The 140796-nt window shown below is 31.9% G+C and overlaps 14 protein-coding genes, 1 non-coding gene and 1 pseudogene across 21 annotated transcripts; 8 read left to right on the top strand and 8 right to left on the bottom strand.

Moving 5' to 3' along the window:
* Positions 1-29291: 29291 nt before the first annotated feature.
* Positions 29292-30377, top strand: LOC107904657 (uncharacterized). Its single transcript, XM_016831104.2, has one exon. The coding sequence runs from the start codon at positions 29512-29514 to the stop codon at positions 30199-30201; it is 690 nt and encodes a 229-aa protein (XP_016686593.1). The 5' UTR covers positions 29292-29511; the 3' UTR covers positions 30202-30377.
* Positions 30378-37956: 7579 nt separating this feature from the next.
* LOC107902537 (serine/threonine-protein phosphatase 2A 65 kDa regulatory subunit A beta isoform) lies at positions 37957-44438 on the top strand. Its single transcript, XM_041105382.1, has 13 exons — positions 37957-38183; positions 38539-38953; positions 39402-39648; positions 40236-40348; positions 41002-41081; positions 41380-41521; positions 41646-41726; positions 41878-41982; positions 42454-42636; positions 42973-43065; positions 43194-43333; positions 43425-43491; positions 44126-44438. The coding sequence occupies exons 2-13, from the start codon at positions 38561-38563 to the stop codon at positions 44240-44242; spliced, it is 1761 nt and encodes a 586-aa protein (XP_040961316.1). The 5' UTR covers positions 37957-38183; positions 38539-38560; the 3' UTR covers positions 44243-44438.
* Positions 44439-45068: 630 nt separating this feature from the next.
* LOC107904656 (aspartyl protease APCB1) lies at positions 45069-50341 on the bottom strand. Of its 2 annotated transcripts, none has more exons than XM_016831102.2 (9): positions 49423-50341; positions 48264-48381; positions 47756-47985; positions 47422-47661; positions 46864-47017; positions 46682-46767; positions 46053-46167; positions 45710-45782; positions 45069-45380 (listed from the first exon to the last, which is right to left on the bottom strand). In XM_016831102.2, exons 1-9 carry the CDS (start codon positions 50016-50018, stop codon positions 45262-45264), a joined length of 1731 nt encoding a protein of 576 aa, XP_016686591.1. In that variant the 5' UTR covers positions 50019-50341; the 3' UTR covers positions 45069-45261. The 2 variants fall into 2 exon arrangements, with proteins under 2 accessions (XP_016686591.1, XP_040961317.1); XM_041105383.1 differs by having other exon boundaries at positions 45710-45797; positions 49423-50253.
* Positions 50342-51571: 1230 nt separating this feature from the next.
* LOC107904655 (DExH-box ATP-dependent RNA helicase DExH3) lies at positions 51572-60672 on the bottom strand. Of its 2 annotated transcripts, XM_041105384.1 has the most exons (19): positions 60153-60672; positions 59654-59808; positions 59464-59551; positions 58978-59220; positions 58503-58598; positions 57795-57983; positions 57524-57683; positions 57312-57442; positions 56469-56642; positions 56068-56340; positions 55690-55884; positions 54886-55089; positions 54735-54804; positions 54486-54634; positions 53679-53987; positions 53345-53404; positions 53030-53182; positions 52795-52905; positions 51572-52590 (listed from the first exon to the last, which is right to left on the bottom strand). In XM_041105384.1, the coding sequence occupies exons 1-19, from the start codon at positions 60153-60155 to the stop codon at positions 52123-52125; spliced, it is 3231 nt and encodes a 1076-aa protein (XP_040961318.1). In that variant the 5' UTR covers positions 60156-60672; the 3' UTR covers positions 51572-52122. The 2 variants fall into 2 exon arrangements, with proteins under 2 accessions (XP_040961318.1, XP_016686590.2); XM_016831101.2 differs by lacking the exons at positions 59464-59551; positions 59654-59808; positions 60153-60672 and having other exon boundaries at positions 58982-59114.
* A 3242-nt stretch (positions 60673-63914) lies between these two features.
* Positions 63915-65849, top strand: LOC107904652 (T-complex protein 1 subunit delta). Its single transcript, XM_016831098.2, is given in 3 exon segments — positions 63915-64819; positions 64822-64989; positions 64992-65849. Coding segments are annotated over 3 exon segments (1596 nt in total). The 5' UTR covers positions 63915-64107; the 3' UTR covers positions 65708-65849.
* Positions 65850-67025: 1176 nt separating this feature from the next.
* LOC107904653 (uncharacterized) lies at positions 67026-68145 on the bottom strand. Its single transcript, XM_016831099.2, has 3 exons — positions 67866-68145; positions 67630-67750; positions 67026-67438 (listed from the first exon to the last, which is right to left on the bottom strand). Exons 1-3 carry the CDS (start codon positions 68049-68051, stop codon positions 67278-67280), a joined length of 468 nt encoding a protein of 155 aa, XP_016686588.1. The 5' UTR covers positions 68052-68145; the 3' UTR covers positions 67026-67277.
* Positions 68146-69162: 1017 nt separating this feature from the next.
* On the bottom strand, positions 69163-74248 carry LOC107904651 (probable protein phosphatase 2C 8). 2 transcript variants are annotated; one of them, XM_016831096.2, is made up of 10 exons: positions 73864-74248; positions 73610-73718; positions 72803-72839; positions 72636-72680; positions 71889-71941; positions 71121-71264; positions 70612-70695; positions 70018-70107; positions 69860-69907; positions 69163-69462 (listed from the first exon to the last, which is right to left on the bottom strand). In XM_016831096.2, exons 1-10 carry the CDS (start codon positions 74127-74129, stop codon positions 69352-69354), a joined length of 987 nt encoding a protein of 328 aa, XP_016686585.1. In that variant the 5' UTR covers positions 74130-74248; the 3' UTR covers positions 69163-69351. The 2 variants fall into 2 exon arrangements, with proteins under 2 accessions (XP_016686585.1, XP_016686586.1); XM_016831097.2 differs by having other exon boundaries at positions 69322-69462; positions 71092-71264.
* Positions 74249-77655: 3407 nt separating this feature from the next.
* LOC107903076 (lipid phosphate phosphatase 2) lies at positions 77656-81816 on the bottom strand. Its single transcript, XM_016829132.2, has 7 exons — positions 81570-81816; positions 81240-81463; positions 80645-80732; positions 80355-80558; positions 80072-80260; positions 79890-79949; positions 77656-78190 (listed from the first exon to the last, which is right to left on the bottom strand). The coding sequence occupies exons 2-7, from the start codon at positions 81453-81455 to the stop codon at positions 78069-78071; spliced, it is 879 nt and encodes a 292-aa protein (XP_016684621.1). The 5' UTR covers positions 81456-81463; positions 81570-81816; the 3' UTR covers positions 77656-78068.
* Positions 81817-82487: 671 nt separating this feature from the next.
* LOC107904650 (protein PLANT CADMIUM RESISTANCE 6) lies at positions 82488-85027 on the bottom strand. Its single transcript, XM_016831095.2, has 4 exons — positions 84252-85027; positions 84017-84088; positions 83154-83366; positions 82488-83049 (listed from the first exon to the last, which is right to left on the bottom strand). Exons 1-4 carry the CDS (start codon positions 84910-84912, stop codon positions 82970-82972), a joined length of 1026 nt encoding a protein of 341 aa, XP_016686584.2. The 5' UTR covers positions 84913-85027; the 3' UTR covers positions 82488-82969.
* A 2354-nt stretch (positions 85028-87381) lies between these two features.
* TRNAD-GUC (transfer RNA aspartic acid (anticodon GUC)) lies at positions 87382-87453 on the bottom strand. Its single transcript has one exon. It is a non-coding gene; the product is annotated as a tRNA-Asp (tRNA).
* Positions 87454-88151: 698 nt separating this feature from the next.
* LOC107904649 (carbon catabolite repressor protein 4 homolog 3) lies at positions 88152-93818 on the top strand. 2 transcript variants are annotated; one of them, XM_016831092.2, is made up of 13 exons: positions 88152-88511; positions 88589-88752; positions 88830-88895; positions 88997-89049; positions 89136-89217; positions 89706-89792; positions 90100-90192; positions 90289-90321; positions 90449-90561; positions 92065-92176; positions 92297-92382; positions 92462-92546; positions 93428-93818. In XM_016831092.2, the coding sequence occupies exons 1-13, from the start codon at positions 88232-88234 to the stop codon at positions 93530-93532; spliced, it is 1359 nt and encodes a 452-aa protein (XP_016686581.2). In that variant the 5' UTR covers positions 88152-88231; the 3' UTR covers positions 93533-93818. The 2 variants fall into 2 exon arrangements, with proteins under 2 accessions (XP_016686581.2, XP_016686582.2); XM_016831093.2 differs by having other exon boundaries at positions 88160-88511; positions 92297-92324.
* A 1659-nt stretch (positions 93819-95477) lies between these two features.
* LOC107904648 (uncharacterized) lies at positions 95478-101848 on the top strand (annotated as a pseudogene).
* Positions 101849-104465: 2617 nt separating this feature from the next.
* LOC107904647 (gastric triacylglycerol lipase) lies at positions 104466-110580 on the top strand. Of its 2 annotated transcripts, XM_016831089.2 has the most exons (10): positions 104466-104558; positions 104665-104795; positions 105842-106015; positions 106971-107376; positions 107490-107773; positions 107875-107943; positions 108025-108081; positions 108976-109028; positions 109115-109190; positions 109384-110580. In XM_016831089.2, exons 2-10 carry the CDS (start codon positions 104755-104757, stop codon positions 110330-110332), a joined length of 2109 nt encoding a protein of 702 aa, XP_016686578.2. In that variant the 5' UTR covers positions 104466-104558; positions 104665-104754; the 3' UTR covers positions 110333-110580. The 2 variants fall into 2 exon arrangements, with proteins under 2 accessions (XP_016686578.2, XP_016686579.2); XM_016831090.2 differs by lacking the exons at positions 104466-104558; positions 104665-104795 and adding an exon at positions 104946-105575.
* A 2230-nt stretch (positions 110581-112810) lies between these two features.
* LOC107903075 (uncharacterized) lies at positions 112811-113497 on the top strand. Its single transcript, XM_016829131.2, has one exon. The coding sequence runs from the start codon at positions 113226-113228 to the stop codon at positions 113358-113360; it is 135 nt and encodes a 44-aa protein (XP_016684620.1). The 5' UTR covers positions 112811-113225; the 3' UTR covers positions 113361-113497.
* Positions 113498-115799: 2302 nt separating this feature from the next.
* Positions 115800-120972, bottom strand: LOC107904645 (protein DENND6A). Of its 2 annotated transcripts, none has more exons than XM_016831087.2 (4): positions 120570-120972; positions 118595-120351; positions 118261-118453; positions 115800-116274 (listed from the first exon to the last, which is right to left on the bottom strand). In XM_016831087.2, the coding sequence occupies exons 2-4, from the start codon at positions 120205-120207 to the stop codon at positions 116047-116049; spliced, it is 2034 nt and encodes a 677-aa protein (XP_016686576.2). In that variant the 5' UTR covers positions 120208-120351; positions 120570-120972; the 3' UTR covers positions 115800-116046. The 2 variants fall into 2 exon arrangements, with proteins under 2 accessions (XP_016686576.2, XP_016686577.2); XM_016831088.2 differs by having other exon boundaries at positions 118595-120376; positions 120570-120969.
* A 13555-nt stretch (positions 120973-134527) lies between these two features.
* Positions 134528-135863, top strand: LOC107903074 (transcription factor CYCLOIDEA). The gene is made up of 2 exons (XM_016829130.2): positions 134528-135530; positions 135616-135863. Exons 1-2 carry the CDS (start codon positions 134577-134579, stop codon positions 135637-135639), a joined length of 978 nt encoding a protein of 325 aa, XP_016684619.2. The 5' UTR covers positions 134528-134576; the 3' UTR covers positions 135640-135863.
* The last annotated feature ends 4933 nt before the right edge of the window (positions 135864-140796 follow it).

The following is a 140796-nucleotide window of genomic DNA, read 5'->3' on the forward strand; positions in this document are numbered from 1 at the left end:
TCAAATGGTTTAGTGTTCATTTTGTATCTTTTACATTTGAGTGACCTAAACATAAATTTGCTAATCCTTAAGTGACCTTAAGTGTAGTTTATCCAAATACTTATCATAATAAAATAAATTATATTTTTAATATGATATTTCTTTATACCTCCTGTTAAGATTATTACGTTGTACGAAATAAAAGTAATGATAAAAGAATAAAAATAAAAATCTCATTAATTACAAAGAAAATATTGAAAATATACTAAAAATTAATTCTTTATCGAACTAATCTAATTTTCATTCAATCATTTATTGATTCAACAAGTTTTTCACAATTCAAAGTTTATCAAATTTTGACACCCACTAAACCGAATTCATCACTAATTTTTTATTCAACTCGGGTTTCTTTAAAAGGAAAATTATTCATTGCTGTTGACAAAGAAAACCACATTAGGGGAATATTCTCAATCTTTCATGTTAATCCTGTTGCCATTTGTTTTCAGTGAGGGTTTCTTTTTTATTTAATACATTATGGGCGGCGGATAAACGTACACATTCCTAGTTAATTATGTACTGTTTCTTGTATTTAATTTTTTTAAGTTTTTTCTAATAAGGTGTAATAGCATGATTAACTGTCGACATATACACGACGTCAAAGGAGCAAGGAAATAATATATAAAAGTAGCACCTATTCAACCTACACCCGAATTATCTTAAAACTCTCAATTTAACCATTAATTCAATTTAAATTTTTCTTTAAAAAATTAGAATTTTATTTATTTATTATAAATTATAAAATTATTGAAAGATGTAAAATTAATGATTTTATAAATTTATTTTTATTACCACTAAAATAATTTAACATGAATGAGCTTATCAATATAATTATTAAATAATTACCTTAACATATTAAATAATCATTTTGCGTCATTATACTTCGACAATGAAGTGCTTTGAAAGCTTCGGTTGCGTTGCGTTACCGTAATTTCCAGGTTATATATATGCTTTGACAATGCCCTGCGAAAACCCCACCCTTCAACTTCCCTCTCAAATCTCTAAACAATCATTTAATTAAATCCTTATAAAAGCAATAATAACAAATACCTCATTATGACACAAATATATTTCTTTAATTATATTTTTTTGAGTTTATTGAGTTTTAGTTCAATTGGTATTAGTATTGTTGTCAGTACAAGAGGAAATAGGTTCGCGTGCCTTGAAGCACATTATCCTCCTATCTAAACATTAAGGAGGGGTTATAGGTAATTCTAGATATTGTCTTAAAAAGAGCCATATATAATAAGATTATTGTTTAGAAAAATATTTTTCATATCTGAAAAATCCCATAATAATCTAATTCATTGATTAGATCATAATCTATTTTTTTCCGTATATAAAATTATATATTTTTAGTGTATCAAATAGGTTTAAATATATATTGGGTCCTTTAACTTGACACTTTTTCTCAATTTGATATTTAAAAAAAAAATTCTTTTTCAAATTATTACTTAAATTTTTATTCTACCAACTCTTCTAATACCATTGTTTTATGACATCATTAAGCTTGGACATGTAACACATTCGTTTCAGTAAAAAGCCGAAGGCAGTAGGGTTAGCAAAGGTATTGGTCTAACAGCCCATTAACAATTACGTCACCCAAGCCCCAAATTGATCAGCCCAAAACTAAATTCATATTTTACTTGGTCCAACAGCCCATTAACAATTACGCACGAAACCTTTTCTAAGGGTAAACTACTTTATTAGTCACTAAATTATGAGAGAATTTTTGTTTTAGTCACTTAACTAAAATAAGTTATAATTTTGTCATTGAACTATTCAAAAGCTAAGTGACCGAATTGAAAATTTTTTAATTAAGTGGCCAAGATGAAAACTTACCCATAATTTAATGACTAAATGTACAATTTACCTTTTTCTTTATAGAAAGTTTATCTCTCAATTTCTAATTTAGTAATCATATAGATGTTACATGTCAAACATAGTGACATTTTAAATCTATGTTGGTTTCTTTATTTCTTTTAATTACATCAATAGATATTATTAAAATTAATTATTGTAAACATTAAATTTAAAACATGTTATTAATTCAAATTAATTTATTACGTGACGTAATTTACACGTGTAAAACTCAAATCAAGATATTTAAGATCTCAACACTCGAACATTTTCATTTCAATTAAAATTTTATTGACATGTGTATCACGGTAAGTGTTTTATTACTGAAATTGGAATACAAGCACAGTTGAAACTTGAAACTATGTGGTTGGGATGAGCCATCCACCACCCCGACCTCAATTTCTTTGATTCAACTCAACGTAATCTCCATCTTTTTAGTTTCCATGTAGTAATCTCAATTTTCTTCTTCAACAATTTATTCATAAAACTTTGAACCAACCACCATTGACAGCACTTTGCTGTTTTTAAGGTTTTTTAAATTGTAAAATTTTGAATTCCTTTTTCCAAGGTTTATTTATTTTTAATTACTTGGAATATGTCTCTAATAAAATAAATTATTCTTTGACATGCTTAAAGCATTAAAGTTGAAGATTCTTTAGAATTTAGTTTAATGGATTTGGAAATTGGAAATTTGTGTGTTTTTTTAAAGGTATAACTTTAATATTTGACAAGTAGGTTGTTAGTTGCAATAGAATTTTTTTTTTTCCTTTTGTGATTCTTTTTATGAAGTGGACATTTGATGATAGAATATAATGTTGGTTTTATCTGTGATAGTGATCAATCTTGCTTGGAACTTGATTAATATCAATTTAGTGATTAATATGTACTATACGTAGGGTATTTGGATGATAGCGGTGGTCGTATATCATTTAAGTTTTTATATATTCCTTTAAAAATGAAAAAGAAAATCTATAATTAATGTTTTCCTAAAAAAGTGAATGTTGAAACATTAAGTTGAACCCAACAATCGTCTGAATTTTCCTAAATTCTGAAGAATTGAATTAAATAAAAATTTTCGTTGAAATTAATTTCGGGCTTATAAAAGCAAAAAATGAAATCAAAACAATGTTATAGAGTATCCAAAATCCAAGAAAAACAAGGATCTTTCAAGCTTCGTGGTTTGAGTTATTCTATCATGCTCGGAATATTCTCCAAGCAAATGTGCAACATTTTGTCTTCCATGTTTTATGTTTCACAAGAAAACTTTTCATTTCGCATCAAATATATTTACTTAGATGAATTTCAGAACTACAAAAAAATATTTATTATGGTAAAAGTCGTGTATTTTTCAGCACATATTAGAAAAGATTACACTTCTCCTCATCGAAATGCAAAAAAGAATATTGGCGAATCACATTAATCAATCTTCAAATGTTAACAAAATTTGAACACTTTTCCTCTCAACAAGCTTAGATAACAATGTTCGATTAAAAGAGAATGATGGGTTTTTAAATGTGATGATGAAAGTAGAACATCGCAAACATTGGGAAATTTTATTCGGATGCTTAATTTGATATATTCTTATAGCGATAAGACAATAATCATTCAAAAACTGCTATGAACTCCTTATTCAAAATACAAAAAAGGAAATTTTGCAAATATTTCAACTAAAGTAAAAATTGTTATTTTCTTGAAGAAACTCAAGATCAATCTAAAATGGAGCAAATGTAGTCTAAAAGTGCGAGATTTATCTTCTTCTGTACTACAATACAATCATTTTCAGCAGCGAGCGCTATTAAAAATAATATTCTCTCTGATTGTTTGTTATATATATAATTGCTAAAACATTTTATACAAATTCACTTATAGATGACTTTCATGACATGAAAGAATGACTTCTATTTTTTATATTTAAAAATATTATTTTAGCAGTGAATGTTAATGTTTTATCATAATTTCTCTAAATATATCATATAGTTTCATATACGAATAATGTAAATATATTTACATTTTTATTTTATTCACAAACTCATATCTATATACTCGTATTCGAATACATGTAAGCGATATTATCAATAAGAAAGTGGAGCTTAATTAATAAGCAAGTAGCTTTTAGAAAAAATAAAAGAGCATAAAGAAGAAATGTTAATTAAGCTTTGTGATAAAAGCATATTATTAGCAACTACAAGTATGCAAAAGAAAGTAGGATTAGCATCTTGAAGTGGGTTTCAACATATTGGCAAACAAGAAAGAAGATAATAGTTTGTATTTATTACCTTTTTATACTTGATTCTTAAATCTTACTAGTGGGCTGCGCAAATCTTCCTCCATTATTGTTTCATTTCAACACATTCTCTTTCTTTTTCCTTTTTCGGTCTCCATTATTGTTTTGTATTCAACTGTCAGAGGGTTAGAGATGAATTATAAATTATTCGAAAATTAAAATATAATATTTATATATAAAAAAATTAAAATTAAGGGATTAAGTAATAAATTTACCATTTTAGGGGTTAAAGTCATTATGTACCTTATTTGCTTTTGTCATTGAATAGTTACATTAAATTCCGACTAAGTTTACAGTTGAATCAAGTCACTCTTAAACAAAAAATAAAAATGTTCAACATTATTCTCTCCATCCACGAGACTTGAACTAAAAAACCTTATTCAATAAGTATCGAACTTACCATTCAACCCAATAAATTTTTGTACTTTTATTAAGCCTCTAATCGAGTTGGCGTTATGAGTTAGCTACACGCCAACTCACTTGAGAAATACTAAAATACCCTTTTACATAAAAAAAGGTGTACTGAGTGTGCTTTTATCTTTTTACATTTTTATATAAAATCAATAAAAACTCAAGTGTAGTACAATTTGAACTCGTGATACAAAAAAATTTAAATATTTAATTTTATCATTTCAACCAAAATTTTAATTATTTTAATTATTTTTTAAAAAAATATATTCAATACATAATTATGTTATTCACCTATACATGGAGACCAAGTACAACTCGGCTCCCAAAATTTTTAAAAATTTAATTAATCCTCAATTTTTAAAAAAAATTCATTATGCCTTTTATTTTAATTATTCACTTTCAATTTTTTTTTAGGAATTCTCATTATTCTAACCATCTTTTAATATTTTTATTAGATCGTTAATTTTTTAAATAAATCATTAAACTCTTTAAAAATTTTAGTTAATGTGGTATAATAAGAAAGCATTTAAACACCTTTTGCATTCTCTAGGTTTGCTAACCACACATTTCAATAAACAAACAATAAATAAAAGGTAAAAAAAATGAACTAATAATAATGGTATATTTTTGTGTTGTTAAAATAAAAAAGCATTATTACTGTTTTTATATAAAATTTGACATATTAAAAATTAGTATCGTATTTAATATTATGGAGCTAAAAAAAAAGAAAGATAAATGCATAAGTAGGTAACATTTGAGGTGAGTATTATAGGCCAAATGTCAAATCAATTTGATGGCAATGTTTTTGTTTTGTGAATTATGTGGGGACTGCATCAACTGTTTAAATAATGTTGTCAACAGTGTCAGAGAAGAAAAAAGCAAAACAGTCTATAATTGTTTGTGGGGTCTTTTCTCTTTGAGTCTACTCATTCAATTTTACCTAAATATAATAATTGAAAATAAAAAGGGAAAGTCTTCAATACAACTGTTCATGCCCCGACAGCTGGTTTGGATCGGGTTGGGTTTAATTTTTTTCTTTTTCGAGTCAGTCTGATTTGACATGATTTATTATTTAAAGTAATTTTATTTTAATATTTATATATTTTATAATTAGATGAAATAAAAATTCTTTTTTTACTTTGACCCGTGTGAACATCTTTAATTTGAGATAATTTGTAATCAATGAGGCTTGAGGCTTTAGATATTTTAAGTATTTATGTTTAAGTCGCATTATGTACAATTATCTTGCATTGGTCTCCAGTTTCACTATGTGCAATTATTGGTTATATTTCAAGTTTTGGTCTACTTACGTTTTGTATTGATTTGATTTTACTTTATAGCTATTCATATATATATATTTATACTCATAAACTCTTAAAAAGAAATATAGGGAACAGTGAAACTTCATAGAGTCTTTCTGTCCAAGTGTGGGTATTTCGTATATTTATATGTCTATTTCATCGAGCCTCTCTTCGAGGTAATGCCCAAATCGTTATGCCTTTTGTTCGAGTCATAATTATATTTATTATTTTTTAGATGTAAAGGTTTTTTTAATTAATTTTCAAATTGATGTCTAGATAATTTGTGACACCAACTTAATCAAATAGTTAAATATAATATAAATAATTAATTGTAGAAATCTTAATTCAAATTTAAATATTAGCACCAACATGTATATTATCAAAATTTTGTACCCTTAATCTATGTAATGAGATCTTTTCAACTCACTCATTAGAATATTTTATTCGAAATAGGGAGGTAGAATTAATATCTAAGATGACATGACACTTTTCATGCCAACACTACTAAAACCTTATAATCAAAACAAAATTATGTCATTGCATTATTTTTCTTTATTCTAATAGTATGATCCATACTCTACCTCATTACCCATTAGGATGGCATTAAAAAAATTCCTTTAAAAGCACCTCAATAATGCAACTTTGATCTCATTCCGATTAAGTAAATAAATAAAACAAACAAAGAATAAAGCATATATATTTAAAGTTAAGTATTTTGTATTTTTGGGTGGAGATAAAAAGGTCAATTTATAAATTTAGGCCCCAAAACATATATATTTTCTTTTTGAATGAAAATTTATTAAAAATTCAAAAAAAAAATCAAAAGAGTGTAAAGAAAATGAAATTCCTTATAAGCCCTTTGAATTAGTTTGTATTAGAAGTGTTCATCAGTCGTATGATTTATTTTAGGTATACATTTTTCATTTTGAGGTAGGTATTTTTTATTTAAAAATAAAAAATATATTTATATTTATATTTATACGTTTTTTATAATTAGGATTAAATAAATTTTATTAATTTTTAAATTAAAAAAAAGTCTATTGTCAAGCTTGGACGTGCTAAGTTTAAGCTCGAGTTTATATTTTTTTTATTTTTTGAAATTGTGTGTGGATTCAATCCATAAACATCTTTAGTTCACACATATATGTATATGACATCCTTGGATAGTGATAACCAAAGATTAACCGAACATTACATGTTATGATATTAATATTAGTATTCATTTGAATACAACTAAATAGATTGTATTCAAACAAGTCCTTATTATTTAATATGCACTGCTTGATTAAGAATTTATTTGAATACAAGTTAATGATTAAAGATTTATTGGAATATAAATTAAAGTTTAGAGGCTTATTTGGCTGTAATAAAAAAAAAGTATAGGGAATTATCCAAAGATAGTCATAGAGTTCAAGGACCCAGTTAGTGTTTTAGCCATTTTTTATGTTGCAAATGCAATTACAAATCCAAGTATAAATAGTACATATCCCAATATTGTCACCACAATTAACCATTAAAAAGCATGATCAGACGAATAATTAGAATCTATTTGAATTTAAATCAAAATAAATATGGATAAGACGTACACATAAAGATAAATTCTCCAAATGAAAAAAATTTCAATTTAATAATCTTAAAATAAAGAAACTATAAGTCAATATATAATAAAATTATATTTTACCCCTAAAAATGAAAAGAATATATGTTTAATTATTTAAAAATAATGAAATAATAAATTAATAAACGATAAACTTATATTTTGATATCTTAAAATTTTATAATTAAATTTCACATCCCCCACTAAAAAATTCTAGATTTGTGCCTGCATACATGTGATAGTGGGAGTTAAACCAATATATATTGATTGAGAACGCCAGGGGCGGAGCTTCCCCCACCCCACCCCCTAAAAAAAGAAAAATGGCTTATCTAGTCAATTTAATTTCTAAAAAATCACAAGTTAGTATAATGGTAAAATAATATTTTTAGCTCTAATTTTTATTCATTTTTACCTCTTAAATCAATTTTCTAGTTTCGTCCTTGATAAACACGTACATGATTTACGAAATGTGAGACTTAAACTTAAAACCCCAAATTCTTAAACCTCAAATTTGCCATTAAACCGACACCATATTAAAATGGTCTTTGTGTGTGAAGTGAACTTGAAATTATTCTTACCTACAACTTGGTTATTTGAATCATAGAAGAAATCCCATTCTTTATTAAAGTTATATCAAGTTTTCATCCTCGGAATTTTCTTTATCACTTTAGAGACGCCAAGTATTTTGGTAAGAAATATATGCTTTTGGATAGCTTATTTCATTTAAAAGCAAAAGGCTTATTTTGAAATTCTGAATTGTAAAATGGATGTGGTGAATATCTTGATTTTGAGATTTTCAAAGTATTTCCCAAAATTTTATCCTTCATTTTCTTTTGTTTCAGTTTTACTTTATTTATAGTTTTTAGTTTTAAAAGTTAAACGGTAACCTTTTACTTTTCTTTAAAAAATTTATTTTAAATTATATCATATTATATTTGATATGTTATCTAACAATTAAATTAACTGCTTTAATAATAGAATTAATTAATATAACATCAATAATTTAAAGATGCAATTAATCAATTATGGTCGTAATTTGAATAAATTGATCTTTATTGTTTTTATTATTAAAAAATGAATGATCTATAGAACTAATTTTATCACGTGCTATTTTAATGGATATAACATGGTAAGTTTCGTTAAAATTAGAAGTATGTTTGGTCCTCAACTTTGAAATAAATCCTAAGATAGTATATAAAATAAAATAAATCGTTTATTACTTTGTGAATGAAAATAAAAGAAAACTGTGAAAAAAAATAGACATTAATTATAAAATTTATGATTGAAATATCTATGTAATTTGAAAACCCAAAATAATTCTCAATTCGATATACGCGGAAATGGAAAAACTTTAAAAATAAAATCAATTAGGTGGGATAGGCAATTAGGCAAAAGCAACTTTAAAAGTAACAACAAAAGTGTGGGAAATCTTCTTTTTACAAACTTCACAATTTAAATAACACCTAAAAGTGTACATGAGTTATTTTAAAAAGATATATACGACACTAATTTTTTTAAGTAAAATTAGAAGTTGTCACATTTTATTATTTGAGCGAAAATAATTAAAATGTTTAAAATATAAAATAAAAATTATTAGAGGTATGAGAAAGTGGAAATAAAAAATGAGAAGTGAAAATGACCAAAAAAAAGTTACCTAATTGGATGAAATGAATCTGTGATTGTTAGGAAAATAATTATACCTATAATATAAAATGTAATTATATAATTTTAAATTCTAAAAAATAAGTTATAAAAAAAAGTGACAATATTATTTGAGATTTTTTTTCTAGATAGATATTGAAACGTAAAATTAAATCATTGTTTCTAATATATTATTCTAAGCGGTATTCGACAATACTATTATTAATAAAAATTAGAATAAATAAAATCCTATTTATTATTTTATAATTTTGAATTCTTTGAATTATTCTTTCTCCAACATTAAATATATACTCGTAGTGATTATCAGTTAATTATTAGTCAAATATAAATAATTTATAATAAATAACACATAATTATATGTCCAAATAAATGTCTTAAATTTAAATTACTATTAATATGGTATAAAAATAATATTTTATAATTACTATATAACCATTTATAATTACTTGCATAATTGTCTCAATTTTCATACAAATTTTTTTTAAATTATAATTTAAAATAGTTTTTAAATAAAGTAGTGTCTAACTAACTCATGAGATGATATAAATATATTTTATTAAAATAATATTGTTTGTACTTTTGTTTATTTTCAATTAGATACAACATAAAATATAGTAATAGAAAAGTCTAGACGCACCAAGGAATCCTCAAAGACCTGAAAAAAAAATGCAAACAACGTTTGACATATTTAATTAATAAATATTAATTGGATTGCTGTCATAGTATTTGATAAGATTTTAAGAAATTAAATCATTTGTGCTATATTTTTATTATGTGATTTGATCCCATTCTATCTTATTTAATATTGGTTCATTGACAAAATTAAGACCCTATTTTTTTAAAAATTCCAACATTAATTTAATTTAAATCACTTTCATATTTATTTCCCATCAATTATAGCATTGTGGAAAAAGAGCTTTATTGACAATGTTGGCTTCCATGATGGCTTTTGAGAAATTAAAGAAAAAAAACACACACGCACACACACACATAGCTTTAAAATAAAATAAATATTAAATATGGGTAATTAGTTGAAATATACTATTTTTGACCGAAATTTTGATTTACTTTTAACTATTAGAGTTAACAAATGGTTGGTTTTTTTAAATTAAAATTATCGGATTTTTTTATCACTTATAAAAAAATTAAAATCTTTTGTGCAATAAAAATAAAAGCAATTTTATTTTCTTTTTTATTGTTTCTGTTTTACTCTTCTTTAATTTCTTTGTAAAGGAAAATGTCAAAGGAATTCATGATGCTGCCTTTGAATTAAATAGATGTATTTAAACTTTTGAAATTGTGACTTAATTGGATGATATTTGTCAACCAGATTTGATCAATTAGGCTTTTTGGAGGAGTTATTTGCTTCTTTTTTTAATAAAGAAAATGCATAAAAAGTGAAATTTCTTTATTAATCACTAATTTTAAAATAGATGGAAACAAAAATTCTTATATTTTTATTTATAATTAATAAGACTTCTATATAATTTTGTATTGTATATTTTTTGAAGAAAATATTCTAAATTTAAGCTATAGTTAGAGATAAGTTTGGTTCAGTCTTTCTCTTTTTTTTTAAGAGTGTGTTATAATTCGATTAAATTTAATTCTCGATTTTTTATGAAAAATAATCAATTTAATTCAAATATTTATATTTTAAATTCATGTCCATAACTAATTAAACACCTTAATTCGAATCGATTTTTAATTTCTCAAATTTATACTTATACCAACATAAATCCCTATGCCCTTCTATTTCCAGGAAAGCAACTACATCACTCTCTCTTTATTTTGACTAACAAAAAATAGCAATTTATAAATAAAATTCTATATGTATTTAGACTCTTAATAGGTATAAAATTATGGGAAAAAAAATCTCATACACAATTTGTGGAATATTTTAAACTTTACAAACGAGTTAAGGGCATAACGTGTTTGTAATCCACATTTTTAATTATGTTTGTGAAAATAATTTGTCAAAAATTATTATATTAATGAGTAATTACTCAGTATGCTAGGAATAGAAAGTTTTTAATCTAGGGTTAAAATTCAGTTTCATGGTTTATTTATTTATTTTTAATTTTTTAAATACGACTTAATAATACATGGCAACATTTTAATCTCACTGGTGAGATTAAAATTGCTACTGTTAGTGTACAAAATAATTATATTATATTATTAATATTATAAATATTTTATGACTACTTTAAAATATTTCATCAAATCGAGCTAAGTGCCTTAAACTATTTTTTTAATATATGGAAAATTCCAACTCACACTTGTAATTCCCCCCAAAATACGATATTATTATATCGATTAAGTTAATAGTCGGTAAACAACTTGAATCTCAAAATCAAGACAGTAACGTCGAATAAGACATTAAAACTGTTTTTAATGTTAGATATTAATTAAGTTTTTTTTCCCTTTAAAAATTAAATCTTAACCCATTTTATAAGGCAATATCATGGTTAGGTTTAAATAATTAAACCTTACTAGGGTAAACTTTTGAACAAAGCTTTGCTTTTTCAAAGATGTGGATACGATTAAACCTAATAATTCTCAAATAAATTCTAAGACTTGTTCAAAAAAACATCTACGACTAACATTTAATCTTTATATTTTTATGAATATTTATCAAGTTCCCTAAACTTTATTTAGTATATTTCGATCACTTAACTTTTAAAACTTACATAATAATCAGTAATGTTATTAAATTATTACATTTTTTGTCATTCAACTATTAACTTCCGTTAAAAAAGTAACGTTGTACATCAATTCAAAGGATTAATAGCTAACTTGACCCTAAACTATAGTTAAAAAATTATTTTGATATTTTTAAATTTTTATTAACAATAATTGTAAAATCATATAAAAAATCAATTCTGTCAAGGAAAAGCCAAGGACTTTGCACCTAATTTTTTTCACATCCAATGTCATAAAAAATCTCATTCTTTGAACTTTTATAAAAAAAATATTAAATACCCATTCACATTGATCCTACTCGTTTCTTTTTCATTTGCTTTGTTGTTTCACACTCTCTTCATTTTCATCTTCTTCTTTTTTCTCTTTATTCATGCAATTCGGCATCGGTTTCACTCTTCCTAGATCATTAAAAATAATATATATGCTTTTATTTATAGCTAAATGTAAAATATTGACTTGAAATTTGAGAGAATAAAAAGAACACTTTGTATTATAAATTTAAAAAAGTCCAAAATTCCAAAACTGAAACTTACAAATGAACCTAGACATTATAATAAAACATTTTGCTCTTCTCTCTTGCTTTCTTATTTTTTTCTCTCTCACTTTTTTCATAATTATCAAGAAAATCTCGTAGATAGGTCGTTCTTGATAAAACCTTTTACATTTCTCAAGAATGAAAGTAGTGTTGCAAGCCTGGATTTTGTTTATTGAATACTCGAGCAGCAATAATCAGTCTAATAGTGGAATCTGAATATTGCATTGAGATGTATTTTGGTAGGGCTTTGAGAAAAAAAAACAATTTATTTTTTCATAGCAATTCATGAGATTGAAGGTGTTCATCAATGGTGGAAAACAAATAGGATTTAGTTTATTTTATATAATAAAAAATTGCAAGAAATGTCGGAGATTAAAAAAAAAAGCAAGAAATGTTAGTTTAATTTTTTTTTAGTTTTAGTTTAAAGAATTTTTTTAGATTTATACATTTTTTATATATTTTTATATTTGTATATATTTTTAAAAATTTGTGATTTTAATTAATTTTATAGATTTTTAAATAATTTTTAGTTTAAGATTTTTAAAATTTTTAAAATTATTGTTAAGAAAATTTAAAATATCAAAATGATGTTTTAACTATAGCTCAAGGACCAAATTAGCTATTAGTCATTTAAATTAATGTGCAACGTTACTTTTTTTATATAAGTTTATAATCGAGTGACAAAAATGTAACAATTTGATAACATTAGTGACCATTACGTAACTTTTAAAAGTTGAATGGTTAAAATGTAATTTAAAATAAAATTTAGGGGCAGTTAGTATAGTTTACCCATATATAAACTAACATTTATTTGGTATAGTTTACATGTATTTATAAAAAAAATGGACTTTGTATTAATAATATAATAAATCTATGTTATAATTTCACTGAGTCAAATAAAATCAACTAACTACATCAACTGGTAATTAAAAGAAATAAAAAAGAATCTATTTTATTGATAAATCAATAAATTATATTATAAGGATATTGTTATTTTTAAATTTTTTTTTAAAAACTTCCCTCTAGAAATTACCTTTATTGAAACGCGCAATTGTCATATATTTTAATTAAAAATAAGAATTTAACATTTTATTGACTTTTTTATAACTTTTTTTTATTTAGAAATTAAACCATAACCCTTGGTATAAGGCAACCTTATAGAGTGGTTTGGTTTGAATATTTAAACGACTATTAGATATGACTTTTGGACCGAAAACTTGCCTTTAAAAGTAAAAACACAAAAACCTTAGTAAATTAAAGTGTTCAAATTTTTTTTTTCTTTTTTCCTTCTCTTTTATTGGAGTGGGTGGAGAAATTACTTTGTACGATGACGGAGACAAAGGTTGGTCCACTCCTATTATCTTTTACAAAAACCGATTATTCTTATCATTCATCATTTTTAAAATTACGGATGAATTTTAATATGTATATTAATTTAATATATATTTTTTATTTAGTATAATTAATTTTGATCTATTTATATATATTTAAATAAATATATTAAATTATTTATATATTAAATAGATGCAATTATTTGTGTATGCATTATGTAAAGTAAAAATGATGTTATATTGATAATCGAGGTAGTGATTTATAAAATTTCATATACAAATTTATATAAAATCAAAATTTATGTATAATAATGAAAAATAGATCGAAGTTTATTTGTAAGAGATTTATTTTTTATAATTATTGTGGGTTAGCATTTTATACACTAATAATCTATTTTTTTATTCCACAAGCAGTTTTAAAAGATTATCATGTACCTTTTTTTAAAATATTTTACTATATTCTTATAGGATAAACACTAGCCGTGCTTCAACTATCGTCATTATCTTGTTAATTATAAAACTAAAATAGATTTACACAAATTTTTTTAAAAATTTTATATAATTAATATTTTAAATGTTAATCTATTGATCTAATTATAGTTGCCATGTATATAAATGCGAACAAAGAAAAAGTATGGTAGTGGAAATATTAAAATGATAATAGAAAAAAAATAAAAATATAAAATTACGAGAATGATGATGATGAGTTGAAAATGAGATGCCTTGAAAGTGAAGCAAAATCACAAGAAATGTGTGATTATAAAAATACATACGAAGTTGTGGGAAAGTCCTAGTGATAGCTTTTTAAAACTTATCTCCACCTAGCCACCCACGAGGTTTCCATTTTTTTATAGAATTATTTTTTTGACACGCGATAACTTGAATACAATACGAATTTTTTTTTAAATGTTATATTAAAAGTTAATACAATATAAATATGTTAAATTTATTATTATTTTTAAGTCTTTTATTAAATAGATGTTACTTTCAATAGGTAACCATTTTAGTAATAAATTTATCAAAAATTTCTCACTTTAATAATTAATAGATATTATTATGGAGGTTATTATCTTTTTTATATAAAATTTTTAAAAATATTTATCTAAAGTTTGAATCTAAAACATCTATTATTATATTTAAATATTTTAGTGCCATCTTCAACTAAATCAATGAATTTTACGAAAGCTCTTTATTTTTAATAAGTAATTAAAATTATTTGAGGATAATTTTGATTAATTTTTTAAATTTTATCAAAAAAAATTAAATTTATTACACATTTTTTACATGCGATAAAATCTAATATTATATAGGGAAAATTATGAGATATGAAAAAAATTTAATAAATATATGAAAAATGAAATTTCTTTTTTAAGGAAAAAAAAGGAAGAGGTGGGGCGTACACTCAATAGAAAAGATGTTCCCAATTCCCGTAGAGTGGTCCAATTAAGCAAAGCTCGTGAACAAGAAATTTGTACCCTCTCCTTTTATTTTAATTTTAACTAGTTTATGGCTATGTGAAAGTTTTATTGAATAGGGTTAAATCAAATCAACTAATTTATTTTTTTAATCAAAACGATTAGATATTTGAGATGGAAAATTTTATTTGAGTGGGGAATGACTTTTTTATTATAAATTAAATAATTTTTGTAAAAGTTTTCATTCTAAAATTTTATATAATAAATGTTACAATAATTGATATAATAATTAAATATAATTTTAGTTGAAATAATATTTATTGTTAAAAAAGAAGTTTTTGATAACTATACGATTAATAGATGATATTATTTTAGTCAAAATCTTAAATATAATATAAGATTTATGTGAAACCTTTTTTAAATAAAAAATAAGATTATAATATTCAATAGTCTACAAGAATTAATTTATTGAATTTAAAATAATTTTTAAATTAAATTTAAGCATGACAAAACATCCTAAAAAAAATCACAAATAACATGGGGCTTAATATCTAGGGTAAATTACAAAGTCGCTAAATTATTACTAAGTTTATGTATTGATCACTCAACTTCATAAGGTTACAGAATGGTTACTGAACTATTTAAAAGTTTTTATTTAAGTTATTGGATTATTAAAATTACTACAGTGCGGCCTTTTTAGTTCGTACCGCCTTTACCAATAGAAAGCTCTCCTTTTCCTTTTTTCTACAGTTCAATCTTTTTTCACACAACAACTTTGAACGTCACAAATATACGAATTAAAATTCAAATAATATTATTCTCCAATCTTCAACAATAATTGAGAGATCAACTTGGATCTAAAATATGTCATTCCACTCATCAATGAGCACTGATCCACCATATGAGTCGTCGCTTGGAGCTCACTAGCTAAACTTTAGAAAAAAACTAACAATCCAGTCGTTTAAATGAAAATTTTCAAATAGTTCAATGACTATTTGTAATTTTTGAAGCTGAATAATTAAAACGTAAACTTACTAAAAATTTAATAACATTAGATATAATTCACCTTAATATTTAATATAAAACCCCTTTGGATCAAAATGTAAACACATACAATTTCAAAGTGCACTATTTTTTTAGATAAATCGCAATTGCATTGCATAAAGAGTGTGAAATTGTATTTACAATAAAAGCAATCAAAAAGTAATGAAAGTAAGATCGACCGGTAGTCCACCATATGCTGGTTGATGGGAACTACCACTTGAAACTTCTTAAAATAGTTTCCTAACAACCGTTCTTTCCATTCTCATAACCGAGATTCTAAAAGTGAGTTTGGATGAGCGGTGCGTTTACCTATGCTTAGTGTAAAAACAGCAATGGCGGTGAGATTAGATACTGTAGCGACACTGTAGCGTGAGACAAAAGGTAAACTAAACTAAACGCACCGCAACACATCCAATCGCCTATACAAACTCACCCTAAGGCTACAACGTGAACCATTTGTCATGGCACCTAACATGTCGATGGTTCTTTATGCAGTTGTTTGCCTTCTCGAATTTCATTGAAATATGGTATCACCGTTAGCCACACACTTTTTTTTCCATATTGTTTTTATTTTATTGTCGTGCTAAAATCATTTGGACAAGTTCTTTCGATAATAGTTTCGAGCATATCTAGCTCTATTTGTACAGTTACAAGAAAACTAAATAAAAATTTACCACAATTTTAAAAAAAATGTCCAAGTAAAGATTTATTACTTACTCGTTTTAAAACTCAAATCCGGATGAATTTTGTGGGTGAATAATCATTGGCTATCAAATCATACACGAGAATTCTTCCAGCATTTATCTTAAAGAGTGATGAGCAAGAATTTTGGTCACCGGCCCTTCAAAATATTATGTTCCCCTTCAGTCCCAAAATTATAATTATCCCAAGGTTAACCGATGGGGTGTAGGCAAGAACCTTTGCCCTAACATAAAATGAAGAATTTGTATTTTCACTCTCCAAAACATTAAAATTAAATTTAAGTTTAAAAAATGAATATTTTAATTTCTCTGTAAAACTATAATTTTATCCTGAATACTAATATAAAATTTCCATGTAGTTATCCATATCTTTCAGCCATAAAAAAATTCACTAAATTATTAGTTAATTTATGATTTTAGTTATCCATATCCTTTTAAGTTAGATTAGAGAACTCTAAGAATGATTCGAAAATCTGTATAGTTGATTAATGCCTTTTGACAAGTAATATAACATATTTTAAATCCAAGTTGATCTGACGGTTAATGTGAGAGATGGAAAAAGAAAATCATTTTATAAAAATAAAATTGAACTATAAAAATAAAGAGTAATAAGAGTTTTCGATTAGAGCAAGTGACTTAAATGATACCTTTCAAATAATTTAGTAACTATTTTATAATTTTTTAAGATTAAATAATTAAAATGTAACTTTATTAATAATTTAATAATATAGAGTATAATTTACCTTTTTTAAATATGTCAAAATTAAAATTTGGTCCATCAATTATGTCAATTCTAATAACAAATTTTTAAATTATATTTTATATATTAAAACAGAAAAAGCAAAATTCGAAATGAAAAAAAAAGGGCATTCTAGTCAGCAAACACCCAAAAAAATGAAAAAATGAAAAAGTCGAAAAGAGAAAAGTAGGTGTAGTATAGTAATTTTAGACTGTCGTACAAGGATGTTTATGTAAATCTAGAACTTGGAAAAAAAAATATCTAAAGTAGTTATTGATAATCTCACCTGCCCTATCGTGAAACCCACGACACCAGAAATAGCGGGCATGACGTGACTGACAAATTTTTATTTTCAATTTTTCTAACTGACGACAATGATAAAGACATCATCTGTAGCATGTGATCTCATCTGCTTTGCTCCCTATTCCACGTGTCAAAATTTTAACGGACTTTGTAATTTCGTAGTACGACAAAACTCGTTATTACCGGAAGAGCCGGTTCCCTGGAAACATGGGCGGTGTATTTACACGCAAGGAACGGTCGGTAATTATCACGGTTTCGTGTGCGACTATTATTATGGTCACAAAAACACGCGGCGCGGTGCATAAAACATGAGCGTCGGCGGTAAGTTTGGCTCGGCTCGGGAAAAGGTTCTGGAGCTAGGCACGCGGCCAGACAGATCGAGAGAGTACAAAATTTTGTTTTTGGTGAAGTTTTTTTATTGATAAATATTAAATTTATCCAACCACTTTAATTCAATATATAAATCTTGATTTAATGTAACTATACATATAAATTTTAAACTCCAGTTCATGTATCTATATAAAATTTTAATTTTAAATTGATGGTACATATTTTCAAAAATATATATTTAATTTTATATTAAATTAATATAATTATTTGTGTATATAATATATCAAAATATAATGGTGCTGATTTAATAATGATGTTAGTAATTTATGAAAATTATATCAAATTAAAATTTTATGTATAAAATTATACAATATCAAAATTCATATATAACGTACATTGAATGGAAGTTTATATATAATTTTGATATTTACTCTCAATTTTATTTTTTTCAATTAAATATTAGTATCATTTTATTATAAGATCTTATTCTAGTGAACACTTGTGAGATCTTTTTTAAATCAACAGCTTTGGTTAAAAGATAAAAGTAAGGAAACTGTAGCGGTTTGATCAATCTATGTAAAAAACTCAAAATTTGTGTTCGTATCCTATAACTTGTTAAATCAATTATTAAGTATGTGTTTTTCTCTAAAAATCAATTTCACTTATTTTTTAATATGAAAATCGATTGAATTAATTAAAAAATAAACTCATATTTCTCAATACAAATTCTAGTAGCATAATCAAAGACAAAGGGTGGGTTTGGATGGACAATTGGGTGCGGTGCGGTGCGTTTAGTTTATTTTTTGTCTCATACTACAGTATCGCTACAGTATCTAATCTCATCGCCACTACTATTTTTACACTAACTATAGATAAATGTAACGCCTATTCAAACTCACCCGAATTGATATCTTTTTTCTTCCTTCCTATTTCAACTATCAATTTAAAAGAATCCTACAAAAATCCGACTGTAATGATATCTTCAAATAGATATTATCCTAAATATCTACAAAAAAAAATTCTTTTTTATTTTTATTTATTTTTTGCACGTACTTTGATGCATATGAATGTTGAATTTTGTATGATATTTAGATTATCGAATCATTTCAAGTTCAGAGAATAAATAAAGAGAGAGAATTTCAATTGACGATTTAACATTAGATCTCGACTGTAATGAGTACTAAATTTGGTTTTAAATATATAAATAGAGAAATAATTATTTGATGCACAAATTGTGAATTTTTTTATAATAAAATATGATAAATAAAATTTAAAAAATTATATCTATGTGAACTCGAACCAAGGTGACAGGTTTAATATTTAAAAACATTTGAAAAAGAATTTTTTTTATGGAGTTGAAATGATAGTCAATTTATTTAAAATTTAAATGTCTTATTTTCAACATTTCCAGCTTTACTAAGGATTTTTAATGAAAACATGTTTTTTCTCTTGTTTTTCAGTTTTTACATATTTTCATTTTTATTTACGGCAAATCATATTTAAAATTTTCAATTAAATTTTTTTTATCATTTTCAAAGAAAATAAAAATGAATTATTAAACTAAGCAGAGCCTAAATATTTTGATTTGGAGGAAAATTAGGCTTTAGTTTGATTTCTCAAAATATTTTTTATTTTCATTTTTCATTTTTATTTTTAGAAAACATTTTCATATTTTATAAATTGAAAAACGTATTTAATAAATATAAATAAAAATTGGTTTTTAATAATGGCCACATGAAAAATATGTTTGGTGACTATTTTTTATAATAAAAATACAAGGAATAATTTTTTTATATTTATACTGAATTCGAATTAAGATACAATATTTAATATTTAAAATTTATATTTTTGTGTTTATATGAGTTTGAACCCGGGCTAATTCATTTAAAGTTAAAATGTCTTGTTTTAATCATTTTCACTGTTTACAAAGCATTTTTTTGAATAATTTCATTTTAAATTTTAATCATATATGCTCCTTTTGACAGAATGTGCTACAGTACACTCGAACTCACATTCTCCTACACTGACAACAATGTTAATGTCAAGCGAGTTGAGTTTTTTTTTTCACATATTTTTATTTCTATTCTCCAAATATAATTTCTAAATAACTTAATACAAAATTTGGTACCTAAGTTTGACATTTTTTTTTCTAATGCACCACTTGTGTGTTTTTTTTTGTCTAATATAGTATTTATATTTGATAAAAGTTATACGTTTTGATACTTGAAAGTAACACTGTTATTTTTTAGTGTTTAATTTGGATTTTAAAGTTAATTTGATGAAAAATCATAACTAACTAATAATATCACCAGTTAAATTTCATCAATTTAACCTTAAAACTCGGATTAGATCACATCTATCAAACTGTATTTGCCAAATTAAACAGATTCATAGTTAATAGTAAATTCATTTTATTAAAAAATCATGAAAAACTCAAACCTAATAATATTGGTTATTAACTTTCATTAAATCAATTAGGGGAGAGCAAAACTCGATTCGACTAAAAAAATCGAAAAAAAATTTAAATTTTGAGTTAAACGAATCGAGTTATTCGAGTGAACTCGATTTTTTTTGAATTTCTAATTCGAATAGAGTTTATTTTTTGAATTCGAATAAATAGAATGTCAAACTATAATATTTTATATTTTTACCACAAACAATTTTACTTTCCTTTCAATACTTTTACTCCCCTCGCATTCCACCCCCATCTAACTCAAATCCATCCCCCCCTCAAATTTTTACTTTTCACCATTTACCTTCAAATAAAGATCATCCAAGAAATCTTTAAACCTAAATAGTAATAATTTTATTTATATATATTATTTATATTATTAAATTAAATTAAATATCACATTTTGTACTATTTATACTATTGAATTGTTTAATCATATTAAATATTTATAAATTCATGTTAAAATTAAATTATTGATGATGGCATAAAATATTTGTGTTAAAATTTTATGTTGGTATCAATTTCACATTTTATCTTTAAGATAACTTTTATTTAAAAATAACATTTTTTATATTTAATATATTTTTAATTTCAAAATACATAGTGACAAAAATCAGAAAATAATTGAAGCAACTAAGCAAGCGAAGAAGCTAACCCGTATATAAAAGATTAATAAATAAATTATGAGTAGATGAAAGTTAATAACAAATTTGATTACGGTGCGAAAATTTGATTATTGTGGGTGACAGTCGTTACAATGACCCAAAATCATTTTTTAATTTAACTCGAATAAATATATTCGATTTGATTCAAGTTTCATTTCACTCAACTCGATTCGAGAAAATTTTAAATCGAGTTAGGATGATAAAGTATGATTCGTCAACTCGATTAACTCAAAGTTTTTTTCATTTGATTCGATCGAATTCTCACCCCTAAAATCAACCCTAAAAACCCTAATTAAATACTAAAAAGTTAGCATCGGTACCTTTGAGTACTAAAATATATAACTTTTGTCAAATATAAGTATCAAACTAGACGAAAAAACAACAACACACGTATCGTAGTAAAAAAATATGTGTCAAACTCATATACCAAGCAATATATAAAGCATTTTTAAAATTTTCAATCAAACATGTTTTCTACAATATGTTTCATTTTATAAGAAATGAAAACGAAAATCATAAAATTTTCAGTAATTCGCCTAAGATTTTAATCCTTAATTAAATTGCAACATTTATTTAACTAATTTTTAATAAATAAAAAGCTAATTAAGTTTTTTTTCTTAAAAAATTATTCATCCGTTTTAAATATTATTATTTTTAAAACATAAATTTTATGTATGCAAAATAGTTTTACTCTTTCTTTCTCTAAGTGGTTTACTTCTTATTTTTTGTTTATCCATAATATAGAATGATAAAATTGTCTGCTTTTTTTCTCTCCTATCAAACCATTTCTTTCTTTATTATTCTCGTTTACTACACATATATTCTCTTTTCAGTTTGCATATCTATTTTATGGGTATCTTTGTTGTTTTTACAAATAATTTTTTTGAAAAGTGAGTAGGTCTTAATCAACTTCTTAATCTCTTTCTATTTTGAGAGTGTTTTAAAATAATAAATGATTTCATGTGTTGATTTGGATCTGTGCTGTCTTAAGTTTTATATGTTTTTTTTTTGTTTGTTTTTTCATTGTTTAATAAGTCTTCAATTTTAAAACTTTTTATCTGTTCTTATAACATGTATTTTTAGTGTTGCTTATGCATGTAATAGTAGCTTTACAAGTGAGATTTTAGGGATGATTTTGTTGTCGTCCTCTCTAGTTTGATAAACGCTCGATTCTGTTGTCGATTTTTGCTCGTCGCTTTGGACCATTCAGGTTTAATTTATTTATCGTATTAAGTGTTTGTAATCACTCCAGATATGTCTTGCTTGAGTTGTGACAAAGACAATTGTCAACGTGTTATAATATTCTATTGATGTTGAGGTTAAAGCATTTGTTATGTTTATAGAGCTTGTCCTTCAACATCTACGACGAATGCTTGTAATTTTTATCTCTGAATTATATGGTTCCATTAATTGAATGAATTAATGAATTTATCTTTGAAATATATGCATTTATTTTTATTTAAAAATTTATAATATTAATTAAATTATAAATTTAATTCTTCAATTTTGTCTAAGCTCGCCCTTAATTCCACCGTAGCATTACGATTACAGTACTGGTGAAGCGATCTTTCTAGTTCAGCTATCCGGACCTTCAACTCCGTCTTATCGTCTTGGCAAACTAGTAGACTCTTTCCCAATGCGACTTCTCGAGCCCGAGTATCCTGAAATTTCTTTTCCCATTGATTAGCTTTCGTCTTTTCCTCCTGAATTTCTTGTCGCCATTGTTCTGGCGTTTTACCCAAGCCAGCAGCTCTTACCGACCTACGCAACTTCTTGTAATCTGTCTTCAGGCTGTCCAAATCTTCTTCTGCTTTGTTCTTTCCTTTTCTCAATTTGTTGGCCTCTAATCTTTGAATGTCCACATCCAGTCCTAACTGCATTTTTTCTTCCTCTAGTTGTTCTATCTTCTTCCCCAATTCTAAACTTCTTTTTTCGAATTCTTGTTTGATGATTTCTATCTCAGAAGGCAAAACTTGTAAGTGTTCCTCTAAAGATCGAGCAGTTTCTGAATTTGACGCCGGGATGTTGTCGTTGATCCTTTGATCACGCCACTGACCATACTCGGGGTAATTGTCGGACCCACGGCTAAGATCTTCATTCGACGAGTCTGGTTCCAGGCACTAGATATTTCTCGAACCTTCTTCTTGTAATTGTCCTCCCTATAGGAAAAATCACTATAAGCCAACCCCTGCGTTGCTGGTATGAATTGTCGTGATCTATACTGTCTTGATACGAGTAGAGGAGCATATCCGATAGCTCCCCATATCCCGAGCAGCGGAACCCAGTCAAAATCTCCACATCGGTACAATATCTCATCAGGAATTAACCAAGGAGCCCTCCATTCAATATCTTCATCCTGGAGATTCTGGAGTATCTCTATCCATTTTTCTTCTGAAATATCATCCCGTCTTGGCGTGGCCACCAATTCTCCTTGAGGGGAGTAGCTATCAGAGAATACCCGATAAGAGACCTTTTCGACCTTCCAGAAGTGGCTATGGAACCATGCCAATAAGAGCTGCGCGCATCCAATAAACCTTCCCTCCCCTGCTTTTCGACACGCATTCAGGGATCTAAAAGTTTCAGCGAGTATTGCCGGAACCGGTGTCACCCCTTTACTATGCCGATCAAACAAATCAGATACAGCCTCGTCTATGTGTCCTAAAGCTTTGGGGAAAACCACTAGTCCATAGATACCTAAAACGAAAACATCGACCCTTTTCTTTAAGTCAGGATGTACAAGCACCAAATCTCGCAAACTTTTCCAAGGAACACATTTACTGTCGCCTTTCTGTTGGATCCGGGCAGCGACCCACTGCTCGCTCATCCCAGTGATGTTCATTAATTTCTTTAACAACGGAGGGACACAAGCAACTCTGGAATAAGCCTTGTCGACTTGAATCTTTGGGCACCGAAGCAAGGTCGTATACTCCTCCACAGTAGGCGTCAAATCTACCTTCCCAAAAGTGAAACAACTGTAGGCAGGATTCCAAAACTGAGCAAGGGCTCGGAATAAATACTTGTCCATTTTGACACTAAGCAGATAAGGTAGGTCACCGTAGTTACAATAGAACAGCTGCTTGGCCTCGACATCCCATTGATCCCAGACTTCTTTCATTTCTCGAAGGTCATTCTGGATTACACTGATACGGGTAAAATCCCACAATTCTGACACGTACCCTTCGGTAAGACTATCGCCTTTCTCCCGTTGTGTCGTTTCAGCCCATATTCGCACAGCCGCATTATCCTCTACTTTATCAACAAACTCCTTTTCCATGATAAGCTTTCTACCAAGAAACTGAACGTAAATCGACACCTCTTTTAGAATGAAGATGCCATGCAATCACAAACAAAGTAAATTAGCATTAAACACAGAATAATATTTAAAATAAGCGACAAATAAATACAACATTCATTTGGGTAAGCACTAAAATTTGGAGTAGCTCTACCTAGGTCGGTTCCTAAGGTTCACTACATGTGGTATGGCTCTAGAGATAAGGTACCTGAACCAGCAGATTCCTCGATCTTTACCCATTATAGGCTCATACAGACCGAGTTCGGTTCAGGGGAATACATTTCCCTATGGCCATGCGGAGATGAAAATCTCACGAAGACATAGGTACGGATGTATCCCGAAAGCGATTCACTATCCCATGCGGAGGTGAAAACCTCACGAAGGCGTAGTTTCTCACTCCCACTTAAAAGGGTGTGACCAACGGTCATGCAATGCAATGTGCAGAAAGATACAAAAACTTAAACTAACACAGCAATTATAAAACCACAACGATGAAAATTGTAATAAAAGCAATGAAATGCGATGAAAGGATCGTATATTTAAACCAAGTTTTTGATTTTCGACAAAAAGACAAAAATAATCGACTCGTGGCTCGACTCACTTATGGTCCCCAGCGGAGTCGCCAAGCTGTTAGCGCCATTTTTTGGATGAAAACGGGGTCGACTTGGGTTTTGGAAAATGAAAACAAAAATGGGAGTCGCCACCAATCTTTTTTTTATGAGGTGTGATTGGATTACCTCAAAAAATGGTTGTTTTTAATAAACGGTTTGATTTTATTAAAACAACGGTTTTGGTCCACGAAATTTAGAAAACGGGTTCGGGAGTCGGTTACGCACGAGGAAGGATTAGCACCCTCGATACGCCCACAATTGATACCTAGTTGATTACTTAATGTCTTAATGTCGAAAATTGAGAATTTAAAAGAATTTTAAAAATACGATCCTTGTATTAAAATGTTGAAAATTTTGGGAAAAGAGGGGCACGTTCCACGTTAATCGAGAAAGAAAGCATCATATCCAGTAAGTTAGGACACAATGTCTCGAATTCCCGATATGCGAATGAATGTCAAAATTTACTTATTTAAAAGATGTTTAATTATCTTGGATTAAAAAAGGGATCACGACCAGTAAATTAGGACACGATCCCTTTTTTTTAATCTCAATATCGTTTAAAACTTGAGTTTAAAAAAACGTGTAATGAAGTTAAAAAAAATATTCAATTGTTTAAATCAAATGAAGAAATCGCAACCCAATACGTTAGGGCACAATTTATCAAAATATTAAACATTGAATATTACATTTATTTCGAAAAAATTCTCGTTTCGAGAAAACAACGTGTCACATCCAATGCGTTAGGACACAACGTATTGAATTCTTGATACGAGAATACATGCTGAAAATTTTATTTTTTTAAAAGATATTTAATTATCTCGAGTTTAGAAAAGGTATCATGCCCAGTAAGTTAGGACATGATCTTTTCTTAATTCCTGAGATTATTTAAAAAACTTGAGTTTAAAAAGATTCGTGTATTTAGATTTATTATGAAAATCGAAACCTAGTAAGTTAGGGTACGATCTCTTGAATCTAAACACGAAATGCTACTTATTTAAAACAAATTTTGTTATATTGAGTAAAATGAAACACGGCGTTGTGATAAAAGAAATGCAAAAACGGATGACATTATTAATGTACATAGCAAACCTAATGAATACGGTGGTGTGAAGATAATGCGAGCAACAGTAACTATAATAAGATAAAATAAAATAAAATAAAAAAGACAAACCCATAATATACAAAACAAATAGATAAACAAATAATATTAAAACATTCTAAAAGAACAATAATAATAATAAAACGTAAATAAATAAATGAATTAAGAAAAAGAATAAAATTATAAAAATGAGGAGAAAAAGAAAAAAAAAGATATATATATGTAAGCATGTATGTACATATTAAATATAAAAAACGTGTACATATATATATTATGAAAATGTATATATATATATATAGATATATAAATAAAGCTAAAATAATATATTACTAATTAATGTATTAGTATAATAGTAATAAATAAAAAGAAAATAAAACTAATAATAATTAATAATAGTAATAATAATAATAACCATAATAATAATAAGCTAATAATAAAATATAATAATATAATAATGAGCAAATAAACATAAAAAGAAAATATAAGTATGACAATAAATAGATTAATTAATGATAACAAAATAAACACAAATGGACTAATCAGGGATAAAAATAGAAGTTAGAGGCTGAAACTGAAATAAAATAACTACGGGGGGGACCGATTTGGAAATGTACGAAAGGGTGAAGGGCCGAATAAGAAAATATTCCAATTATTGGGACACGTGTCCCTTCATAGGACCCGGGACTAAATCAAAAACATTAAAATAATTTGGGCGAAATTTACAAAATATAAAAAGTGCCAATAGGACAGGATTGAAACACCCCAAAATTGCGGAAGGACCAAATGGGAAAATAACCCAATTATCAAAACACGCGGATCCTCTCTAAGCGGGTCGGATCGATCCGGGTCTGGTCCGTGCCAAAACGGCGCCGTTTCAACCTTTTATAAAAATCAAAATTTTTTTACAAAAAAATCATTTTCTTTCTTCCCTAAAAAAAACTAAAAATTTCTCTCTGAAATCTCTCTCCCTCTTTCTTCTCCGGTCAGTAGCCCGGCCGAGAGCCACCGTGTCGATCACCGGTTGCCGGCGCCGGCACCGCCGTGCACGGCGGCGGGGAGACCAAAAGTCTCCCCCTTTTTTCTTCGACGCAACCCTCTGATTCCGAGCACTCCAACGACGACGAAAAAATGGTAAAAACTTCCCTTTTTTATTCTTTTATTTTGAATATAAATAATAAAATAGCAAGAAAAAGAACAAAAAGAAAAAAAAGAAGGCCACCCACCTTAAGACACAATTTCGGTTCTTTTATTTCTCAAAATGTTGTTTTTCTTTTGCTTTTGATTCACTAGTGTCCCCTCTACAATGGTTTGCAATCGGTTTCTTTATACCGAAACAAAAAGAATGAAAAATCCCCCATACAAACTGATCTCCTTTAGGCTTTATAGCCGATTACAATATTAAGAAAATGTGGCTACTGTTGCTTGCTGCCTTGCTCTGCTCTGTTCTTTTTCTTTTGATTGCAGGTGCCAGAGGAGTTGGTGGTGGCGTGTGGGCAATGGCAGAAAGCAGGTGAACGGCGGAGCAGGTGAGGAGGCCAGGGGCAAGGACGTGCGGCGCTAGGCTAGGGTTAGGGGGATTAGGTTTCCTTTTTTTTTGGATTTGGGCTCCGAATTTGGGCCTCGGGTTTGGTGTTTGGGCTCTGTTAATTGGGCTGTACAATAACGATTATAAAAAGTTGTCAACAATAAAAACGAACAGTGGTTAAAGCCTTTATTGACATTTTAATGACTAGGGTTGGAACCCTACCGATGTAAACTTATTTTGTAAAAAAGAAAAAAAGAAAAAAATCAATTACAAAGAGTTTAAAAATTGTGAGTAATTTAAAAAATATTTTTGTACTAAATTTATTTTTATGTAATATTTGGTTTTTTTATACAATAAAATATCAAACTATCACACACACCATTTAAGCCGCATTATAGGCACAATTTGCAAATCGATTTATTTTTTGCGTACAATATTAAAACTTTTTGATACGATAGAATTTTAAACACACCCATTTAAATTACCCGACATGCATAACCTGTGGATCGATCCCACCACAACCTTGGAGATATGATGAACAACCTTGATCAATAAGCTAAATGTTGGGGTTCTATGCAATATTAGATATTGTAATAACTTATTCAAAAATGGATATAGGTGAGCTGTATTTTAATACTATTGTACACACCTTCGATTATTAGATTTTTAGTTATTTTATTTGAAGATGATATAAAATTATGTAACTACGAAAGTATCATAATAGTATTATTTATAATTTTAAAAAAGATGTATTTCTATAATTCTATTATTGAATTGGTGACTCGATTAAAAATAACATCAATTCAGTAAAAGGCTCGTATTAAATTATATAATTATTTTTTACTGTGTCGTATATTTATATAAAGAGTTTGTTTTATCGTATCTTAATTATATTTATATATATTAAAAAAATTAAATTGAATACCTATCGATAGATTAGTTGGAAACTGCGTGAGATATTTGAACAACTCAAAATAAAAAACAAACAAACCTGAACAAGAAAGAAAACAAAAGGGAAGAACATGTCAAAAATCAAAGCTTAAAAAAGGGCAAATTAATTATTATTTAAAAAAGAAAAGCAAATAGAAAAAAAGGCTGGACCTGCAAAAGAGAGCGATGTCCACGCCACCAGTGGATTCTCTCCCACCCTTGGAAACGGACTTCAAAGTTCTACATTTAAATTTAGTTAATTACTTAATTTGACAGAAAAAGCAGACAAATCCAGAAAAAGCAAAAAAAAAAAAAGCAGTGAATGACTCATCAAATAGACCTGCCTCCGCTCCGATCTACACGCGCCTGTCTTTGTCAAGAATTAATTATTTTTTATTTAATATTTTAAATTTGAATTTTCTTTTTATGAAATAAAAAAATGGATAAATTCAAAAATTGCCTCATGTTTGCAACCACTATATATTCACATTCCTTATCTCTTTCCCACTCACCCAATACCCCGTATTTTCTCTCTCTACACTTTCACTTTCTCTCTCTAGAAACCTTCTCTCTAAACAGTTTATTATATTTTTTTTCCAAATCCTTTATAAAATCACCAGTAACTCTCTGATTTGAAAACTGAGGGGTTTTTTTTTTCTGCAATTTTTTTGGAACTGAAGGTTTACTAATGGTTATGGAGGATAACGAAGGAAATAAGAAGAGAGCCCGGGAAGAGTCAGAGGCTAACTCGGTGCCCAATACAAAACTCGCTCGAGTTGACTCGGACAATAATAAGGGTCCCGACTCCGACTCTCCCGAGGCTACTCGTGTAGAACCTGATCCTGATGATGGAGAAGATAATTTGCCGGAAACAAGGCATATACCGGAGGAATTGCTGAACATCCTCGACGATTCAGATCCGGTTAGTGGACCAGATCCGGCGATTCAGGGACTTGATTCGGTCATCAGGAGTTTCGAAGAAGAGATCTTAATTCCGGAACAGGTGGCTTTACCGGAAACGGTATTGGATTCCGGCGAGTCGAGGCCGGAGTTAGGGTTTCTGTTTGAAGCTTCGGATGATGAACTGGGTTTGCCACCGAGTTTACCGGCGGTTGAGGTGGAGCAGAGATTTGAGACCGCCTTTGATGTGGATGAAGGTGGAGGGTCAGGTGGCGTTGGATTTGGGGAAATGATGGGGAATGAGTTCCCGATTCCGATCTACGAACCGTTTGAATTCGGAATCGGCGTTGACTCAGATACCAATAACAGTTTCCATAGTAATAATACCGGCGATTTCGTGGCGTTAGGAGGTTTGTTTGAACCGGCGGCTGATATTTCGGAGCTGACGTGGCGGCCTGAATCACTTTCCGCCTTGTAGTGAAAATTAAATAAATAAAAAACAACCGAAACGGTTCGTTTTGGCTCCGTATACATCACGTGGACATATTCGTTTTTTTTTTGGTGGTAATTACACAAATATACATGTGGTCTAGATTTAGTTTTAAGCCTGAAATATCAGTTCTTAATGGTAATAATACGACATTTATTTAAAAATCTTCCTTCTATTTGTAATTTAAACTTAACACTGTTGATTAAATTTAATTTCTAGTAATATTTAGTTTTCTCGCTTAAATAATGATTTTGAAATAAAATTGTAATAAGTGTGTTTTCTAATTCAATTAAACTAAACCATCTTTTAAATGCAAATTAAAATTTTAAATCTAAAATTTTTTTAGATGATGTTTATTACATTTCGGTTTAAGAATGCTGTTTTTTTACTTTTATGAGTTTGAAGTTCCTTTTGTTAATAGTTGAAAATTTTCTATTGCTGGTTTCATGATTTTTCTATGTTGAAGATTTATAATTTTGTTTTAGATATGTGATTTTCTTATGCTCTCCTTTATGTTAAATTTAAATTTATATTTATATTTATAGTGTTTTCAAATTTTAGAATGTGTATTTAGAGTTTTTTTTTTAATTTTTAAATTTCATATCAATAATTTTAATCAACTTAAAAATTGAAGGTTTAACTTTATTTTTTTAATATAAAAAACATTTTCGGTTAGATTTTCTGGACAAGTATAACCATGTTAAATAAAAAAATTAATACAAATTATAAACAACAAGAATACAAAGTACAAATAATATAAAATTAAAAAACAAATTAATACACACATATAAGAAAAAAAGAAAAAGACAAAACAGCCGACCGTGTAATATAATAGTATATGTGACGGAGTTTACCTTATTGATTTTGTAATAAATTTTTAGAATGAGTTAAATTCATTATTTAAATATATAAATTTGATTACTTAAGATTGTGAATGCGCTTTTCCAATAAATTTTTTAAATATATTTCTTTAAACCATTCGTAACATTTTAAATATTTAAAGTTGAAGATATGGGTAATTTATCAAAAAAAGTTGATTTTTTTTCAAAATTTATTGAAATGGGCCGATTTTATGATTATTTATTGGAATGGGCCATTTTCCGGGAAATTGCGTCCACGTCAGCAGGTCGCGCTGACGTGGACGCGATGTCCTGCCACATAGCGCGTTCTTGGGGACGCAATTTTGACGCTTTTTTCACGTTTGGTTTTTTTGGCTTTTAGGGTTTAGGGTTTAGGCTTTTTAGGGTTTTTAGGTCCCGTAATAAATTATTTCGAGTTGATGTTTCTGGTCAAATAATATAAAATCGCCTCTACCAGTATGCTATTTGAGAAGAAATTGTGAAATCGCACCCGCGTGAACGCGATTTTGCTACAGTAGGTCATGTAAGAAATATTTTTTTTTGACGTTTCTGAGCAAATAGTATAAAATCGCCTCTACCAGAATGCTATTTGAGAAGAAATTGTGAAATCGCGCCCTCGTGGACGCGATTTTGCTACAGTAAGTCATGTAAGAAATAATTTTTTTTGACGTTTCTGAGCAAATAGTATAAAATCGCCTCTACCAGAATGCTATTTGAGAAGAAATTGTGAAATCGCGCCCTCGTGGACGCGATTTTGCTACAGTAGCAAGTTTGGGCTGAGGCTATAAATTAGGCAGAAAATGTTATTAAAATGCACAAGTCATAGCAGAAACAATTTAGAGAGGCTAAGAAAGTTAGAGTTTCAAAATGAGTGAACGTATTAGTGTTGTTATTTACTACGATGGTGAGGTTTGCCATACCGAGAATGGTGTGGTTTTTTTGTTGGAGAATACGGTGCGACTGTCATTTAACGATAACATAGATTTGACAGAACTTCGTAAAAGAATTAGGCGTAAAATCTTCGGAACGATGCCAATGAAAGTTCTGTCAATCACGTATCGATTTTGTTTGTGTGTTGATCCGGTGACATATGACTCATTCGACATAAAAGGTGCTCGTAGCTTGGAGGCAATGGTGCAGACTCATCTTGCTATTGGAGCAACTTATATTGAGTTATATGTACAATTTACGTCGCCAACAGATGTACTGCTGTCCGGTGTTCGATATGTATACACGACCCCTGGCCGACACTCGGTCAGCGGGTTACAAAATACGGAACAACCCATGTTCGGTAACGGTGTCGAATGCACATCCCCTGCAAGACACTCTGTCGGTGGATGGGACATGTACGTCAGTGCCTCGACGTTTGATGCTAGAAATACGTACTGGGGAACTGCATCAAGTTCTAGTGGATGGCAATCTACATCCAATTGGGGACGTTATCAAATGCCCAGAAGAAGGGATGACATACTACCTACGACGTCAACCGGTGAGGGGACGTCGTACGCTGTAGATGATTGTGGGTTAGAAGATGACTTCGATGTGGATCCACCTCGAGAGCCCGGGCCGGATAGTGCAGAAGTGGAATTATTTTTCTGAAGCGGAGCCGATTCCAACAGAGGGTGAAGATGCTGAAAGGAGTTCAGATGAAGAAGAAAATCCACCATTCAGAGCATACTCACCTCCAGCCCACATGCATAATGTCGATCTGTCAGCGGATGATGCGTTAGAGTTTCCAAATCTACCACACTGGTTGCGCGATCGTACAAGTTCGGGGGTAGATTTCGGTGAACTCGAAGTTGGTAATCAGTTTACCAACAAAGATAGTTTTATTGGTGCTTTGAAACAACATAGCATAAAAAAGACGTTAATTACTACGTCGTTAAATCAAAATCTGATAAGTTTGAGGCAAAGTGTGCAGTGCAATACGACACATGTTCATGGAAAATCGTCGCCTCGTTAAGGAAAAGAACAGGGTTGTGGGAGATAAAAAAGTACAAAGGTCCATATACATGTGCTGCAGGTACATGATTGAATGTTCCCGGAATAAATTTTATTTTGCAATGTTGTATTATTTAATGTACTCCCTCTATAGGTGTTTCACAAGATCATCCCAAAATGGATTCAGCTATGTTAGCTAACTTGATACTGCCCACGATAAAAGCAGATCCTAGGACTTCAGTGCCGGTGATAATTGCCAATATCCGTAACCAAATTGCTAGATTGGGCAGACCCGGTGACTGGTGCCCGTCCACCGGCAATCCCAACTGCAGACTGACATCCTCTAGACTGATAGTGTACTCTCCACATGGAAGATGAAATGTGTGCATCTCGAGTCTCCACCTCTCGATTAACGCACTGATCCGTTTCGGGTCCAACTTGCATCCTTGGCCTACCGTCGCCACGTGCCAAAAACCAGCTTCCCGCAGGTAGTTCTCTACTAATGATGATGGAGGAGCATGCATATTCCGGATATTGCATTCTAATACCCGATCTTCAGACTTTTATAACAAATAATAAATTAATAATGATATAAAAATACATAAATAAAAAATTCTTAAATAATATTTAAAAATTAAATTTAATACTTACCATTTTCATTTGCTCCACCGATATGTGATTCCTATCAAGACGAATTAATGATCCGGTCATTGATGAAAATATAAAAAATTTAAAATTATTTTAAAAAATGAAATTAAGGAGAAATTGAAATTAAATATGGATTTGAGAGAATTTTGGATGGGAATTGAGAGAAACTTGAAATTAAATATGGGTTTGAGAGAATTTTGGAAGGAAATTTAGAGAATTTTGGAAGGAAATTGAGAGGATTAGAGAGGAAAAATTAGATAGAATTTGTTTGTAATAGCCCGAATTTGTGCCTAGTCGAAACAATAGTTCTGGGACCACAAATGTAATATTTTGAAAATTTCTACAGTAAGATATCATCCTTGGTATAGTAAAATAAGGAAATAAAGTAACAAAAAGGGAAATTTTGAGTTATGTAAACATTGAGAAGTATATTATGACATATTAATGCAAGGAAGGATTAAATCGCAAAAGGGAGAAAAGTATTGTTGCCCAAGAGTAAATACTTAAAATTTGAGGGGTTAAAGTGTAAATATGAAAAAAGTTGAAGGACCAAAGGTGTAAATATTTTAAGGGTGGAATGATCTAGAAACTAAGGAAAATGGATGAATTAGGACAAAATTGAATAAGATAAGAATTATGAGGGACTAAATCATAATTTTACCAAATTAAGTGTGACTCAATGATGGAATTTTAAAATATTATGAAGGGAAAAATGGTCAATTAGAAGAGAGAGAAATCTAGAAGGCAATGATGATGTTGGTGATATTTTAGATTAATTAAATAAATAAATATTAGTTTATTAATATTTTAATATGATGTTTAAATGATATTTTATTAATTTATTATTATTCTATTTAGTATATATATGAAAGGAAAGATGAGGAATTATCATCTTCTTCCCCATGCAACCAACGTATGAAGAAGAAAGAAAGAAAGAAACTTTCTTTTCTTTACAATTTGGTCCTTTTATAAAAAATTCACCATTTTCACTTAGAAATCAAAAGAATTTCCATATCCATCAAGAGAGAAAGATAACAAGGAGACTATGGGGAGCTAGAATATCAAGTTAGATTCAAGAAATAGAAGCTGGAGGAGAGAGAAAATCAAGTTAAAGATTGAAATCAATTGAGCAAGGTAAGAACATCAAGATTTCAATATATTTTTGAGTTTGATATTATTGAAAAAGTATGAAATTGATGTTAATGTAGAGTTTTACTATATAAGGTTTTATGTTCTTGGTATGTCAGTGAAGAGAAAATAAGAGAAAGTGATGAGAAATAGTGTAGAGAAAGAAAATAAGGGTGTTATAAACTTAGTAATCAATATTTTGCACTAAAACAGTTTGGACAGCAGCAGTAGGTTAACTTTGAAAAATCACCAAATATTGTGAGAATTGAATTAGAAGATGAATAAAATATTAAATTAGAGCTTATTGAGTCTAGTTTCTCACAGAAGAAACGGTGTAAGCAATAGAATTGTGAATCATGAGATATAATAAATTTTGCGAGACAATGTCAGAATGATTTCGGGTTCCCCTGTACTGACTTTGGAAAATCATCAAAAATTGGAAAAAAATAACTAGAGACTTAAATTTATATGTTTAAATCCTTACTGAGTCTATTTTTAATAGAAATAAACGGTAACATCATCCGAATCCCGTACGATGAGATAATTAATTTTTAGTGAAGAAGGGTCGAAACTGTCAGATAATAGAACAGGGATGAAATTAAAGAATAAACTGTACTTATTGGCTAAACTAAAAAATTCTTAAAATTTTATGGTAAGAAGATATGTGAGTCTAGTTTCAGATAAAATTAACAGATCTCAATTTTGAGTTCTGTAGCTCAAGATATAAATAATTTAGTGACTATGACTCAAGTGGACAACTTTGAATGAATAATTCGAATAAACATAAATGTGAAATGATAGATAATGTTACATATAAGCATGTTATATATATTAAGGATGTGGAATGGAGAGGAGGAGGAGGAAAATAAATGTGTGGATATTTTTCTAGCATGGGTTTGCAATATAAATGGTTAAATTTGCATGATTTAGGCTCTGGGACTAAATTGAATAAAAGTACAACTTTAGGGGTAATTTTGGAAAAATGTCAACAATGACCAAATTGCATGAAATGAGTTGTTTTATTAAATGAAAAATTAATTTAGATCAAGATTGGGTAGAAATTCGAGAAAAAATAGAAAATTACCAAAATGCCCTTGTATCTTGGTATTTCTGCATATTAGCCTGGTAAGTTCGTATGAACTATATTCTGTATAATTTTAATTAAAGTGAATGTTATTTTATGATGAATATTATATGGATATGTGTTTTATTATTGAAATTGAATTATTATTGGTAATATGTACATTTATTAGATGCAGTGAGATGATTATCGGAAGCTTGATTGTGGTTGGTAGGAAATGTAGCATTATTTATATTGTGAAGAATTATAAAAGCATGTTAATAATTTGAAAGTTTAACAATTTATGGAATTTTTATAGTTATTAGATGTTTTGAAATGATTATCGGAAGCTTGTTGGAGATATATCACATTATCCATTGGTTCTATCGATAATTTTGGATGATTTGATTCTGGTTATTATGGCGTGTATAAGTTAATTTGGTTAACGTTGGCTCATTAATGTTTTGATTTTGATTGGTTATAAATATGAACGTTAGATAAAAATGAAATGTCTGAAAATTAATTAGTAAACTCTGGTAATACCTCGTACCCTATTCATGTGTCGAATACGAGTAAGGGGTGTTACATTGTTTGTGAAAAAAAATAAAGGGATGGGGGGTATTTATAGTTTGTTTTTTGACCGTTGAGGGGGCAACGGTCAAAATTTTGACCGTTGGGGTACTGTTCACGCGCGGCCTACATCGCGTTCTCGTCAGCGCGACCTGCTGACGTGGAAGGAAATCGCTCCCTCAGGGACGCGATTTCCTTCCACGTCAGCAGGTCGCACTGACGTAGACGCGATGTCCTGACACGTACCCTGACATCGCGCTGACGTGGACGCGATTTCCTAGAAAATGGCCCATTCCGGTAAATAATCAAAAAATAGATCCATTTTGATAAATTTTAAAAAAACCAGCTTTTTTGGGTAATTTTCCCGAAGATATGATGTATTTAAGTGTAATAAATCAGGCAACATTTAAAATAATAGCAACAAAATAGTTTATATATAAGGTTCAGGTCATATGTCCAATTCAAGACACTTCTTCTCTTATTATTTTTTAATATTTTTAAATCTGATCAATAATTGAATAGATTATTATTTAATTAAAAAATTATTAAAAATGTAAAAAATTAAAAAAAATTCAAACCATTTGATCTAATCGATTCAAAATTACGTTTAAACCAATTTCTCAACCGATTTTTTATTCAATCGATCCAATCTGATTCAAATAAAATTGCTTTTCTCTTGTCTTTGTACCTCAAAACGTACCATTTTCTCAACATGGATCTCTGTAGGTATTGTTATGCCGACAGAAATATATGGATCCAGTTGCATCATGTTTATCTGACTGGCTTGCATACAAGAAGCAGGAACAAAAAAATTTCAAGCTTAGCTATAATAAAACAACATATACGTCAGAAATATATTTTTCTTTCTCTTTTCTGAGGCATTCAAATATACCATCTTGTTTATCTAGCCAAGGGCTTGCATTTGTCAGAAAATGGTGGGTTCTGAGGTACAGTACAGGGAAGAGAAAAGAGAGACAAAAAAAGTGTTAGGATAATTAAAAAAAAAGTTCTTAAGCTTTAGTCAAGAGTAATTAAATTAATTAATTTTTTTTTAAAATGATTAAAATAGTAACGACGCTATTTCAAGATGACTTATGATATAATCTCGAAATCACCCTTATAATGAAGTAAAAAAAATATTTATTCCATAAAATAAAAATCTTAAAACTTTATTCTTTTCATAAAATTTTAAAGTTTATTTTAACATTTATAAAAAAAAGTATAATAAATTTAATGTTTATTCCAAACATCTCTATTCGGATAAAATTTCCGTCTCAACCCTAATTGGAGGTTGCTAAATATTGAACACAACGTCTTATGTCATATAATATAATATTTTTATTAGTAGGTTAGGAAGTAAAATATAATTTAATTACTTTTATATTTTAAAATATTTTGTATAATTGTATGGTTGGGGTCTATAAAATTCAAATTATAAACATTTAGGTCAACCTGTAAAATATTCAAAATTAACCTAAATCTAATATAATTATCTCAATATTTAGAAATGTAATAATATTTTTTTAAAAGTAGGAATGTAATAAGTTGAACTTATTAACTAGATATAGTAGAAACATAGAAAAAAGTGAAAAGAAAAGTTGTGGCGCCGAGTAATTTCCCACAAATTAAGTCTTCAAAAAAAAAAAAAAACACTGAATCTAAAAAATCTACCACCTTTTACAGATCAAAACCCTCTTAATTTCTCCGCTTAAGGATCAGATCGGGTTTCGAACAGTCGCGCTCTTAACTCGAACCCTCGAAAGGTACTTGTTTTTTCCTTGCTATTTCCTGGTAAGAAAATTTTGTTCTCAGAATTATAAACCTTCTTCTTGTTTTTGTTGGTCGTTTTCAGCTTTAGCTGTTTTATGTTTCAAAGATTTTTCAAATTATTTGGAAATTTTTATAGATTGGGTCACTTTGTTTTAGCACTTATTAGGGTTTCGTCTTATCCTACTTTTTTGCAATTAGTGCGTGGTTAATATCACTCCTCTCACTCTTTTAACACTCTGTTTAGTTGCTTAGGGCATGAAGGAAAAGGTGTATGATTGACTTGGGTTACTACGTAGTTCTGGTTTTTTAACTGTTATTGATTATTTTGAGTTTATTTGTATATTTTAGGTGTAAAATCTTGTGAGTTAAGATGTCAATGATTGAAGAGCCTTTGTATCCCATTGCGGTGTTGATTGATGAGCTCAAGAATGAAGATATCCAGCTTCGTTTGAACTCGATTCGTAGACTTTCTACTATTGCACGTGCACTTGGGGAAGAAAGGACTCGGAAGGAATTGATTCCGTTTCTGAGTGAGAATAATGATGACGATGATGAAGTTCTACTTGCTATGGCAGAAGAATTGGGGGTTTTTATTCCTTATGTTGGAGGTGTGGAATTTGCTAATGTATTGTTACCTCCATTGGAGACTCTTTGCACTGTTGAGGAAACTTGTGTGAGGGATAAGGCTGTGGAGTCATTGTGTAGAATTGGTGCGCAGATGAGGGAGCAGGACTTGGTTGAGTATTTTATTCCACTAGTGAAGGTTGGTGTTCTGATTTGTGTTTCCATTTTCCTTATGCATAATGCATAATGCATTTTGTATTCAATATTCTTTTTATGTTCATTGAGATAGTAATTCGGAAGTTGAATCGTGAATGTGTTGAAATGCAGATGCATGATATAGTTTTTTCTATCTTCTTTTCTTTATCTTAGGGAAGATGAGGTAAAATACTGCAACAAGTAACTACATGAATTTGATGAAGTTTTGATTTTGCTTTAACATTTGTGTGGTGAAAGATTGGGAAAAGAAACCTTATTTTGTGTTTCTAAATTAGGAATATCATGCTGGTCTGCTTAAACTAACAACCAGGACATGTTATTCTTTATATATGCTCAAATCAGTTTTTAGATGTAATACTAATTAATACTTATTTGGAACTAAAAATAGACTCATTGTTGTTCCTTTGAATGTGGTAATCGCATACTACCAGAGATTGGCTGCTGGTGAGTGGTTTACAGCTCGAGTTTCCTCGTGTGGATTGTTTCATATTGCATACCCTAGTGCCCTGGAGGCACTAAAAACTGAATTAAGAGCGATATACAGTCAGCTTTGCCAAGATGACATGCCAATGGTTAGGAGATCTGCTGCGACCAATCTTGGAAAATTTGCTGCTACTGTAGAAGCACCTCATTTGAAGGTGGACATCATGTCTATGTTTGATGATTTGACACATGATGGTATGTAGTTTGCCTAATTTATTCATTTTATTCTAATTATGGTTACTTGTTTTGCTGGTAAACCATTGTTGACTCAATGCTTTAAAATAAATTATATGGATAAAAGTGCAGGGTAAGTGATTTGAGTTAAACAATACTAGTTTGAATAGTAGTTAAACAATACTAGTTTGAAATCTTGAAGGGAGAGTTTAGTGGCATTTATGATGTTTCTCATCCGTTTAGAAGGGAATTGGGAAAGGGGGTAGTTATCAGTTCCTTTAGTTCTAAGGAATGTTGCCCTTCTTTTGATATTTAAAAAAGAAAATAGACAGTTATTGAGAGTCACCCAAAATACATCATAGTATATTTGAGCAGTTTTACCAACTCCAGCATCTATAACCATTTTTTCTCCTTCACTGAAACAAATTTATCAAATTATTGATGAAATTTATTTATTTTGCATGCTTAAATAACCACCCTGTATCTCTATAATTTATCACTGTTTTTTGCTGATTATGCATTTTAGTTTGCAGATTTAGTTTTCCAGTATTGTTATCAAGTTCATACTTACCAGGCCTCTAAACTTATTTCCTATTTTTATACTGCAGATCAAGATTCTGTTCGCCTATTGGCTGTTGAGGGTTGTGCAGCTCTTGGAAAGTTGTTGGAACCCCAAGATTGTGTAGCACATTTTCTCCCTGTTATAGTTAATTTCTCACAGGTAGACCATGTTGTTTAAGTTCATTGCATCTCTAGAAAACTTCAGAAAAGCATTTTCCGTAGTCATTGCGGAGGTTGGGAACTTCTTTGACCCATTAAGGTCAAGAATTAAACTTAGCCGCTGTTCTTTAGAACACATGACGTTCCTGGATCCCAGCTGTTATAAAAAGCATTGGTGTCAGTGGTCATCTTTCTTCCATGGCCAGTTTTGCATCTGCAAAATGGTTCTGGATATCTTTGAATAAAAATGGATTATCACTATCTTTGATTCTACCACAAATAGCATTTTATCCATTTTGTTTAAGGTCTTCAATCTGCGCTTTGCTGATCCAGTGGGATGTCTCATATCCTTTGTTTTAAGTTTTAACCAACTTCTTGAAACTATGGTTTTTGATTCACCCTACTAGAAATTGATTAACCTCTAAGGTTATAAATTTTTTTATATGCTTCACAATGTTCATTTGGTAGAATGCATCCTGTACTAATTTTAAGTCAATATATTTAGTTCTTATTTCTTGCTTCTTGAAGTGAAAAAAAATGGAAAATTATTATTCTCTAAATTTATATTTACCTTTCTCCTCTCTCTCTTTTACTGTTCTTCACTTCGGTAATTTATATGAGCAATTTTTTGAATTGGCATTACTCGGGTTCTAGGATAAGTCTTGGCGTGTTCGTTACATGGTCGCAAATCAATTATACGAGCTGTGTGAAGCTGTCGGACCTGAGCCTACTAGGTAATCTCTACAATTATGTGGCAATAGCAATTATAAATTTTTTTGACTTCTATTGTTATCCCTGTTAGGGTTATCCAATTTCACCTTCTTCCTGTTCCCCCTGATCTCTACGGATGAATTTATTCATTTCCTTGCTATTTAATTGGAATTTGATGCTATTGTCTTAGGTTCTTTATCAATTATAATGCTCTGGTCATTCAGAAGTGATTTTTGTTAGCATTTGCTTTTCTATGAACCTTATCTTAGTGATGAGTTTGTTAGTTATCATCAAATGATGTTGTAAGGTTTACATGTTTAGGTCGGAACTAGTACCTGCTTATGTTCGCCTACTTCGTGATAATGAAGCTGAAGTGCGGATAGCTGCTGCTGGAAAAGTAACTAAGTTTTGCCGAATTCTGAATCCAGAACTAGCTATTCAGCACATTCTTCCTTGTGTCAAGGTAAAAGTACTCTTGGAAGACCTTGCCTACTTAATCCAAGGTTTTTCTTTATTTGTAGAATTAATCTAGTTCTTCTGCATCCTGGATATTCACTGTCTAAATTTTTTAATGCTGTCTATTGCAGGAACTATCAACGGATTCATCCCAGCATGTTCGATCTGCTTTGGCCTCAGTTATAATGGGAATGGCACCTGTTTTAGGGAAGGTAGTAATTCCGTATTGTTAATCTTATGTGGATTCTACAAAAAAAATGATTCTTATTTTTCTATTGCATCCATTCTATGCATGTTGCCAACTTTCATTTGCTCCCCCCCCCCCCCCCCCGAGTATAACATAATCTCCTTTGATGGTTTTAGGATGCGACCATAGAGCAATTGCTTCCAATATTTCTTTCTCTTCTGAAAGATGAATTTCCAGATGTCCGACTGAACATCATTAGCAAGCTTGATCAAGTCAACCAGGTAGGTTATTCTTAAGATATAACTTATGAATTTTCAAGAACAATATCAACGTTTTCTTTATCTTCTATATACAGTTCCCCCCCCATCTTTTGGTGATACTGTTCAACAGTTTTTATCATATTATCTTCTTGGATGCATGTCAATCTCAAATGAGTGGTGGAAATTCCTCCATGCTTGGTCAATCCCTTAAATAAAGATGTTAAATTTCTGTTGATGTATTAAGGTCTTCCCCCCTAACATGAATCTCTGGGATTTGGATTCAATGATGTGTTGTAAATGAAATTTTTGGTTCAAACAAGGGCACTAATAATTTTTGGTTCAAGCTTAGGTGACGTGTCATTTAATATTTGACTGCCAGTTATCATCTGTTGTTTGGTGCACCAGTTGGAAGAACTGCTTACTATGAGCATGTTAGTGAATATCTCTCTCTTATATTCATTTGCAGCTTAGTTAATATAGCTGTCATGGCAGGTTATTGGAATTGATCTGCTGTCCCAGTCCCTATTACCAGCCATTGTGGAGCTTGCAGAGGATAGACACTGGAGGGTTCGGCTTGCGATAATAGAATACATCCCTTTATTGGCAAGTCAGTTGGGTGTTGGCTTTTTCGATGACAAACTTGGTGCACTCTGCATGCAATGGTTGAAAGATAAGGTGCAAAGAACTTTGATATGGAGCAAAAATGGCATCATGCATCTTTCTTTATGATCCCATCCCGGTTTAATTGTCTCGTAATTAAGTATATGTCAATGCCAATCTGTAATTGCTCCCTGCTTATTTGAGAGTCCACAATTGGATGTTGTTCTTACTAATTTTATAATAAAATCAGTGGTTTCTGGTGGAATAGGAGAGAAAACTAATGTTTAAAACTATTTTGTCTGCTTGAGGGTCTACTTACATATTACCAGTCTACCTTTAAGAGGTGATACTAGGACATGATGTGTGATATTTCAAAGTAAACTTAGCTAACTTCATTGGTTTTCGTTGTAGGTTTATTCCATTCGTGATGCTGCTGCTAATAATGTGAAGCGCCTGGCTGAAGAATTTGGACCAGATTGGGCAATGCAGCATATAGTTCCACAGGTTAGTCTGGTTGTCTAAACAATACCTTGTTTCCCTGTTTTTGTAATTCTAAACAAGTGAAGATAAAGTAGACATACTAAGATTTTGGTTCTCGATATGACGTCTCTTTTTGGTAAATCCATTTACAGGTTTTAGACATGATTAACAATCCTCATTATCTGTATCGGATGACCATTCTACATGCAATTTCTCTACTTGCCCCCGTTATGGGCTCAGATATTACTTGCTCAAAACTTCTCCCTGTGGTTATCAATGCTTCAAAAGATAGGTAATGCTGGTGCATGCTGAAGTTTGATTTAAAAGCTTATTTGTTTGAATTGTTTGATTCGGCTTATGAAGCTAAAACTTGCATGACACAGGGTACCCAACATCAAGTTTAATGTGGCCAAGGTGCTGCAGTCACTTATTCCTATTGTTGATCAATCTGTGAGTAAATTTATCTTACTTTAATAATTATCATGTGTTAATATTTTTATATTTGTTTTTTCCCTTTAAATACATTATACATTGAGTGTGCTTAGTTTAATTTCTCATGTTTCTAAAAATTGGTAGATGTTTCACTTACCTAAAAAAAGTGAAAGAAATGTTATATGCGAATCAACAAGGGGTAGGGGTGTAATTGAGCCGGAGCTGAATCGAAATAGTGGCAAGCTCAAGCTAGACTTGAAATTTGAGGCTTGATACTTGGCTTCAGTTCAATTAGACATCAATTGCTATGCTTGAGCTTGATTAAGCTAGTTTGTACTTAAGCTCTTTCTATGTAATGAGCGTATAAATATAATTAATATAAAAATATATTAAAATGAAAAGCTCTATTAAACTTGTGAGCCGTTTGAATTGAGTATTAATGTGCTTGAATTTGGCTCCATCAAAAGATTGAGCTTACTTGCTTGATCATTATCGAACTGAATTTGAGTTGTTCTCGAATAGCTTGCGAGCAGCAGTATCACACGCTAATAATGAGGGAAAGTAAAAAAGGAAAAAGAAAGCAAGCTTGTATTCCATGTTACCCGGATTTGGAATTATTAGTGTTTAGTAAAATTGATGATGAATAATACAGGTGGTGGAGAAGACGATCCGTCCATGCTTAGTTGAATTGAGCGAGGATCCTGATGTGGATGTGAGGTTTTTCGCCACTCAAGCCCTAGAGTCATGCAATCAGGTCATGATGTCTTAGCTTTTTCTTACAAGATTCTCTTTTAACTCTTTTTTTCTTTTCTTTTATTGTTCCTCTCTCTGCTGCTAAGATCCTTTTCAGACTTGCTCTTCTTCATTGCTAAGAAAATTGTGTAGGCTTATATCTGGATTATCCCATCACATGGCTTTTACTTTTACTGTTATTATTCTAATGATCGAAGTAAAGAAATTCTTGATGTGGTACTGGTATTATTACACATACAAGATTAGAAAAAAAGGGCAACAAATAATTAAACTTAGCAGCCATACCTGATTGGGGATGATGCACATCAGCAATGCATGAACTTGGGGTATTTCACAGATTTTTGAAAATAACTTGAACTATCGGAAATCGTGATGGCGGTGAGGATATTATTCAAACCCCAAGACCTTAGTTTAGTTGATTTACATAGTTACTTTTATGGGATGGTACAATTTTGAAGCTATATTTTCAGTATTTGTAATTCGTTATCTATTATGACATTTAATTGTCAAAATGAAGTTATTGTTCCCCTTGGGTGCATCAAAAGACCGTATTCTGCGGTAGACTAGTCTTACAAAATGCTCGATCGACTTCTTGGAGAATTCGATAGTTTTAAGACTTATATAGAAAAATTAATTGAATAAGCAATTTATTCAAGCACGTAATAGCCCAAGTGGTACCATATATACTTATATGCTATAGGTTACCCCACAAGTCTTGATACGCTCTCATTTTGATTATGCTATTTCAACTGAGAATGTCAATTATGTGTATTTTTTTATTATTTTTATATCAAATAAATTTTTGTAACTTATTCAACATAATCAGTACAGCATGAGAAGCATTGAACTGAACACGCATTTTTACATTACAGATAGCGACCGAGTCTATATAGTATTATGTGGGATAAATTTACAAATGGCTGGCTGGTTGGTGTCTAAAGTGTAATAAGCTTTTATGAATATACACATGTTTTTCATCTACTTAAGTTAAATTGTGTCATAACAATAATAGTAATGATAGATGCCAGTCACTAGCTATCCTTCAAAGAAGGGAAGGCTCTTGAATCTACTAGGTTTCCCACAACCCGATGGACCCCAGCCTATCTTCTGCTTCTCATTATCATAAACCACCAATTGCCCCCTCAGTGATATATCTGCAAATACATACAGAGAAAAGTTCTGAATAAACCAAAAATGGAAAAAACATATAAAGCTTTACTTGGGATTTACAAAGAATTCGACAAAATGTAGGTCTGTCAGTTTATTTTCTCGAACGAAACATGCATATTTTCCAAAGGGAGAGCTACAAGTTCTGTTTCTCGCATTACCTACCTAGGGAAGAGAATGTTTTGACATGTTAAAACAATATTAAAAGCCAATCAAAGATTATGAACTATGTTAAACGTTTCTAAAGCAATACAATAAGCTGGATAAAAGGTTTTGGTCATTCATACATGCAAGTACTAGTGAAAACTATTCTAACCTCCAAGTATAAATGTGGATCCATCATGTACATTGCTTCCATCCAGGATGCCCAAGCATGCATTACCCCCCTTCTGCATTACAGGAAACTGCATCATAAAGGGCTTCCATGGAACCATCTTGTGTGAAAATAAACTTTGTTATTCAGACTCGGGTACGAGTCTTGAATATGGGTAAATGTCCCAAACGTGGGACATGCTTAAAATTTTCTTCAATATGGGTATATGCCCTTTTATCCCGATAACCAAGTTCAAATGTGCATCAAGCACATGAACTTCAAGAAAAATGAAAAGTTGGAGCAACAAAGAAAAGAAACTAGTCCTTAGTAGTTGGGAAATCCTTACACTAATGATCAAGTACCCTTCTGGAGGAATATGAAACTTCTTGGATATAATCCACCATTTGCTCCCAAACTGAAGGGTTAAAGTCTTGAAGTACTTTTTAACATCCATAATAGTTCTGCATCCAGAAATATAGGAATAAAAAGTTCAAGCAACCGAGAAACAATTCTTTGCTTCTTATCCCTTACAAAAGCCATTAGAACAGGCTACGTGCAAAATTTCTCCTCAGCTGAAAACAATATGAAAAGAAAAATGGTAAATGTACTTGAGAGGTCCCTCTATTGTAGGGACCTGGATCAATTTAGTCCCTGTACTATTAAAAAGAATCAAATAAGGCCAAATTGGTAGAGTTAACACTTATTGTTTAAAAAATATCATTTTTTGAAATTTTTATGGTTCTGTAAATAAAATCTTCTGTAATTGGAAAAAGATAATTTTCAAGACATGTTTTATATAGTAAATGTTAACTTTGTTCCAAACTAGACTTATTTGATTCTTTTAAATATCATATGGACTAAACTGATTCATTTAATAGTAGAGGGACTAATTTGATTCAGTCCCTATAATACAACGACCTCCCAGGTACTTCAACCAAGGAAAAATTTACCTAATTGAAACAACAGATAGGCTACCTGATAGGAAATGGAGCCCGCCAACAGACTGGAAGTGTTGGATCTGATGCATCTTGGATAAATCCTAGCTCGGAAACCTCACTAAGCTGCATCAAGTAACAGGTAGTCAATACAGTTAGATGGAAAGTCTTTCTTAAAAAGTGACTTTGTCTTTCAATCAAGCAGAAGATGGAAATGCTTACAGAAGAGACCAATTCGGCATATGATTGTTTTGTGAAGTACGTATAAGAACTGCCACTGTCAAACACAACTCTTGCCTTGTCGCTGTCTTTTGCACCTAAACTTAGGGAGCTACTTCCGTAATTGATTTTCACAAGTTGTGTGTGGTAAAATTCTCTGAAGGTATATAATCAAATTCAAAACAGAAGTAAGAACTCAAAGCTGAAGAGGAACCGAACAGCAGACGAGAAATTGCAGAAGTTAAATGACAAAATTTTAAGTGATTATAACAATGAAAAGCTAAAGGAGAAGGGGCAGTGCAAAGCTTCCTAACTGAACAACAACTAGTGTAAATGCTGATTGCGACATTTACAATAAATAGCCTCATATTTGCAAGGATATATGTCCAAAAACTAACCTTTGTTACAACATAGTGAAGATGGAAAAATTAGGGTATATAGGCTTTTCTAGGCTAGGCTACTTAGTAGTTATTTAGATCCGAAACCCATTTTATGTAGAAAACAATAAATTTTCTCAAGGAAGCATAAACAAGATTCAAAGTTTCAGAGATTCATGCTCACATCAAAGGGCTTCCAAGCATAGGAACCCATGACATGCCCCAGTTTGGTACAAAATCATCACCTAAGAACATATATCCGCCAGAAGCGACATCTGTTGCAAGGCAATGACCAACCACATTGTTAATAATCCCTTTGCTTGCCAATTGAGAAGGCAAGCTAACTTTAGCCTTGCTTAGTCCAAGAATTCCATCTGTCTTTGATAGTGTGTTCAAAAGTATGCCTTGTTGATCATATGCGCACCTTAGGACAGATAAATTAAAAAGTTATTCACACATATTGGGAGGAAGATTAGATGGATGAATACCAAATAGTCAAGTATGTTGAGAAAAGATACCCGAAAACAACATCTAAGTTGGTAATTGATCCATTTGGAGTCACTAAGTGAAGCTTATCTTTTGCAAGAACCCCCAGGGAGGAGCTACGATCAGCATATTCAATCTCGTAGTCACACTGTTGGCAAGTTTCACAAATTTGAGGCTTCTGATTCTTTTGTACCTCCATGCACATTGAGTCCCCTGACGCTACGATATTGACTTTTGTGGGTTTGTATAGAGGATTTGCTCCCTACATCAACCGTATCCATTAGAGTATGCACGATCCGTCGATCCCTATTTCAAACATGACGAATGTTTGGGGTTTATTTCTTATTTGATGGCCTTATCTTGGTAATTGCTCGTTTTCCCTCCATCTAAGCTCTGTTTTAAGTGTTTTCATTGTTCATATAGCAACTAGGAATTCATTACATCAGCTACCAGTATACTTCTAGAATGATTAGTGTAATTTAATGATACCATCTATATATGCACAAGATAAAGACTAGTAGACAGTGAGAAATGCGTTACCTTGGCACAACTGCTGCAAGGAGCATCGCATTGTATCCATGTTAAGTCACTCCCAGTATCAATGTCAAGAAAATAACGTCTTTGAGGATTCCCAAGAAGCATGTATGTGAAGTACAATCTGAAAAATTATAAAGAAAAATCACACATTAAGCAAACAATAAAAGTTATAGCTAATAACGAGTAGTTGACAACAAATTACAAGAACCACAATCAACTTCATCTTGTATCTCCTGCAGTCAATCTCTAAAGGAAATACACAAGATCGCCACAGCAACATCTTTTTTAAGCTTTGGGTTAATGATAACTTTTACAAGATTGACATTTTCAAAGAGCAGCTGCAGCATGATCTAAAACTAGCACTTCTGTTGATATATCTTCGTAAGACAAATTCCCAAACATACTCTGCCAATTGGTTTGATCATTCATATAAACACCCTTCCTACTTGTAGTTGCATAAAACAGAGGGTAAAGCTTTTATACAGGAAACTTTAATGCTCCGTTTGGAAACTTGAATTTAAAAATTTGGATTTGGATTTCAATTATTATGTAAATAGTAAGAATGAAATGCATATATTATATTCAAATTAGTCTAGACTCAGTCTAACATATATTAGAAAAGTATAATCACAAGGAAATGTCAAATCCAAATATATTTTACGGATTTCAAATTCATTACTAAATAGGCTTCTAGCAAATCCATGGATTTAAGAAATGATCATAAAGGTTACATTTCTAAATAATTTACTACTCAATTTACACTATTTTTTGAAATCCAAATCCAAATCCAAATTCTGAAATCCTAGTTCCCAAACGCTACCTAAAGAAAAGGAGTATTGCAGCAATGCTTTTATTTCGTGTCGACAATGGCCCAAAAAAACAGTGACTAATAATTATAATTATGGAAAGAAGAAGCATTCTTAATGAACGAATCCGACAAAGGTAATTTAAAGATATGAAATGAGACAATCACATTGGTTTTCATAGCTCTCAAATGTACAACAAAGAACAGTATAAAGCTGGCTGCTTGTAAACCAACACAAAGTTTCCTTTTTTTTTTTGGCACCTTAGCATCACAGGCAAAAACTTGAATTGCCCTAAAATCAACATCTATTTCTCTAATCCATGATACTAAAGAAAAAGAAACAAGATTTAAACATACCCATCAGGATAAACATTCCCCCTAACAGGCAAAATAGTAGCAGATGAATCCATCACAATAGAATTAGCAGCCACCAATTTGTTAACCATCTTAGTCTCCATTGCACCCCCATTAATCGAAACCACCAAATTCTCCTTATCAACAACATCCACAAACCTCCCCAACTTGAGCTCCAAATCAGCAGCCCCCAGTTTATGATACAAGGGAAAGATAAAAGACTGTGGCTTATCATCATCATCATTATCGTTGGAATTCTTCAGCTCTACAAAAGTACTAGAAAAACACGAACTATAAAGAAGAAGAGCAAAAAGAGAGACACCCAGAAATCCTAACAGCTTTCTGGGGTTTTCAGAAAAGAACCCAGAGAATGAGAATCCAAGTTGAGGACTTTGGGATGAAGGTGGAGGTGATGATACAACACGGGTTGTTGGCAAAACCTGGTCTGGCTCTTGGGTTGTGAGGGATTGAGGTAAAACATCATTAGTAAGTGTAAAAGCTGTGATGGTTTTGCCAAAAGAAGGGTTGTCAGATGGTGGAAGAGTGATTATCACAACACCTGTTACTTGTTGTTGAGGCCTTTCATCATCAAAATCCATCTCTCTCAGTGTTTTTCTATTTGATGATCAGATTAAGAGGAGAAATTGGGGAGTTTTGGGGAACAATTTGTGATTGTATTGTGTTATGGAAGAAGAATGTTGTCCATTGGATGAGAAATAGGGAGGTTTTGATCCTTGGGAGAGATGCAATGTAAACGGAGGCTTTGATCTGGAATTGGAATTAGAATAGTTAAAAAGTCGATTCGTTTCCAAACTACAAGTCAATGTGAAGTTTTATGTAAAGACGACGCATTAAATAGAAAATAAAATATCATTTCTACTTTAATACAATGAAAGATCCCGGAAAGGATCATTTCAGCTCTGACTTGTCCTCTTTATTTCATGAATATGAATATAATTATTTTTTACTTTTTTACTTAAAAAATAAATAAACGAATTTTCAGATAAAAAAATAAATTAATTTTTCTATTAAAAATTTATTCTAAATATACCATCACCGTACTTTTACTGTTTTCTATTTTTAATAATAAAATTATATTCATTCAACATAAATAATAATAATTCTCGATATCTGTGGGAGAATAAAGTCACGCTTGATTTTTGAGGTTTTTCTTATTTTTTTAAAAAAATATATATTGTATTTATGTATTTGAACTTGTTTCAACTTTGCAGAACTATTTTTAATGAAAATAATAAGAACATTTCTTTTTATTGTTTTTTAAATCTTCACATTTTTTATTTTTATTGTCGGTTTTTACAAATTGTTTTAACATTTGCTTTTAGTTTTTAGTGTTTTTCATTTTATTAAAGAAAATGATCTCTATATTAATTTTTATCCAATTATTATATATGATTATGAAAATACGCCTTGGATATTGATGTATTGTGATATCAGTAGCATGCACATAAAGCACGTTTAGTAAACACCATTCAAAAGTATAAAACATCGTAAAGCAAGTTTTGCAAAAGAACAAATACATTCGATCCAACCATGAAACTAGTTTAGCAAAAAATTAAAGTCCCATCGTGTGATCCCAACTTAAGGGAACAACATAATATCAGCAATTAACAAGAAATTTAAAAAATAGGATAAAAATATCATAGAAGCTCCCTGCTAAAAGTCAGATTGTATTTTACTCTTTTACTAAAAAATGAACAAATTAATCTTTGTATGTTAAATCAAAAAGCAAATTGATATTTTCTATTAAAAATTTCATCCATTTGAATGGTTAAAATGGATAAAACTGGTATGACTGACAAAATAACCAAACAGTGATACATGACTTACCATATGTACCTCGTATTGATGTACATGGACAAATTTTCAACAGTAGAAATGAATTAAGTTATGAACAAAAAGACGAGATTGATCATTGATCTATAGTATGGGGACTAATTTGTCCTTTTATTGAGTAAAGGGCAAAATACAATCCAACTCCTAGTATAGGGACCTCTATGCTATTTTTACCAAGAAATAAGACCAACTTGCATTATCAAGCTCAAGCAGTCACATTCATGTTAATAGTGTAATTTCACAGATTACCATGCTCAACTCTACATTAACTTGTCTTGAAAGAAAAAGAGGAAATATCTGCTAGTTCAAATGATCAATAATTAAAGTCTAAAGCATATGTTCTTTAAGGATTTTAGTTTATAAGGATTCCCAACTAGGACCAACAAGAGACTGTAAACCTAGTCAGTGGTATTTTATTACAAGCTGTGATCGAAAGGCTTTCTCATAAATAACCATACAAAAGCCTTGGATAAATCTATAACTATTGTCAACTCCTAGTTTCGATAAAAAAAATTTTGATTTATAACTTATGGCTAAACCAGTAGCAACAAAATATGAAGTAATAGCACTCACCTTGAACGAGAGCCGACAAAGGTAACACCCTTTCCAAATCGGCCATTTTCTCCAGCTTCTGCCTCCATGGGATCTTTCACTTAAGTTTTGGCCTCTAAAGGGGTATTACCTTCCATCCCATTAAAAAAACAAGGGTTCTAAACGTCGGCATGTCATAGGTTCAATAAAATTCCATAGAAAGACTGAACTCCGAGATTGTGGTGCCTCAGGACTGTTGTCTTTCTGCTTCGCTGCTAAGTGATAACGATGACACATTATCCACCTAAATATCTAGACTTAACTCCACTTAGCATCACTGACTGAAGTTTTCCTCCGGCTTTTGCTCTTTTTAAGAAGCAATGAGGCATGGTCAATATCTCGGGAAGTTGAATGGTCTTCACCCCTCAACCACAGTAAAGCCTGAGCAGCTGCATCCTTTTCTGCAAGTTTCTTGCTGCTACAAGGCTGCCCAACAAAATCCAGCCCATTAAAGATGACTGTAGATCGGAACTGGTTGTTCTTTAGTTGCTTTGTCTTGTAAGTGGGTGGTCCATGTCCAGCCCTGGTAAGTACTGTTTGCAGATGATTCTTCGAATTATCAGCCTCGCTTTTACCTGGTGTTTTAACAGTGGCCGTCTTCTTTGAAGACAATGTCACCTGACGGCCAAAGACAAATCTACCTTCACATCGATCTTCTGAGACCAGCAATCTTACTGCCGAGAGGAGCTCATTGCTAGAATGCATGTCTAATGTAGGATCCAAAAGCTGCCAACAAACCATCCGCATAAATTAAATGTTCGAGATGTTAGCTTTTGGCAGTGAATTGAAAGAGAATGGCATAAACAAAGATAAGAAACTAGGATTTGTAAAGTAGGAAATCCAAATTCAGGTGAAAATGAAACCAAAAAACAAACTAGCTCTCTAGATTTCATCAAAATATTGGACCTATAAGGCAAAGATAATACTTACTTTCCTCTGAATTAGTTCTTCTAGCTCTCTTTTCACGCTTAAATACATAACAGCTAAAGCAGGTTTCATGAAGAACTCCAAATATCCTCCCAACATCTTCAGATGTCCATCCTATCAACACCCAAGAAAAGGTTCAAATAAATTCTATGCCAAGTAAGACTGAATTCAGGCAAATAATCTTCACTCCAAGAAGAAATGGAGCACGCAAATATAACAATTCAATTGAGTAACTTACTAGTCCACCTCTAGAGATGTTCCCTCCAAATAAGAGCAGTATGGAATCAGAAACACCAGTTGAATCGCGGAGGAATACTGCATTCACTTTTACCTTTTCATTGAAAACCAGCCAAGGGTATGGAACTTTGGGAACTTCAGCATTCACCGAATTCTAATTTATGTCAAACAAACAAGTTGAAAATCAATTAATAAATAAGTAATAAATTTGAAACTTAGCATTCCAATGAACTATTTCTTTACCATTCAAGCAGGTTACTTGAAACAATGAATTATGAAAGGAAAAAGAAGACCAATGAAGTATAATGCAAATTACCGAGTGTAAAAGAACTTGACCATCCTCCATTGTTTTCATTGCAATTGACTTCTCTTTGTTCTGTAAAATGAAATTGCATAAGTGCATATTTCATAAAATATATTAAAAAGAAAAGCCTAATAATCCTAAATGATGGATAAACTGTAAGGCATTGACCAGACAATTCTTTTTGATAAATAAAAATACTCTTTTATCATCCTTCCCCATCAGAACATCAACATAGATGAGAAATATATGTTAACAAAGATGCGTAATCAAAACAGAATAACAACAACAGCAGCAGCAACAACAATAACAACAGAACAATAGTTGAGTGAAATGCTGCAAAACTCACCACAACAGAGCATATCCCTGGAAACAAGCCAGCACAAATAACTGCCCTGACAAGATGTTCATCGTGGCTCCACTTATTGCAGTTTTCTACATTTTGATCAACTAGACCAGCATCCTTGAGCAAATAGAAGAACTGCTTTCGTAGAGAGTGAATAGCCTTGAGAGTTTGTGCAGAAAGAAAATTCTTCCAACAATACTCATAACCAGACTGCTCCCTTTCAGCTTCTTTCCAACCCTCATAGGCTCGGATAACTGCAATATGATCACTGTATTCCTGGCCAGCGAATTGGGCTTTTGCCGTTTCAGCAAGCTGCCACAATGAGAAAGAAAGATTAAAAGGGCTCCCAATAAACATCACAAGCATAATTTTCCCAAGTTCTAAAGTAATAAACTCTGTTTATGCATCATCAAACCAAAAGAATAAAAGAGTACAGAGCTTCACACTTATCTAGATATTGGGAAATAGGGAGGTTCAACCCCTTAACCTTATTCAATATTTAAGGTTAATACCAATGGCAAGTCAAAGCAGGAGAAACTACAACCCAGAGTCTTCGATTTTTACAATAACTAAAGATGACAATAATATAAAAGAATGAAACAAAGAGAAAAAGAACAAATGAACACGTCTTTAAGGAACATAGGAAATGCATTGCACTAAGATGTCAAAAGGACAATGCTGGAAGAAAGACCGATTCTAAAATTTACACCTAGAAACAAAACAAGGAACTTGAATAAAGATGCTGGAAAAAGGTTCATATTAAAATTCACATTTACAAAAGATTAAGCTAGAATAAGACAACAAACTTACATCCTTCTTATCAAATGGCATCAGGAATGGATCACGGACACTGAGCCCAGCAACAACAGTCATTATTGGATCCAAACAGTTGAAAATAGCTCCCAGTATCAGCATTTTTCCAAGTTTAGGCTCAACCGGAAGCATTGACAAGTTGCATCCTGCAAGGTCACAATACAAGTCATGGGTCTTTCTTCATGAAAAAAAAATTATATCCATATTTGAAAACCTATGGTCCTTTACAATAACTAATTGCCATACCTAGCACTGTCAAATTCTCGTTTTCATCTAAAGCTCCAATAATCTTCAGATATTCAACAGCATTTTGTACCTGTAAAGAAACAAAATGCGTGAACCAATATGTACAATAACATATGGGTAATGCCAACAGTTAGAAGTAATTGCAAATTACCGACAGAAGTTCCGGAGGCTGCAATGCCCTAGAAAGGAACTCGGTGATACCTCCAAGCTCTAGACTTTTGATTTGCAAACATAAAGACTGCAATGGTGTCCTTAAAAGCTCTGGAAGTTGATAATCAGCAAAAGTATCGTAAACACATTTGGGATAAAGATGGTAACACTCGCCAGGTTGAACACGACCAGCTCTTCCCCTTCTCTAAAGAACAAAAACAGAAAGTAGCATGTCAGTCTAGATAATGAAGTCAAATAGAACAATAAAATTAATCAACTAAAAGAAACTAATCACTATAAATAAGCTCCACTAAGTAGCAGCAAACATTCTTTTCACAAAACATTGTTAATGTCCTACATCAGGTTGTAAGTTAGTTGGACACACAAATTGAATACTGATGCCATGGAAGGTTAAATTCCCTGAATACGTGCAAGTCGATAAAAACAATTCCTAAGCAAAATTACCATAAAGTTCATAACCATAGCATATCTGGGCCTATATCACCTAAATCAGCAAAAAGGACCATTTACTTCCATGTTCTGTACCGTGATTTTCACTGGTATTGAAAACATTGGACCACTAAAAATAACAATGAATGAGGTGTTTTCACCAAGCACATCACATGGAGATTGTCTTTTGAGAAAACATATATTTTTTTATATTTAGGTTTTCTAACAAGTAACAGTTAGAAAATTGGCAACTATAAGAAGTACATCCAATATTGCGGATGCATATAGAAACTCAACTTCATATGTAAATCCCTAACTGCAGATATAGTAATTAGATAACTATCAGAAGTCTTACTTGCCGGGCAGCAGCCTTTGATATCCAAGATGGAAGCAAACAAGGAGTATTATTTAATGCATCATAGGATGTTTCTTTTGCCTTTCCACAATCAACCACAAAAACCACATCATTGATGGTGATGCTAGTCTCAGCCATATTAGTAGCTAGAACTATTTTCCTCACTCCATCTTCTGGCTTTTCAAATATTAACCTCTGCATGCCAAGAAACATGAAAGAAAAATTGTAAAAGAGGAAGTGAAGGAAGGGAAACAAACCAAAGAGCAGTTACTGAAAATCGTCATTCTTTCAAGAGCAAGAAAAAATATTTTGACCAGTTAAACCGTCCATAGCTACTAACAATATGCACAGGATATGGAAAGTAAAAACTGTATTCACCTGCTCAGAGCTAGGCATGGAACCATGGCATGCAAGCAACAACACCTTGCTAGGGTCACCTAGGAGAGGATGAGCCTGAAGCTGACCTTTTAGAGAATTTATGTCATCCCAACCAGTCATGAAAACCAAAACAGCACCAGGCCTCTCTTTCCTCACTATGTGGCAAAGAACATGCTCAATGAGATTGAAGCCAATTGAGTCAGGATTCCAACAGGACAAAGATTCTCGTGTGCGTAAACTACATCCCCTGAAATCAGCATCTTCAAGCACATCCTGTCCACAAGTTCAAGGGCAGAGATGAAAATTTCAAAAACAGGCAGCCTATAGTTGACAAAGAATTTCAGTTTTCACAACCAAAATCATGCAACAAAGACTAGATGACCTCGCAAAAATTTCAATACCTCAACAGCAGAAGTTAGCTGACTCTTCCTCTTTTTAAAAGATTGGGCCTGCTTCTGCATTTTCCACATCTTTTCTTGACCATAATCATCAATTTGATTATATGGAGTTAACCTGTATCCACTCATCTCTAGAATATTCTCCAGAAAATGTGCTCGTACAGGATATGTAAAACCCTGAAAACAAAATAAACCACAATACAGATAACAACAGCAAATTGTTTCTTTTAAAGGAAAGAAAGTTGGGGGTGTTCTCCTTGTAGCCTTCTTTAAGAGTACATACGAAATGTATCAATTCCACCATCAAACATTCAACTTTTCACTCCCTACTTATGAGTTCAGGCACTCTTCAAACAAGCATAACTGTACAACTGCTACATGCTTCAGCCCGTAGGTTTTAGCAACTGAGTTATAGCTCTTAAAATTACATACCTAGACTTCAATTCTGTTCCTTAATTACAATATCTGTCAACATAAACCTTATTTTTCAAGCAAATCACTAATGACAATATTTAGATTCAAAATTCATTTAGATTCATCAAAGGGAACCCAAGCAGAATTTTTAAAATTCATTTAGATTCATAAGTAATTATACTTGCATGACTACAAACACAAAAGCAAATGACAAATCAGTTGCTAATTGATAGACACCTCTTCTTTACACAAAAAGAAAATAAATTTGTAATAACACCAAGTAGCTTATGCTACTAGGAACACTGTGGATGGAGAGCTGGAGAAGGAATCCACCATGTCAATAACAAACATACAATCAATCACTCGATGGAATTATGGAATTGCATTGTAATACTACTGGTCCAATATTCAAATTATCATAGCAGAACTTACAGGAATATGGATTGTTGGGGCACCACCATAGTAAGAAGAAAAGAGTTCAGCATTTAAGGTTGCACTCATCAAAATCAACCTCAACTCTGGCCGACGTGGAAGGAGATCTTTCAACACAATAAGAAGAAAATCTGAAAGATATGCAACCGGTGGTTAATGTCACAGAAAATATCACTACAACAGTATAAAATTCAACAAGATCCCAAACTCACCTTCATTCATTCCTCGTTCATGAATCTCATCAACAATAACATGACTTACACCTCTCAAATCTCTGTCAACAAGTAGTCGCCTAAGTAAAATGCCAGTTGTACAAAAAAGGAGGCGAGTGTCTCTCCCTTTCATTCCCTCAAGGCGTACTTTATAGCCGACCTTTCAAGAATAACATACCATATAATTAATTACCAAGAAACACAAATAAATTCACATTTCACACGCATGAGTCATTAAAATAAGATGAATGGCATAATTGCAGAAACTAACAGATTCTCCCAATTTCTCCCCTCTTTCAGCAGCAACTCTTTCAGAAACAGCCATAGCAGATATTCTTCTAGGCTGAGTACATATAATACTACAGGAAGCTCCACGAGCAGCTTCAATCTCAGATTCTAATATGTACTGAGGAAGTTGTGTGGTTTTACCACAACCAGTTTCGCCAGAGACAACAACCACCTGCAAGATCAAAACACATAGCAACATTTCAAATAACAAAAGAATCCACAAGTAACTACGGAATACAGAGCACTACAAAATTTCTTAAACAATATGGACAGCCATGATGGCATGAATGCAATAAAAATAAAAACGAATTGTCTACTTCACTTTTAATCTCATTCCTGAATCCTAAGGTACATCACACTAATTTTTTACATCAATATTTTGGTAGTAATGATTAAGCAAAATAATGATACAAAAAAAAGAAGGGAGTTGATCAATTCTCTTATTGCAATCAATCCTATAAATATTTTATATTTTAATATTAGTTCATTTTGTTGAAAGAATAGATGCAGCTAGGGGATGCCAATTTGGAACTTCATATAGTTTTGTATTTTCATTGGATATCAAGGCTTGTAGGTTACAGCACACACCAATTATAATTTTGATGATTCTATACCAGAATAGACCTAAAAATGTGATATATAAACTGCAACAGTAGGAAACTGAAATGAATTGCAGTGACATCAATTTCACCTGATTCTGTGAGATAGCATTTAGCAATGCATCTCTCTCTTTATATGCAGGCAAGCTTCTACGAAATTCAAGCATCTTTTGGCCTTCAGGAGACTCCTATAGAAGATAGATATTAGCAACATTTAAATTACTGACAGAAAAGGGGCAAGCATGCGTATAAAATACATAAAAGAGAAATACAGGATGTACATATATTCTCTCAGTTACTAGTTTAAATATACACCGAGCACATACTATCTATTTTCTACTAGGACCTAAATATTTCAAATCCATAAAAAAGCAAAAACACAAAGGGGGCAAAGGAAGAATAAAAAAGATCACAGACAACACATTTAGGCATGGACGCCCCAAACAGAATGAGAGATGCCACACATATGCATGAACTAATTCATATATATTATAAACATAAAAAACGAATTGTTGTAAGGTGGACCTAGGATGACCGAGCATAATTAAAGAAATTGAAAAATGAAACCTGCCATTCTTGTTGCTTATCACGTATTTGCAAACTTCTCCGTCGAAGAATTCTCTCCAAGGCAACACTATTCTGTGCAAAGGGCTCTGGATTAACAGGTACTTCATCTGCAGCAGGTATTCCACCACTATTTGATCTAATCAAGGGCTTATCCAGAGACCTACCACTGCTCATAGCCTTATGAGAAAGGTAAGCTTTGAGGTGAAGGTCTACATCTCTTTGCAAGCCAAAAGGTAAGACCACCTGACAGTAGGATAAGAATTTTTTAGGAAGAGCATGATAGGCAAAAAGATACAACATATAAGAGCATTAAGAACTACTCAGAGACTTCAGTTAATATTCTACAAAAATTGCCTACTTTATGCAAAGACTGCATGAATATTGTGCAAGTCTTTAAAGAGCTCAATTAGAAACATATCCCTTTTCTGTTCGCATACACACTCAAGTGAAAAAGAAAGAAAATGGGCAATTACTGGATGGATGTACCTCTCTTTGTGGACGCTTATCATCAAGATCAGATCTATAATTCGGCAATGGAAGTTTACTAAAAACAACCACCTTTGCATATTGACGACTGCCAAGACAGATTATATTTCAGAACTCAATCACAATAGCAAAAAATGGGGAAAGATGGATAAAAGATACAATATGCATGCAATGATAGAACTTAAAACACCTATTTAAACCCATTCTCGTTGCCAGAGCTGAAAGTTGCTCAAAGTCACGCCTATCCTTCCTCTCCCTAGATACTACCTCTTGCTCATCTTTGTTACGAAGAAGCATAGTCAATTTCCATCTCCATTCATCAATATTATCAAGCGTTGAAGCACCCTAACCGACATGAACAAACAAAAACCAAGCAACCGTCCATCAATAGATATAAGAACAATACTACAAGAACATGTTTCTTTTCAAAACAAACTCTAATTAATTTGATTAGCAAAGAAAACAGTCCCAAGTCAGTTAACCAACTATTCATAAAACTGATAATTGACTCAATAAGTGATTGGAAAATCATTATTTTTCCATTGCAAAGGCCAACACCTCGCAATATGATTAAAAGGTACAAAAAACTCCTCTCCACCCTCTAACTTAACGGCAGCAAAAAAAAAAAAAACAAAAACAAAAAGAGTATCTAAAAAATCTTCAAAAAAAAGGGTATCTAAAAACCCAACCATTTGACTCTGAGACTGTGGAGACCCAAATTCATGGTCCGAATCATCGCCGGAAACATCCTGGTAAGCATAACGGCCATAATTAGAGCTTTGCAGCTCCGAATAAGGCAAGGCAACGTTCCTCCAATCCAAGGCAATAGTCCTGGAAGAAGAAGCAGCAGTCCCCGACTTTGAGCACCTAACGAGGCCATTCCTCAAATGCAAACGCCGGAAAGAGCCAGGGATTGGGTCCTGGGGACAAAGGAAAATGAACAAGGTTTTAAAAGGATTTTAGGGGAGTTGTTAAGTTGGAGGGAAGCAGGTCGCAGAGACATGGCGGTTGTCCTGAGATAACCCTGAAATATAGCTGAGTAACACGACATTTTTGGGGGGATTGTTCTGGTTTTTAATCCTTTCTCAGTGGGGTTTTGATTACATTTGAAGATGCTCGTTAGGGTTTTTGGTGAAGAGGGGGTTTCGGGTTTGCTTTGAAGAGATGAGCCTATGAAATTGTTTATGTGGCCATGTAAAGGAACTGTAATCTGCGGCTGCTGGCTGTTCCCGTGTGTCTATTTGGGGGTAATATCATAATTTACTCTGTAATTTTTTAAAATTGATTTCCAGTCCTCTTGTCTTATTAATATTGCCTTCTGAATTTTTTTAGGGGTAAACTACGCTAGTAATCACTAACCTATTTATAAATATCTTTTTTGGCCATCTAATTATGAAAAGTTATAAAATTGTCACTCAATTATTAGTAAATTTCTTTTTTGGTAACGCAACTATGAAAAGTTACAAATTGACGGGCAATTTACCATTAAAAGCCTAATTAATGGGCCCAGTATTTTATTATTTACCGGAATTGGCCATTTTCCCCTAAATCGCGTCCATGTCAGCGCAATTTCAGGGAACATGCCAGGAAATCGCGGTCACGTAAGCACGCTTTACTGACATGGCAACAAATCGCGTCCTCTAAAGCGCGATTTGTGTCCACGTTAGCAAAGCACGCTGACGTGGATGCGATTTGCCCCGCGCGTGAACAGTGCAACGGTCATTGACCGTTGCCCCCCCCCAAACGGTCCAAAAAAAACTATAAATACCCCCACCTCTTTTTTTTCACAATTTAATCCTCTCTCAAATTTCCTCTTAATTTCTTCTAAATTTTCTCTCAATTTGCTCTCAAATTCCTTCAAAATTTCTCTCAAATCCATATTTATTTTCAATTTTCTCTCAAGTTTCTCTTAAATTTCTCTTAAATCCCTATTTTTAAATAATTTTAAAAAAAATTATTTTTTTAAAATTTTTTTAAACCGTAAAAATTTGTACGATTTCAGCAATGGCCGGAGAATTGACTCGTCTTGATAAGCATCACATATCGGTGGAACAAATGAAAATGGTAAGCGTTAAATTTAATTTTTAAATATTATTTAAGAATTTTTTATTTATGCATTTTTAGATAATTATTAATTTATTATTTGTTATAAAAGTCTGTAGATCGGATATTGGAATGCAATATCCAGAATATGCATGGTCCTCCATCATCATTGGTAGAGAACTACTTGCGAGAAGTGAGTTTTTGGCACGTGGCGACAATAGGCCGGGGATGCAAGGTGGACCCGAAACTAATCAGTGCGCTGATCAAGAGGTGGAGACCCAAGACGCACACATTCCATCTTCCATGTGGAAAGTGCACTATCACTTTGGAATATGTCAATCTGCAATTGGGATTACCGGTGGACGGGTACCCAATCACCGAGTCTGCCCAATCTAGCAATTGGCTTGCGGTCTGCTACGAGCTTTTGGACGCTATTCTGAAGAAAATGGACGGAGGTAAGATCGAGATGGGTTGGTTACGAGACACATTCCCGGATCCGGATGAAGATTCAACCGAAATAGAAAGAATCCGATATGCTCGGACATACATTCTTCAGTTAATTGGAGGTTATCTGATGCCCAACTTCAAAAGCGCGTACACGTGGGCGCGATTTCCTGGCACGTCTCCTGACATAGCGCTGACGTGGACGCGATTTAGGAGAAAATGACCCATTCCGGTAAATAATAAAATACCGGACCCATTTCTGTAAATTTTAAAAAATGACTTTTTTTGGTATTTTGCTCCAAATTGACCACCCAACTATTCAATTTTTTTTTGTCAGCACTTGTCTAACTATGGCAACTTTTAAAACTGTCATAATAGCAACTTTAGCTCTCAATATTTGCACATTGTGTAATTTGAATTTTCTTTTACAATTTTACTTTTAGTTGTGACATTGAGGATTGATTTTTAAAGAACGAGAAAAAAGATGAAAGTTACATTATCTTGGATTTTTAGATGTTTTGTTTTTTTGTATATTTTCAATCAAATTTAATTGTTAATTTTTTTAATCTTTTTAGGTGATATGGTTACAAAGAAATGCAAAATAGCAAAAAAGACTAGATTACACAATGTGTAAATATTGAAGGTTAAACCTTTTAGAATAAAGACTAAATTGACACAATGTATAAATGTCAAGAGCTAAAATTACTATTATACCAATTTTAAAAGTTGTCACTGTTAGCCATCTATTAACAAAATAGTTGAATGATCATTTTATAATATTTCATAGTTGAGTGGTAAAAAAATTTACTAATATTTAATTGAGTAGCAATGTAATTTACCCAATTTTTTACCATTATCCCACAAAAGTTGGAGATAGTGCTTTTCAGCTTGCATGAGTTTACTTGCATAATAAATTTGGTTCTTAAACTTTATTAGTTTTATATTAGTTTAAGAAATTAGTAGTTTTTCAAATTTTGATCACTAAATCTAAACTTGGATTTCATTAGAATATAATGTGTAAACTTTTTAAAATTGTATCACGTTATAATCGAAATAATAGAGTTAAAATTTAAACTATGCGTCTATCAATTTGAGAAAATAAAATATGTAAATTAATAATAATTAAATATTCATAAAATAAGAAAATACCAAAATAGAAAATTTACAATAAATAGGAATTGAAAATGAACAAAAATACAATGAAAAATGTTAATTTATTTTTTAAAAAAATGCTAATCAATGTTGAGTGTGATGACAACACATATTACATTTTCAAAATAATATCTAAGTTTGAACGTTGGAGACAACATTATTGGATGTGACATCCACTTCGAACATGGACCTTAAAATGGATGAAAAAATAAAAATAAAAAGAAACAATTCAAAAAATTTCATTTAAATTGTTGTTGTATGACATTATCCGTTTGTATCGTCTATACCAATTGAAAGTTACATTTTTTATTTTTATTTTTCTATCATTCAATTTTTTTTCATGAAACAATTTTGAATTTCATGAATTTGCTAACCAAAATTCAAATAACTTTCTTCTGCAATTTTTGTCACTAACCATCAGATCAGTTTAGATTTAAGGAATGTTTTTCTGCTCGTCAATCGGTATTGATCCATTGTACCAATCATCAAATCGTCACTTGGAGCTCACTAGTTGAACTTGAGAAAAAAACTTAACAATCCAATGATTTAAATAAAATTTTTTGAATTGTTCAATGACTTAAATAAAAACTTCCAAACAGTTCAGAGACTTAAATGAAAAGTTTACAATAATTTAATGATCATTTTATAACTTTTTGAAGTTAAGTAACAAAAACGTAAACTTATTACTAGATTAGTAACATCGGATGAAATTCACCCAAACTAAAAAGCTCAGGCAAACATCCCTCTAAACCCTAAGCTAAGGCTTCATTTGGGATACCTTATAGAAACACTTGAGAAGCAACCTCAATTCCAAATAATTTTGACAACTTCCAAACAACCCTCTAAACCCGAAAAAATCAGATACGAGAAACCTTGCTACTTTTGTCTCCCCCTCTCTAATATCGTAACTCGACTCTCTCGATCCCACTCTTCTAGAACTCTCTTTCTTCCAGTGTGTTCCCCTGCACCTCCGATCCACTGAATCAATTCCCATACCCACCGGAAATGGCAGCCGTTACAGCAGCTCAGCCGCGCTCTTCCAAGACAGAGTCGTACGTTGACAACAAGCGCAAAGAAGACATCCGCCAAGCCAACATCAAAGCAGCTCGAGCCGTTGCCGACGCCGTTCGAACTAGCTTAGGTCCTAAAGGTATGGACAAAATGATCTCGACCGCCAACGGCGAAGTCATCATAACCAACGACGGCGCCACTATCTTGAACAAGATGGAAGTCCTCCAGCCCGCCGCTAAAATGCTCGTAGACTTGTCTAAATCGCAAGATTCTGCTGCCGGTGACGGTACCACTACCGTTGTCGTCATCGCCGGCGCCCTTCTTAAACAGTGTTTATTGCTTCTTACCAATGGTATCCATCCTACTGTTATCTCTGATTCTCTCCACAAGGCTTCGACTAAAGCCGTCGATGTACTCACCGCCATGGCCGTCCCTCTCGAGATCTCTGACCGTGAATCTTTAATCAAATCCGCCAGCACTTCGTTGAACAGCAAGGTTGTTAGCCAATACTCGACTCTACTGGCACCGTTGGCCGTTGATTCAGTTCTCTCGGTTGTGGATCCAGCAAAACCGGATATGGTTGATTTACGAGACATCAAGATTGTGAAAAAGCTGGGCGGAACCGTGGACGATACTGAGTTAGTTAAAGGGCTGGTTTTTGATAAGAAAGCGAGTCATGCAGCTGGAGGACCAACCAGAATGGAGAACGCAAAATTGCGGTAATTCAATTTCAAATTTCCCCTCCTAAAACTGATATTGAACAGAGTATTGTAGTTTCAGATTATACTCAAATGGATAGGATATTGAAAGAGGAAAGGAATTACATTTTGGGTATGATTAAGAAGATCAAGGCAACGGGATGTAATGTTTTGTTGATTCAAAGAGTATTTTGAGGGATGCTGTTACTGATTTGTCATTGCATTATCTGGCCAAAGCTAAGATTATGGTTATTAAGGACGTTGAGAGGGAGGATATTGAGTTTATCACCAAGACCTTGAATTGTTTGCCTATTGCTAATATTGAGCATTTTCGAGCTGAGAAGTTGGGGCATGCTGATCTTGTCGAGGAGGTTTCACTTGGTGATGGGAAAATTGTTAAAGTTACTGGGATTAAGGATATGGGAAGGACTACTACTGTTTTGATTCGTGGTTCGAATCAGTTAGTTATCGATGAAGCCGAGAGGAGTTTACATGATGCTTTGTGTGTGGTTAGGTGTTTGGTTAGCAAGAGGTTTTTGATTGCCGGTGGCGGTGCTCCGGAGATTGAATTGTCCAGGCAGCTTGGTGCTTGGTCTAAGGTGTTGCATGGTATGGAGGGCTATTGTGTGAGGTCATTTGCTGAAGCACTGGAAGTTATTCCTTACACATTGGCTGAAAATGCCGGGTTGAACCCTATTGCTATTGTGACTGAGCTGAGGAATCGACATGCTCAAGGAGAGATCAATGCTGGGATCAATGTGAGGAAAGGACAGATTACTAATATCTTGGAGGAGAATGTAGTGCAGCCTTTGCTTGTAAGCACGAGTGCAATTACACTGGCTACAGAGTGTGTGAGGATGATTTTGAAGATTGATGATATCGTTAATGTTAGGTAATTTCATGCTCTGGAGATGATATGTGTTTCTCTAGTTATCTTTTGCATCTGTTGGCTATTTGAATTAGTAGTTATGTTTCATTTTAGACTCGACTATGGTTAGAATTATGAAATGGCAATCTACTGCCAAATATTTGCTTTCATCGAGGATATTATATGGTGGCTTTTTCTTGAATTTTCTTTTTTGTTTGTTTGTTTTCTTTTCAAAGCTGTGTTTTTTGGTGAACAATGAAACAATACACATGCAGCATGCACATCTTACGATTCAAGCACTTCTCTAGAATGAGAATTAATGTATAGCAGATTTGACTTCAATGCAACATGTTTTGATTGGAATACTAGATGTGATTGTTTAATAAGTTTTAAGTGTAATAGTTATAATAAAGTAGTGATATGATTGTTACTATAAGTTGAAGCCTTTGTTACTTGCCCCGAATGTCAGTTCTGGATATGGTTACGTGTCTTTCACAGGAATGTTTAATTTTTAAAAAATTTTCATGCATCTGGAGGGTCCTTGGAGTGTTATACCCCAATATTTATATCCGAATGTTGGACACGGGTACTCCAATAATAATGAATGGTTGGAGCATATGTTGAAGCTACAAACATATTTAATTTCTCTATCATCACGTGCTGTATGTTAGCATCCTATGTTACTCGGCCTCTGGTGTGAGTCTTGGATACAATATGTATCAGACACCAGTATGGTTAGATTTTTGTAAACCTTTCAATGTATTTGGAGGATATTTGAAGGTCATATCCCCATATTCATATGTTGGAAATAAGTGTTAGATATAATTACTTCAAGAAGAAATCAAGAATCCGAACAATATAGTTGGCATCCTATCGTATATATGGAGGGTCTTGTCTCGGTACTTGAGTCTGAAAATGCGTTCAATATAAGTCCCTTAACATTGGTAAGGTATGAAAAATCAAGAGTCCGAGCAACGTAGCTGGCATCTTATCATGTTTTTGGAGGGTTCAAATCATCATTGTACAATATATATATAAACTTAGAGAAAAAATTAAAAACATACATTTGATTCGACTTTGAGTCCGGTAGGTTTAGATGGGTACTCTCGCATTGTTGTTTATTATACATACTTTTACATTAAAATTGTAGGTATGTGAAGATTTCAGCAGCAGTGCTTTTGTAGCTTTTAGTATGGATGATGTTTGGACATGACACGACAAACACAATACTAAAATGTGTCACAAATGAATAGAAATTAAATTGTCAATGGAAAAAATATAATATAAATATGCAAAATTCTAAATCTCTAGTTCCAAAATTGTCTAGGGAAACAATGCATTTGGTGTAAAAAATGATTGGAGCACACACGCAATGAACTTTGATTTCGAAGGAGCAAGATGAGGGCTGATAATCCAATTAAACCACATTGCAGCACTTAATTTCAACTAGAAAACTTCATTTAACCACTGCTAAACATTGAAAACAAAAAGATACAAGCTCCACAATATTCCTTTGGATTGAACCCACAAAATATACCCAAAAAGAGAACCTTCACAAAATCTCCTTTACCGGCTGAATCAACATGACATAAGAAACTTTAACTCCAATCAACTTTTCTCAGGGTCTCAATCACTGGTTCAAAATCGCTACTCATTGGAACGATGTTTGTCATACGAAGATGTTCTGCTTTGCCCCTTTTTGGTGTGTTCAATGTCACCTTCAATAATTCTCCCACCAATACTTTACTAGCTATTTTAACTGTATTATGAACCAAAACACAAACTCCATGATTGCTCAAAACACCCAAAGCTTCCAAACAACAATATATTAGTAATTATCAATCTAAAAAATGAAATAATTCTAGACTTATCTGCTCATTTACCCAATATTTTAAAAAGTTGATAAAACATCACAATTGTTGTTGAAAAAGCAAGAAAAAAAAATATTACCAGCACAAGGTTGTTGAATTGAAAAATCAAAGAATTCCTGAGCAGAACAACCAAAGATGACTTGTGCAGCCCTATCAAAAGCTACAACATTCATAACCCTTGTCTCTGTTCCAATTGAAAACTGCCCTAACCCAAAAACAAAAAACAAAAAAACAAATGATTGCCTTTCAATGAAACCCAGAAACACACGGTTTACGAAAAGCAAAGTTAATGCAAAGAGAAAGACATGGACATACGAGTAAGCGGAAGAGTCTCTTAGAACTGCGCCGGCGACCGGCGCATTTGCGATTGTTGCAGATAAACTCGGCCGGCTTGTCATCAGAGACAGGCGTTTCGCAAAAACGACAAACTTTATAAGAGAAACAAGATTGATCCATTGCTAAAATTGAACATACTAACCTTGTTGATTCATTACCTTGCATCCTTTAAAGCTTGTCTTTTTTCGTTCTTCTCCTTTTCAGTTTTTACTCGCAGTGTTTTGCCCTTCCCACTTTCCCGTCATTTAAAGTTTCAGCTTAATGCCCGCTTTGGCCCTAATTTATATATTTTTTTGCCACTTTAATTATTTTTTTAAAAATTCATTTTAATACTTAAATTATTATTTGTTACATGATTTAACTCACCGTTTTAAAAAGTAAAATAAAATGAACTCGAATTATTATTATTTTTAAATGAATGTTTAATTAATAAATTACAACTGAATAATATGAGTGCTATTAAAACACATCACATCACTCATTTAAAAAAATGTATTATATATTATTTTAATTAAAAATATATTATATAACATATAAATATTTCTAAAAATGTAAAAATAAAATTTTAAAATATATAAATACAAATTTTAAAATGTCAAAATAATATGTATATTCTAAAAAACACGTGACAACTGATGGTCCATGAACAAGAAGTAATGGCTACTGTCAAATTTTGTGCTCCAGAATTTTGTCAAAGAAGATAAAAAGAAAAGGGAGAAGAAAAATAAATAAATTTAAAAAAAATTAAAATTTTAAGTTTTGAAATTCTTAGAATTAAATTTATTTTTTAAAAAAATTTAAAATTAAATCAAATTACGTCATTTATAAGCATTTAAAATTATTATTTTTAGAATAAAAGATCAAATGGACTCAAATTTGTAAAACCTTAAAAACTAAATTTGTCATAGAAAAGAATACAAGTTTGACCTATCCTTCTCCTCTGTATAGCAATCCTTAAAATTAAAAAGGAATTCATTTAAAATTTTTATAATTTATAAAATTTTAAATTAGTAATAATAAAATTATACTTTTAATTTAAAAATTAATAAAAATTATAAAAATATTTAATGGTGAAATTGTAATTTTATTATCATAAAAATATACAATTTAATTTCAGCCCTCCAAAAAAATTTTCTAGCTCCGCCACTACGGTATAGTATATAAGTATGTATCTAACACAGTTTGTTCAAGTTTTTCAAGAAAATAAGAGTTTCATACATTTGAAGGTCATATCTGTATAACCATGTCTAGATGTGCATCGAATCTTAGACATAAGTAATAATAATAGTCAAAGTAACATATTTGATACAATTCGAATAGAGAAAAAGTCTATTTCAACTAACATGAAAAAGCAAAACTGAGTGGATTGGGCATAGTATCTGCTAATGAACACTCTTTGCAGTTTGTGCAATCAAAAAAGAAATAACAAAGCATGCCTGAAACTACAATTGTTGAAATGCCAGAATTACTTGCGCGTAAAGACAATAACAATCGCGGTGCAGTTATCTTTACACCGCCTCTCACGAACAGCTTCCCTTACGAGACGGCGACTGACGGCTGTAACAGGTAAACCCTCCTGCGTAACATGTTTCAGAAAGCATTAGATATAAACAACCAGACATCATAATGAGGCACTTCACATAACCATTAATAGAAAATAGCTAACTCAATCAAGTTCCTCATGACAATCCCATTTCGTCTGAAGCCGACAGACCCCTTAATGGGTCAGTATTGTGGTTGAGCCAGGGTCCATCCATACACATGCCAAGGCCCAAGGCTAGGAGACGATCACCCTCACCTATAAAAACTTGCCCTTAGCCTTGGGAAGACTTTATGTTCCTATTGGACCCCTTTTACACTATAAAAACAGAGCTCCTCCACCTATGGCTCTCCAGACGTCTTCCATTGTGTGAATGTCTCTTATTTGTCATCAACACCTAGTTATAAAGGAAAGAAGATAAACCATTCCGTACCTTCAGTAACTTGTGAACAAATTCAACAGCATCACTTGGTCCGAATACCTAGAACATTTTTATTGAAAAAAAAAATTTAAAACATTGATTTAAGACTTAAAATATAAATGACCATGATATTATATGATTTGAGATGTTGAAACTAAAAGAAGACATACCCCCCAGAGGCCATCACAACCAAGAATAATGAAGTGTTCTCTATCTGTGAGGTCAAAAGAATGAATATCTGGAGTAGCAACAACACCAACCTGCAATTTGCTTACTTCTTTAAGATACCAAGTTTTCATATATTTAAAAGGAAATAAAAACGATCAAAATAAGGTAAAAGTATCATGGAGACCCTTGTACTAGGAGTCGGATTGCATTTTATCCCTTCCACTTAAAAAATAGACAAATTAGTCCCTATACATTGGATCAAAGAGCAAATTGATCCTTCTATTAAAAATTCCATCTATTTCTACTGTTAAAAATTGATCCCTGTGTGTCAGAATGAGGTACACATGGCATGCCACATGTAATTGTCTGATTATTTTGGCAGCAACGTCAGTTTTTAACAGTAGAAATTGATGAAGTTTTTACTAGAAAGGACCAATTTGCTCTTTAATCTAACATACAGAGACTAAATTGCCCATTTTTTTAGCAAAAAGGGACAAAATGTAATCTGACTCTTAGTAAAGGGCCTCCATAGTACTTTTACCTCAAAATAAAGCTATGTGAATCATGGTGTAAACTATCACTAAATCAGAATAGACCTTTTTGAATTGGCGATCTCCAAATGCCCTAGACACTTCAAGACGCCCCTGTAATCGTCCATTTGAGCCCACAGTACCACCAGCCTGGAAAACAATACAGAACACTTGTAAGGTGTACAGAATACATAGATCGAAACAATACTACCCAGCGATTGACATTATGTTGTAATTTCATGCAGTTCAAAAGATGACATTCCAAGACTTCATAAAAGATCAACATCTGTACTTAATGCAAGGGAAAAGAAAGAATCACTCCTAGAACCGATATCAAATTATGATTCGGCCCATAAAACCAGTCAACTTACTGACTTGGCTGTTCCACTTTTGCATCCATTTTCATGCAAGAGTACCTTTCATTGTTTAACACTAGTCCATTCAATAATTAAAGGTCAAAATTTAAGCTCATTTCTAGATCATGACTACAATTATTCTAATATTGTTTGTCCACCAAGTAATCTTCTAATGATCAAGATAGTGTACCATGCTCTGTCCCTCCATGTAATCTTTACCTTCTGAATGCGAGCACGTTCTTGTGGATATATGGCTTTATGCTCCCTGGTCAAAACAATGGCCTTCAATGCACTTCCTTTATCTGACCCGTCAATGGATCTTGCTACTACTGCTTTTGCATCCCCAATATTTGCAATGAAAACCTTTGAATTACATGCAAAGGAAAAATTAATCAAAAGCACATCTCAAAGGCAATAATATTTGACAGAATACAATTGTTTGAGAGCATAAGGAAAAGTAATAAAGTAAAATTTCCTTCCCAAGGTTAATTAAAACTTTTCCAATTAAGTGATGAAAAGCATGCATCTCAGAAGGTAAAAGTACTATTGAGCCCCTGTACTAGGAGTTTGATTGTATTTTGCTCTCTTTACTCAAAAAATGGACAAATTAGTCTCTGTATATTAGATCAAAGAGCAAACTAGTACTCTTGTTAAAAATTTCATCCATTTTTAATGTGAAAAACTAGCGTGGCAGATGGAATAACCAGAGAGTTACACATATGTGTACCTCATTTTGACATACAACGGCCAATTTTTAATAGAAGAAATTGATGAAATTTTTAACAGAAAGACCAGTTTACTCTTTGATCTAACATATCGGGATTAATTTGCCCATTTTCTGAGTAAAGGAGGCAAAATGCAATCCGACTCCTAATACAAGAGCCTCCGTGATACTTTCACCCATCTCCCAATTGTATTCTAACCAAATTACTCCAGTTAAATAATAGAATTATTGAAATAATTGTAGTCACAATAGACAACTATTACCATTTTTTCAATCACCCACACACAAACAGCTGTAGCACCATCTTGCCATCCCCCTGATAAGATTGAAAGAAACTTTCACGTAAATATAAATTTTGTAACAAAGTAGATCAAGTTGTTGGCTTTTCAATTTTCACCTGCTTACAAGAATTAGAATGGCTAATTTATAAAGACGAAACAACAAAATAAATCAGAAATTTTCCTGGCAGTATATAGGGTCATTAGTTTTTAAACCACAATATATATTCTTTTCCCCCTCACAATTGGGAGTAATACAACCACAGATCATCTTGCTCAGTTAACAATGCAATCTTGAAGGAAAAACTTTAGGAGTTTTTCATATGCTTTTTTGACCGTTTTAGAGGATGAAAACCAAAAGAAATTCCACATGAAGAACAATACCATAAGTGGTTCTGAAGTTCATTTACCTCACCACAATAAACAGGAGATTCCACATTCGTGCTATGAACATTTATTTTAGGACAGTCGCACAAATGATTTTTTGTAAAACAAGAAAATGAGAAAGGGGAGGGGTTTGAAGAGTTTTGCACTTCATAACTGTAAGCATTTTTTGTCTTTTTGCTCCACCTTTCCCTTCTTTTAAGCTTGATGCAACGTGAAACACACAAAACAAAACAAAATGGTAATTTATGATTCATCTCTGCTCCCCCACCCTCAAAGCAATTTTCCGGCTTTGCCCCTAGAAACCATAAAGATAGCAAATACTGCACAAATAGCTAACGTAGGTACCTGAAGAACTTTCTTTAAGTAGATCCTCATCAGTTTTCCGGAAACCTAGATTAGCAAAGAGAAAACAAATAAAAATCTTAAATGAAGAACAAGAAGGAAAAAGCTGCGAAAGAAAAAAAGAAGCAAAAATCAAAAACTATAAATGATACATGTAAAATGTAACATACCATCAAGAATAGCTCTTTTGGCAGCCTTCACGTCTAACTGTAATATCATTGAGCACAATGAGATATAAATTATTTACAACACAATACAAACAATTCAAACATAAAAAATAAACAGTTGGCTGAAAGTAGTATCAAGCTGTAACACCTGATGGAATTTATAAGGAATCACATAATAAAATATCAGAATAAAATGGTAAGATAGCCATAAGATTTAACAAGTCATCAAAAATAATTGTCAAAAGTGTTGTGATTTGCTTTACAATGGCAGATAACAGCCTTGATTTTGAGAAAAGATAAATAGTAAGCGAGAGAACTAAAGGCGAATTCATTCTTTCATCTATCCATGAAGAAAATAAATGGTAACTTAGTAGCTACAAGATTTCTAATATATCGAAGTGGTTAGAACTAGAGATTCCAACTAGGAGGTCTCAACTCTCAAGTTAAAATATGAGGATGCCAGAGGCTGTGCCTCCCTTTGTGTAGCCTAAGACACGCACACACATTCTTACGTACATACATACATACTTGTACACATTCTTACCTATCATGCAGAGATATATGTATGTAAGTAGGTAGGTATATATGTCTATCATCTCTTAATCCAAATTTAAAGAAATGCATCAGAAAATCAAACATGTTTAAAATTAGACCACACACAGACACACATTCTTACATACATACGTACTTATACACATTCTTACCTACATACAAACATATATGTATATGTTTATATCATCTATTAATCCGAATTTAAACAAACGCATCAAAAACTCAAACATGTTTAAAATTAGACCAAGCAAAACACACCAACTCACGTGGTAAGCCAGCAGAAACAACATTAGCGTGCAAATGCCTCTGAGCATACTCCGCCGCTAACCGCCCTCCATGCCCATCGTATATTGCAAAGTGCCCACATCTGGGAATCCACCAAAACAATTTTTTTTTCTTTAGACAAAAGCATAAAAGACTATTGCTCTTTCACAATATCCACAACCGATTATAGCTTTTAAAAAACAGCTAAAAACTTTAAATTTGAGGCTCATTGGGATAAAATTTAAAACCTTAATTTTCCAGGAGAATCTAGGGTAGCATCGAGCATGATAACCCAAGCATCTTCCATGGTGTGCCTCGACCCTTTATCCTCTGCCACGTCAGCTTCTATATCCAAAGACTTTTCTCCCTTTTCTGATTCTTCTTGAACTGGAGTTTGGGTTTTGGGTTTCTTTGCCGCCGAATCGGAGCTGTCATCGTCAACTTCAGGTTGGCGCTTGAGATTGGATTCCGAATTTGAGCCCTCCGCTTGGGTATTTGAGCTAGTGGTTCTCATTGTGGCTTAGATACGGCCAAATATGGCTTTTTTCGGGTGGAACTGCAACTCCTTTTGCTAGACGTCGAATGAAGAGCGAGAGGAGCCTAGTATTTGTTGGTACAGCTTTTCTGAAGGGGTTAATATACTATGCGGTACCTGAGTTTGATTTTAATATTCAATTTGGTACTTGAATTTTTTACTTTAGTTAACTACACCCAAGGTCACTAAACTATTATTATATTTACATTTTGGTTACTCAACTTTAAAAAGTTACAAAATAGGCATAGAACTATTTGAAAGTTTTCATTTAAGACATTGGATTGTTAAAATAATTATTGTATGGCCTTTTATATTCACATCGTCTGCACCAATGAAAAACTCTCTTTGTCATTCTCTTCTACAATTCTATTTTTTCTCATGAAATAACTTTCAACATCACAAATTTGCGAGTCAAAATCCAAATAACATTCTTCTTCAATCTCCGACACTGACCGTTAAATTGAATTAGATTTAAGATATGTTCTTTTACTCATTATAGTTATTGATCCACCGTACCTATCGTTAAATTGTCTCTTGAAGTTCACTGGCCAGACTTTAAAAAAAAATTAATAATAAAGTCTTCAATAATTTTTTTTGAATAGCTCAATGACCATTTTGTAACTTTTTTAAGTTGAGTGACCAAAACATAAACTTACCAATAGCGTAGTGACATTGGTTGTAGTTTACCCTTTATTTTAATTTGGTACTTGTGTTTTGTTTTGATATTCAATTTGGTACATGAGTGTTTTTTTTTCAATTAAGTGTTTCAACTAGAGCATAGTATCACATATTTATTAGGTCACATGATAATGTTTGGTCTAAGGATCAAATTTGAACATTGAAGACAAATCCAGGTGTCAAATTGAGACAAAATTTTAGTACTAAATTGAATATTGAAATCAAACTCAAGCACTAAATGATATATTGATTCTTTTTAGTAACAATACCCGAAGAAAATAGAGTTTTTGCCATTTGAGGATGATATTTTCTTAATAATATAATTTTATTATTTTCAATTTTATTTTTCTAAACAACAATTAACAAACATTTAAGCTTGTTACATTTTTAACCCATTGTTTCAATCACAAAAACTAGCAATCAAAATTATTTTCTTTGAAAGATTATTATTTTCTATATGGGCACTTTTTTAATTTTTAAAAAATTAATTTTTATTTTTTTTGCTACCTAAAACATTAAATTATTAATAATTTTACATTTTAATTTTTAAAAAAAATAACTTCATTAAATTATTTTAGTTTCGAAAAGATGAAATTTATCATTGATTGAAAATGATGATAAAACAAGTATAAAAAAATATTCAAATTGAAGTGAAACAACTCAAGAAACTTACTGTGGGTAAAAATCATAAAAGTATTTAGCATACAATAGGATTGAATTAGCTTTTTTATTGATTAATAAATTAATTTAATCAATATATTATTAAAAATAATTAAGTAAGACTAAAATATTTATTATTAAAAGATATATTTTTTTAATTTGCCGGCTAAAAAATAAGGAAAAAAATATTACAGAAGAAAAGATACTACTAAATGATTAACAAAGAATGTTAATCAACATTACATGGATTCTAATTAAGTGTTGAATATAAAAGTGAAATATAGAAAGAAAAAAAACCCTAAAAACCCACTCTCCCTTATAAGTAGACCTTACTAATTATCAACTAAACATTGGGACTTAGGCTTTGGAAATCTCTTAAACAAATAAACATTACCATTATTATTAAGCTGCTTAACATGTGCAGCAAAACATAGCATCATTTCCACGTATGCATCTCTCCATTTCCTCAATGATTCAACAGGCAAACTCGGAACCTTCCGAACCATCGCTTCGCCTGTCCCCCGCCGACACGACTCTTCCAACATCGACACCGTTTCCTTGTCTTCATCTTCGTGCTTGAGTACAGTATGTTTCAGCCTTTGGTATTTTTTCCTCCTCTTGTACCTCTTCATGTTCAGACACATTGGGACTTTGCTAGTTTCCATGTTTTGTAATAGAGAGATTAAGGTGGACAATGGCATTTTGAGCTAAAACAAAGTATAAGCAAAATATAAACTATTTTTCGTGAACAAAAAGAAAATGGGTATCAAGATCAGTGATTTAATTGAATGATAAAAAAAATGATAGGTGTAAAGGTGAAGTTAAAAAGGGGAAATTGGGTGATGGAGAAATTAATGTGGCCAACTGTTTATATAAATGAAGTTGATTGTTTTAGGTTGTGAATGGCATAATTGAGTAGAGCTGCCTATGCCTTTAGATAGGCAGATCTTTCAAGCGATCTTCTTTGAAGGTGGTACTCTTAAAATTTTTAATTATAATTTTTAATGCAATTATTTATGAAATATAATATTTAGCGGTCTCAATTTATTATAAAAATACAGTATTTTTAAAAAATAGGGTGCTTTATTTAGAAAAATATGGTAGATTTTCTTTTTAAAGAGTAATCATGTTATGTCAAATGACGAGTTTATTATGTATTTGAGACATGTCATATTTTATAATTTAAAAAAAAATAGATTAGATTGTCACGTGCCATCCCTTTCTAAAACCACCAAACTAGGCGGTGGTTTCATGGGGAGTTGACACATGGCAATCGGATATAATATTATTATTTTTTAAACTTAATGTGTGACACATGTCATATGCAAAGTGAAATCACTATTTGATATGGTGGGGTCACTTTTTACAGAGAAAAATTACCATATTTTTTTCTAAATAATTTTTAAAAATACATTACTTTTATAAAGTACTCATGGACTTAAGAATGGTAAAACTCAAATTGTTCTATGATTTTGAATCGATCCACTTTGAATGGAGCGAATTCTCTTTGAAAAATCGATGTGGGGTGGGACAAGACGAGGTGAATTGTTATTTTCTTTTACTGTGGGTATGATGTGATTATAAAAATTGCTTCCCCACCATGCGTCGCTTCTCTATATGAAATTATTATTTTACCATTGTATATGTAACTATTAGAAGGGTAAAAAGTGTGTAATAAAGAAAGATAATATAATTTATTTTAAATATTTTTGTTTGAAGAATTTTGTTTAAATGTTTGCTTATCTTTCGAAAAGATTACACATTTATAAAGATGTTGGGGTGGGTGGTGGAACAAAATGTGTCAACTCTAGAGCGACAATAAATTTAGCAACATTCGTCCCCATCATATTTTAGGTCTAAAAAATTAATAATTTAATCTAAGATATTCTAAACTAAAAATTTTAATTAAACCTATTCAAAAAATTATAATTTTATTATTATTAAAAATTAATTCTTTAAATGATCATGATTATCTCTTCCAATAATATCATATCTTAACTTCGTCCTGCCTAATCATAAAAAGGAAGGTACAAAAAGCTCGATGAAGGAGGCATTAGCTATAAAGCAAACTAAGAACATAGATTGCTTTTAGCAGGACATTAGCCCAACAGTTCGACTCTTTGCATCCCTACACAATCTTAACAAAACGCTAATATAACGATGAATAGATTTCAAAACTTTTGCATATTCCCATTGTCAATAGTAACATACAGAGGAAGCACTACGAGATAGCCATCATCTCATCTACCCATGCATCGGTGAAATTGGAGTCAAACATTCCCCAAAGGTTCGGGGAATAAAAAAGTAACTTACATTCCTCATCTATAAAAACACCACCGCGCACGTCCCAAATTTCCTCGTCTACATTAAATTTAAGACAACCCGCAACAGGCGGAAACCGTCTCCTTTGTTTCGAGACATGACGAATAATATAGTGCATAGGAGATGAGACGTACACATATATTATTAGTACAATTGTTTGCATTTATTTGGTGAACTCTATATGTTACGTGTACATTCACATATACAAACATTCACTTAATAATATATTAATATGGTTCTGGACTTTGATGCTACTTATCACATTGGTTGTGTTTCAATATCGTTAGATTCATTCTTGCTTGGAGATCTGACTGTGCTTTCTGGACTTTCATCACTTTGTCTTTCCGCAATCATCTTAAAGTATGCATGAGGTGCCCAACCTGATTGTTCAGACAATTAATGAATACGATACAAGAAAAAGAACTAAAACATGATATTATACAATGAGATGTGAAAATAACATGCAACATATGAAAAAATCATGTGACTATAGTATCTATAAACTTCAAAGCAGAAAATCTTATGAAAATAAAGGGTCAATTTTTGTTAGTACCTATACCATACATAAGTTGTAAATTTAGTCTCAATGCTCTAATTTGTTCAATTTTAATCTTTGTACTTTTCAACCTTGGGAATTCCAATCCAAAACCAAATGGTAGCACTTAAATTTGTTTAGATCAAATTTTGTTATTGGTCCTATAAGTTTAGATTTAGTCATTGTTCTATAATTTGATCAATTTTAGTTCCAATACTTATTAAATTTTGAAAATTTAATCTTAACTCAAGTAATAGTCGTTAAATCCATTAGCTAAAATAACGTGAAAATAACAATTACATAACAAACTAATATTTTATTACACATGTGATAATATGCTTACTGTATAAGATTTTAAAAATGATAAAATTTAACAACCACCATTTGATCAAATTAAAAATTTAAAACTACATAAACTGAAAATATCAAATTATAAAGGTTAAATATGCAAATTATGCATATCAAAATAGAGTGATCGAAGTTTGTAAGCGGAAACAGAATACTTGAACCCAACTTCATTTATAAAACTAGTCCTTCCAATATGCATGTTCAACTCCATCTTAAAATGCTACTATTTCACGGTTCATCTATTTTACTCAATCTTAGAGTAGTGTTGAGGGATTTCTATTTCTTTTAGAAGAAGTTATCGAAGTGTCGTTTGCTTAGAGTCAATGGATACTTCAACACATTCGGTATTATCTCCAATTAAAGCCTTATCTCTTAATTTTGACGAGAGCTCGAGTGTTAAATGTTGACTAAAAAGGTAGTGCATGGATTCAATAGGGTGGAAATGCCTTGTCAGGTTAGACCATGCATGGTGCATGGTCACCTACCAAGAAAATGCAAGCATTTGTGCTTGATAAAGTTTGAATTCGTACCTCACAACATATAACACACTTGTGGGCAAGATCATGTGTGGCTCACGACCACCTACTAAGAAAATGTGATCATTTGCACTTGATAATATTTGAGCCTGTGCCATAAAACACATAGAACACTAGAGTGCTTAGTGGTGTAGTTGTCAACAAGTTCCCTATATGTTGTAAGCCATGAACTCAAACCCAACCAAGCACAAATATTCACATTTCCTTGGTAGGTTATTGTGCGCCATGCACAGTCTAACCCAACAAAGCACTCCTACTATGTTAAATCCATAATTGTTTTAGGTAGCTTCAGTCATTTGGCTCTCATTAGAGTCAAAAGTTAAAACCTCAACTACATATAATATTAGACATGTTGAAGGATTCATCAGCTCCAAACGAAAAACATTTTAAAGACTTCTCTCAAATGAGTTAAAGATCCCTCAATAAGTGGGCATCAAATATAGGTATGCATCCAACACAAATATACTTATTTTAAAGTTATGTATGTGAAGGATCATAATTTCATATCCGTATCTGTATGTATCAAGTACAAATCCGGGTAAGGAAAATGTTTATATATCGCAGTGCTGCAAATACCTTGAATGCCAGATACACATTCCTAATTTGCATATAATATTTATAGCAACATCTCTAGGATAAAATTTATGTGTAGAGACATACCATCTTCATAATGAGGACAGGGAAAGAATTGTAGGTAACAAAATGCTGCCATGGACGTTCCTGCATCAATCAAAAAAAAAAAAAAGAACATTTTTTTCATTATTTCAATGCTAATTAGCGTCAATTAATCAATGGGAAATCATTTAAGTCCAAGTTTACTGAAAAATGGGAGAGAGAGACACCTATAAGAGCTCCGGCAAAAACATCCGTCCAATGATGCCAGTAATCGTCCACTCGAGAAATACCCACGAGAACAGCGGCAAGTACCGGGAAAATCACGATACAAAGTTTCGAGACATTGCCTCCGCGATTGAATGCTCTTAGCTTTCCCGACAAGTACAACGAAAGGAAACAAAGACCTGCAAAGGACCCTGCATATGATCGGTAAACCAAAACTGTTATATGTTTCCTCGAAGCATGATCGAAACTCAGCCGGAAATCTACAAAATGCACGCAGATCGTTACATGAAGTATGACCACTAGGGAAACTTTTGTATCCTTCCTTTACAATCTTTGCATCCCCATGGCAGATAACATCCCCTGTAACTTGGTCAAACACCGCCTTCCCATCGGGGAAACATCGAAAAAAGAAATTCGGTCTCGGCCTACCGACGGCATCTTTGATCGAATCCGTAATAACTCCGGACAAAAGAACGGAATATAGAATACCTAAGTTGCATGTTTAAAAGCGTTTCAATGAGTAAAAACAATGACCATATTGTGTTAACACAACTTAGATTGAAACAAAAGTATACCTAGTATAGCATGGTGAAAATCATAAATGTCCTTTCTCAAATAGTAGTATACACCAAAAATAATGAAAGGCACCAATACTGCAATAACCTGTAAAAATGTGTTACAAAATTTAGTCTTTAATATTTATATCTTTTAATAATTTGATCCTTATTTATTTTAGTTAAATTTAACCCACAACTTTTTAAAAATACTAAATTTGACCATCAACCTTTAAAAAGAGTTGAATTACTTTTTTTTAATGGAAATACTTACTTAAATGTTAAATTTTTAAACATGAAAACTCGCATGATAATCCACGTGTACTTTATGTAATTTTTTGAATTTTTATGAACGATATGTATACATGTTTTGAATTTTTTACAATTTTATAATTTTTAAATTATTTGTTGATGTGACATATAAGGTAATGTGTCATGCCAATATTTTAGAAAAAGAAATATTTTAGTTAACATTTCCTTTAAATAAACTCTTTTTAAAATGTTAAAGTGAAATTTAATTAAAAAAAACCGTAAACAACAATAACTAAATTTATTATAGTGTCTATTTTTTGTAATTATTTTAGGAAAATCTTGAAGTTGCAATACACATGCATACCGGTACGACCAACACCGGAACGGTATTTTCATGGAAAGGGAATTTTAAATCTGTCATCATTTCTTGTCCGACGAAGCGGTGAAAGGGCTCGACGTAATTCAACAAACCGTCGATGACGACAAGAATTACGAGGATTAGCCAATTATGTATATGTGCTTTGACCACCTTGACTCCATGAGATTTTATCGTATGGGTTCCCAACAATATCTCTGTCATCTTTCCAACTAGAAACAATGATCAAAATCAAATCATTCGAAACATTTAGAATTCAAATCTCGGTATCTTCGATACACCCTATATTGATGATTAGAACACATAAAAATAAAATACCTTAAGAGGATGATAACTGTGGAATGTTGAAAATGGAGTCAAAGGGCAAAGAGAGGGAGAAAGGTTTTTTTTTCTTTCTTTCTTTCTTTCTTCCTTTTTCCTATTTCTTTTGTTCCAGGGAAGAATTTAATTTATTTTTCAACTCCATAAACAAAAAATAGTAATAACTTTTGGGTTGGAGATGAAAGGAAATAACCCAGATTCTTGGTATGATTAGCATTTAGCACCATTCATTATTTTTCATTGAAGAAAATAAGTTTATTAATTTTCTCTTCTTTTTTTTTTAAATATTTAACCGCAAGGATATGACATTTCGGACATTTAGTAACTAATATTAAAATTTGCTAATTATATCATCGATTAATATGTTGCTATTATTAGCTTTGTTCAAATTTATTTACATCAATTTTATTTTTTCAATATTACAATTAAAATATAAATATAAAGACATGTTTGAGTAATTACAAGTATTAAATTATTATTAAAGCGGCAATAGAAGAATCCGTGAAAGATTCAAGCAAAGTTTGGTTGATGGGTTTCGATATGGTAATAGAGGTGTCATGTTTTCCAAGTTAAGGCACAAATAGTTATTGAAGGCTTGAAGTTGGTTTGGCGAAAGGACTTCACTCAAGTAGAGATTATTGATTGTGATAATGCAATGTTAAATGATACTATTCGAAATGGATTCGCATCAATTAGTTATATTACAGAAGTCTGATTAATATATGAATGGTACACTAAGGATTGGAAAGTGAAGTTTAGACATGTATTGAGAGAGAGTAACAAGGTGGTTGGTGTAGTAGGGAAACTAAATCAATTAATTATTCTCACAAATCCATCACGGTATGTTAGAAGACTATTAGAGGAAGATGTTCATAGCTCGCTGCATGAGGAGGCCTTTATCCGTATACATTCCAGTTTTTAGGCATGTATTTTTATTTTCTATTAAAAAAATATATATTACAAATGAATTGTGCAAGAAATCATAAGGTAGAATCAAACCATTACAACACAAATGAATTAAAAATTACAATTCAAACTAAAATTGCTAAACTAGATTAAAACTCACACATAAAACTATGGGATTCAAAGATTTACATATATAATATTGCACATAGTAAAACTCAAAACTGAATACTTAAAATCCAATATCTCAGTTTTTGAATTAAAATTTTATTAATTATATTTTATCATGTTAAAACCGAAATTTACCCATTATCGAGGCCAAAAAAAGGCATTTATGTTTTACAACCAAATCATGCTTTTGTCGAGATAATTTATTTTATCGACGGAAATTAAATTGAAAGAGCATTTGACATATAATTAAACCAATCCAAACATAAAATAATTACCAAAAAAAAAAACAAAACATTCGTAAAATGGCAGTTTCCTCATCATCGTCAAGCTATCATTCTTTGGTTCATCGGTGCCATCATCACTGGCTGTTGCACCTGCTTCTTTGCCAAGTTTCCTTGCCACCCTAAAATATATATAATTTAAATTACGAATATAATAAATGTTATTATAATTCATTAATTACAATAATTATAAAAAAAAAGACATGATGCAATTATTAATTATTACCAATAGAAGGATCCCAGCCCCTAAGCTGAAGCTCCCTGTATTCTTGACAAAGAGCACACCACTCGCAAAGGAAGTGAGTGACCCAGTCGGGTGCCGGAGCTTCCGGCAAACCGAATTTGTTTCTTAGTTTGGTTCTGTAAGTGCACGACATTAGGCACGGCAATCCAATTAAGAACGCGATTGCACCGTAAAGCAGTCCACTGGTTCCACAAGCTGTTGAGTCCATTAATATAGACATGATCAAAAAACATGTTGTCTTTCTTCGATAAAAAAATATTTCCAACGCCTCTCAATATTAAGTAAGTTGGTCTATCTAAAAAAAATCGAAGTAATTCAGTCTCTGTCAATTCCTAAAGTGAGCAATTGAAGACAATTGATTACGACGTTAATATTTTCTATTAATTTTATAAAATTTTAATTGGTATAATAATAAATTTATCCCTCAAAGTTTACACATAATTTCAATTTAATTTTGATTTAACAAATTTAGCCCGCAATATTTGTGTACGGGCTAAATTTGTTAAATTTTTAGAATCAAAATAAATTTGTTATTATACTAATCAAAATTAGGTACAATTGACGAAAGACATTAACATCGTGATTAATTGTATTTAGTTGCTCATTTTTAAAATTAATAGATATTAAATTGCTCTAATTTTTTCTAGATGAATCAATTTACTTAACATCAATATTAAAAGGAATCGAGAGGTAATTTATCTTCTTTCTTAAATCATATCAAAGTTTTCATTAATATATATTAAAACCATTGAACAATGATGTTAAATACACATTTTTTTTTCCAAAATCCGTTATAAATTTTTTTTAAAAAATGAGAATTTTTTCAAATGTCTCTCTATGCTTACTTGTGTGGCCGTCATCCACGATTTCGGCGATCTGGCCGAATGTCAAACATGGGAAGAAGGCTGTCACTAGAGCTGAAATTTAAAAATAAAATCGAAATTAATCATTATAAATTATGTGATGATAAATGAATAAAAAAATATTAACCCATGATAATAACATAAATGCATGGAAAATGAAGCGAGAACGTGTGTGCATGAACCCGCAGTGATATTGAAAACTTTAAAGAAGATTTACCGTTCATCGGATCATCCATGAAATCAAAAAGGCCAGTCCGCCAACCGTCAACACCACCATTCACCACCGGGATCCCTGCCACATGTTTATGCGGTGAAACAGGCGGCATGCCCTGTCCTTGATCAGGAGGCAAGAATGCCGGTTGAGGAAACACTTGTGGCGCTACGTTAGGGGCGTAAACGGTCTGAGGCTGCGTCGCTTGTGGTCCTACATTTGCGTACATCTGATTCGCCGCTGGACTTTTTGGCGGATACTGTACTGGCTGTGGCGGATACGCCGCCGCCGCTGGCTGCTGGTTTGTCCCGTTCGGGTACGCTGGATTGTATTGCATGTTTTGTTGCGGTGGGTACGGCGCGGGCCGCTGCGGTGGAGGATAGGCTTGGTTAGGTTGTTGTGATGGTGGTGGGTACTGCGGAGGCTGCTGTTGAGCAGGTAGTGGGTATTGCGGTGGCTGTTGCTGAGCAGGTGGTGGGTATTGCGGTGGTTGTTGCGGCGGGAATTGAGGTTGTTGTTGGCCTTGTTGATTTCTGTTTTCATAAGGTGGTGGCGGTGGATATTCATCGGCCACATTCGGAGTTGGTTCATGGGTCGGGTCGTATTCTTGAGGGCGAAGCTCGTATTCGGCTTGTATTTGTTCAGGGTCTGTATCAGGGCGTCCCATTGTCTTCTTCTGCTCTCACTATTCTTTTTGTGCTCTCTTGTGAGATAGAAGATGATAGCTAAAACAAGGTTCTATGGTTACTTATAATTAGTCTAAGATTCTATAAGGCGGAAAAAAGGTAAGTGAGGAAGCAGCAAAATTTGAAAATAAAATATGAACGAAGTTGCCTACGAAAATGATGGGAATTATTGGCTTAATTAGAACATTTTTAAATGAATTTACATTTAGTACAGTGAGTTTAGTTTTTTTTTTTGTGTTTTATAGTTACAATATTTAATTTTATTATCATCGTTATTTTTATATTAATTATAGATAAACACTATTTTTCAAGGAGGCTTTAATCTGTAGAATTTGGACATAAATGTAAGCTAAGAAAAGATTAAAACAATGATGTTTATCAAAATATATGGGTAAGAAAAAAAAGTCAAAACGTAAATATATAATAAATTCTGAACATAAAGATTAAACTGTCATAGTTTATTAAAAAAATTAAAAATTATATTAAAATCAATTCCAAATTTAATTTTAGAACAAATCCTATCTCGACACTCTTATTAAAAAAAAGTTATGGGCTAATTGGCAAGTTGCATGTAGACAGTGGGTGGTAAACAAATAGAATTGACCTGGGAGAGAGTTGACTTTTGTGGTTCTAAAACATTAAAAGTCTACGGCGACGTGACAGTGACACATGGGTTAAAATGATTGGCGGGGTTTACTTTGACTATAGTTGTGTGTCCAAAGGCGTAGACTTTCAACCTCCTCTGATTCTTGGCAAAAACGCTGGCAACGAGACCCCACTGGAAAGCCATGTGCCACTGTCGACATTAACGCGTAAACTCTACTTGAATTTCACTAATCAAATTTCAAATGTAAAATTAAATCTCCAAGTTTATTTTGTTCGTTTGCTAAACTTGAAGTTCATCATCTATTTTGTTTATACACAATATTTAAAATCGAGATATTGTTTAAGGGAAATTGAATTAATAGAAAAAAATATATCGATAAATACTTTACATACAATAATATTCTTACAGATAGAGTTGACAAAATTAATTTAAATCCCAAAAAAAAAACATATATCATAGAAAGATTTGAATGTAACAAATTCTAATAATATAAAGAATTGGTTGAATATGATTGGAATTTAATATTAAAAAAAAGACAAAGTTTAACTTAAACTTATTTAACATAAAATTGAATAATTTAAATATAAAATTATTCAATTAGGTACAAATATTCTTTGATTAGTCAAATCCCGATTCATTCTCTCATTATTCTGAAATGATGTTATACGAAATAATCAAACGGGAACTCTTTCTAATAGTTTTCAATTTTCGTTTAAAAATATTTTAAGAAAACGAAAAAGAGGACTAACTTGTTATTTTTTAAAAAAGAAAATAAAGTCATTGATAAATATGTTCTCTCACTTTAGCAATGCAATTGTGAATATTTTTTGTTACATTTATCTTCTTGATTATGTTGCAAATTTAAGTCTTTTGTCATTTGATCATGGTTTTTTATAAATAATAATTTTGTTTAATATGTAATTATACATTTTTCTACTGAAACTTGTAATTGTTTCTGCTCATGTTAATGGTTGATATAATTGTAAATTATAATTTTTAAAAAATTGGTATAACCTTTGTTATTTACGTCTTTTTGTTAATTTGGTCTAACTTTTTCGAAAACAGTTAAATTGTTATTTTTTTTAACGAAAATACTAATTAAAATATTAAATTTTTAAACATGACAAATCACATTGGAGTCTATGCGTACTTTATACGTTTTTTTTATTTCTTTAATACCCTTATAGTTTTTAAAATTATTTGTTGATGTTGCATAGTATTCTGTCGGCATAAAATACATGTGGACTGTTTTACAATTTTTTATGTCAACATTGTTAAAAAATAAGTTAATATTTTATTTGTATACTAATTATTTAGTCTTATCTCTCATTTATATTACATTCAAATAAACTGTCTATAAATATTTAATTTAGTCCGTAAGAGTTTTGATTTTAATGTAATGTTGGGTTGATAAATAATTAAAAAAACAAAGACAATTATTAAGTCAGCACGGTGTAACAGCACAAAAGACACGGTGATTCTCTTTCAATCATCAAGGGATGAAGTTGCCATGAAACAATTGCGCGCACGGTATATGCATAGCTAAATTCTTCTTCATAATCGTTTCACTTTTTTTCTTCCAAGATAAATTATACATTCATCTATAGATAAATAGAAATGAGAAATCGATAAATAAAGTACGGTACTACTCCAAAATCAAAAGTCAAGGATCTTTATCATGGCCGATGGTACGGTAATGCCGTCAAAAACTAAGAAATTTACTGAATTAAATAACGTACGGCGTCAGAGGTGGAGGCTGCGGCTGCGCCACCCGTAAACGTTTAAGGAAGGGGAGTTCAATTAAGGAAGCGAATGGTGGAGATTGGCTAGAAAAAACAAAAATCGCCGTTGCCGGGGATCGAACCCGGGTCACCCGCGTGACAGGCGGGAATACTTACCACTATACAACAACGACCTGTTGATGGGAAGTGTCAAATATGCCAGTCAAGTAAAGATAATTACTGTAATTCAAGTCCTATCTTATATAATATATAGGTAAATTATTTATGGGTAAACTACATCCATGATCACTAAACTATTCAAAAGTTTAGTTTTTATTTAAGTTACTGAACTATTTCAAAGTTTTTATTCAAGTCACTAGGTTGTTAGATTTTTTTTTTAAGTTTGGCTAGCGAGCTCTAAGCGATGATTCAATAAACGATGCGGTGGATTAGTACCTATTGACAAGTAAAAGAACATACCTTAAATCCAAGTCGAATGGATAGTCAGTGTTTGAGATTGGAGAAGAAAGCTATTTGGATTTTGGTTCGCAGATTTATGACGTTCAAAGTTATTTCATAAAAAAATAAACTATAAAAAAGGAGAATGAGAACTTTCGATTAGTGGAAGCGGTACAAATAACTAATGTCATACAACAGTAATTTTAATAGTCGAGTGCCTTAAATAAAAATTTTCAAATAGTTTAATGTTCATTTTGTAATTTTTTAAAGTTTAGTCATCAAAACATAAATTTACTAATAGTTTAGTGATATTTGATGTATTTTATGCATTTTAATGAGAAAACTTGATGATAATTTTCCTAAATTTTTTCAAATTACAATAAAACAAAAACAATAATTACAATAACAGGATAAAGTAAGCTCCATAAAGAGTGGCGCCAAAAGACCAAAATGAAGGACACTTGGCAGTTAACAGTTAACAGTTGAGCCATTTATCCCCTTTCTTCTTCTTCAATGGGGTTCGCCTGTGGTTCTTTGCTCCACCCTTTTATCTCCATAACAATGGCTTCCCCAACTCTAAGCCAATCATTGCCTAAACCCTTTTCCTTCAAGCCCACCATTGCCATTTCTTCTTCCATGGTTAGCCCAACAAGTTCTTCTTCGTCCTCTTCCACTGGTTCCTACAGTCCCCGCTGGGACAACTCCATTCTTCGACAACCGACCACATCGTACGATTCTCCTCCTGAGATACTCCGCCATTGGATCGAACTCCAACAACCTCTAGCTTCTCACGGTAAACGATTCAGTCAGTACTTTTTTCAAACAGATTGTGGGTATGTAATTAATTTTATTGATTAATTTTTGTTCCAGATAGATTTACTGTGGCATCATATAACATATTGGGAGATAGAAATGCTTCAAAACATAAAGATTTGTACCTAAATGTTCCTTCAAATTACATAAGATGGGGTTACCGGAAAAGGGTTTTATGTGAAGAAATAATGAGATGGAACCCAGATATAATCTGTATGCAGGTAAGCATTTTCTTGTGTATTTATTTAAATTTCTTCATACTTTTCAATTAAAGGGTACTGTGGTTTTATTGCCTTAGGAGGTGGATAAGTACTTTGATCTAAGGAACACCATGGAGAAGGCAGGATATGTTGGGTCTTATAAGGTTAAAATTTGCTGTTGATGGTTTATTTTGTTTATGCGTTTTAGGAAAAAAAAGTTATTATCAGGAAAAACTATGAGATTTGACATGAAATTAATTGGCAGCGACGTACCGGAGATAATGTTGATGGGTGTGCTACATTTTGGAAACCTGACAAGTAAGGAAGTTGTAGCAACTTTGATGAATGTTTCTGAAAAGTTGACTTGTGTGATTATATATTGTTTTCTTCCTTTCTATGGTTAGGTTCCGATTGTTGGAGAGGGAAAGCATCGGATTTAAGGGATTCGGTCTTCGTGATAATGTTGCTCAGCTTTCTGTTTTTGAGGTAGGCATGAATTAACACTGGTGTGTCTTTATGGTTCAAATATATATATTCATATAAATATAAATATATTGGTGTTTGTAAAATGTTGAATTAATTCCTTACGGCAATTTTGCTCTGGATGTTTGATTTCAAGCCTTCTTTTCAATACTTACAATCTTATAGACATTTCAAACTAATCTTGATTCTTCTTCCTCAGTTAGCATTTCTTAATATGATATAATAATATCATATGATAAGCATATCACACTATGAAAGATTAGTATTAGTATTAGTATTATCATCCTCGTATGTGTATCACACCATGAAAGATTATTGAAGATTAAGCCTTCACATAGGTTCTGTTTCAACTTGATAATCATGTTTCTACAAATAATTTGCATCATACTTAAAATATTGCCATTGTCTTTTTTTACATGTTCATATTGCCTTATGCTGTTCATAGAAGAGTTGTTTTCCTTTCTATATTTGACTCCATTACATACAGACAGATGTGCAGAGTTGAATCTAGAAGACTAGTTGTTGGGAACATTCATGTGCTTTATAACCCAAGCCGTGGAGAAGTAAAGTTAGGCCAAGTAAGTCTCTTTATGTTATTTATATATAAAGTCATTGTTCTATAACCATGTTTTGAACCAGCATGAATTATACTTACTTAAATATGGTTCTTGGAGTTTATTTATATGCCTTTGCAAGAAGCATGTCTTGTTCAAATGGCACACAAAAGATAATGAAGCTACTCATTTAGATGCTAGCATCATTTCCTTGATACATTGTTCATCCTTTGATTTATGTCCCTTCCTTTATTGATGTTCCTCTTTGTAATATAGTGTATTAGATATTTGCAGGTGTTAACGGTTTGTCATTGATATTTTACTCATCTAGATTCGTTTTCTCTCTTCGAGGGCACAATTACTCTCCGACAGATGGGGGAATGCCCCAGTTGTACTTGGGGGTGATTTTAATAGCACTCCTCAGGTGTGCATGTAAACTTCATTCTGTTTACATATAATACTTTTAGCACCTGCAATTATTCTTCTCGATAAATACTGATCATTTCAATGTTTATTACAGAGTGCAATATACAAGTTCTTGTCAACATCAGAGGTAAGATTCTGTAGCATTTTTATCTATGAACATTGTTCTGTCACAAGGTTCCCTTCTCCATGGTATGCCAGTGATGGTTGATAAATCTAATCATATATAAACATATTGCATGTTCTTTCTTTTGCAGCTTAACGTCAAGTTGTATAACAGAAGAGAGTTGTCGGGTCAGAGAAGTTGCCATCCCTCTGAAGTTTTGGGTGGTAACAGAGAATCAAGAAGTTCAATTTCTGTTATGGACAGGTAATTTTTCCTCTTTCAACACCCTATCCTTTTTATCTTTGGTTAAACAGCCTATCATTGGTTCCAACTTGTGTATGTTTGTGCATCTATACATATATGCGATAGAAATGTTGCATATGTAAAATTTTAATACGAATTAAAGTTTCAATACTAAAAAAACCTATCGTCCAACTACAGTAATTAAAGTAAGTATATAATTACTTCATATTGCAAAAGGAAAACATAAGATTAAATACAATTTATATTGTACAATGTAATGGTTTAACATTTTCTTCTTTCTTATAAACATATAATAAAAAGATATTAACACAATAACCAATGGAATATATGCATTTAATTCATTGAAAAGGTAATAGAGAGAGTCAAGCTAATAAAATGAATGAAGTTATTGAATTTATCATATCAATTTGTAAATTCTACAAAAGGGGAAGTCAAATTAAAAATTCTTGGAGGGAGGGGGCGGGGGAAAATATAATTTTATCATATTTTGGGTAATAATGTAATACCTCGAAAGGGTCCTAAAGTAACTACAAAGAATTTCGGGGGCCAAGGCCTCTACTTAACCCTTCTAAAATTGTCTCTGAATGCATCTCTTTTAGAAAAATTGGACGAAACCCAATTGTTCTTATGGTTGGTAGGGGCGAGCGTTCGATCAAATCGAGTAAAAATATTTCGAGTTAATCAAGTTGATGATTCATATTTTATCATCCTAACTCAATTTGAAATTTTTTCAAATCAAGTCAAGTGAAATGAAATTTAAGTCGAATTAAATAGAGTGAAATTGTTCAAGTTAAATTAAAAAATTAAACATGTCAAATTAAAATATTGTTACAGTCTAGCTAATTTCATGTTAGAGCAGATAAATTTGAAACTATTTCAGAGCAAAAGAAAAAATAAAGATAGTTTAGTATGGTAAACTTGAAACATTAATTAACTTATTTAGATCAAAAAATATTATTTTAGAATTTTTTAAAATTTTTAACTTTATATATTCTTTAGAGTTTTTTTTTTAAATTTTCATAATTTTTTAAAAATATAAATTTTGGTATTTTTATAAATATTTTGAATTTTTTTTTTTGTAATTTTTGTTGAGATAGTGACCAATTTGGTCATTTTCAAAATTTATAGGGATCAAAGGGGTATCTACGCCAATCTATCATTAGAATTATTCGAGTTATTCAAATTGTAAAATTCAATTGACTCGAACTCGAAACTCGAATTACTTATTCGAGTTGACTCGAAAAAATCGAATAACTTGATTCAATAACTCAAAATTCGAATTTTTATTTTTATTTTTTCGAATCAAATTAAGTTTTGAGTGTCATTGCTTAGAGGAAGTAGTGGCCATCTATTTGAGCATTTAGTAAAATTTCAGTATCATTCACACACGGACACAAAAAAACCATGTTTAGGTGTTTTTCTTGGAATTTGTCGTGTCAAACTTATATTTCTTCTTCTAATGGTAATTCTCAATTAATAGAATTCAATACTTTCTCATTTCAGAGTTTTGAATGATTGTTGGACTGATGAGGAGGTTAAAGCTGCAACTGGAACTGCTAATAGCCATTTAGTTATGCATCCATTGCAGCTTAATAGCTCCTATGCCACAGTAAAGGTATACACGGACGCATTTAGATACATATACATGCACAAAGAATTAAACAGTTCTGTATCATTATCTTTCAGCTCCAGTTATTTGCGAAATTTGTAACACTTAATATTATCATTTTCTCAGGGTTCTATAAATACAAGGGACTCCAACGGTGAACCTTTAGCCACTTCCTACCACTCTAAGTTTCTTGGAACTGTTGACTATTTATGTTACAAGGCTTTCTGGAATTTTGTACTTGCAATTTTAATGACATCGTATCAAAGCTTAAGGTTGCTTGACTTAGTACAGGTACTCGGAAGGCGTTCTACCTATTAGAGTTCTGGATACTCTTCCAATTGATATTCTCACGAGGACTGGTGGCCTTCCATGCAAGGTAAGACCAATATATAACTAACTAAACTGCCCTGTTCTTTAGAGTCGTAGCTAATCGAGAATTTATTATTACATATTTATCTGTAGCATCGTTTTTGTCTTCGGAGGGAGACAGTTGGAATAGAACAGTATGATGGAGCATTATGTTGCTTCAACTCTTCATTTCTCTTAATGCATCCCACATTGGGTTAAATCACTATTTGGGATCTGAACTTGGCAACTATTCTCACATTGAGGCCTGAATTTTTTCCGTCTAAGTTAGTCCCTGAACTTGGTTATTATTTTCATGTTGGAACTTGAGCTTGGCAAGCATTCTTACATTAGGGCCTGAACTTTAGGGTTTCCAATGAAATTTCATGGATTAACATAGACACAAGAAAAAAAGTTCAGGTCTCGATGTGGGAACAATTACCTAGTTCAGAGCTTAACTTGGACAAAAATGTTCAGGCCCTAATATGGGAACGCTTGTCAAATTTAGGGCCTAATTTGGACCAAAAAAAGTTTAGGCCTCAATATAAGAATAGTTGTCAAGTTCAGGCCCTAAATAGTTATTTAACTTTCCCACATTTTCAGCATGGGGCGTGGGAATATGACCCTCTACGGACCCTCGTAAATATGAAAAAACTTTTGAATGCCATTGAATGCCCTGCCGGTTATGTAAGGGACTCATTAGGATGAATTGATGAATGCATTTTTGTTTTCATTTTCAGCCATCAAATGATGAATGTCTATGCATATGATTTGAAGTTCGAAGCTTCAGATGGTATTGCATATGTTTTGGTGCCTTCAAATAGTTTCCTTTTCATCTGTTGAAGTGTGATGATTTGAGCATATTAATCTCATATTCATTTCCTATCTGACCCTTGTTCTGTTATCATACAGAAAATCGGAAGCGATCATTTGGCCTTGGTTTCTGAATTTGCCTTCTCTAAAAGTACCATAGAAGATGATAACCTGACTACACCAGCAGTCCTTTGTTTGGATTAAATCCCCTAATCCGACTCCAAACATAAACAGTAAACACAAAAACATACCGGAGTTGTAAACACTGGCGTATTTAGTCTTGGTTGGGACGATCAACGTCAGGTGTGGGTGATAACTGATAATATTAAAGGTTGCATGAGCTTCATTAGCAATCAATATATCGACATGAGATATATATACGTGATCTGCAAGTACGATTGCTTTCGTTGCTTTCATGGAATGTGTTGTGTAAATAAAGCTTCCTTTGCTTCAGAAAAGTAATTATAAAATAAGGCTTCCTTTTTCAGCATATGCAGATTTTGTTGTTGTATTTGTTGTCTGAAACAAGTTGATGGAGAGAGTGGGTGACATTAAATATTTGGACCATCCATGTGCACGTCATCCCCGTATGCTGATAAAATATATTTTTTACGATATGGATTTATATTTGGTTAGTGAATTAAATAATGTCATCACATCATCTGATTCAATAATCACTTAGTTTCCTGTGTTAACAGTGCATCAAATTTGACAAATTTAGGGGCTAATATGTATATTAAGCCGAAATTATAATAAGGTATTTATAGGTAAATATACTGTACAATTTATCATGTCTTGTGGTGTAATGATTTAGACAAACTTAATTGACAAAATCACAATGAATGTTTCTTTCAAAAGATTGAAAGCAATGTTTACCTACTCATTTTAAAAACAATCGCAGTCATGCTTATTTTAATTTTTTTAATTTATATACCAAATTAAGGTTATAATGTTTGATATATATATATATTGAAATTTCCATCAACGGTTTGCTTCCCTAATCACTTTATTAAAGATCTCGTGATAATTTTCATCAAAAAAACTATAAGCTATTAGTTTTCAATAATATTTTTTTTGAAAACATTATTTATTTACTTATTTTAAACGAGAATAAAATAATACATCTACATTCAAAGGAAAAGTAATTCCTAGTCTTTTCGTATTTTTTGATAAGTAATTCCAAAGTCAATTATTATTTTTGGTCAATATGATGATAAAAACTTGCATTAATTAAAGTTTCTAGTTGAGTTTGAATAAACCATTCTCCCGTTAGAAAATAAAATTTAGTAAACTTTAATTTCCAGTCAAATTAATCATGACAAAGGCATATGTTTACCCATTCAAATAAATACTTTTACATTTATATTAGATTTAGAGTTAAATCAAATCATATTTATAAATTAAGGTAAAGTTCTTTTCTGGTTTTTAATTTATAATATTTAAATTCAAAATTTTTTCTTTTATCAACATTTAAATAAATATTAGATTATAATATACTCATGAAAAATAATTATATAATAAATATTTTTTTAAAATATTGTTGAAATAATAAAATTAATTATTTATGTATATTTCTCTAGATTTTATATAGAATTATAAAAGATAAAGAATGGTCATAATAATACTTGTTATTTTGTAAAAAAAAAGAAAAGAAAAATTTTTAAAAATAATTTTTGAGTTGAAATCTGATTAATAGGTGATATCAATTTAGTTAAATTTTTAAATAATAATTTAGATATAAATATTTATAAAATGATAAGGGTAAACTACACTTAAACTATTAGTAAGTTTATGTTTTGGTCACTTAACTACAAAAAGTAACAAAATGATTATTAAACTATTTTAAAGTTTTAATTTAAGTTGTTGGGAATGTTAAGTTTTTTTTAAAGTTCCACTAGTGAGCTCTAAGCCACGATTTAACAATCGATACGATGGATCGGTAGCCATCAATAAATAGAAAAACATACCTTAGGTCCAAGTTGATCTAACAGTTAATGTTGAAGATTGGATTAAAAAGTTGTTTAGATTCTGATTTGTAAATTCATAATCTTCAAAATTGTTTCATAAAAAAAATTCAACTATAGAAAAAAATAGGAGAATGCAAGCTTTCAATTGGTATAAGCGAATCAAGTAGAGAAAATCATAAATCAACAAATCTAATGATTTAGTGACTAAAATATAAAATTATTAATAGTTTAGTAAGAGTAGTTATAGTTTACCCAATTAACAAATAAATAATAATAAATTGAGTGACTTTGACAGTGTCAGGAAAGGTGCTCTGAACTTCCACGTCAAAAATAGACCCGCATTTTTCGTCTGGCGCTGCAACGAAGTCGTCCTGTGGGACCGACACAATTAACCAATAAAAAATCCGCACCCTATCTGAGTCGTCCATTCTGACCAAAAAGTTCTGAGCCGGCCATTTCAATCTGATAACGTTCCTGATTCATTTCCCCTCACGATTGCAGTCCACCGACGTTACCACTCTCATTTAAAAACTGGAGGATCCACCATGACACCCAATCATAATCCTCCACATGGCTCCCCATGGGAAATATAATGGCGCGATGATTTGGAAAATGATATATAAACTTGATTACTTCGTACGGCAAGAATCGCCGGGTTGCCAAAAAGCAATCCCTCTTTATCAGCAGATTTCATTTCAACGATTTTCTAACTTCCCCACACTTCTCTCTTTTGTTTTCGTCTCCGTTTCGCCGATTCAAAATTCTTTCGATGGGATTTTGATTTTTGATTTTCTTTTTTGTATTTGCGGGAATCGAGAGATCGAAAATCGAAAAAAGGAAGAGCAAAAAATAAGAGTAGAATTATGCGGCGTCTCGTTGACAGCGCCCTCGCTATTACAAAAGAGTGAGTTATCTTTTTTTTTCTATCCCTCTCCGTATATTTATACGTGTATTTGTATGCGCTGTTGTCGGATTTTTTTATTTTTGGGAGATTATTTGATTGATTTCGGAATTTTTCTAGGGATTAAGCTTAAGATTTTATCGGCATTATTTTCGGGGGAAGTAATTGGTAGCTTTTATTAGCTGAATCCAGTTAATTGAAACGGAAAAAAAGAGTAAATGCTAGGGTTTTCTGGGTGTTGTTTTTATGAGAGTTTTTTTAAATGATGATTTTGTTTTTGGAGTGTGGATCTTAATGGCGAAAGAAATTAAATAATTAGTTAATTACTTCTCTTGTTAGTTTGACGACTATGTTGATATTTGTTAATTTGTTTTAGAAAACCAAGAGAAAAGAACCTATATAGTTTACAAGTCTATGACAATATTACCAGTATTAAATACTTATGGAGGAATTACGATTGGAAACTAATTTGGCTTTTTTTTTAATGAATTAGTGATAGATAGATGATCATGGAACTGGTTGAATTATAAATATTGAAAAAAAAAATGAAAGTATTTAGTTCGATATTTGATGAACTATTCATGACCGGATTCACCAAAATCAATACTTGCAACATGTAATGTGATTAAGCATACACGTGATCAAAGAACATACATAAGTTATATTGTGTTCTCAAGTGAATTCCACAAGTTTGCCCGAAAGCTTGATCAACCCAAGGGCCATTTTAAGGTAGAGTCACTCTTGTGCTAGCAAGAGTAAGATGATAACCAAAATAAAACTCCCATTCGGACAAGTACTTCTTCGAGAGCTTTTATCATTTATTGGGTGTAATAATATGTTGGTAGGGATGATTGAAAAATAGGGGTGGAGTGTTGTCTCCTGTAAATTAATTCTTTATAGAACAATTCTCCTCTTAGTGGCTAGGATAGAGATAGTTTGGCTAGTAAAAAGGCTAGGGCCAAACACACTAAAGGCAGTGCGGCATAGCATGGGTATAAATACTCCTGCCCTTCTGTACTTTAAGTCTTTCGATACTCTCAATGCCCTGTATTAACAATGTAATGACTAGGAATAACTTTTATGACTTTGATCCATAAAGATCTAATAGTTATAGTTTTTTTATAATTCTTATGCAATTCCTTTATACACAATGGACTTATCCCAATTAGTACTTAGTAACTCTTACTTTTGTTTATTATGGATCAGTGATTAATATGCATTATTGTTAGTATAGCTTTGATCAGTCCAATAGGCATACCCCAACATTCTCTTTACTCATTCACTTTCTTACATGTACGTCTCTATGCCTTTGTAAGAGCTTGGAACTGTAGTTTCCTAAAACTCCATTTGATTGGTGCTTTTGCCTTTTACTTTTTTGCTTTATTTTCCTTTTGCTATAGTTTTGTTTTCTTTAAATTTTTCCCTTTTTCCTTTATATTGCAAAAAAAAAAAAAAACAACGACAACAACAAAAATTCCTGCCAAAGGAATATTCTTATTATGGGCAACTGACTTGTTTTTATTTCTAATGCAGATTGCTGAAGACTTTTATGTATGAGTCTTTGAACAATACTGCACGGTTGATAAATGGAGTATCAGCACTTTTATTGTCCATTCTTCTTGGAAAGGCAAATATTCTCGAAGGTGTTCAAGGATGGGAGCTTAGGCCAACTTTTCATGGACCTCGGTTTCCACGCTGGATGGAAAAGTATGTTTTTTTTCCCCGAAGTGTTATGAGAAAAGAAATATGTCTTAAGTATCAAGGACTATGTTTTTCTTTTGTTTTAGCTATTTATGTGCTTAAGTAGATCCTTTTACCAGAGTGATTATCATTTAAGTTCATAGTTTTCTTGTTTTTTTTGGCCTTCTCTTTTCTTCACTATATTAATTATGGGAAGCACTAAAATATTAAATGGGAGAGCTAAAACAGAGTTCTGCTGACTTTTCTTGTTGGAGAAGTTTAGCGATGGTTGCTGGCACTAGTGTCTTTTTTCATCATTGGTTCAATGTACTTTCGTAGAGCCTATCCTAATTGGCTTCTTAAATGCTAAATATATATATTTTTAAATTTCATTCTTTTAAGAATAATATTAAATGCTATTGCTTATGAAAATTGCCTACAAACACCTTTGATTTGGCTGGTCATGAAGACCCTTTTTTTTGGCATAACTGCAGAATCACAATGGTTTAAACATGAATGGGTGTCATCAGAAATTTCTTAAATTCGTTGGTACTCTCTTGCTTAAATGGTCTAAAATCTGGAAGTTGCTCCTTTACTTTTCCATATTAAGTAATTCTAGTACCAATTAGTAGTTGACATTTTGACTTTTCTTGTTGACCGCAGTGGTGTTTCCTCATTCAACCAGTTCATTCATGAACTTTCTCTGGAGTCTGATACTTCAAGTATAGACTACTCTTCCGATGACAACAATCTTGATGATACATACCCTGCGTCACCATCATCTCATGGGTCAAGAAGCTCCAGGACAATCTTTCCTATCAATAATGCTTGGCATTGGACAGACTTGATGGCATGCATATTGTCATTGATTTTGTTACCTGCTAGGCTTCTGCTGTGGATGCCATTTCTTGTTTTCCGTTTGTTAAATATTTGGGGATCAAAGACTTCTTCAGATCCAGGAAACCCCCATCTTAGGAATTTTCACTCCTTTAGGAACATGCACACCAACAAGGACCATGTTGTCAACCGCAGCATTGACAGGAGGCGTGGAGTCGTTGAGGTTTCTACAAGAACTTGCATCTTACTGCCTCTAGAAGTTTTCTGTTTTCATTGCCTCAGTCTATTTCGCTTGCATCATTATTTTCTGCTTTGCATTGCCTCATTTTTTCCATTATTTTTTTATAGCTTTTACTTACTCATTGTGATGTGATGACAATCAGGATCTTCATCTAGCAATTGAGATTTTCATTGAAGCTATATTTGATATGCTTCACAAGACTGTGCATTGTGTGCTCTCCCCATCTTCAGCTTTTAGAATCTTCAGAAAATTGTTCTCATCTGCAAGTGCTGGTGTTAAGGATGTTGACAATGATGTCTTGAATGCTTCAATTCCCCCAGTGACTCTTGGAGATAAAGATCCAGCTCCTACAGAAAGGAATCCTACTCTTCACCATGCTCTTAACACTGATGCTAGAACTTGTAAGGATATCATAACAGAGCTTGGGTAAGTTCAGTCTTATTTTTTATCTTTTTTCTTTCCCTTTTTCCCTTCTATTACCCTGAAATTCTGCATATCTTTTGTTAGTTGCGTACTCATCTTCCTGTTTTAGGTACCCATATGAAGCCATTCATGTTACTACCACCGATGGATATATTCTTCTTTTAGAAAGAATACCAAGGTATAATTGTTTATTTTTCAGTTTCAGTTTTTCACTTTCTCTTGAATGCTATGATTCTTGATGCCTCTAGTCTGATATTGCAGACGTGATGCACGGAAGGCTGTCTATCTACAGCATGGTATTTTTGATTCATCCGTGGGGTAAGTAACAATCTGCAGTCTTCCTGCCACTCTGCTGTGATTTCTTTGCTGGTGGTTCACTTTGTGGTTATGTATTATGCTGGTTTACAGGAATTATTACTTTTGCACAATGCAAACTAGTATTTTCTTAGGGATTATTTTAAGTGCTATTAATGATTTCATTTTAAAAAGGATGTCCATATTTAATGGTTCTACCATTTTACGCGTTGAATGAATATTTTTTGTACTGTGGGTACACTTTGGAGAAAATGATGACTTCAGGTAATATCAAAGTACTCATGTCCAACAATATGGATGGACAATATAGGAATAGGGTATGATCCGCCAAATATATGAAAAAAATGTAAACCTGTGTTGGACACATGCCTATAATTGACACCTTCTCCCGTGTCTGGTTAACATAACCTTTCTCAATTATTCTTTAAGTAAAATAGAATTGGTTTGGGGCAGCACTTGCTTAGAAATCCATCTTATCTATTGAAAGACACTAATATATGCAAGTGATGCCTATGAATTTAGATCTTATCTATTGAAAGACACTAATATATGCAAGTGATGCCTATGAATTTAGATCCCTCTCCTTATGGTATTGTGGTAAGCATTCTATATTGTCGGAACCATATTAATTATTATCCTGATTACTTGTAATTTATTCCTTTCCCCCTTCTACTAAAATAGTTGCAATGTATTGGTTTTATGAGTTGATTTCTCTTTTGCAGTTGGGTTTCTAATGGTGTTGTTGGTTCTTCAGCTTTCGCAGCATATGATCAAGGTTTTTAATTATACTTGAGAGTATTTACATCATTCATAGAATACTAGAATAGTATAAAATTTCAGTGTAATGATGTTATTGCTTTAATTACAGGCTACGACGTCTTCCTTGGGAATTTGCGTGGTCTAGTCTCTAGGGGGCATGTGGATAAAAATATCCCCTCACGGAAGTAACTAAATATATGATTTCACTATCAATATGTTTTAATTTATTGTTTCTCAGACATTAAAACCGGAAATTAAAACACACTATTTTGACTCAGATATTGGTGGTTCACAGTAAATGAGCTTGGGACAAAAGATGTTCCGGCTATGATAGAGAAGATTCATGAAATTAAAACTGACGAATTAAAAATGATTCAACCTGATGAAGAAACAAACGATGAGCAGCCATACAAACTCAGTGCAATCGCTCATAGTCTGGGTGGAGCTGTTATGCTGATGTATACTGTGACACGCTTATTGAACAAAAGCCTCACAGGCTCTCAAGATTGACTTTACTTTCGCCTGCAGGCTTCCATGATGAGACTATTTTTATTCTTACAGTGGCACATTATTTCGTTGTTCCTTTGGGTCCGATTCTGGCGTTTTTCGTGCCTGCCTTGTATATACCGACCCGATTCTTCCGCATGCTGTTCAACAAGTTAGCTAGGGACTTCCATAACTACCCTGCCCTTGGGGGACTAATACAAACCGTACTGAGTTATACCTTTGGGGGAGATAGCTCGAACTGGGTTGGGGTGATGGGATTACCTCATTATAATATGGATGACATGCCAGGGCTCTCACTAGGTGTGATTCACCACCTTGCACAAGTAAAGTGGAAGGGAAAATTTGTAATGTATGACTATGGGAATGCATCAGCCAATATGAAGGCATATGGATCTCCGGTGCCAATAGACTTGGGTGAATATTATTCGCTTATCGATATCCCAATTGATTTGATCGCTGGGCTGAAGGACAAGATAATTAGTGCAGCAATGGTTACAAGGCACTACAAGTTAATGAAGGATGCAAGTGTAAATGTATCATACAAGGAATTTGAGTATGGACACTTGGACTTTACAAAATCGAACCAGGAAGACATCTTAGCTTATGTAATGTCTCGCCTACTGCTCGTGGAGCCTGCTCTAAAGCACCAGACTAGCCAAAAGAAGACTCTGAAATTGAAGAAGAAAGGACAGGCTAGCTCTTAAAACTCCAATTTACTACTAAAACCATGCGTTTCCATGTGTCTTGTTGTAATTGAATATTGATGATAGATCATAGATGCATGTTACTGTATGTTAGTTACTAGATTTATATGTCCTTAAAAAACCCCCCAAAAATGTATTTATATCATATATAGAGATATATTCTGACCGAGGAAGTCAATTGTTTAATTCAGTGAAAGTGGTGGTTACTGCTTGTCATCTATTTCTTTTCTTTGTGGGGCTTCAAAAACTAATTTGTAGGCGTTGCCTTTGGAAGAGGACGTTTTCTATTTGTATGGTTGTGCAGGTGGTCTTTGTTATGGTGGAAGAGTGAATATTGGGTTCCACATTATCTTACCACTTGGTGGAGCCATCTCAGCCTACCAGCAATGATATATCTGAAACCAGGTGTGAATGAAGGCTTTAAATACATCTTTATCCTTTTGAAGGATTAAATATTGGGGTTAAATTCTATGCAAGTTGTGAATTTAGGGGTAAAAAAATTCATGGGAGACCGTTTTATTCAGAGTTCGATTGTATTTTATCATATTTACTCAAAAAATGAGCTAAATAGTCTTTGTACGTTAGGTTAAAAAGCAAACTGGTGTTTTTTTTAAATTCCATCTATTTCTACTATTAAACTTAGTTTTTGTACATCAACGTGAGGTACACATGACAAAAGGAAAATTGATTCTTGAATCTCTTTCACGCTCATGTCACGTCGAGGTACTACAAAATCCAATCCAATTTATTGTAATCGATTAGTTAACATATTGGTTAACTGTATTCTGAAACACAGAAAAAAATCATTGGCTTATCAAATTGAATGGTAGTAAACGTTACTTTTACATCAAAAAAGCGTATTCGAAAAAAAGTTTGAAAAAAGAAAGGATACTGGGTGGCCTTGAAAGCCGTATGCAATGCACAAAAAATGCTTGTGCGGTTGTTCAATTCTATCTTTTTTTTCACGTATAATTATTTGGTTATTTTGATCAGTCAACAGTTTTTTATATAGAAAGGAATGAAACTTTTAACAGAAAAAATTAATTTGCTCTTTGATCTAGGATAATTTGTGCAATTTAATTTGATTTTTTTATTAGTACTAATATATTAAAATGGTGATTCTTTGAATCGGTTTAAGCAAGGAAATCAGAAAATATAATTAAAAAACAACTGGTTCATTTTATTTTTGTTAAAAAATATATTTGACCATATTTCAACTAATTTATTGTATCAGAAACTTTATTATAGTATATATGGGGTTATTTGGCGAACTATTAGAGCATCCAATAATAATCTTATATTAATATATTATGAGATATATCATTAAATCCAAATACATAAATTGCACCAAAATTATGAATGAAATGAAAATAATATAATTAATTTAAAATTTAATGAAAATAATGTAAAAAAAATTATGAATAACATTTCATAAAACATTCTACTAGCAAACTCTTCTACTCCAAGATTGTGGTACTTAGGTTGCTTACACTCCACATCCAAAGGATATGGCAAATTCCAATCTTATCAAACCTTCCCATCAATTATTACTTATTTCATATATTTGTTCCAGTCATGTCATCATATCCTCATATTTTAACACTCATTATTAAATACTTTTTTTATTTTAATTAGAAATATGAAAAAAAAATTGAATTGTTATTCGAATAATCTGCAAGTTAAAAAATAATTCAATTTTAAGCTCAAAAATATATTTTTTAGTTTTATCAATTTATTAGTTTTTATATCTTCGATTCTCAATCATGTGTGTCGGTTTTAGTTCATCTAATCCAATTTTTTTTATTTTAGTCTACATTGTACTTACTCTTATTCTATTTGTATTGTTATAATTTAATTTTATTTGGTGGTTACTCAAACAATCCGTATGTAATAGTTTGATACTTAACTTGTATTTATATTTATACTTTGATTGTACTATATTTGTTACACTTCAAAAAAAAAAAGTATGTAGTCAACTTGACATAATGAGATTATGAAATTTTCACTTGTTTATTTTACTAAGGGATAATGATAAATTTAATTTCTAACATTTATCTATTTGTCATTTTGACCTTAATATTTTTATGTCACTTTGGATTTCAACTTTCAAAAATTTGTTTTTTTTTTTGAAAAACTTGACTAAATTGCTTATTTTTTATAGTATTGACATGACATTTTACATGACAATATATGTGTAATTCATTGCTAATGTAAACATATTCTTTAGAAAATTTGTTGAATTTTTATGAAGTATATATTAATTGTCATATAAGTAGAGTTAAATTCTTAAATATTTAATTAATTTTGTATTAAAAATAATTAAATTAAATCTTAAAGATTGAAAATTAAAATAATAAAAAATTAGAATCAAAATTAAAAAAAAATAAAAGTTAAATTTAATACACATTTTCATACTAATACATTCTTTATTAAATAATTGCCTCCCAAAACTCACGTACCTGAGAACATTGACATCTATTTCACTTGCCTAATGAAAAACCAAAACAACCCTCAAACCGATTCATGAGGCACAAACAAAATTTTGTAGAAAAGTAAAATTAAACAGAGTCCTAAATAATTTAAACTGAGTTTTAAAAAGGTTCTGTCGAAATCCAACCACGTTTAAAGCCCCCGCATTTATGATCTGCTGTGCCGACCAAACATTATCCATATCAATGAGGATCTGACTCGACTTACCCCACGATTCCAGTTAATTTTAAAATTTACATATTATAGTAAACATGATAAAAATAATTAAATTACGTGTTAAAAAAGTAGTCAATAATAATCGTTCACGTGGGATCTCTCCCGTCCACTCCACAACTCAAAATAACGTGGCCCTGCTCCAATACTAATTAACCGACTTATTTTCTTTTGACGCCAAATAATCGCCGTTGTAAAAACAATCCCTTATTTATCAATTTCATTCCTTCTCATTACATTTTTTCTTTTCTAATTTTTTTCCACCTAATACTCTATCCTTTTCTCTGTCTCCGTTTCAGAATTCTACGCGTCCGATTTCGATTTTCTTTTTTAATTGTTCCTACTTCTGGAAATCGACAGATCGAAATTGTTTGTATGTCGGTGGCATTATGCGGCGATTGGTTGACAACGCCCTCGCTGTTACCAAAGAGTGAGTCCTTCTCTTTTTACCTGTCCTTGTATATATATGTGTGTGCGTGCGTGTATTTTGGTATATGCATGTGATGAATCGGTTTTCTGTATGTATTTCGTTGTGCGATCATTTTGCTTGCCTATACAATTTTTTTTTTGGAGATTCTTTGATTGATTTGGGGTTTTACAGGGACCGTTTTTAGGATTTTATTGGCATTTATTTTTTGGGAGAAGTAGTTGGGAGCTTTTATTAGCTGAATCAAGTTCAAGAAAAAAAAGGGGGGGGGGAATCATTAATGGAATCTCCCGTGTTTTATTTTTTATATATCAGAATTCTTTTTAATTGAAGCATTCTGGATTGTTATTGTTGTCAAAAGAAGCAAAATAATTACTTTATAATCAAATTGACACTAATTACCTAATTGTGGAAACCATTTTTCTGAAATAAATAATCAGATGAATTTACTGAAAATATTTAATTTCTTAATTTGTTTTAGAATACGAAGAAAAAGAACCTAGTTTGTAAGCTTAAATAATTTACAATGTTAAATATATATTACTATCCAAAATTAGTTATGGGTAGATGATATTGGGGCTGGTTGAATTTAAAAAAAAAATTGTTGAAAAGCATCTCTTTGAATGGTTATTGATGACATTAGTAGTTTTTGTTTCTTTTTGTTCTGTTTTGGAGCTTTCTTGAGGCTCCTCCCTTTGCAGCTTGGTGCCATTTAACCTTTGAGGCTCCTCCTTAACTTTTGTTTATACGTAGTATGATGATGATCTCCTTGTGATTGTTGTGGTAATTTATTTGCTTTGCTTGTTCTAAACATGTCATTCAATTACAATGTATATTTGTTTCCACCCCTTTAGTAAGAGCTAGTTACTGTAATTCATTTCCTAAAGCTTTGGTTATTGGCTCCTTTACTATTTGTTCTTTGATTTGGTTTTATTTTTTTTTACTTGCATTGAAAAAAGAGAAGCAAAAATGCCCCCCAAATGGTTCACTAGTTTTTTTTTTCATCATGTTAGAAAATGAGTAACCGATTTGTTTTAATTTTTATGCAGGTCAGTGAAGACTTTTACATATGAGTCTTTGAACAATATTGCAAGGTTGATAAATGGAGTGTCTGCACTTCTATTGGCCATTCTTCTTGGAAAGTCGAATATTCTTGAAGGTGCTCAAGGATGGGAGCTTAGGCCAACTTTTCATGGACCTCGGTTTCCACGCTGGATGGAAAAGTATGTTTTTTTAGTTTTGATGTGAGAAAACATTGCTCAAGTATCATACTTGCCACTTGTAAGCTTAAGTAAAACCTTTTGCTAGCGTAGTTTAATTCATTGACATCATCATTTAAGTTCATAGTTTGCTTCTTAGTTTTGGCTTTGTCTTTGCTTTCTATCAATTATTTATTGGAGAACTAAAATATTAAATGGGAGAGATTAAACAGGTTCTGATGATTTTCTTGTCAAGATGTTCTGCTGGAGAAGTTTATTTTTTGCTTGCTGACACTAGTGTGCTCTTACATCATAGGTCCAATGTACTCCTGTAGAGCCTCTGCTAATTGGTTTTCTTAAATTCCAAATAGGACGGTTTTGGATATAAATTTATAATTATTCTGTTAATGATATGATTATATTGAATGTTGTCGCATATAAAATTTGCCTATGGCAGCTTTTATTTGGCTGGTCATGATATGTTGCATGACTGCAGAAGCACAATAGTTTTAAATAGGAAGTGGTGTAATCAGAAAACTCTCAGGTTTCTTCTCTTTTATTTGAAATTGTCATTTGAAGAAAGGAAGGGGGGGGGGAGAAAAAGAAGAGGAACTACAGATAGGAGTGGGACACCCCCCCCCCCACCCTTATCTTTCTCTTTGAGAAACTTAGATGAAACCAAAGTAATAGGATCCGTGATGCTACTTCATGCATAAAGAAGCAATGGTAATTTTGTTGCTGCTTGACAATCTGTGTTCATGGGCTAAAATCTGAAAATGCTCCTCTTTCTCAATCCTAGTGGGGGGAAAAAGAAAGAAAAGAAAAAAAGACGCACTGATGCACACATGCACACACACAGAAGAAGATAAATTGTTGAATCTGTGATAAGCAAGTGTCACTCTATACAGCTTCTTTACCATATTAGCTGATTGTAATACCAATTAGCGGTTGACATTTTGACTTTTCTTATTTGTCATAGTGGTGTTTCCTCATTCAACCAGTTCATCCATGAGCTTTCTGTGGATTCTGATTCTTCAAGTGTAGACTATGCTTCTGCAGAAGATGAACCTGATGAAATATACCGTTCAACACCTTCATCACCTTTATCTGATGGATCAGGAACCTGCAGGACAAGCGCTCACATCAATCATGATCCACACTGGACAAACTGGGTGGCGTATATATTTTCTTGGATTTTGTTACCTGCTAGGTTTTTGCTGAGGATACCATTTCTTCTTTTCCGTTTGTTAAGTAGTCAGGAATCGAAGGCTTCTTTAGATACAGGAAGCCCCCGTCCTAGGACTTTCCATCCCTTTAGGAAAGTACACAGCTCGAAGGACCATGTTGTCCAGCGCACCATTGACAGGAGACGTGGAGTCATTGAGGTTTATACAAGGACTTACATCTTACTGCCTCTTGAAATTTTCTGTTTCCATATCCTTTATTATGATATTTCCTTAGCTTTTTACTTAACTCACTGTTATGCTATGCCAATCAGGACCTTCATCTAGCAATTGAGATTTTCATAGAAGCCATATTTGATATGTTCCACAAGGCTGCATATTTTGTGTTCTCCCCGTTCGCAGCTTTCAGAATCTTTGGAAAATGGTTCTCATCTCCTAGTGCTGGTGATAAGGATATTGACTATAATGTCTCAAATGCTTCAGTTCCCACTGCTACTCTTGGAGCTAATGATCCATCTCCTAGAGAAAGGAATCTTACACTTCACCATACTCTTAATACTGATGCGCGGACTTGTCGAGATGTCATAACAGAGCTTGGGTAAGTGCAAGGTTATTTTCAAAATTTTCTTTCCTTTCTCCCCCTTTTTTGCCACAGTAATTCTGCTTATGTCTGTTTCTTACCCAATGTTCCTGTTTTAGGTATCCATATGAAGCTATTCATGTCATCACTTCTGATGGATATGTTATCCTTTTAGAAAGATTACCAAGGTATAAGTGTTTATTTTCTTTTAAGATTATCTCTTCTGTTTGGATGCTATGGTTGTTGATGCCTCTGGTCAAATATTGCAGGCGTGATGCACGGAAGGCTGTCTTTTTACAGCATGGTATTTTGGATTCGTCTATGGGGTAAGTAACAACCTGCAGTCTGCCTACCCTCCTCTCTGATTCCTTTGTTGGTCGCTTGCTATGCACTAGATTAAGCTACATGCTTGACCCATTTGTGAGGGCGGTTCTTTGTGGGTTTTTCAGTTATAACTTGTCTGTAACTGGTATTATATTGGTCATTTTTCCAGTGGTTTTCCGAGAATAGTTAATTGACAGCCCTGAACCATTATATTGGTCACTAGTATTTTGGATGATAACATTTATCTGTATTTGAAAATTGAGTTCTCAAATATTATTGCATTGGTAATCGAGTAAACTTATTTGTTCTGGTAGTCTAATTGATGGCTGACACTTTGTTTAACAGTATCAGGCATTAGCCACGGTAAATACAATAATATTATTCATTAAGCAAGGGTTTTGGTCCAATGGTTTTTTTTGGAGGAAAAGAGTATCAGGAAAGAAATCTGTTTCTGACATTTGCTTTTTAGTGTAATGGTTTTTTTCAGAGGAAACAAAAAAGATATCTTTCTTGATAGTTCCACTATTTTATGCATTGAAGGAATCATTTCAGTCATTATTCTTTGAATACTACTTAATAAATAGTATTACTGAGCTCTTGTGTGTCTGATTTTGCCACCTTAGACTGGAATAAGTTGAAGAAGAGGATCCGTGTACCTATCTCAGCTATTTTTAAATTAATATCGAATCATTTTCGGTCAGCATCTATATGTGAATATCAAATCTATTGAAGACTTGAATGCATGCATGTAACATCAATGAACATAATCCCTTTTATTATTATCCTTGTTAAAACCTTATTATTTATTATCCCAACTAATTATAACTTGTTCCTTTTCCCTTTTTACTAAAGTATTTCATTTGGGTAAGTTCTTATGTATCGATCCATGTGGGCAGTTGGGTTTCCAATGGCGTTGTTGGTTCTCCAGCTTTTGCAGCATTTGATCAAGGTTTATTTTAGACTTGAAACTATTTTTGTCATTTATGGTACATTGGTATAAAATTGCAGTGAATGATGTTATTGCTTGAATTACAGGCTATGATGTCTTCCTTGGGAATTTTCGTGGCTTAGTCTCTAGAGAGCATGTGGATAAAAATATCTCCTTAAGGCAGTAAGTGACTATGATTTCTCTGTCGATATCTTTCATTTATTGTTTATGAGATATTGAAACTGGAAATTGAAGAATGAAATATTTCAACATGATTTCTCCTGTTCAATGTGACCACTACGTAGGAGCGATTTATCCTTCCAACAACTGTTTATCCTCCGTTTAGTTGTCACTAAAACACACTATTTTGACTCAGATATTGGCGATTCTCCATAAATGAACACGGGACAGAGGATATTCCAGCTATGATAGAGAAGATTCACGAGGTTAAAACTGCTGAATTGAAACTTAGCCATCCCAATGAAGAAACAACTGATGAGCAGCCGTACAAACTTTGTGCAATCTCTCACAGCATGGGTGGAGCTGCTATGCTGATGTATGTTATAATACGCCGGATTGAAGAGAAACCTCACAGGCTCTCAAGATTAGTTTTGCTTTCGCCTGCAGGCTTCCATGATGAAACTAGTTTTTTATTTACAGTAGCGCACTATATATGTCTTCTTTTGGCTCCTATCCTTGCACTTTTTGTGCCTGCCTTATATATACCCACCAGGTTCTTTCGGATGCTGTTCAACAAGTTGGTCAGGGACTTCCATAACTACCCTGCGGTTGGGGGACTGGTTCAAACTATATTGAGTTACGGCTTCGGTGGAGATAGCTCAAATTGGGTTGGGGTGCTGGGGTTACCTCATTATAACATGAATGACATGCCAGGCCTGTCATTTCGTGTGATTCACCACCTTGCACAAATAAAGAGAACGAAGAAATTTAGAATGTATGATTTCGGGAGTAAAGCAGTCAATATGGAGGTGTATGGATCACCAGAACCGATAGACTTGGGGGAATATTATTCACTTATTGATATTCCGGTCGATTTAGTGGCTGGGAAGAAGGACCAGATAATCACTTCATCGATGGTTAAGAAGCACTATAGATTGATGAAGGATTCAGGTGTAGACGTATCATACAATGAATTCGAGTATGGACACTTAGACTTCACATTTGCCCACCACGAAGAACTCTTAGCATTCGTGATGTCGCGGCTGCTGCTCGTGGAGCCTGATCTGAAGCGCCAGTCTAGTCCGAAGGAGGCTCTAAAGTTGAAAAAAACAGGGCAAGCTAGGTCTGGAGTCTCCTCCGATTGATCCATCATCGATCAAGTACGTACAAAAACCATGCATTTCCATGTGTTTTAGCTTTTGGATTTGGCATGCATTTCCATGTGTTTTAGCTTTTGGATTTGGCATGTATCTTGTTGTATTGAATGTTTTGGATGCTTGGTAGATGCTTTTTTGTTGTACGTGAGTGAATAGTTGGATCATCAAAGACATCTTTTACATCATTGTAATTAGTGAAAGAGCCATTGCATTATATACATACATACATACATATATATGAAGCGCATTACACATTTTATATGCTTGAATATAAACCAAAAGAATATGTAGAAGATTCACTGATGGGTATATATAAAAGATTCTCTATGCAATAGTTGTGATGTGATCTCATTGGATGCCTAGTTTTTTGAAGTTAAGCTATCCTGCCAACATGTGATTTCCTGTACCTACGTGTACTGAATGTTTTGACTCGTTTCCGGAGAATAATCTGTATTTTGAACATAAACATCTCACATAATTATGAAGCTGTTCAGACCCTTTTTTGGATTTTGTACTGAACCCTGGCTCTTACTCCAATACTTGCTCAAAAAAAAACTCGGTTTTGTGGGGGGTGTACTAAAAGTCAGATTAAATTTTGTTCTTTTGTTTAAAAAATGAGTAAATTTGTTTTTGGTTAAATTAAAAAGTAAATTAGTTTTTTTTTTAAATTTCTAACTATTTTTACAGTTAAAAACTAACATGATTGACAGAATAATTAGACAGTTATATGGGTTATGTATATTTCGGATAGAATTTTAAACTGAAGGATTAGTGATCTAACAAAGGATTATTTTATCCGTTCTTAATAAAAAGAACAAAACGGAATCCACTATAAGCAAATGGCCATTATACTTAGACTAGCCGTTTTTAAACATGAAGTTAAATGGGTACATAAATGTTTATGGTGGTAAATTTATAAACTTAATGGTTAGATAGCTTCTCTGAATGGGTGGGACATGGAGAAAATCAATATATTAACTTTTGTTTAAACTTAGATGGCTTGCGCTTTGAGCACGCTTGTGATAAAGTATTAAAGTGGAAAGTCTTTTCTTTTTTTTTCTTTTATCATCATTACCACTTTATTTACCAATAATTATTTGAACGTCCCCACTTCCTTTGACTGAATATTTTAATGAAATTCGAAATCTTAAGTCAGGTATGAGATATTTTTAGCATAAATATTCGAATTCAAATTTTTACTTATATCGTAAAATTTGATATTTAATTTTGGTTGTGAAAATGGGATAATGTAGTGGTCATTTCATTGCAAAGAAAAGGCAAGTGCCATAATAATTGAAATGATTGATCCTTTTAGTTATGAAGGACTAAAACTGCAACTGTAACTTAAACTATCGGTACTTTATATTCTAAGAAAACTATGCCCATTTTAAAGTGAAATTAAAGACAGGACAAATACAGTCAACGACAACAAAAGAAGACAAAAACAATAAGATTTATGTTAATAATTATTATAGTCAAATACAAGCAATCATCTATAATGGCAAATCTACAGTAAGGAACAAAATTTGGGAAGTGAAAATGAATCACCATTATGTTGATACCATATTCTACTATTAATGACCTATATGTTAAGGTTAGGGGTTTTGCCTTTATCATGTACAAGTTTTTCAATTTCTAGTGCTTTTCTTTTCCAGACATTAATACAGGCTATCATAGTGAAATTGCTATCCTCACATTGTGAATTTGTTGTCCAGTACTTTGATTTTCAATAATGATTCCAACTCTTGATAAAATTAGAGAAAAAAAGGCTAAAATAAAACATCAGCACATTGAGAACACAATAATTAACATGTCGGTGTACTCTTAATTTATGAACCCTTTTCTTATTCAAGTATCTAATCGCTTCATCATGAACAAAAACTTATACCACTGTAATTTTTATTTTTATTTTATTTGTAATAAATGAAATGTGAATCTTCAACCATATCACCCAATGTGAATCTCCTGTGCCAGCTGTCAAATCTTTATTATTATTATTATATTTTATTTTATTTGGTTACTCTTCCCCACCTTGAAAATATAAATTTTCACCACAGCCTCTTTTCCAAGTTGACTGGAAAAGAACATATGCGTGTGTGGATAAGAAATTGGACCAACAGAAAATGGGCTTAGGCATGCTTTTACACAGCTCATCGGCATGCCATTGCCTGTTAGCTGGGATCCATACTGCACCCCCTGGTGAAAAAAGTGACATTTAAACCATCCCTCTTTTAACCCTATTTTAGTTATATCTTTAAAAGTATGGGATCATATTAGTTAAAATTTTTGAACAATTTAAATATTATATTTAAAATATCGAGTTAAATCTTGAACACATATATACTTATTGTATAATTAATTTAGATTTGATGTGTTAAAAAAAAAGATGATGATAATAATATCATTAAAATTTAAGAGGATTATTTTATTTAACATGTTAAATATGATGGGTACAAATGAATTTAATTTTCACCTATGCATTTTGAATATCTTCAATATCGAAATCTGAACATTAATTAGTAGATAAGTAAGCAATAGGTTGATAAAGATATTATGGATGTAAAATCGATACTCAATTTTACCGAATGAGCCTTATAGACTAATTTAAAATCTAGATCATACTTTAACAATATATATTTGAATTAACCCTAATTTAAATCTTGGAAACCCCGGGCCAAACCATTGGCTGTCATCCCCTATAAGAACACACCCATCCCTTTGCTACCCTTTCCATGCAAATCCCAAAAAAAGAGCTAAAACCATTTCTCATTTGATCCGTTAGAGGCAACCACGGAGAGCAAAGAGGATAAATAAGATAGTGAAAAAGAAAAATAAATATCCCATAAGTTATATATATAAGAAGAGGCAGCAGATATTGAAGATGAAAAATGGTGCAATGAGAGGGTCAAAGAGAAGGTATGAGCAGAAGGGCAATGGAGGGTTTCTAAAGGAAAAAAGAGGTAGGTTTTACATTATACGAAGATGTATTGCGATGCTTCTATGCTGGCGTGACTGAAACTATACATATATACATACATATATGTATGTATGCATGCATGCATGTATATATGTAGGTATGCATGTATGTATGTGTGTATATGTGCTGGTAGGGAGTTAGCTACTAGTTTAATTTATATTTTCGTTTATATTTTATGTACTATATCATCAAATGTTTATATAAGGATCATCTTTTTTCTTGGCCTTCATTATGCTCTTTTGTGCTTGGTATAGCAGAACAATCTAGGTTAAATTCTGTTATTGCTCACTGTAATTTGCGAAAGTTGAAGATTTAGTCAGGGGCGAATCCAAAATTCTTTTAATGGGGCTAAAATTGAATTATAAAAGTTTGAGATGGTTTTTCATGTATTAATTTATGTTTTCATTATTTCTGAAGGGACTAAATAGATTTTCTTTTTAGAGGGGTCAAAGAATAATTTTACTCTATATTAATTTATAATTTGACTATTTATAAGGGATTAGAACTGCAATTTTTCATTGGGGGCTTGTATTCACCCTTGGATTTAGTCTTTGTAATTTAATTTGATCAATTTTAGTCTTTTTCGAATTGATGAATTTTAGTCATAACCCAAACATTAGCATTTAAATATGGTTGGTTAAGCTCAATTGCTAGTTCTATACTATGTGGACAATTGATCCATATTGTCTACTTGGATCGCTCTAAGTCTATGTTTTTCGAATTTTGAAATTGCAGACTTGACTCAAATGACCGTCATTAATTCATTAACTAGATTTTCAATGATTATTATGAGGAAATAAGTTGACATTTTATAACATATATGATAATATGTTTGACACGTTAGATCTTGAAAATAGTATAACATAGCTTAACGAATTAACAATAATCATTTGGTGATGATTAAAATTTTAAATCTTGAAAAGTATAGTGATTAAAATTGATTAAATTAAAGCACGGAGATTAAATCTACAACTTTCGTAAAGTACAGGGATTAATAACAAAATTTAACCAACAATCAAAAAATTAATATTGCAACAATTTGAAAGACATGGTTTAAGCGTCTAAGGATCTAACTTAGAATAAAAGGAAGGCTTGATTTCTCTAATTCTTCATCTCAAATAAATTGCTTTTTTAAAATTTAGATTTGGATCTAATTGGCTCGATAACTTCGACTTTAAAAAGTTTGAGCATACTCATATTAAATGTATGCAAGGCAAAGTTGCAAAATTGAATACAATTTTCTCTTTATTGATAATTGAGGATTAACAGAAACCCAGAAATAATTATAAATTTAATCATAGGGTTTACTTATCTAGTATTAAAAAATTTGCAGTTACTGTGTTGTTTCCATTAAATTAAATCATTAAATGATTATGTCTTTTTTTTCTTGAAAATGAGCAATATACCAATAGAGGAAAGTGAGATTATTATATAATCAAAAGTGTAATCTTTAATAGATCGATTACATAATCTTAATAAAGTAGATTTTGTTGACTACAAATCTATGCATGTGATGTGAGAGAATACTAATTAAAGAGAAATGGTACGAAAAATATTCAAATTTATTTTAAATTAAATATGATTCGATTTGAATGAATTACGAAATTTTAATTTAAAAAATAGAGATCAAAGCGATAATTCAATCGTTGAAATTATGTACAAATTTTAATGAATGAAGTCGTAATAAAAGTAATTATTTTCAATTAAAATGAGAATCACTATCAAAGCTGAAAAGTAAGAGAAAATTCCTTTAATTTACGCCCAACAATGTTGAATTTTCTTTTCTACTTAAAACGTGAAGATGATTTTGAAGATAAGGATGAGTGTAACTCTTTAGAATTAATAATGAAGAGAAGAACTTAGTTTATTGATAGATTCTTAAAAGTATCATTATTTGGGTTGTACCTAAATTAATTTTAAATTAAGTACTTGAGTTTGATTTTAATGTTTAATCTAATACTTGAATTTTTTTTTTAAATTAAGTGCTTAAATTTGATTTCAATATTCAAATTGATATTTAAACTCTTTCTGTTCTAATTAAGTACCTCTCTCTCTCTCTCTCTCTCTATATATATGTATTTACTTGAACACACGTGTTAAAAATTTATGACCTCCACTTGATATCGTTTGGTCTAGATACTAAAATTAAACTCAGATATCAAATAATATATTAATCTTATTATTTAATCTAATCATTCAGCATGAAAGATCAGCTTAAGACCCTCATCATTGTCAAGATTAATTGCAAGAAAGCCAGCTTCTCATCATAGTGAATAAAGGTTATCTTCTTTACAAAAATGGAAATTAATAATAATAATGATGGAAACTTAATTTCTTTTGTGAACTTAGTGACCTGAAAACAAGAAAAATAGCAATACCAATGAACTTTTTTCAGATTCTTTTGTAAGTTTAGCAAATAAATCAATTTCAAATATGTTTCAAGGCAGGGTTGATTCAAAGACGAGGCAAAAGTCAAAATAAAATATAAAAATTCTAAGAAATTGCATGACACATGATTGTACAGAAAAAAACTGAGTTGCAAAGTGTATTTTTAGTCTCACCTATATGAACAAATTACGCCAAAAGACGGGGGCGAGGGGGGGGGGATTCTCCATTCCGAAAAAAAAAACAATCACAGGTCGTGCCGTTTTCGATATGAAGACAACCCTCGGATATACCAGAGCCGACCTGATTCCTAGAGATACCTTTTCTTTTCCCTTTTAGGTTATCTTGGTGAATTGGAGGATACAACCCCGACTTGAATCGAAGGACGGCCAGGAAGTATCGTTAGTTCTGGACTTGAACTTCCCTGTAAAAGAGCTGCTCTTTGGGGGTTTAAAAGCAAAAGCTGCTGCATGTCGTTTGGAAGTACGTTGAACACTGCCTGTAGATCACCCTTCAATTTCTGACACATTGCTGCAGAGTCCGATATCGCCCTTCCAGATTGCTGCAGCTGAAGATTACATTTAGCGGATCATTACACTGAGTTTGTATGAATTTAACCATCAAAGCATGAAATTTTGTAATGTAAGCAAGTCATACAGAACATACTAAAAGAGAACTTAAAAGTACATTATGATTTTCACACAAGTTTGTTCCATAACCAATAGTTATCAAACAAAATTATTATGCTGACTGCAGAGGAACAAGACACGGGATTATTGCATCGATCCATTTTCTCTGTTACCACTTTCACTAGAAATCTCAGTTTTCTGCGGTTATTCTTAACATGTACTTATAAAAAAAGAACGGGAAAAAAAGAATACTCGTACAAGACAGAATCAAAGAAATTTAGTGCTTTCACAAAGGCAAATCATCTCTCTCACGCAGGCAGTTATTTTCAGCTTCTGCATGTGACATGCATGCGTGCTAGGATGCACATTAATCGAGATGGAAGACGTGAAGATAACTAGAACGTATCTGGCATTACAAGATAGATGACACAACATATAAATGGTTGACAATATCTGGGCAAATAATAACTTCCCCCAAATACATGATAAATCATTAAAACAGTTTTCTTAATACAAGAATGGGTGCTCGAAAGAAATTCATTTGCAGACATTGGAATGAAGCAAGACAGGTATTAAGCATATTAAAATATAGTAAGTAGTCAAAAGGACAATGATGCCATTTTAGAGCTGGATAAGGAGGAAGAAAACGAGGGATTCAAAGGCATGTTTGTCTAAATAATTTATTACAAGAATAATAACGCCGGTACGTGGCGCATCGACATATTTAAGACAAGAGCAAGGGAGAAATGAATCATTCAAGACCCGGGAAGTGCTACATTATAGCTGATCAGTGAGGAACAAATGACAGCAGACACAGTTATGAAGAGATAAAAGGGTGAAATGAATCATTCAGAAATCAAAACCCAAGGAGTACAGGAAAAATTCATCAAAAAGTTGAGCGTAGGCTTCTTGAACCGTAACATCAAGTCTAGCACCAAACTAAACCTAATTTATTTTAATCGTCTCAAACGAAAAATGTGAAACAGCGGCGAAATTAGACTGCTCTAGTAAAAACATAGGTAAAAGTACCATGGAGGCCCCTATACTAGGAGTCAGATTGCATTTTGCCCTCTTAACTTAAAAAATTGGGCAAATTAGTCCCTGTACGTTATATTAAAGTGCAAATTGATAATTTCTGTTAAAAATTCATCTATTCTACTGTTAAAAACTGGTGTAGCTAACAGAATAACTAGACAATTACATGTGACATGTCATGTGTATCTCATGTTGGCATACAATGACCAGTTTTTAACAGTAAAAACAAATGGAATTTTTAATAGAAAAACCAGTTTGCTCTTTGATCTAACATACAAAGACTAATTTGCCCATTTTTTAGTAGAGAGAGCAAAATGTAATCTGACTACTCGTATAAGGTCTCTGGTACTTTTACCTAAAAACATCTAAAAATATGTCATTCACATTTGTCTTGTCAGGCCTGGTTAGGCTTAAAACCAATACGTGCATGAACAATTTCGAGCCTAGTTTACATGGGACAGCTATCTGTACTCCACCTTTCATAAACAATGTAGTAGAATGCCATCTAATAACTTGCTCCAATTTCTGCATCGAGGCATTGACATGTTCTCCACTTTCTTTTTTTTCTGTTATTTTTATATCTCGTCTGTTTAATTATTGCTAGTATTGGCTCTAGAATATCTCTTTCAATGTTCTTAATTTACATATATCCATAATATTTCACTCTTTTTAATTGTAAACCCCACCCCCCCGGGCTGTGCAGGGGGCAAATATGTTCAAAGTAAAAGGCAGCAAAGATTAAGGATAGAAACAAGTGAAAAGGGGAACGAGGTCTACATATCAAAATGTATATCATGATCATGTAACCCACACTAATTGCTTCTCTTAATAGCAATGATGCAGTCAATCATTCAGAAACATCTATATCATCCTAAAAAAGGCAAAATTACCTGCATTTCCCCGAGAAGATGCCTCTCAATAGCGTCAAAGCAGTCAACAATTTCCAATTCGGGCACTTTAGTTATAAGGAGATGTATATCAGTCTTCATTCTTGCCTGCCTCCACAATCTATGTTGTTCATTTTCCGCAATAGCAAGCCGTCTTTGAAACCATGGCAAAAAGTTGGGTCCTTTAAGAAAACGCCTGAATGCAAAGAGAAATGTGTTTCTAGCTCAAATGAACAATTAATAGACTGCAATAGCCAAAGATTGCATGCACAAGCAATAAAAATACAAAAGAAACCAACTAATAAAGCTGAGAAATCGAAGAAAAGATTCACATTACCTATACAGGTCCAGCCAGTTAGATCTCATTCGCTTCGAGAGAAACTTTCCCACCCCTCTTGCTGATAAGCTCATAAGAAAATCATCAGCATTAAATGGAGGTAATGGAGGGGGGTCAGCGTATGGTGAAGAACCTTCAGAAGGAGTAGTAGCCCTAAAATATGGTCCAAAAGGTGCCAAAAAGTTGGTTGTGAGCTCCAAGAAGTGCCGCCGTAATATCTCATTATTAACAACAGACATAGATTCCTCGACCCTTGGTGACATTCCAGCATCAATAAGCCTATTCAAGATAGAAGTGTCGGGCTTTGTAGTTGCAACATAAGTGCTCCAAATTGCCTCCTTATGCTCTGTCATGAGACAGAGAGGGCCATCTCTCCTCAGCTTCACAGCATTAAACAAACTTGAAGGAGAGAACTTCTTTAAGGAAAGCTGTTGAAGACCAAATCCTTCCTGTTTAGCAGGAATTCTTCCAGTGGACCTACTTGCAATGGTAACCCTACTTGAACTCGGTGCAGGGCTTCCAACCGACACAATGTGTGGGATATAACGAAGAGCTTTAAGGAAAAAGAGATTTGTGACACCCAAAACCATAGGTGGATATTTGTCCCCTTCTTGAAGTGCATTCAATTGAGCAAAGTCAGGATCATGGATGGTAAAATATGGTCTAAAGTCAACAGTACAAAGTAAAGGTGCAACTAAGCTGACGAGACTTGCTACAGCCTCGCAGCATTGTGGAGGAGTTGGTGCTATGATAAGAATTGGCTCACCGATAAGCAACAACTCCCACAATAACCAAAGTTGCAATAAAAGTCCTCTGAACGTTCCGAAAATATCTGAATCGTGAAATAGACCTTGTGGCACCGATGGATTACTGGGAAGAAAAGGAGCCATAGAAGAAGCAGATTCTTCATAAGATATTCCACTTTCCAAAGGCAAGCTGTGAGCCGGTGGCAAGTTAACTTTGAGCATTGCATTCCCAATCGGAAGCTCCATTAATTTACCAGGTACAGGACTAGGCCACAACGAAACATAACCAGCAATATGTTCAATAGCTTTTCTTCCTATATCAAAGTACAGAGGACCCATGATTTGTAACAAAGGTCTAAACACGCTATAGTAAGGTCCATGAGACAAAATTACTACAGATTTTTGTTCCCCACCTCGTTTTAGCCTCTCGTCGTGCCTTTGCCTATTGAATACATAACCATACAAGTATTTTGAACTTTTACTAATATCCGTACTTCTTGATCTCCGAATTGATTTCACCTCGTCCGGGGTTGAACTTGTTTCTTTATCATCGATTTCACTTATTTCAGAAGAAGTCCCATTACCCTGTTTGGAATGTTTATGCCTTTGGAATCGGAAAAAGAAGATGCAATCGTGGATGCTGGAACGGTTCTGGTGCTGCGAAATGGAATCCGGGAATGAACTAAAAGCGACCTCAAGTTCCTCTTCTTGTGTAAGACAACCAGGTGGATAACACTCTTCTATGAGCTGACCTTGTTCAAGATCAAATCTAATGATACAAAAGGCAAGAACCCATCGTTGCATAGCATCTGGGTCTGCTTTTACACTAAGCTCCGACTTCACAGAAAAAGAAGGGGATCGACTCATTTCCTAGTGCCTTTTTCAACAGTAATTAAAAAGGCTAAATCTTATTCATTTTCAGCTACAATTCCATTACGATTTCAATGAAATTCAACTCATTAAACGCAAAATTACTCAATTAAAAAAAAACAGCTCTCTTCTTCAAAACTCCTGTAAGAAAAAAAAAACACAAGAACTATAGTAACTGTTTATCTCATCACTAAACAAAAATGGCGAAGAAACAAAGCAACTAAATTAAAATAAAATTGGGTTAGTTTCAATGTTCACCAATTTCATCCAAAAAAAATAATTGAACAAAATAAAAAGTAAGAAAGGACTCAACAAGCAAAAATTAAAAAAAGATCTAAAAATGGGTAAACGAAACTTACCAAAATAGAAGAGCCCAGAACCAGTTGTGGAAGAAATAATCTGGATCGGAGGAGAAACGAGTTCCCAATTGGCCAAAAAACAAATGGGTAGTCGTTAATTTTTTGAAAATTCGAAGAAAATATATGAGCTTTTTTTTTATATTTTGTTTTTGCTTCGTAAATCGCACCAAAAATTCCCAATTTGGGAAAAAATGTATAATTACATTAACCTAACTTTAGTAACATACTGATACATTGCAATGGCGGTTTCAAAGAGGCAATCCAATTCCGGTAATAAATTAGAGCAAAATTTAATGTCTCTTTCTTCAATATCGAATTTCTGCTCTTTTCCCACACTGGGAATCGAGAAAAATTTTGAGATTTTTCTTTAAGTTCAAGCTCTGATCTTTGAAAAACATATAAAATTCTGTTTTTTTTTTCAGTATATTTATTTATTTATTATAGTAAAAAGATAAATTAAAATATCAAAAGGCATTATACTCTTTATCTCTAATCTATAATTAACAAATCCGAACATAAACTCTAAAAAAATATGAAAATAAATAATAAATAAAAGTATCTCATTAAATTTATTTTTAAATTAAAACAGTTAAATTGTAGATTAATTATTTTATTTTCGGAGTTTTAGAATTATTGAAATAGCATTGCTTATTTCAATAAAAATTAGCATTTCTTATATGTTTTTATCTACTAATTTAATGAGTGATAATTATAAGAGAAATTTTATAATGATAACTAAAACAATTTCAGCACTTAGATTAAAGTAAATCTTTTTAAATTATAGATTTTATCAATAAAAAATCAACAATAATATTTTTTTTTCATTAGGAGAGGAAAGTTATAGATTTATAGATTTCATTAATAAAAAATTTCAGCACTTAAATGTCTTTATTCTATGTATGTATGTATGTATGCATGCGTGTGGGTGTGAGTGTGGATAATTGCGCTTTTCACTTAAGCAATTGATAAAAACTTGGAAAAAGAAAATAAAAAAAATAGTATTTAATATTTATATATTTTGTCAATTTAATTTTTATTTTTTAATTATATTTAGACTTCAACCTTTTAAAAATAGTCGAATTTGATTATGAATCTTTCAAAAAAAATTTAGTTCAATTTTTTAACAGAAATGCTGACTAAAACATTAAATTTAAACATGGTAGCCTACATGATAATTCACGTACACTTTATGCTTTTTTTTTTAACTTTTTACAATTTATTTGAATTTTGAACTTTTTATAAAATTTAAATTATTTATCTATGTGACATATATGATAAACAGTGTTATGTGATTGTCACATGAGTTGCCATGCCAACATTGTCAAAAAAATTATTATTTTAATCAGTATTTTCATTAAAAAAATTATTTGAAACTTTTTTTATGTTAAATAGACTAAGAAACTTTACAATAAGATAGAAAGAATCAAATGGAAGGGTAGCAAATAATTGTAAACCTTCTTCCCCGTCAAACGCCAACTTGATAATACGATCAACTTCACTTTTTTCTTCTCTAGGGATATGTTCAAGCAACCAACTCTTCACATTATTCAAGAGCTTGCGTCTTGATTATATTTAATACATTTTTGAAGATTAATAGTTAAATGTAATTAAAAAATAAATACTAAATTGATAAAAATATAAGTATTAATTATACTAAAAAATTTAGTTTATATTGTTAAAAGAAGTTACATCTTGGGATCAATGGAATTTTCATGTGGTGGAATATTGGATGGTTAAGAACCTTCTCCTTCATCTTTCCATGAATATGGTAACAATACTAATTGCATGTTTTTCTTAATTAGCCTACGAAATTGGCAAAAAAAAAAATGGTCTTTGAATTTTTTTTGTCTATGGTAGTCTACGAAATTCATATTTTTTCCTAAATTTAGTCCATGTAATAATGTAGTGCTAATAGTATAGTGATTATTTTGTAATTTTTTGAAGTGGAGTGACCAAAATATAAATTTATTAATAGTTTAGTGACCTTAGATATAGTTTATCCAAAAAACTTTTTGGGTTGGTTATTTTGGGCCAAGGGAACTCCTTTGGGTGTGAAATAGTTAACCATTTCCCGGCAGCCCACAAACATTGCTGTCATTTTTTGAACAAAGCAAAACGATGCGTTGTGGTAAACCATAAAATAGAAGATATATTTTATGAACACAATAAAGACAAAAGGGGCCGTATATTTAATAAACTTTCTTTCCATCATTCCAACCCCAATAATGTTTGGGCAGTAATTATGGAATGGGGTGGTGTGGGATTGTAATAATTATTTTTCGTCTTACATTTTACATTTTTTTTATTTCGTCAACATAACACCCTATCAGAAACAAATCTAAGATTGATATTATGAATTGATAATATAAAGAAAGCTAATTGCACAAAACTTCTCTAAATTATCACCCTTATTCTTAATTGGTCCCTAACTTTTAAATCATTCTGATTACATCCCAAAACTATTGAGATTATACCAATTAGCGTTACTAAAACCTTAATTTAACTGTCAAATGACACTTAGAATCTTATTTAACATGACTTAAAATGAATGATTTAAATTCATATTGTAAAAATAGATGTTTCATAAATATTAGTTATGAGATTTTCGAAGGTTTTATAGAAATTTTATTGTTCAGTTTTACTATTTTTTTAGTTTTTACTTTTAAAAATTATGCGATAGCATTCTAGTTCTTTAAAATCTTTGTTTTAAATTTAGCTACATGAGATTTGATGTGTAAATCAATGATTTTAATAATGAAATGGCCTAATTGATATAACATTATTTGTTTAGAGATATAATTAAAATGTTCTGAAGTTTAAAGACCAACTTAGAGTGAGGGGCATAGCTTAGAAATGTTTGGTGCAATTAATTCTAAAAATAACAATTTTAAATTGCGAGACAATATGGAGCAATAAGGTACACGTATGTTAGATTAATCCATGTATTGGGAGTTAAATTGCATTTTGCCCTCTCTACTATAAATGGGCAAGTTAGTCAATGTATGTTAATCAAAGAGAAAATTAATCTTCCTATTAACAATTCCATCCATTTTTACTATTAAAAATTGGTCATGTATGTCAGCATAAGATACGCATGGCATGGCATGGCATATGTAATTGTTTAGTTATTTCGTCCGCATTATTAATTTTTAACAGTAAAAATGGATGAAATTTAAAAAAAAAATTTACTCTTTAATCCAAAATATAAAAACTAACTTACTCATTTTTTAAGTAAATGAGACAAAATATAATTTTACTTCTAGTACTGGATTTTTATGATTCTTTTACCCAATAAAACCATTTATCAAAACTGTCTCCCTTCTATGATTGGGGTAGTTTTATGAAATAACAAAGAAAAAAAATGGAGTAACAATTACAAAAGTAATGGTGGTGTTTCATCCCTTGTATACATGTTTGATGGTAAAGCAAAAGTTACCATATTTAGCTATAAGTTTGAAGTTTATTACGCCAAATTTGCCTAGCTTGTAATGGTAATTACATTTTGCCTTATTTACTAAAAAAATAAATAAATTAGTACATTAAATAAAACAAAAAAATTAGTTCTTTTAGTTAAAGTTTTCATTCATATCTACGGTTAAACACTAACATGACTGACAGAATAACTAGACAACTACATCTGGCATATCATATATACCATACTGACATATAAAGACCAATTTTTAATAATAAAAATAGATGAAAATTTTAATAGAATGACCAATTTACTCATTGATCTGACGTATAGGAACTAATTCGATTTTTTTAATAAAAAGAACAAAAAACAATATAATCTCCAATACAAAAACTTCCATGATATTTTTATCTTTCTTCATACCAATATAGGAGACAATAAGACTTCGGCTAAAAAATGAAAGCACCCCACATTTGAATCCCATCACATATAACAATCATATGTGAGTTTAATCATAAATTTATTATGAATTTAAGTCTCAATATATACGGATGTTATTTAAATTTGTTATGATTTCAATTCAAACATATGCCAATTTATGAATTTTTATAATTCTTTTTAAATTTTGATTTATTTTTATTTTTATAATTTTTAGATTATTTATTAACATGGTATATAAAATAAATAGTATTATATCAATATGAAGTGTACGTGAACTACCACACGAATTCACATACTAATTTTTTTTTGTTGGCAATTTTTGAAATATTCATAGTAAGATCAATGTTGATGACTGGACACTATTTCCTTTTGCAGCCAGAATTCAGAATCCAAGTAAAATTCATTGAACTACAACTATACATAGGCACTTCCATCATTATCTATGTGTTTTTGTTTTTTTAACGTGGGAGAAATAATTAATTTTTTTAAGGAAACCACACGCTAAAAAATATATTCGGAAGCAGAGATAGTAAAAAAGAAAAAATTGCTTTAGGGCAAAAGATTAAATTAAAGTACAATTTTACTATTATATTTAAGAGATAAAATGATAAATCTACTATCTTGGAGGGGTAATAAGGTTACTATTTGCTCTATTTGTCTTTGTCCATGTTGGAAAGAATTATTGACAACAACTATCAATCCATCTCATTTAGTAGACACTTCGTTTGGTCTCATCTTAATCGACTTCAAGAGTGATCTAGATTAATACAGACCACCCTATCATTGCATCTAGGGTGAGAGGATAGTAACTCAATGATTGAGACTTACATCCAGTCCTAATTTATCTATAATTACCTCTCATCGGGTATCTTTGCGTATAACGATTCTCTGCACCATTCACACTGTGAACCATCTTCTTCTTAACAACTTTTCTATGATCATAAACCACGTTTACAATTTGTGTTAGATATATATATACACATACGTGTTGATTGTTACATTGGAAAATAACCTAAGAAAAACCGAGTTCATCATCTGTTCAATGTCATGTGGTCCTGGTAGGCTGACTCAGTGATTGGTGCATGGATCTAAGTGGAAACAAAGGTAGGCATAAATGATAGTAGTGCATAAAAAGATAAGCAAAAGGCATAGAGCAGGAAAGGGGTTTGCATTTAATAGTGGATAAGAAAAAGAATCTTTCAATTGGACGACACAGATTTTGTACTTCATTGGCTATTTCCGATTGTCTAGGGTTTTCTATGACACAACCACCCTTCTCAATTGTAGGTGGCAACGCTAGTAGAAGCAAAAGAATCTCTCTTTCTATTCGCTTAACTATGCAATTTCATGCCTAATACAATAATGGTAATCATAATAATATTGTATTAATTGATGCTTCTTAGGTAGACTTGATTGTTCTATTTTCAAATTATCCGTAAAGTTTAGGTTTGAGTCTCATCTGCATCGATTACGTAAATTGATTTGAGTTAATATTTTTAAAATCGGTTAAATCAATTATTAACTCAATTTTTTTTAACTTTTTATTGATTTTGAGTTGTCGCTAATTCAACCTCTATATACCAATTCGATTATGTTCAAATAAAAACAACTTGAGTTGAATTAGTTATGAAATTCCATTGTTTATCGTAATTAATTTTGATGATGAGTATGGATAAAGTTATAACTTATAATTAAAGAAAATCCAAAAGATATTAAACATGCTTGAATTATTGTAACAACATTAATATTAGCTAAACTGCCGAAATTTATTATATTATTTTATGTATTACTAGGATGTATTAGATTGACATTACATGTGAAGTGTTTTATATTTGGAAATTTTTATATTTAATAATAAATGATCCTAAAACATTTTTAATTGCACACAATCTTAAAATATCTTTTAGGCTGTCATTTGACAGAAATAATTAATAAAGACTGCACATAATTTGGATTGGATGGGAATAAAAAGAATAATCTAGATTACTAAAGTAAGTGAGTTGTTTCTTTCAGACTAAATGACATTAATATCATTTCTCTAATAATTTTGTCATAATTTAGCACTTAAAAATTAAGTAGTATTTTTTATTTAGAAATCCCAAACCAATAGTTGACATTGTTCCAAAGTAAAACGAATTTAGATGATGAATATTCAAATCTGAGGCGATAATTTACAAAACTAAACTAAATAGGTTATGAATATTTGATTTTGAATAAGATAACTTTGAATTAACGGTAGATTGCAATTAAAATATCCTGGTCCAATTAACATTTTAAGATATCCCAATCTACACTATTTTTTATCATTCTTACAAAAAAAAACAAACAAACTCAATGGAATGTTACTAGTAAGGAAAAAAATTTATTTTTTATTGAAAAATATTTTTGGATAAAAATAATAAAAATTATTTTATTGACTTAATTTTCTATGTTTTTTCTCTCTTGATTTAATACGTTAAAAAGTTTTAAATTTTGCTTTTTTTTTATAAAAATTTTAATTATAAATAATCATTGAAAGTAAAAGAAAAGTGAAAGGGGCACAAGAATGGCCATGAAAAAGGGGCAGGGAATTTCTTAGATAAGTTACCATTAAAAGCTTCTTTAAATAATTTTTAAAATTTTACACTACCTTCATTTAATTTATTAATAAAATATCAATATAATTGATAATTAATAATTTAAATATATTTTTATAGGGTGCTCTATAATATCCAAATGTTGTTATAGATGTATAACAACCATCTCTTTATAACAAATAAATGAGGTCGTTATAGAAATGATACAATGCTAATGGAATATGCTTGTATATTTATATTTTATCCATAGAATTTCAAAGTTTATGCTAACGAGATCGTGGCGTTAGCAATAAAACTCAAACACCTAGAGATCTCGAGTGTATCACTATATGAAAATTATAATTTATTGTTATTTGAAACTATTTTTTTTCAAGTTATAACGGTTTCAATAGAATCAATAATTACATGCACTGAATTGCGTAACTAATTCATTAACCTATTACATTCAAACTATTTGCAATAAATTTGAAAGAGAACCCATACATTTACAATAGAGACTTGAACATGGAATCTTAAAGTTGGGAAAGCTTTAACCTCGTCAATAAATACTTCATTAGTGTTAGGGTTATTTATTGATTGGATCGTGCTTAAGTATGATGGTAACATAGTTTATACTTACCCAAGCTCAACTTGACCTGAAATACGAGTTTAAAATTTTATTCAAGTTTATTCGTATTTGTAAATGATTAAACCAAGCTCATTTCAGGCTCACCCATTTTATTTTTAATTTTTTTTGAAAATATTTATATTACTTTAATTTAATATTTAATAATTTTATATATTTCATCAAGTATTGAAATTTTATATATAGATAACTTAACAATTCTTTAATGTTTACATTACTATATTATATATTACTATTGATTCAATTTTATGTTGTTGTAAATTACACAATACATATAAAAATAACATAATATAATATATTAAAAACTTAGAGATCGGCTCAAGTCAAGTCGGGTTCAAGTCTTAAATATTTGATTCCAAGTCTAGACTACATTTTAATTGAGCCTAATTTTTTTTGCCCATTCTCATTATTTGAGTTTAATAATTTTATCCACACCCTCCTAAATTTCAAACGATCATTTGGACTTGAATAGATGTCTTGAACTTGAACAAATATTAATAATGAAAACAAATAATTAAATTAATAAAACAAAAATTATGAATTAACCGGGCTAAAACACAGATATGATGACAACTCATGATAGGACTCGAAAACCCATATTTTAATTAAATAAAGTGAATCTCGAAGTTAGATATTTAGAAACCAAAACCTTTGCCATTGTCTCAATTGAAAAAAAACACACACACACACACAAAATTTAAATATATTAAAATACATTCTTTTTTCTGGTTAAAATCTAATCACAAAGAACTAAAGAAGAAAAAGCTAAATGGATAAGCACGCGTGGAAGGAGAAGACCAACAAATACAATCTCACACCGAAAGACTTGATGGAGAGAGAAAAAGAAAACTACCCCTAAGTATCTAAATTATTAATAAATTTACATTTTAGTCATTTAATTTCAAAAATTATAAAATATCAGTAAATTATAAAATATCACTAAATTATTTAAATTTTTTCATTTTAATCATTGGACTGTTAAAATAATTATTGTATGGTATTCTCTATTTACACTAGTTGCCTGACTTAAATGAAATTATTTTATAATTTTTTAAAGTTAAGTGATCAAAACATAAAAATATTAATAAATTAGTGACTTGGGGTGTAATTTCCCCCAAAAAATTAGCAAGTGAAAGGAGAGAGAGGGGGGGGGAATTGGTACCTTCTCTTTTTGGCGAAAGCGACGTTTCGCTCAGAGATGCTTAGCTAGTCAAACCACCATTGCCCTTTCATGGCTACACCCAACTGTAACTATCCCCACCTCACCCCCCCCCCTTCATTTTCAGGGTAAAGATAATGCTACTTGTTATACTAAAAAAAGATTAAGAAAAAGATGGCTCTTTTGTCCCCAATAAATTCCCCCCCTTTCTTGCCCCTTCTTTAGCTCCTCACAAATAATTCCTTTTTTTTTCTTACAGTCACAGAGACAGCCCCCATAGACATAGAGAGTACATGCACATCATCAGCTTTGCTGTCCTTGTTTTTCCAAAGGGGTAAATAGACTAACTCACTTATATGATGAATATCGCTCTCTGTGTGTCTCTCTCATATTATTTGGCTGCCTTTTTTAGATCCTAGCTAAAAATAGACATTGAAACACGCTTTGGGTTTGTTTTGGGTTCAATTTTTTCTTACAAAACCACCAGTTTTTTTTTTCAGATATGGAAACTGATCTGAAACTTGGGACTAGTAGAGCTGTTTCTCAAAAACGATGTCTTTTAGATTCAAATTAAAAGGGTTGTTTTTCTCTATGTGTCATTCTCAAGTTTCCTAGTCCCACTCATCTATAATAGCTCTTTTGTTGCGGAAAGGATCGATTCGAGAACTCCGATATGACTACAAGTAAATTGACCGGAACGAAAAATAAAGTGAACACAAGGATTTACGTGGTTCGGCTTTAATGCCTACGTCCACGGGCAGAGGCGAAAAGAAATTTCACTATAACAAGATGAAGATTACAAGTGTTTTACACTCAAGACACAACCCGAGAACCTCACAACTCTCAACCCCTATAGAAAACCCGAAAGCTAAAATCCTAGCTTTCAAAGAACAAGCTTTGCTCTCTCTTGGTTTGGGATGATGAATATGGCTAATGAACCTCTCTATTTATAAGAGAGTTCAAGGACATAATTGTCCAAAACTTTGGCAAAGATTTGTGGTTGAAAATGGACACCAACAACCATCCACTAATCCACTACCACCAACAACCCACTACCAACAACAACAATCCACTACCAATTTTAAGCCATTTCTTAACAAATCTCCACCTTGGCTTGAAATTTACCAAGCTGAACATCATAGTGAATTCCTCGAACTGGATCACCTCTTCCAAACGCCTCTCTGGCGCTAATCAATCCCGAATACCTATCAAGTCCAAGCAATGCTTGAACTTATATGCAGGGATCACCTTAGTTAACATATCTGCAGGATTCTTCTCGGTAGCAACCTTGCTGATAACAATGTCACCTTGCGTAACATGTTCCCGAACAAAATGATATCTGACATCAATGTGTTTGGTCCGTTCATGAAACATCTGATTTTTAGTCAGATGTATGGCACTCTGGCTATCGCAAAATACAACAGTGAAATCCTGTTGTAAACCCAAACTGCTTACTAGACCTTTCATCCACAATGCTTCTTTCACTGCTTCTGCTAACGCCATATATTCCGCCTCAGTCGTAGATAAGGCTACGGTAGACTGTAACACAGCTTTCCAACTAATGGCTCCTCCAGAATAAGTGAAAACATAACCCGTCAGAGATCTTCTTTTGTCCAGATCTCCAGCATAATCAGAGTCCACATAGCCCGTGACACTGCTAGTGCAGTCACTCTGATCATATACCAAGCATAAATCTGCAGAACCTCTCAAGTACCTGAGAATCCATTTCACGGCCTGCCAGTGTTCCTTGCCAGGACAACTCATGTATCTGCTGACCACACTAACTGCATGTGAAATGTCTGGACGAGTGCAAACCATTGCATACATCACGCTTCCAACTGCACTCGAGTATGGAATGTGAGACATTTGCTGCTTTTCTTCATCAGATTGTGGTGACAACTCTGCAGAGAGTTTGAAATGTGGTGCCAACGGAGTACTCACAGTTTTCGCTTTATCCATGCCGAAGCGTTGAAGAACCTTTTCAATGTAGTTCTTCTGCGACACACGAAGCTTGCCCGCCTTGCGATCTCTGTGAATATCCATGCCCAAAATTTTCTTGGCAGCACCCAGATCCTTCATCTCGAACTCACCACTCAACTGCGACTTTAACTTGTTGATTTCCGACATGTTTTTGGAAGCAATTAACATGTCATCAACATACAGCAACAAATAAATGTGCGAACCATCTGAGAGCTTCCGATGATAGACACAAGCATCATAGTCACATCTTGTGTAACCATGCTGAATCATGAAGCTATCAAACCGCTTGTACCACTGCCTTGGGGATTGTTTCAATCCATATAAAGACTTCTTTAATAGACAGACATGGTCTTCTTTACCAGGAACTGTAAAACCCTCTGGTTGACGCATGTAGATTGTTTCCTCGAGCTCACCATGCAAGAACGCCGTTTTTACGTCAAGCTGCTCAAGTTCTAGATCAGACTTGGCCACCATGGCAAGTAATACACGAATGGAAGAATGCTTTACGACTGGGGAGAAAACTTCATTGTAGTCAATCCCCTCTTTCTGAGTGAAGCCTTTAGCAACCAATCGTGCCTTGAATCTAGTTGCTTCAACCCCTAGGATGCCTTCCTTTTTCTTGAAGACCCATTTGCAACCAACTATCTTCTGGTTACTTGGCGGCTTAACCAACTCCCAAGTATGGTTCTTGTGAAGAGATTCTATCTCCTCACTCATAGCAATTGCCCACTGTGCCGACTCATCACACGTGACAGCCTCATTATAACTGGAAGGTTCTATACCAATGGACTCCGCCACACTGAGCGCGAAAGACACCAGATTAGCGTAACGCGGATTTGGTTTGATTTGTCTCTTCGTTCTTCCAGTGGCAATGCTATATGGTTTTTCTTGAGGTGACTCATCTTCATCGGAATCTTGCACCTCAACTTGATCATCCTGGACTGAAGTACCTTCCGTAGGAATTGGAGCGTCCACCTGACACTCCACCTGCTTATCAACACCGTGATCTCCCATTCTATCTGACTCCTCCTTTTCCCGGGAATTTGTGGTGGATCGAAGCATGGATGACTCATCAAAAGTCACATATCTGCTGATGATGAACTTGGACGAAACCGGATCAGGACACCACAACCTGTATCCTTTCACCCCTTGGCCGTATCCAAGAAATATGCATTTCTTCGCCCTCGGTTTGAGTTTTCCCTCATTTACATGAGCATACGCAGGGCAGCCAAACACTCTTAAACCAGAGTAATCAGCAGGAGAACCAGACCATACTTCCTCAGGAGTCTTCAGCTCAATAGCTGTTGACGGAGATCTGTTAACCAAATAACAAGCAGTATTAACAGCTTCAGCCCAAAATTCTTCACCGAGCCCAGCATTTGATCGCATGCAACGAGCTCGCTCCAAGAGAGTTCTATTCATGCGTTCTGCAACTCCATTTTGTTGTGGTGTTCGACGAACAGTGCGGTGTCTCACTATTCCTTCATTTTTGCAGAACTCATTGAATTCACCTGAGCAAAACTCCAAGCCATTATCCGTCCGGAATCGCTTGATCTTCTTTCCTGTTTGATTTTCGATCAAAGCTTTAAATTGCTTGAAGTTGATGAGAACCTCATACTTGCTCTTCAGAAAATACACCCAAACCTTTCTCGAGTAATCATCGATAAAGGTAAGCAGATATCTGTAACCACCTTTAGAAATTGTCGGAGAAGGCCCCCAAAGGTCAGAATGGAAGTAATCCACTGTGCCTTTTGTCTTGTGAATCCCAGTGCTGAACTTTACCCGAGTCTGCTTACCGAAGACGCAGTGCTCACAGAAATTCAACTTTCCTGTACACTGCCCAGACAATAATCCTCGTTTGCTTAGCACCGATAAGCCTCTCTCGCTCATATGCCCGAGCCGCATATGCCATAACTTCGTGGTGTCAGAATCTAGATCATCTGATGATGACACTCCCGCAACACCTGTAACCGAGGAACCATCGAGGAAGTAAAGGCCCCGCTCCAAATTACCACGTATCACAGTCAAAGCACCCGAGAATACCTTGAGAACTCCACCTTCAGCAGAGTACCGAAAGCCTTTCTTGTCCAACGTACTCAAAGAGATCAAATTTTTCTTCATTTCTGGAATGTGCCGAACATCAGTTAGAGTTCTAACAATACCGTCAAACATCTTTATACGAACTGTGCCAATCCCCATGACTTGACATGCGTGGTCATTTCCCATTAGTACTGAACCAGAATGCTTCTCGTATGTTGAGAATGCATCTTTCGAAGTACTTATATGAAATGTAGCTCCCGTATCAAGAATCCATCTCCCACCAGCGTAAGAGTCGGATACTGCAAGAACGATCTCGGCATCACTTGAAGAATCTGCATCAGCTACATTCGCACGATCATTTTGTTGCTCCTGTGATTCTGATTTCTCCTTCCTTTTCGGACAATCTACCTTCATGTGCCCGTACTTCTTACAGTAGTAGCACTGTATTCTCTTCTTGGACTGCGATCTAGGATGGCTTTTACTTGAACTTCCACCCTTTGCCTTGGATCTTCCTCGAGCAACCAAGCCTTCGCCTTCATTGTTTTCGACCACCTTACCAGTGATTTTCTTCCTCAACTCACTGGAACTTAAGGCATTTTTCACCTCCTCTAGAGTCAGGTCATCACGACCGTACATCATTGTATCAACAAAATTCTCATACGAGGGAGGCAAAGAACACAAAACAATTATTGCTTGGTCCTCATCATCGATTTTGTTATCGATATTATTCAAATCCATGATAATGGAATTGAATTTATCCAGGTGCTGGGAAACAGGTGTACCTTCCTCCATCTTCAGGGCATAGAGTCTTTGCTTGAGGTAGAGCCGGTTCGTCAATGACTTCGTCATGTACTTGCTCTCTAACCGGAGCCACAAACCGGACGCGGTTTTCTCATCCGCTACTTCTCGTAGCACTTCATCTCCTAGACATAGCAGAATAGCACTATGTGCTCTTTCTAGCATGTCATCCTTTTGCTCTTCCGAAAGCGTGCTTGGTAATTTATCTTTACCAGACAATGCTTTTAGCAATCCTTGTTGAACCAGCACTGCCCGCATCTTGATGCGCCATAAACTGAAACTATTTTTTCCCGGTAAATTTCTCGACATCATACTTAGTCGATGAAACACTTGTAGCCATAATTTGGAACCTTTGAATGAATGATAATATTTTCTTCCTGATGTGAAAGATCAGACAAAGCTGCAGTCACAGGGCAATTCAGAAAATATTATCACTCCTTCAACTACGCTCTGATACCAATTTGTTGCGGAAAGGATCGATTCGAGAACTCCGATATGACTACAAGTAAATTGACCGGAACGAAAAATAAAGTGAACACAAGGATTTACGTGGTTCGGCTTTAATGCCTACGTCCACGGGCAGAGGCGAAAAGAAATTTCACTATAACAAGATGAAGATTACAAGTGTTTTACACTCAAGACACAACCCGAGAACCTCACAACTCTCAACCCCTATAGAAAACCCGAAAGCTAAAATCCTAGCTTTCAAAGAACAAGCTTTGCTCTCTCTTGGTTTGGGATGATGAATATGGCTAATGAACCTCTCTATTTATAAGAGAGTTCAAGGACATAATTGTCCAAAACTTTGGCAAAGATTTGTGGTTGAAAATGGACACCAACAACCATCCACTAATCCACTACCACCAACAACCCACTACCAACAACAACAATCCACTACCAATTTTAAGCCATTTCTTAACATCTTTTGAGGCTAGGGTTTTCAAATTTATTTTTTAACAAAGGGGGGTACTTTCAAATGTTTCCTTCAAACAGCAATGGTAATAACAATGACCCAATCACTTATCTTGACCATTCGATTCTCCCTCTTTCCTTTTTCTATTCCCCTTCTTCTCCGAATTACAATCAATGCGAGCTATTACAACTTGATGAATATGACTATGATGTTTTGTGGAACCAACAACAACACTTTGATGATGATGATGATCAGTTCCTTCATCAAACAACCTTGTTGACTGATAATTCAGTGTCGGAAACTATCGTCAACTTGCCTGATTGTCGTCATAATAATACCACAACCGATATTCACCAACAGCCGATGCCACGAAAGAGACCAGCTGCTTCAAAAACAGATCGGCACAGTAAGATTAACACGGCGAATGGACCGAGAGACAGGAGAATGAGGTTATCCCTTGATGTCGCTCGAGAGTTCTTTGGTTTACAAGACATGTTGGGGTACGATAAAGCCAGTAGAACCGTGGAATGGCTACTCGTACAAGCAAAACCAGAAATCACGAAGCTAATGAATAACAGCAACAACAGCTTTGGCTTTGCTAAGAGTCCATCTTCGACATCCGAGACCGAAGTGGTGTCCGGGATCGACAAAGCAGCTGCCATTGATGGAAACATCCCTAAAGGGACACCTTCAAAGAAAGAGAAAAAAGAAAGACGACAACGTAAAACCAGTTTCCGTCCTCTCGCAAGGGATATGAGGGTAAAGGCACGGGAAAGAGCTAAAGCAAGAACCAAAGAAAAGAACATGTCTTTAAGGTTAAACAATGAAACAAGAGACAATGATCCAAATAGGTTCGGTTCTTCTTGGAGCTCAACTTGGACCAAACAACCTGGGATTCAAAATCACCACAACAACAACAACAACACTGTCTTTCAGGCGGACAACATAAATATCCATGGAGATCGCATGATTTGGAGCCTGAATTGTCTGCAAAACACTGGATTAATTAACCAAGAGGTAAGCCATAAGTGTCCACTTAGCCAAATATATATATATTTCGAACATGTGTTTTCCGTTAATAAACCTTTATATTTGTTTGCAGCTTACAGGCTCAATCCTTTGGTAAACCACGGGAGGCTTAATGAACAATAATAAAAACAAAATCTATGAACAAACATGTTTCTTTGTGTGGATAAACATTAGAAATATGCTGTGTATTTGCTTTGTTCATGTACTATAAACATATTTCTTTGTGGACTTTACTGTTCAATGATTGTTGTTTAATGTTTTAAGCTTTTTTCTTGTATCTGTTTTACAAGTAATTAAATAATCTTTAGAACATTTTGTAAACCTATGTAGTTTCTATTTCACAATTTTTGGTAAAAGCACCATGGAGGCTCCTATATTAATAGCTAAATTGGATTTAGCTTCCTTCACTAAAAATTTAAGCAAATTAGTCCTGCACATTATATCAAAGACTAAATTGTCTTTTCAGTTATAAATTTTATTCATTTCTACCGTTAAAATTTGGCGTGGTTAACGGAATAACCAAACAGTTACACATGAACTAACATGAAGAGACCAATTTTTAACGATAAAAATTGATAAAATTTTTAACAAATGAACAATTTGCTCTTTGGTCTAATATATACAGAAACTACTCTGCCTATGTTCTGAGTAAAGAGAGGAAAATATAGACCGACTCTTAATATAGGACCTCCACGATAAATTTACCAATAACTTTGCTTTCTCTCTCTTTTTAGTGGGAAGTTGAAGTGAGTTCATAAGTGCATTTCTAGTGAAAGAAAATGCAGCTTAACTTTTAAGAAATGATTGAAATTGATGCATGGATGATCCACTTTCCCCTTTCAATTCATGTTGGTTTTTTCAAAGGCTATACATAACCTAAGAGGATATATATTTCAACATGTCAATCATATGTTTCAATCCTTAGATAAGGTGCACAAAGCAAGACATAAAAACTTTAGGGATTGCAATAGAAATGTATAATATAATATAAAGCATGCAAGACATGTACTTTAATCACATAAATTAATTAACTAATACATAGCAAGGACCAGGAGTTTATCTATTTTGATTAAAATTAGCCTTTAAAGATGCATGATATAATTTTTTGGGTATTTTTGAAAATTAAGTGTTGAATATAAAACAAATTGTTTGACAAAGGTAAAATTATTAGTTTCGAAAATTAAAATATCCAAACAAGTTAAATATCAATAAAGAATCATAAAAGTTAAACATATATTTCTATATCCAAACTGAATAATAAAAGTAATTAATTTAAATTGTTATGATTCAATTTTAAGATAAAAATTATAAATTAAAAGTATTTTTTTTATTTAATTTAATAAGATCTTGCCTTAGTGTAGTCACATATTAGACACTTACCTGGCCCCTGTTTTATTTGAATTTCATTTGTGAAATGCTTTATTGACTCGTTTCATATTATGGATCAATAATTCATTGAATGTATTCTCTATCTGAGTGGTTAGTAGCCCTTAATTTATTTATTATATTTTGTGTTTTTATTGAAAAATTAATTAATTAAATGATTTTTAATATCTGTTATTAAATTCATTAAAAGAACAACTTAAATCAAGCCTTGATGTAAGGTGCCCAATTGAGAAATAATGGGGGAAAACTCACCCCTCCAACGGTTCAAAAGGACTAGACTGCTAAAACGTGAAAGATAAAAGAGCTTGACCAAAAAAAAAATCAAAATTTAGAATAATGCTGCTCCTTAATGTTTGGTAACATTGATTTATTATTATAATAATATATTTAAAGTTTGAATTTGTCTTTTTTTTCTCTATTAATATAATACTTTGAATTATTAAAAAAATAATAGCAAATATTATATTCCAAAATATTTTACTACTCAAATGTATCTAAATTCCAAAAACCAAGTTTTTAAAAATTGATAAGAGAAGTTTACTAAAGTAATTCTTAAATTAATTATAGTGAAAAATATTGCATATTTAAATATGTTAAATTCCCAATTTCTAAAATATTATGTCGACAAATTTTTACCATCATTACTCCATCTTGTCTCCTTTTATAGTCAACGAACGGGGGCGCATGAATTAAATTTGTTGTGTTATGTGATTTTGTTGTTCTTCCTCAAAATTGATGTAGGGCAAACAGAGGAGTACTACATTGTTTACTTTTGTTTGCATATAATTTGATATACAGCTCTTACTTCTTAACAACTTTATTAACCATTGAATTAAATACAAACATAAAATTTAATTTTAATTTTTAATTTTTAATTTTAATATTTACATATTTTTTACTTTTGGGTTTGAAAAATGATTAATAATTAATAACTATTATTATGAGGGTGTTTTTTCTTTTTTAACTGTGTGAGATTTATTTTTTTAAAGTTTTTTATGATGAGATTTGAGCTTTTAACTAGAGTTTCATTTAGTTATTATATAAATTTTTACTAAATATTAGACTAAGAGAAAAAAAAAACCAAGAAATCAAAAACAATTTACGAAATTAAAGTTGATTCCTATTTATTTTAATTAATCTTAAAAGTTAATAAAAACGACACACATAGACAGTGTCAATTCGTGTCTAATTGAATTTTCCAGCTTGAAATTTAAAGTAGTGCATGGATAGCAAAAGCAGGCAACAAAAAATTATTTAATATTTATAAAAATTAATTTGTTTAGAGTTGGTGTCATTCTTGTTATCCTTAGCAACACTAGTATCTTTAAAATTTAAATCCAAACAATTTCCTATAAATATAATATACTTTACTAATTATTGATTTTATTAAAAAATAATTTAATGTCTAATTCGAGTTTAGAGAAAAAAAAAAACTTTTCAGCTCGATTTCAAAATTTTAATGGAAATCCGAATAGGTAGTTCTCTTATCAGAAAAAATCTCAGCATTTGAAACTAGTCCCGAGAAAGGAACTTATGTGAGGGACATAAAATGGCTAGAAATCTACAAAGCTATGTCGCTTAAAAAAGAAGAAGAAAAAGGCAAAGGACTCCATTTAGACCCAAAGGCCAAGGGGTATCTGGCCTATGTAGCAGTGCAACAGTGAGAACAAACTTGAGACAATTGTCTTTTGCTTTTTTTTCAATATGCTATAACTCCTTATATTTTTAATAAATTTTAAATTTAATCACTATACTTTTATTTATAAAAATTTAATTTTTCTACTTTTTCATATTTTGAAATTTATGTCCAATTGTTAAATTCAAATTCGCTATAACATTATTTTTTAGTTATATTGTTACCGAGTATTAATGTTTTTTTTTATTTCAAAATATTACACCAACTAAAACAATATCAACAATTAGACTTGAATTTTGAAATCTGAAAATAGAGAGACTAAATTCCTAAAGGTAAAAATATAAGGACTATATTTCAAATTTATTAAAAGTATAAGGACCTATGACATATTTAACCTTTTCCTAAAAATATCTTTAATGAAGCAAAAAAAAAAATGAAAGACCTACATCAAACCCCGTGTGAGTTGAAGGAAGAGAAAGAGCTAGAACCATATAAAAAATAATAATTGAAATGGGTATAGAGTTGATTGAAAGAGTAGGATAAATTGATTGATTTTATAAGGTCATTTATGTTTTCTTTTTTTTTGGGGGTAGGAAATTGATTCCTTATGCAAAGCAGCTAAAACCCAAAGCTTAAAATTGCCTCTCTTTTTTTTTGTATTTAGGGCTCTCAACAAATATTTAAAAAAATGCACCATTTTCATGGATTTGTTAAATTATCAATGAAAATTTTATGAAACTTTGACCAAATGTTTGGAGGAGATGAGATCCACTCAACTTGGCAAATCCCAAAGAGAGGGAAAAGACAACCTAAACCCCCCCCCCCCAAAAAAAAAGAAAGAAAACCCTAAACCTAAAACACAGATCACACCCACAAAGAAGAGGAAAGATGGTATATTTTAAAGAACCCTAAGAAGCATCTTCTTTTGCCTTTTGCTACAAAAGCCGTAAGGCATGGTAGTGGAAAAGTACTGGTTTTTTTTAGATGCTTTTTTTTCTTTTATTTTTTGGCTTCTGCATTTTAATATACATTCAGAATTTCAAATACTTCCCAGTTTTTTTTTTTTCTGCAGCTCCTTGTAAGAAAGAAAAACAAGAATTCAAAATGGATTAAATATGATTCTAATTCTAAATTCTAAATTCCAAATTCAAAACTCACCCACCCACACTCCCATATTATATATATATGCCCACATTCACCAAATTGGGGTTTCTGAAAACCCTAGCTCGACAGAGAAACAGCAAAAACCCTAGAATTATGCCATAAAAGATACATAACAGATAGGAGATTCTGATTCACCCACCAATTTCAAAGAATACCCAAAGAGAGAGAAAGAAGAAGAAAAAACAGTACAGGAAGTGGAGGAAAAAGCTTCAAGTTCCATCATCAATGGAGGAAAAGACAAGCTATACTTTTTTTTTTGTGTGTGTGTGTGGCAAATGCTATAGGGATAATATGAAGAGGGGGGAATACTTGTCTGTGAGTGGTTGGAGCAACTGTAGTAGTGGAGAGATTGAGAACAATACCCCAATGAAGAGAGTGACTGATCCGACCAATTTAAAAAAAAATTATCTGTACTTATTTGCAGAAAAGCAAAGATATATAGAAAAAAAAATACTACTACAATTTTAGGTGAAATGGTAAGGGTTTTTAGGGAGAAAGTAAGGATCTTCACTCCCTTAAAATAAAAAATTGTGCTTTTAATCTTTAAAAATTCAGAAATTTTTTTAAAAAAAAATAAATAACAAATTATTATTTAACTTTTTAAAATAATAAAATTTTGATTTAATTCTTTTAAAAACTATAAATATGTATGTCAAACAATAGTAAAATTGTATTTTAACTCTCATAAGAATATATAACTCAATTTTGACCCTTTTGGAAAAAAAATATAGTTTCGTCTTTGCATAAACCTTGAACTTATGAGAGGAGCATTCACGATTCCTATTTGCCGTAAAACAACTATAGAAGATATAAAAATAAAATAAAAACAGTAAAATGTAGGATATATCTCAAGTACCAAAATGGTTTTTTTAGTAAAAATGATACATAAACTATCAATTTAAAAACCTATATATTTAGAGTTCAATTTTATAATTTAAGGCAATGACCCTCTTTCCTTTTCTTATCTCTTTTCTTAAGAGGACGTGTGGGTGTATGTACTATGTATACCCATTATCAATGCAAGCAAAATAATTGCACTTTGTATTGTTAGGCCTTTTTCTTCTTGAA

The sequence above is a fragment of the Gossypium hirsutum genome, chromosome D11, assembly GCF_007990345.1.
Source record: "Gossypium hirsutum isolate 1008001.06 chromosome D11, Gossypium_hirsutum_v2.1, whole genome shotgun sequence".
NCBI lineage: Eukaryota > Viridiplantae > Streptophyta > Magnoliopsida > Malvales > Malvaceae > Gossypium > Gossypium hirsutum.

Coding starts and splice junctions, on each gene's coding strand:
- LOC107904649 (XM_016831092.2), top strand. CDS start 88,232: ATGGGGTTCGCCTGTGGTTCTTTGCTCCACCCTTTTATCTCCATAACA. Junction 89,793..90,099: donor GAGAAGTAAAGTTAGGCCAA/GTAAGTCTCTTT, acceptor TTACTCATCTAG/ATTCGTTTTCTCTCTTCGAG. Junction 90,562..92,064: donor TCAATTTCTGTTATGGACAG/GTAATTTTTCCT, acceptor TTCTCATTTCAG/AGTTTTGAATGATTGTTGGA.
- LOC107903075 (XM_016829131.2), top strand. CDS start 113,226: ATGAAAAATGGTGCAATGAGAGGGTCAAAGAGAAGGTATGAGCAGAAG.
- LOC107904650 (XM_016831095.2), bottom strand. CDS start 84,912: ATGGGACGCCCTGATACAGACCCTGAACAAATACAAGCCGAATACGAG. Junction 83,367..84,016: donor CGTGGATGACGGCCACACAA/GTAAGCATAGAG, acceptor TGGACTCAACAG/CTTGTGGAACCAGTGGACTG. Junction 83,050..83,153: donor GGGCTGGGATCCTTCTATTG/GTAATAATTAAT, acceptor TATATATTTTAG/GGTGGCAAGGAAACTTGGCA.
- LOC107904645 (XM_016831087.2), bottom strand. CDS start 120,207: ATGAGTCGATCCCCTTCTTTTTCTGTGAAGTCGGAGCTTAGTGTAAAA. Junction 118,454..118,594: donor AACTGGCTGGACCTGTATAG/GTAATGTGAATC, acceptor CTTTGCATTCAG/GCGTTTTCTTAAAGGACCCA. Junction 116,275..118,260: donor ATCTTCTCGGGGAAATGCAG/GTAATTTTGCCT, acceptor TGTAATCTTCAG/CTGCAGCAATCTGGAAGGGC.
- LOC107902537 (XM_041105382.1), top strand. CDS start 38,561: ATGTCAATGATTGAAGAGCCTTTGTATCCCATTGCGGTGTTGATTGAT. Junction 40,349..41,001: donor TTATAGTTAATTTCTCACAG/GTAGACCATGTT, acceptor CTCGGGTTCTAG/GATAAGTCTTGGCGTGTTCG. Junction 43,066..43,193: donor TGCAGCATATAGTTCCACAG/GTTAGTCTGGTT, acceptor ATCCATTTACAG/GTTTTAGACATGATTAACAA.
- LOC107904657 (XM_016831104.2), top strand. CDS start 29,512: ATGGTTATGGAGGATAACGAAGGAAATAAGAAGAGAGCCCGGGAAGAG.
- LOC107903076 (XM_016829132.2), bottom strand. CDS start 81,455: ATGACAGAGATATTGTTGGGAACCCATACGATAAAATCTCATGGAGTC. Junction 80,261..80,354: donor CCCTAGTGGTCATACTTCAT/GTAACGATCTGC, acceptor GATCATATGCAG/GGTCCTTTGCAGGTCTTTGT. Junction 78,191..79,889: donor CTGTCCTCATTATGAAGATG/GTATGTCTCTAC, acceptor CTGAACAATCAG/GTTGGGCACCTCATGCATAC.
- LOC107904647 (XM_016831089.2), top strand. CDS start 104,755: ATGCGGCGATTGGTTGACAACGCCCTCGCTGTTACCAAAGA. Junction 104,796..105,841: donor GCCCTCGCTGTTACCAAAGA/GTGAGTCCTTCT, acceptor ATTTTTATGCAG/GTCAGTGAAGACTTTTACAT. Junction 107,774..107,874: donor GATGTCATAACAGAGCTTGG/GTAAGTGCAAGG, acceptor TTCCTGTTTTAG/GTATCCATATGAAGCTATTC.
- LOC107904651 (XM_016831096.2), bottom strand. CDS start 74,129: ATGAGAACCACTAGCTCAAATACCCAAGCGGAGGGCTCAAATTCGGAA. Junction 72,681..72,802: donor CAAAAGAGCTATTCTTGATG/GTATGTTACATT, acceptor TTGCTAATCTAG/GTTTCCGGAAAACTGATGAG. Junction 71,265..71,888: donor TGTGGGTGATTGAAAAAATG/GTAATAGTTGTC, acceptor TGTAATTCAAAG/GTTTTCATTGCAAATATTGG.
- LOC107904653 (XM_016831099.2), bottom strand. CDS start 68,051: ATGCAAGGTAATGAATCAACAAGGTTAGTATGTTCAATTTTAGCAATG. Junction 67,751..67,865: donor AGAGACTCTTCCGCTTACTC/GTATGTCCATGT, acceptor GGGTTAGGGCAG/TTTTCAATTGGAACAGAGAC. Junction 67,439..67,629: donor AATTCAACAACCTTGTGCTG/GTAATATTTTTT, acceptor TTCATAATACAG/TTAAAATAGCTAGTAAAGTA.
- LOC107903074 (XM_016829130.2), top strand. CDS start 134,577: ATGTTTCCTTCAAACAGCAATGGTAATAACAATGACCCAATCACTTAT. Junction 135,531..135,615: donor CTGGATTAATTAACCAAGAG/GTAAGCCATAAG, acceptor ATTTGTTTGCAG/CTTACAGGCTCAATCCTTTG.
- LOC107904656 (XM_041105383.1), bottom strand. CDS start 50,018: ATGGATTTTGATGATGAAAGGCCTCAACAACAAGTAACAGGTGTTGTG. Junction 47,662..47,755: donor AACTTAGATGTTGTTTTCGG/GTATCTTTTCTC, acceptor ATCTGTCCTAAG/GTGCGCATATGATCAACAAG. Junction 45,381..45,709: donor ATCCACATTTATACTTGGAG/GTTAGAATAGTT, acceptor ATGTATTTGCAG/ATATATCACTGAGGGGGCAA.
- LOC107904655 (XM_041105384.1), bottom strand. Junction 59,221..59,463: donor ATAAGCGTCCACAAAGAGAG/GTACATCCATCC, acceptor TCCTACTGTCAG/GTGGTCTTACCTTTTGGCTT. Junction 56,643..57,311: donor CCCCAACAATCCATATTCCT/GTAAGTTCTGCT, acceptor TTTTGTTTTCAG/GGTTTTACATATCCTGTACG.